The 142,076-nt window shown below is 43.4% G+C and overlaps 9 protein-coding genes across 20 annotated transcripts; 4 read left to right on the top strand and 5 right to left on the bottom strand.

Annotated features, from left to right (window-relative positions):
• The first annotated feature begins 25,893 nt into the window (after window positions 1-25,893).
• Window positions 25,894-31,312, top strand: LOC120062342 (serine protease 23-like). 4 transcript variants are annotated; one of them, XM_039012237.1, is made up of 3 exons: window positions 25,894-26,187; window positions 26,539-26,698; window positions 29,056-31,312. In XM_039012237.1, exon 3 carries the CDS (start codon window positions 29,073-29,075, stop codon window positions 30,243-30,245), a length of 1,173 nt encoding a protein of 390 aa, XP_038868165.1. In that variant the 5' UTR covers window positions 25,894-26,187; window positions 26,539-26,698; window positions 29,056-29,072; the 3' UTR covers window positions 30,246-31,312. The 4 variants fall into 4 exon arrangements, with proteins under 4 accessions (XP_038868165.1, XP_038868163.1, XP_038868166.1 ...); XM_039012235.1 differs by lacking the exon at window positions 26,539-26,698; XM_039012238.1 differs by lacking the exon at window positions 26,539-26,698 and having other exon boundaries at window positions 25,894-26,217.
• A 5,076-nt stretch (window positions 31,313-36,388) lies between these two features.
• LOC120062341 (cofilin-2-like) lies at window positions 36,389-43,508 on the bottom strand. Its single transcript, XM_039012234.1, has 4 exons — window positions 43,395-43,508; window positions 39,241-39,551; window positions 39,026-39,102; window positions 36,389-37,296 (listed from the first exon to the last, which is right to left on the bottom strand). The coding sequence occupies exons 1-4, from the start codon at window positions 43,395-43,397 to the stop codon at window positions 37,184-37,186; spliced, it is 504 nt and encodes a 167-aa protein (XP_038868162.1). The 5' UTR covers window positions 43,398-43,508; the 3' UTR covers window positions 36,389-37,183.
• Window positions 43,509-44,480: 972 nt separating this feature from the next.
• LOC120062340 (atlastin-3-like) lies at window positions 44,481-56,675 on the bottom strand. Its single transcript, XM_039012232.1, has 14 exons — window positions 56,574-56,675; window positions 50,729-50,938; window positions 49,759-49,896; window positions 49,487-49,591; window positions 49,349-49,399; window positions 48,022-48,078; window positions 47,744-47,836; window positions 47,474-47,612; window positions 47,265-47,392; window positions 47,124-47,180; window positions 46,880-46,951; window positions 46,572-46,763; window positions 46,185-46,424; window positions 44,481-45,989 (listed from the first exon to the last, which is right to left on the bottom strand). The coding sequence occupies exons 2-14, from the start codon at window positions 50,930-50,932 to the stop codon at window positions 45,930-45,932; spliced, it is 1,536 nt and encodes a 511-aa protein (XP_038868160.1). The 5' UTR covers window positions 50,933-50,938; window positions 56,574-56,675; the 3' UTR covers window positions 44,481-45,929.
• Window positions 56,676-58,830: 2,155 nt separating this feature from the next.
• LOC120062338 (forkhead box protein N2-like) lies at window positions 58,831-62,387 on the bottom strand. The gene is made up of 5 exons (XM_039012229.1): window positions 62,172-62,387; window positions 60,879-61,563; window positions 60,647-60,768; window positions 60,384-60,439; window positions 58,831-59,765 (listed from the first exon to the last, which is right to left on the bottom strand). The coding sequence occupies exons 2-5, from the start codon at window positions 61,515-61,517 to the stop codon at window positions 59,461-59,463; spliced, it is 1,122 nt and encodes a 373-aa protein (XP_038868157.1). The 5' UTR covers window positions 61,518-61,563; window positions 62,172-62,387; the 3' UTR covers window positions 58,831-59,460.
• A 149-nt stretch (window positions 62,388-62,536) lies between these two features.
• On the bottom strand, window positions 62,537-69,990 carry yif1a (Yip1 interacting factor homolog A (S. cerevisiae)). 2 transcript variants are annotated; one of them, XM_039012231.1, is made up of 9 exons: window positions 69,944-69,990; window positions 69,532-69,574; window positions 66,755-66,999; window positions 65,531-65,635; window positions 64,971-65,049; window positions 64,821-64,878; window positions 64,491-64,646; window positions 63,443-63,536; window positions 62,537-63,287 (listed from the first exon to the last, which is right to left on the bottom strand). In XM_039012231.1, the coding sequence occupies exons 2-9, from the start codon at window positions 69,563-69,565 to the stop codon at window positions 63,129-63,131; spliced, it is 930 nt and encodes a 309-aa protein (XP_038868159.1). In that variant the 5' UTR covers window positions 69,566-69,574; window positions 69,944-69,990; the 3' UTR covers window positions 62,537-63,128. The 2 variants fall into 2 exon arrangements, with proteins under 2 accessions (XP_038868159.1, XP_038868158.1); XM_039012230.1 differs by having other exon boundaries at window positions 69,940-69,985.
• Window positions 69,991-73,294: 3,304 nt separating this feature from the next.
• On the top strand, window positions 73,295-77,118 carry fosl1a (FOS like 1, AP-1 transcription factor subunit a). 2 transcript variants are annotated; one of them, XM_039012228.1, is made up of 4 exons: window positions 73,295-73,705; window positions 74,200-74,454; window positions 75,810-75,917; window positions 76,065-77,118. In XM_039012228.1, the coding sequence occupies exons 1-4, from the start codon at window positions 73,592-73,594 to the stop codon at window positions 76,638-76,640; spliced, it is 1,053 nt and encodes a 350-aa protein (XP_038868156.1). In that variant the 5' UTR covers window positions 73,295-73,591; the 3' UTR covers window positions 76,641-77,118. The 2 variants fall into 2 exon arrangements, with proteins under 2 accessions (XP_038868156.1, XP_038868155.1); XM_039012227.1 differs by having other exon boundaries at window positions 74,197-74,454.
• Window positions 77,119-78,176: 1,058 nt separating this feature from the next.
• LOC120062336 (coiled-coil domain-containing protein 85B-like) lies at window positions 78,177-81,650 on the bottom strand. The gene has a single exon (XM_039012226.1). It carries the CDS (start codon window positions 80,428-80,430, stop codon window positions 79,828-79,830), a length of 603 nt encoding a protein of 200 aa, XP_038868154.1. The 5' UTR covers window positions 80,431-81,650; the 3' UTR covers window positions 78,177-79,827.
• Window positions 81,651-83,709: 2,059 nt separating this feature from the next.
• Window positions 83,710-98,996, top strand: LOC120062334 (acidic fibroblast growth factor intracellular-binding protein B-like). 7 transcript variants are annotated; one of them, XM_039012219.1, is made up of 12 exons: window positions 83,710-84,017; window positions 90,732-90,816; window positions 90,941-91,139; window positions 91,300-91,426; window positions 93,702-93,802; window positions 93,907-94,040; window positions 94,196-94,304; window positions 94,500-94,563; window positions 94,842-94,928; window positions 96,680-96,777; window positions 98,324-98,330; window positions 98,820-98,996. In XM_039012219.1, exons 2-12 carry the CDS (start codon window positions 90,732-90,734, stop codon window positions 98,886-98,888), a joined length of 1,080 nt encoding a protein of 359 aa, XP_038868147.1. In that variant the 5' UTR covers window positions 83,710-84,017; the 3' UTR covers window positions 98,889-98,996. The 7 variants fall into 7 exon arrangements, with proteins under 7 accessions (XP_038868147.1, XP_038868146.1, XP_038868149.1 ...); XM_039012218.1 differs by having other exon boundaries at window positions 98,324-98,380; window positions 98,820-98,954; XM_039012221.1 differs by lacking the exon at window positions 98,324-98,330 and having other exon boundaries at window positions 98,820-98,954.
• Window positions 98,997-100,734: 1,738 nt separating this feature from the next.
• LOC120062333 (EGF-containing fibulin-like extracellular matrix protein 2) lies at window positions 100,735-113,922 on the top strand. Its single transcript, XM_039012217.1, has 11 exons — window positions 100,735-100,965; window positions 107,653-107,900; window positions 108,213-108,261; window positions 108,396-108,608; window positions 109,663-109,785; window positions 110,339-110,455; window positions 110,576-110,695; window positions 110,882-111,001; window positions 111,201-111,327; window positions 112,485-112,680; window positions 112,935-113,922. Exons 2-11 carry the CDS (start codon window positions 107,811-107,813, stop codon window positions 113,094-113,096), a joined length of 1,317 nt encoding a protein of 438 aa, XP_038868145.1. The 5' UTR covers window positions 100,735-100,965; window positions 107,653-107,810; the 3' UTR covers window positions 113,097-113,922.
• Window positions 113,923-142,076: the final 28,154 nt, after the last annotated feature.

The raw sequence follows: 142,076 nt of genomic DNA, 5'->3' as shown, positions 1-142,076 counted from the left end.
CAAACTATTTCTGTTTTCTTCTCGCTTTGTCCACAAACTGTTGCCACAAAGTTGGAAGCACAGAATTGTCTAGAATGTCATTGTATGCTGTAGCATTAAGATTTCCCTTCACTGGAACTAAGGACCCTGAACCATGAAAAACAGCCCCAGACCATTATTCCTTCTCCACCAAACTTTACAGTTGGCACTATGCATTGGGCCAGGTAGCGTTCTCCTGGCAACCGCCAATCCCAGATTCTTCTGTCGGACTGATAGATGGTGAAGCGTGATTCATCACTCCAGAGAACGCGTTTACACTGCTCCAGAGTCCAATGGCAGCGAGCTTTACACCACTCCAGCCAATGCTTGGTGTTGCGCATGGTGATCTTAGGCTTATGTGCGGCTGCTCAGCCATGGAAACCCATTTCATGAAGCTCCAGACGAACAGTTATTGTGCTGACGTTGCTTCCAGAGGCAGTTTGGAACTCGGTGGTGAGTGTTACAGATGATTTTTATGCGCTTCAGCACTCAGCGGTCCCGTTTTGTGAGCTTGTGCTGTCTACCCCTTCGAGGCTAGGCAGAGCATAATTTGAACAAACTGACATGTTGGAAAGGTGGCATCCTATGACGGTGCCACGTTGAAAGGGACACTTCAGTAAGGCCATTCTACTGCCAATGTTTTTCCTATGGAGATTGCATGGCTGTGTGCTCAATTTTATACACCTGTCAGCATCGGGTGTGGCTGAAATAGCCGAATCCACTAATGTGAAGGGGTGTCCACATACGTTTGTATATATAGTGTAACTTAATAACACCTCATTCCAACTTGTGCTCAGAATAGGAAAAAATAAATCATGCACATCCACACGTGGCACCAAACTGGTCTCAGAGCATTTCGTATTATTCTGTACGTAAATCCAAGACACCCCATTTAGTATGATATGTGATGTTTGGTATGGTTAGATAAGACAGATGGTTAATTAAGGCAAAAGCAAAAGGAGGGTGGATGGGTGGGCGTATATTACGCGTGTAACCTAATTAACCTACTGTCTTTATCAGTGATTGAAATGCACTGTATACAAAATTGTGTACAAAGTCCATAGGCACAATTTATTTATGAAAAGGTTGAAGTTGAAAGTGTAACAGCATAACACATTCTTTCATCTTGTACTGCTTCTCTAATCTTGTACTGTTCAAACCATTTTAATTTTGGTTACTTAAGACAGAAACGATAGGAGGGAGATTGGTCGGGAAGGAAGAATGGGCGTATAATGCAAATGTATAGCAACCCAAAGGTTGTGTGTTTGAATCTCATCACAGATAACTTGAGCATTTTTGCTAAATAGCGACTTTGCAACTACTTACTACTTTTTAGCTACTTTGCAATTAGCTAACCATTCTACCAAACCATAACCATAACCCCTTTAACCTAACTCCTAAACGTAACCCTAACCCTAACCCCAAGCCTAGCAAACGTTAGCCACCTAGCTAGAATTCGTAACATATCATACGTTTTGCAAATTCGTAACATATTGTACGTTTTGAAAATTCGGACATATCATACAAATTATAATTCGTAACATATTTTACGAAATGGGTGATGGACATCCACAAAATAATTTATATCATACTAAATGGAGTGTCTCGGATTTATGTACAGAATAATACGAAATGCTCTGAGACTAGGTTGGTGGCACGGGAGCTGAGCGAATATAAAAACTAGTCAAAATATACAATACTCACAAAAGAAAGCAGACATTCACTTTCTTTTTCTAGAAGGTCTAAGCACCCTTTTAGCAATGATGGTCAGTGCTTTTCAAGGAAAGGTGAAGAAGTGAACCGTGGCAGCCTGACACTGAAATGATTGTTATGGGTCGCTAATAAGAAATGTTGCATATTATATGACAGCTGGTTCTGATTTGGCTTCTCCCTACAGGTTAAGCAGACTGGGTCCTGGAGGAGGTCAATGGCTGCAGTCTGCAGACCTCTGTCATGCTGCCTGAGACCCTGCAGGCCAAGGTGATTGATTCACAGTCCCCTTATACACACGGTTTATCCTCTCCGTCTGTCCCCAAGGTGCCGAACGGACCCACTCTGTCTCCCAAATGCGATTCAAACTCACAAATGCATAACAATTAACATTGCGTGAGTGAGAGAGGGAGGGAGAGATCGAGTGATAAAGAGATAGAAAGTATGCTTAAATTGGCCCATTTGTTAGTATGTATATTCTCTGTTGAATAAGAGCGTATTTGATGTGGAAGAGCCAAGTGATTGGAGGGGTGAATGGAGGTTGAACTTAAACACAGAGACACAGCTGCAGCCCAGCCTGTCTGTGTTGGTCCTTGGCCTGGTCTAGTGCCTGCAGTTCTGTCAGCCCGTCCCTCAAATGGTAGTATTCACAGACGAGTGTCAGCAACAGGGAGTCTGCAAGCCGTCTACAGCCCTGCTAGCAGTCTGTGCAGCAAAGTTACAGGAATTTTACTACACTAGAGCAGGAAGAAAGAGTGGATAGGAGACATTTATTGTAAACACTGCTTGTTTTTTTTGTGACAGGCAAACGAAAAGTAATTTTTTATGTGTGTAGTACACGATTTTGTATACGGTGCCTTTCAATGACAGATAAAGACAGTAGGTTAATTATGACAGAAACGATAGGAGGGAGGTTGGTCAGGGAGGATGGGTGGGCGTTTAACGCAACCCTCTAGCAACCAAAGGGTTTTGTGTTCTAAGCTCATCACAAATAACTTTAGCATCTTCACTAATTAGCTACTTTGCAACTACTTAGCATGTTAGCTAACCCTTCCCCTAACCTTAACCATTTAACCTAACTCCTAAACCTAACCCTTTAACTTCTTAGCTAGCATGTTAACTAACCTTAACCCCTAACCCTGACCTTAATCAATAGCCTAGCTAACGTTAGCCACCTAGCTAGCCTCGCTAACGCTAGCAACAACAAATTGGAATTTGTTTAATGTACACAAATGCATTATGAAGAAAGAAAATCATGTAATAAGCACAAAATGCATTGTGATGAAAATTGTGTAATACACACGAAAAAGTAGATTTTTTTGTGTGCTTGTGTCTATTTCACAATAAGGTGAAAGGTGATTACCCAGATCTATGTTTACAGTGATGCCAGTTTTACTCTGTTTTCAAAATGTAATGGTTTGTTGGTCAGCCATGGTTTGATTGATTTCATGCCAGGTAAAGCACTCAGATGCAATGGTGAGAAAGTGACAGAAAAGCAGATGTGGTTGGCTGTAAAGTTGACAATGGCAGATATGGCTCTGAATCAGTCACTTGCAGTACTTATTCCCACACTGTCTAACCTCTCTCCCTCTCTATTTCTCTCTCTCTCTTCCTCTCTCCTGTCTTCTCTCCTTGGTGTGACTATTTGGAAGGCAGCAGCCTGTGGATGTGAGGTGGAAATGAAGAAATAGCTGTCTGAATTTGGAGGATTAGCTGTCTTTTAAATCCATCACTTTTAAGTGCACACACATGCATAGAAACCAGAACCCCCCCCCCCCCCCCCACACACACACACACACACACACACTGTACTTGTTTCATAGTTGCACAGATTGAGACATGTATAGGGTGTTATGCTTTTGTTCCTGGTACAGATTCGCTATCACTAACCCCCCATTTGATAATGATTATTTTTTGTAAGCTTCTCCCAAAAAAGATTCCTGCTGTCAGAGACGAGGCTGTTGTTTGTCAGTTGGCTGTTAATACCACCAGATAAGTTTGCAATTAAACAATTGTCGTTGCAGTGTTTTGTCACAGGGATGATTTGTGTGTCGGGGCCTAATCCTCCCGTCGGATGGATTATATATATATACAGTATATATATAGGCCTCAATCAGCGATGGATTCAAATCTGGTCTAAACAATAGCTTCAATAAAGTAATGGGTCAGGGATGAGGCTTGCTGGAATTCTATTAGACCTAGTGTTGCCTCATCTCCCTGTGTTACTGTCACGGCTGTTGAAAGGAGCGGACCAAGGTGCAGCGTGGTCAGCGTACATTTTCTCTTTATTAACTCAAATGACGCCGACAAAACAATAAACAATACAAAACAAACCGTGAAGCTCAAAGGCTATGTGCCCTAAACAAAGTCAACATCCCACAAAGACAGGTGGGAAAAAAGGCTACCTAAGTATGGTTCCCAATCAGAGACAACGATAGACAGCTGTCCCTGATTGAGAACCATACCCGGCCAAAACATAGAAATAGGTGGGCATCTATAGGTGGGCATCTATCCGCGGCGGCGGCTCAGGTGCGGGACGCAGACCCCGCTCCACCGCTGGCTCACCCCACTTTGGTGGCACCTCTGGTGCGGGGACCCTCTCTGCCGACCCCGGACTGGGGACCCTCGTTGCGGGCCCCGGCCTGGGGACCCTCGTTGCGGGCCCCGGACTGGGCACCCTCGTTGCGGGCCCCGGACTGGGCACCCTCGTTGCGGGCCCCGGACTGGGAACCCTCGCTGCGGGCTCCGGACTGGGGACCGTCGTTGGAGGCTCCGGACCGGGGACCGTCGCTGGAGGCTCCTTTCCCTGGATCGTCACTGCAGGCTTCGTGCCATGGATCATCACTGGAGGCTCCGTGCCATGGATCATCACTGGAGGCTTCGTGCCATGGATCATCACTGGAGGCTCCGTGCCATGGATCATCACTGGAGGCTCCGTGCTATGGATCATCACTGCAGGCTGCGAGCCATGGATCATCACTGGAGGCTCCGTGCCATGGATCATCACTGGAGGCTCCGTGCCATGGATCATCACTGGAGGCTTCGTGCCATGGATCATCACTGGAGGCTTCGTGCCATGGATCATCACTGGAGGCTTCGTGCCATGGATCATCACTGGAGGCTTCGTACGTGGAGCCGGAACAGGTCTCACCACACTGAGGAGACGTACTGGAAGCCTGGTACGTGGAGCTGCCACAGTGCGTCCTGGCTGGATACCCACTTTAGCTCGGTGAGTGTGGAGAGCTGGCACAGGACGCACTGGAAGGCGCACTGGAGGCATAGTGTGTAGAGCAGGCGCAGGATATACTGGGCCGTGGATGCGCACTGGAGGTCTGGAGCGTAGAGCTGGCACAACGTGTCCTGACTGAATACCCCCTGTAGCCCGGCAAGTGCGGGGAGCTGGAACAGGGCGCACTGGGTTGTGCTGGCGAACTGGGGATACCGTGCGTAGAGCTGGCACAGGATATCCTGGGCCGAAGAGACGCACCGGAGACCAGGAGCGCTGAGCCGGCACAATCCGTCCTGGCTGAATGCCCACTCTAGCACGGCAACTGCGGGAAGCTGGAACAGAGCGCACCGGGCTGTGAATGCGCACTGGAGACACCGTGTGCATCATCGCATAACACGGTGCCTGACCGGTCACACGCTCCCCACGGTAAGCATGGGGAGTTGGCTCAGGTCTAAACCCTGACTCCGCCAATCTCCCCGTGTGCTCCCTCCAAAAAATGTTTGGGGCTGCCTCTCGTGCTTGCTTCGTTGTCCTAATTCCTCGTATCGTCGCCGTTCTGCTCTCGCTGCCTCCATCTGCTCCCTTGGACGGCGATACTCTCCTGCCCGCGTCCAGGGCCCTTCTCCATCCAGGATCTCCTCCCATGTCCACTCATCCTGGCCACGCTGCTTGGTCCATTTTTGGTGGGGTCTTCTGTTACGGCTCTCGTTTGTGGTAGGAAGAGTGGACCAAGACGCAGCATGGAAAGTGTTCATGATATTTTATTCAAAAACACTCAAACAAAATAACGAAAGTCAAAAAACTAAAGCGAACCGTTCTGTCAGGCAAAAAAACACTAAACAGAAAACCAGATCCCACAAAACCCAAAAGGAAAATTACAACTTATATATGATCCCCAATCAGAGACAACCATAGACAGCTGCCTCTGATTGGGAACCATACTCAAAGAAATAGAAAACATAGATTTTCCCACCCGAGTCACACCCTGACCTAACCAAACATAGAGAATAATAAGGATCTCTAAGGTCAGGGCGTGACAACCTGTCACTGATTCAAAGGAGACCACTGATCCACAAAAACACAGGTCAGGCCCATGGAGTAGCAGTAGTGAGAGTATTATCCTCCACTTAAATTAGTTTCATGTCACATGGAAAGTGTCTTAGAGTGGAGGCCTGCTTCTGACACTGGGAGTGAGGGCATTCTTTGTTTCCGTGGTGTTTATAGGCTTAAACAGGGATTCGGACAGCCTCGCCTTTCTTTGAGCTCTCTGATTGCTTCAAAGTCCCGTCTACGGCTCCACTGTTCCAGCACTCATGGCCGGGGACCAGAACAGGCCGCCTTGTGAAGGAAGAAACCCAATAAAAAAAGTCTGCCTGCCAAAACCTCAGTGAATTCCTGATGAGGGAAAGAATGCAGCAGGAAAATAAGCCACGTTACCGTTCGTTCTCATTTTCCCCTCACTCCTTCCCTTTTTTGATAAACACAAATCCTTCCCTGTGCACCCCCCCCCCGCTCCTCTTCCTCACTCAACTCCTCATTCACTTGCACAGTTCTGGCAGAGACTAGGAGAACCATGAAATCCCTCAAGTCCAGTCCAGATCTCTGGCAGAGAGAGAGATGTTGAAAAAAAATAGTTCCACTTGCATTTGAGATCTCGGTAATAGTTAAACATATGCGCTCATCCACTGATAGTTTATCCATTGTTGGAAAGTTTAATTTGTCTTACTGACCCTCTACGAGAAGTGTTAGAGGGTAAATAGGATAGGGTGTGTCGAGTGATTGACTGAAACAGGGCCTGTGTATTAGCCTAGCTGTTTCTCTTTATTCCCCAGCCTAGCAGTAGAGTATTGCAGAGGAAATGTCTTGTTATGGAGCTTCAGAGATGTTATGCAGATGGCTGTTTGGTTTCCTCATGTGATTAATGTCAGTTGATTAACCCTGGTTGGGGGCTGGGGAGCAGAGATTGGTAGCTCTACAGCTGCAGATATGACTGAATGATCTGGTAGCAAACGTCCTTGCTCTGTTTGTCAGAACTGGGTTTGGACCTTCTCCATTGAGCATACAGGGAGAGAGAGGGGTGGGGTGGGGTGGGGGGTTTCTGCACTGTCCTTCTATGTAACTTTATGTTGATTAAATCACTTCATACTTCAGCAGCTTCACTGCATGGATTTCTTTCTAAAGTCCTCCCTCACTGTTTTGTGGAACTAATTGGGAGTGAGAGGTGAGTTGAAGTACACACACATATTTCCCCTCACCCCCCATGAGTTCCAGTGTGTGGCCACTAAAATATCTGCCTGTCATCGAGTCTGCTCGGTTACCTGGCAACATCCATTGTTCCGGTGGGAGTGCCTCCAGAGAGTGGGTGGGGGCTGATAACATTCCAGGACCTTCCATTGAGGACTCAGGTGCCTCCCTCGGCCAGGCTCATAGCTCTGTAGCGTGTATGTGCTGAAGGACAGGTGTGCTGGTGCGCTGTGCTCTCTGAGCCTTGAAGGTAAAAACCACACAACCACACCCACTAAAGCCCGTCTGATTCAACTTCTTACTCATAGAGACATGATGTCAATGTGGATATTTAGGGCCAAATATGGACATGTGCAGGTTTAAGGAAGGACTTGACGAAGGAGACAAGGCAGTTAATCTTCTCAATAACACTCTGCAATATACCTCACCTGTCAGTATGGAATCTGTGTGCACAGGGGAGGACAGGGTAATGCGTGAAGTGAGGGCTGAAAGTGAACCTGGAAAGTTCACCTCGAGGTCTGCAGTAAATATTCAACCCTGTTTACCGAACGTTTCGTGGTAGATTTGCTCCTTTGAGCTCAATTATTTGAGTGTTTTTTCTCTCTCCCTCCCTCTTGTGGATACAGGTTTATGAAGTATGATCTCTCCCATGTCTTTGGATCAGTTGCAGCAATACATGTTGTGATTCAATAACAACCTGTTTGATGATTTTTCAATATGCGGCATGACATATTGGGGGGAGGGAAGAGGAGATAGGATAAAAGGGTTAGCACAGGAAATAGCGCTGTCTACCTAGTCATGAAGCAGTGGGTTCAAGTGCCTGCAGATGCCCCCAAATATCTGAATCAAAATCTGCATGGGTCCTTGTGCTCTTTAGATACAGGAGCAGTTCATGTATAAAAGGCACTTCTGGATGATCTTTGTTCCTTGTCCTTGCTTCCCTGTTACCCTCCATGGTAGGATTCTAGACATGCCAATGGTGCTTGAATCCACTGGCAGTCGGTGCTGTTTACGATTGGGGAGGACACTTTTTTTCATTCCTACATTTTTTTTATACTCTCATTCATATTCCATCCACCCAGCTCCATGTAAAATCGATAGCTTTAGGCTACTATGTGATATTTGACTTTAACCAATATCCATCATGAAATTTTATAACGTAGGTGCACAGGTCGAGAGACAAATTGGCGTAATCAAGGTGACAGACAGTGACACATTCAATAGCACCTTGCCTGCATCTAGCTCATCTAGGGTATAATCATTAGTCCAAACAGTTGCAAAATATATTTCCTATTGGACAAATTCAGGTAGGTTTATCCCTGTTTCGTTCTGTTTACTTCCATTTAAGATTTTTTTTTAACAGAATCGGCAGAATGAATACACCCCTGATCACCCGCGCAACAGTTCACTTTCATAGAAGCCACATACAAACAACATCATCACTTTCCTCGTTGTATAATTCCTTCTCGCATCTACGCGCTCTCCTCCTCTCACCGTTTCCCTCAGCTTGTGGACAGTGCACCATACAACAACTGTCTGTGACCAAGAGTAAAAAACGTTCTAAGCCAAACCTTCATACCATAACCGCTAACTGCTGCACAGACTACATCATTGTCACCATATTAACTCACGTCATAGTCAACATACTAATTGAACTTACGCATTAGTAAACCCACTACAATCATGCAGTACAGTGTACAGCAAGCAGTTTAGCAATTACACTGGCGGGCCCTGGTGGCAATACATTTATAAAACCGAAAGCTTACCTTGACTTGGAAGAGTTCCAATGTTGTAGCCAGCTACCTAACATACAGTGCATTCGGAAAGTATTCAGACCCCTTCCCTTTTTCCACATTTTGTTACGTTACAGCCTTCTTCAAAAATTTATAAAATATGTTTTTTCTCATCAATCTTCACCATAATGACAAAGTGAAATCAGGTTTATATACATTTTTGCAAATGTTTAAAAAAAACGTGTTTGCATAAGTATTCAGACCCTTTGATATGAGACTCGAAATTGAGCTCAGGTGCATCCTGATTCCATTGATCATCCTTGAAATGTTTCTACAACTTGATTGGAGTCCACCTGTGGTAAATTCAATTGATTGGACATGATTTGGAAAGGCACATATAAGGTCCCACAGTTGACAGTGCATGTCAGAGCAAAAACCAAGCCAATGAGGCCAAAGGAATTGTCCGTAGAGTTCCGAAACAGGATTGTGTTGCGGCACAGATCTGGTGAAGGCTACCAAAAAATGTCTGCATGATTGAAGGTCCCCAAGAACTCAGTGGCCTCCATCATTCTTAAATGGAAGAAGTTTGGAACCACCAAGACTCTTCCTAGAGCTGGCCCCTCAGCCAAACTGAGCAATCGGGGGAGAAGGGCCTTGGTCAGGGAGGTGACCAAGAACCCGATGATCACTCTGACAGAGCTCCAGAGTTCCTCTGTGGAGATGGGAGAACATTCCAGAAGGACAACCATCTCTGCAGCACTCCACCAATCAGGCCTTTATGGTAGAATGGCCAGACGGGAGCAACTCCTCAGTAAAAGGCACATGACACCCCGCTTGGAGTTTGCCAAAAGGCACCTAAAGAACTCTCAGACCATGAGAAACAAGATTCTTTAGTTTGATGAAACCAAGATGGAACTCTTTGGCCACGTCTGGAGGAAACTTGGCACCATCTCTACGGTGAAGCATGGTGGTGGCAGCATCATGCTGTGGGGATGTTTTTCAGCGGCAGGACTGGGAGACTAGTCAGGATTGAGGGTCAGATGAACAGAGCAAAGTCCAGAGAGATCCTTGTTGAAAACCTGCTCCAGAACGCTCAGGACCTCAGACTGGGGCAAAGGTTCACGTTCCAACAGGACAACAACCCTAAGCACACAGCTAAGACAACACAGGAGTGTCTTTGGGACAAGTCTCTGAATGTTCAAGTCCGGTCTCTGTCCCAGCCAGTGACCGGACTTGAACCGGACCAAACATCTCTGGAGAGACCTGAAAATAGCTGTGCAGTGACGCTCCCCATCCAACTTGACAGAGCTTGAGAGGATGTACAGAGAAGAATGGGAGAAACTCTCCAAATGCAGGTGTGCCAAGCTTGTAGCGTCATACCCAAGAAGACTCAAGGCTGTAATCGCTGCCAAAGGTGCTTCAACAAAATACTAGTAAAGGGTCTGAATACTTAAGTAAATGTAATATTTCAGTTTTTTATTTGTAACAAATGAGCAAAAAAATTTAACAGCCTGTTTTTGCTTTGTTATTATGGGATATTGTGTGTAGATTGATGAGGGGAAAAATCTATTTAATCCATTTCAGTATAAGGCTGTAACCTACCAAAATGTGGAAAAAGTCAAGGGGTCTGAATTCTTTCCGAATGCTCTGTAAATAGCATTCCTCTCTGTTTGCGCTGGGTGAGGAGGCTAAATTAGATAGCTGAATTAGTTAGCTAATTAAGTGAAAGTGAAAACAATTCAATGAAATGTAGCTCTCTCTCTCTCTGCTGCTTCTCCTTTATTTTTAAAGAAATTAATTTGTTCAAAACTGTTCAACTATCATTTGTCTCTCTCTTTGAGTCAACTACTCACCACATTTTATGCACTGCAGTGCTAGCTAGCTGTAGCTTACGCATTCAGTACTAGATTCATTCTCTGATATTTTGATTGGGTGGGCAACATGTCAGTTCATGCTGCAAGAGCTCTGATAGGTTGGAGGACATCCTCCGGAAGTCATCATAATTACTGTTTAAGTCTATTGAAGGAGGTGAGAACCATGAGCCTTCTAGGTTTTGTATTGAAGTCAATGTACCCAGAGGAGGACGGAAAATAGCTGTCTTCCGGCTACACCATGGTGCTACCCTACAGAGTGCTGTTAAGGCTACTGTAGACCTTCATTGCAAAACAGTGTGTTTTAATCAGTTATTTGGTGGTGTGAATATATTTTGTATAGTTTTATCTAAAAAATAATCATGTTTTACTATTTTTATTTTTATGAGATTCATTGAGTAGGATGGTCCTCCTCTTCGTCTGAGGAGGACCCTCCACTTCTTGAATCTCTGTTTGTTGAATGCTTTGGCAGAATTCCTCGAAGACATACCCCAGAATGATCTATTTCATTTTTAATTCAGTTCATTGAAACAAAGGAGGAATTGTGTTATTCAAAATTGAATGGCATGGTTTCCTAGGAAGGGACAGAAGTCCCACACATGAAAATGAAATACCAGCTTCCTTCTAAATCATTCTATGAATCAGAAAGATTCAAAGACCAGTTGATATTTTTATACATTGTCCATCTATAAGTGCAGCTCATGCTTAAAGCCTGTTTTTAGGAAGCAAAACTCTTATGTCACTGAGCAATGTGAAACTGTAGTAGTTTTTTTTTTTATCATGATGCTACTGTGACACGAAAAATAATGTTTATATTGGGGAAAGTGCTGTGTTATGCACACAGCTGCTAGTCCTGTGGAACATAGCATATTTTATTGCCAAGCTATGGAAGATGTTGTCATAGTTTAGCTTAATTTAGTTTAATTGGCGTCAAAGCTGCATATTTTAAAACCTCAGATGTTAAGTGCCCTATTTAGGGGACTTTGAGTGGTTCTGAACCTGTTCCCACTGATATTTTGGTGTACAGTCGTGGCCAAAAGTTTTGAGATTGACACAAATATTAATTTCCACAAAGTTTGCTGCTTCAGTGTCTTTCGATATTTTTGTCAGATGTTACTATGGGATACTGAAGTATAATTACAAGCATTTCATACGTGTCAAAGGCTTTTATTGACAATTACATGAAGTTGATGCAGAGTCAATATTTGCAGTGTTGACCCTTCTTTTTCAAGACCTCTGCAATCCGCCCTGGCATGCCGTCAATTAACTTCTGGGCCACATCCTGACTGATGGCAGCCCATTCTTGCATAATCAATGCTTGGAGTTTGTCAGAATTTGTGGGTTTTTGTTTGTCCACCCGCCTCTTGAGGATTGACCACAAGTTCTCAATGGGATTAAGGTCTGGGGAGTTTTCTGGCCATGGACCCAAAATATCGATGCTTTGTTCCCCGAGCCACTTAGTTATTCCTTTTGTCTTATGACAAGGTGCTCCATCATGCTGGAAAAGGCATTGTTCGTCACCAAACTGTTCCTGGATGGTTGGGAGAAGTTGCTCTAGGAGGATGTGTTGGTACCATTCTTTATTCATGGCTGTGTTCTTAGGCAAAATTGTGAGTGAGCCCACTCCCTTGGCTGAGAAGCAAACCCACACATGAATGGTCTCAGGATGCTTTACTGTTGGCATGACACAGGACTGATGGTAGCGCTCACCTTGTCTTCTCCGGACAAGCTTTTTTCCGGATGCCCCAAACAATCGGAAAGGGGATTCATCAGAGAAAATCACTACCCCAGTCCTCAGCAGTCTAATCCCTGTACCTTTTGCAGAATATCAGTATGTCCCTGATGTTTTTCCTTCGCTGCCCTTCTTGACAGCAGGCCATCCTCCAAAAGTCTTTGCCTCACTGTGCATGCAGATGCACTCACACCTGCCTGCTGCCATTCCTGAGCAAGCTCTGTACTGGTGGTGCCCCGATCCCGCAGCTGAATCAACTTTAGGAGACGGTCCTGGCGCTTGCTGGACTTTCTTGGGCGCCCTGAAGCCTTCTTCACAACAATTGAACCGCTCTCCTTGAAGTTCTTGATGATCCGATAAATGGTTGATTTAGGTGCAATCTTACTGGCAGCAATATCCTTGCCTGTGAAGCCCTTTTTGTGCAAAGCGAGGATGACGGCACGTGTTTCCTTGCAGGTAACCATGATTGACAGAGGAAGAACAATGATTCCAAGCACCACCCTCCTTTTGAAGCTTCCAGTCTGTTATTCGAACTCAATCAGCATGACAGAGTGATCTCCAGCCTTGTCCTCGTCAACACTCACACCTGTGCTAACAAGAGAATCACTGACATGATGTCAGCTGGTCCTTTTGTGGCAGGGCTGAAATGCAGTGGAAATGTTTTTGGGGGATTCAGTTCAATTGCATGGCAAAGAGGGACTTTGAAATTAATTGCAATTCATCTGATCACTCTTCATAACATTCTGGAGTATATGCAAATTGCCATCATACAAACTGAGGCAGCAGACTTTGTGAAAATGTATATTTGTGTCATTCTCAAAACGTTTGGCCACGACTATACAGAGCTCTGTGAACGTCGCAGGGTCCAGTACCTTATAAACTCTTAAGGATCAATTTTCACCTAAAATGACATACCCAAATCTAACTGCCTGTAGCTCAGGACCTGAAGCAAGGATATACCTGTTCTTTATACCATTTGAAAGGAAACAAGAGAAAGGCCATTCTTTCAGATAGGATTCTTTCTAGCTGTAAATTCGATTTTGGCCACCAGATTGCATCAGTGTGTGTGGAAAGTTTCAGACTGATCCAGTGAAGAATTACATTACTGCACAATATTTTGTATCAAGTCTGCCAGGTGTTTGCCCAAATGTGCCGAATTGGTCAATTGATCCATTTTCAAGTACATAACTATAGAGAACATACAAAAATGGTATGGTAATACAACATTTAAGTTTACACACTCCCAGGAATGTCATACATGATGGATCTTTAGCTTATACACTAACTTTCACACATCTAGATGACTGGGCGGGGTGGGTGTGGAGCCAGAGACAGCAGTGGGGTCAAACTGTAGACCCCAGTTCCTACATTTGAACATAAAAATAGATTTTATCAAACAAAATGATGCCACATTTTATCTATATGTCCCTCAGGATGACAAATCAGAGCAAGATTACTGAATGTAAGTACATTATTTACCTTCTGAGGTGAATGTATCAAACCAGTTGCCATGATAAAAGTTTTGTTGTTGTTGTGCATTCTCCTCAAACAATAGCATGGTGTTCTTTCACTGTAATAGCTAATGTTAATTGGACACTGCAGTTAGATTAACAATAATGTAATCTTTCTGCCCATATAAGACATGCTCATATAAGTCTATGTCCCGGAAAGTTGGCTGTTGTATACAATGTCATTCTAGTCACATTAGCGCACATTAGCAACAACCATCCCGGTTGAGGGACACCCATCCCATAGAGGATATTATAGTGCCAGAAAGCCCCATCTATAAAGCTGAAGTCATAACGAGTCTGCAGACATTCGAATAGTGTCTCTGAGTCACTCAGAAGACGCTTGGCAGAAAATGCTCTGTCGTCAGTTATTTGAAATGGGGCCAAAATATGATCATATTTATTTTACAGTTATAAAAGATGAAATCTTATAGTAAGTCATTTATAATTTGATTGTTACTATATTTAGAAAGCATTTCAGTAATTTAAAGAAAAATACTATATGATTTTTTATGTACTTGAGCTTGTGTCCTCAAAAGTGACTACACCTCAGCAACGTATAATTACTTTTACCAGAAAGTTGAGTTCCAGACCTTTCTAGAAACTATGCAGCACTACTAGTTATTGTTTATGGCCATCTCATGAAAAATAATTACTTTTGGGTATGTCTATTTAGGTGGAAATCTACATTTTGCCATAACAATCAAGAGGTTTTTAACAAAATGAAATAGAAATTGCATCAATATAACCTCAATATAACCTTCAAAGTAGTTAAGCACCATACAGTCTTATAAAAAAGGGTTCCAAAAGGGTTCTTTGCGGAGGGATTAGCCTAGGCAGCTAATAGTGGGTGCTAGATCTACACTAGGATTAATGTACATAAAGCTTCCTCCATTGAGGCTGCAAAGGCATCATTTTCCTCCTTAACTCAGAGGGGTTGGGTTAAATGCTGAAGACACATTTCAGTTTAATGCATTCAGTTGTGCAACTGACTTGGTATCCCCTTTCCCTTTAATGTCGGGCCTTCGGGAAAAAATATGTGTACTGTCTTAATATAACACAATGTTCCACCACCATTTTCAGATTTTTCTGACAACTTACAGTATGATGTTGCACATATTTGGCTGAACGCGGTGTGCAACATCCTGAATTGTCTGAAAATCCGAAAATGGTGGTGAAACATTTCGTTTTACTAAGACAGTACACATTTTCCCCGTTTTTTTTCAGACAGCCCGCCATTAAAGCTAGTTAAGGAGGAAAATTATGCCTTTGCAGCCTAAATGGAGGATGCTTTATGTGCCTTCCGGTCCACGGGGGACACAAGTGTATTACCGGCTGAGCATATCAATCCTAGACGATAGTGCAGATCTAGCACCCACTATCGGCTGCCTAGTCTATGGCGGTATAGGGTTCTACCAAGAACCGTTTTCATCTGAAGAACCCTTTTTGGAAGACGAAGTTGTAACCAGGCAAAGGGTTCTACTTAGAACCTTTAACATCCTAAGAACCATTTTTAGAAGGAAGGGTTCTTTGATGATTCTTAGTGTGGGAAGAAGGATTCTTTGAAAGACGAGAAGGGTTCTACATAGAAGCCTTCTGAATATGAATAAGCTTTTTTATTGTAAATGTTTTTTTAAATAGTACCTGAGTATTAGTGTTTACCTCTGGGTTTAAACTTTAACATCAGGAGTTTAAGTAATCTGATAACTCTAAAAAGATATGTGAGAATATGTACCTATATGGGAATATTTGTGCATTTATCTGCTACTCCCGTAATCATTTTACATATACAGTACTAACATTGTTGACATCTTTGCCATGATTTCTGTCTTTCAAATTAGTATTTTCTATGATTTTATTGAGCAGAGAATAGGATAATTAAAGGGAATATGAGTGAACCAGTAGTGTATTGTGTGGTACACAGCAAATTGGCAATGTTTTTTTCTTCAGTGTAACATTTCTAGTGTTGAATCAGAAGTTAAATTAACTTAACACTCAATGGTGTAAAAAAATCCCAGTGTTGGTGTTAATAACCAGAGCTCAGTGTGATTGTGTCATTTTAACTCTGTGTAGAGTAAAACACTCAAAACCACGCCCATCATTTTCATATTTTCCAGTATGCTCTATTGCAGGTTGATTTTCAGAATTGTTTGTTTCAATATCTTTTTTTTTTTGCATGTACATTGACTGGTTGAATAATCTTATTCTACACAAAGATAACATACATTTTTCAAAATTAATCCAATCTGTTAGTAGTTGGATTTATTTCACCCGTTACTGAGATGGTTGTTCCAGTTTAGATGATTTAGGTAGTCTCATTAGTCACGTTCCAGTTGGTGGATGTCCTCACTCTGCCTGGATTCCAATTGGAATTACACATCCCTTTGCAAGCCATCATAATGTGACTTGCAAGCCTGATCTGGCCTGTAAAGCACGAGTTTCCTAATACCACTGTGTAAGGGTATAATTAGGCCCTCAAAGAAAGGCTTTATTATATACGTCATAAAGAGTTGAATTTTAAATGCTAATAAGGCTGGTGGAACCATTCATAGGGGGTTATAGGAGGAACCCTTCAAAGATAAAAGGGTTCTCGGTAGAACCCTTCATAGAGGGTTCTAGGAAGATGAGAGATCCATAAACAAATTATCTGTGCACTTTCTTCTTAATACAAATTCAGGATCTCATGTAGTGACCCCGTGAGGCAAATATATAATAATCTTCCATCTGGCTTTATATGGAAAACGGTGGAAAACAAGATTGATTCTCTCAATTCAGACTTCCTGCTACTTGTGGTTTGATCTGATCAGGTTGATCCATAAACTTGGGTTGACCTCACTGGACTAGACCCCTAGATCACCCTCTAGTTTCCATGGCTCCAGCCCAAACATGGAGATGAGGGTTGTTAGGGCTAGAGGTTGGTGTGGAGTGACAGGACACAGTTTTAGGACCGTTTCCAAACCTCCATAAGGCCTAAACTGGTGAAGGACTCATCTCCTCATCACTCTCAAAGTGATTCTAGCTTGCATTCCTTATTTCTGTTTTGCTAATTGTGTTTTCACATTACTTCCTGCTCGCTGCCAAATGACCTCGTGCAGAGGTGGAAGCAGGGCTGAAGATGTACCCTGTAGGTCCTGCAGGAGGACCAGGGACCAGCGGGAGGAAAGGTACAGGGAGACACAGAGAATTGTTTATTTTTTTAACTAGGCAAGTCAGTTAAGAACAAATTCTTATTTACAATGACAGCCTAGGAACAGTGGGTTAACTGCCTTGTTCAGGGGCAGAATGACAGATTTTTACCTTGTCAGCTCAGGGATTCAATCTAGCAACCTTTCGATTACTAGCCCAATTCTCTAACCACTAGGCTACCTGCCACCCTGCCACAGAGAAAGGGAGCCAGGGAGGACAGGGAGAGAGACAGAAAAAGAGTGGGTAGAAAAGGAGAGAGGGATTTGAGGGCATACATTATAGTGTCACATGAGAGGTTAATTGTTTGTGAAAAACATAGTCCTACTGAACATAATAACTAATGAGAATCCACATAAAAGGCATTTAGAAAAAAATGCCGCTGTGGTCTTCATGATTATGGATGAAATGCAGACCGAGGCAGATTTTTACAAGGGAGAGGGAAACGAAAGGAGAGAACTACTATGTGGCCTAACAGACACATGGGGAGGACTTTGACGACAAAAGGAGGAAGGGGGAGTTATAAATATAACTGAACGATTAAAGAGAACCATAAAATACTGGAGTGCTAGAGAGTGAGTGCAGAAAGGGGACGTTGTTTGTGTTCATAGCTCAGCACTCTAAAAGAGTTACACTCTGGAGGCTATGAATTCCAAGGAGTACATTGAGAATTGTTAGTGACAGCGGGCTCAGGCGGTAAGGGGGTCAAGACCTGCGGCCGTTGTTATGAAAGGATCATTCTACTGTTGTGAGGCCCAGATCACTGGCTTGAATCTGAAGAATTATCGGATTAAAGAGTACAGAGACAACCCCTGTGATCTTGTTAATAATCGCGGTTTGCTTGGAGAACTGTCGTGGGGCCGGCCTGCATGTCAGCTAAGTGATTACACAAGGTCTGATCCCCAGGCCCACCACGGTGGAACTAAATGGGCAAAGGGAGTGTGTGTGTCCAGCTGCACACTGACCATGCCAGAGGTTATAACCTACCTGTGAGAGACATAAGGTATAGATTACAATGCTCTTTGATTGAGAGCTTCACCTTTACCATAAAAGGCTCTTATGCTACTGTAATCTCCATACAATCCTATAGAATTTACCTGTTTTGCTCGTAAGGTAAAGCTTATAGGGTATGAGCAGGGTGTTTGTACAGTATGGACATGCTGGCTTTGACTTGCGTCTAGCATGGCAGACCACTTCAATGGAAATTTGAGGTATGCCTATTCACACATACCCAGCGTGAACTCACTCATCTGGAATCTTTACTGTTTCCTCCCGGCTGAATCCGCTTTGCCTCAAACTCTGACTGCCATAAGTAATAAGATATATTAGCAAACCCTAAATAAACTTGAAACAGTGACGTAAGGCAAACACAAATGTAACCGCTTGTCAGCTATAACATAATAGTTACACTTTCATACTCTGTGTTTCTAACTCACATGGGTTGACAAACTAATAACAGTCTCCCTGAAGAGTGGTCATACACAAACGATGAAGACAGCCATGTCCCGTGGGGGGAAAAGGGGGTGCCTGCTTTGTTGGTTCAACTGAATCATCTCGGAAATATTTACTATGGTTCGGGGAGAGAGGGGAAGAGAGAGAGGCCACTAACCCTCAGGACCAGTGTGTGGAGACGGTGCTCTTCAAAAGGAGACGTTTTCAAAATGTTACTGGACCGAAACGTTTTAACAAAGAGCCCTCCTCCCTGTGAGTCTCTCTCTCCTGGGTGAAGCGTGGATCCCAGATCAGGCCAGGAACAACCGTTCCACTGTACTCCTGGCAGGAGACAGTCCGGAGACCGGACTCCTGCAGATTTTTGTTTTTTTTACAGCATCTCATTAGGGCCTCCTAAAATCCCAAATCTCATTGAAATATGATGAATGCTTCAAATTGGTTTGTTGATGTTCAATATTGTATCACTATGATTGTAGAGACAATGCCAGAGAGGCATGAGTGTGTGAGAGGGTAATCTAAACAAGGAACTAGAAAAAGGAGATCAGGAATCTTAGTAGTTTTGATGCCAAACACACGCAGAGGAAATCTTTCTCCCCCTTGCTAACTCTCCTGCTGTGACACAGTTCATGTTTGCCCAAAGTCAGAGTGATACCATCAGTGGAGACGGCTTGGCTGCAGCTTGACACATTTACACCTTCTGGGCTGTTCCTACCAACAAGATATAAGACCCCTCCAGTTTAATGTGGCTTCTATTGCCAGGCAAATTCCTGTAATTGACCATAACTTTGGCCTCAATGTCCTGTTATCTCAACATATCCCTGGAGTTATAGAGCAGAAGATGGTTGCATCAGAAAAGCCATATACAGTGCATTCAGAAAGTACTCAGATCCCTTGACTTTTTCCACATTTTGTTACGTTACAGCCTTATTGTAAACTGGATTAAATTGTTTGTTTTTCCTCATCAATCTACACACAATACCCCACAATGACAAAGCGAAAACAGGTTTTTATATATTTTTTGTAAATGTATTGAAAATAAAAAACAGAAACACCTTATTTACATAAGTATTCAGACCCTTTGCTATGAGACTCGAAATTGAGCTCCGGTACATCCTGTTTCCATTGATCACCCTTGAGATGTTTCTACAACTTGATTGGAGTCCACCTGTGGTAAATTCAATTGATTGGACATTATTTGGAAAGGCACACACCTGTCCCGAGTGGAGCAGCGGTCTAAGGCACTGCATCTCAGTGCAAGAGGCGTCACTACAGTACCTGGTTTGAATCCAGGCTGTATCACATCCGGCCGTGATTGGGAGTCCCACAGGGTGGCGCACAATTGGCCCAGCGTCGTCCGGGTTTGGCCGGGGTAGGCTGTCATTGTTCTTAACTGACTTGCCTAGTTAAATAAAGGTTAAATTAAAAATTAAAAAATATAAGGTCCCACAGTTGTCAGAGCAAAAACCAAGCCATGAAGTTGAAGGAATTGTCCGTAGAGCTCCGAGACAGGATTGTGTCAAGGCAGAGGCAGGGAAAAGGGTACCAAAACATTTCTGCAGCATTGAAGGTCCCCAAGAACACAGTGGCCTCCATCATTCTTAAATGGAAGAAGTTTGGAACCACCAAGACTCTTCCTAGAGCTGGCCACCCTGCCAAACTGAGCAATCGGGGGAGAAGGGCCTTAGTCAGGGAGGTGACCAAGAACCTGATGGTCAATCTGTCATAGCTCCAGAGTTCCTCTGTGGAGATGGGAGAACCTTCCAGAAGGACAACCATCTCTGCAGCACTCCACCAATCAGGCCTTTATGGTAGAGTGGCCAGACGGAAGTCACTCCTCAGTAAAAGGCACATGACAGCCCGCTTGGAGTTGGCCCGAAAGGCACCTAAAGGACTCTCAGACCATGAGAAACAAGATTCTCTGGTTTGATGAAACCAAGATGGAACTCTTTGGCCTGAATGCCAAGTGTCATGTCTGGAAGAAACCTGACACCATCCCTACGGTGAAGCATGGTGTTGGCAGCATCATGCTGTGGGGATGTTTTTCAGCGGCAGGTACTGGGAGACTAGTCAGGATTGAGGGAAAGATGAACGAAGCAAAGTACAGAGAGATCCTTGATGAAAACCTTCTCCAGAGCGCTCAGGACCTCAGACTGGGGCGAAGGTTCACCTTCCAATAAGACAATGTCCCTAAGCACATAGCCAAGAAAACGCAGGAGTAGCTTTGTAACAAGTCTCTGAATGTGCTTGAGCGGCCCAGCCAAAGCCCAGACTTGAACTCAATCGAACATCTCTGGAGAGACCTGAAAATAGCTGTGCAGCAACGCTCCCCATCCAACCTGACAGAGCTTGAGATGATCTACAGAGAAGAATGGGAGAAACTCTCCAAATACAGGTGTGCCAAGCTTGTAGCATCATACCCAAGAGGACTCGAGTCTGGAATCACTGCCAAAAGTGCTTCAACAAAGTACTGAGTAAAGAGTTTACTTATGTAATGTGATAAAAAACATATATATTTTATATATAAATGTGCAAACATTTCTAAAAACCTGTTTTTGCTTTGCCATTGTGGTGTATTGTGTGTAGATTGATGAGGGGGGAAAACAATTAAATCAATTTTAGAATAAGGCTGTAATGTATCAAAATGTGGAAAAAGTCAAGGGGTCTGAATACTTTCCGAATCCACTGTATTACCAACACAGACTGCTGGTCGCTTGTTAATGTGAAAAACTCATTAATCTATCTAATTTTCCGGCTCCTGGAGGCATTAGGCAAGCTGTGATGGGGTTGGGCCCTGTGATTGACCTGGATATAAACCTTTATTTTAAGCCTTTTCCAGAAATGAGAACAAGACCAAAAATTAAAGCAATTGTCTGAGGATGGACCATCTGACATGAAAAGAAAAGGGGACATGATGAAAAATCTTGAAATAAAGGTTCAAATCCAGGTCATGTTACATGACTAACCAAAACACAGGGCCCTAGTGCTGAACCATACCAAAATAGTTTAAGGCGGAGGATAAGAGGTCAAAGTGTAAACCTTTGCTAGGTATGTGTGAGATTCACAGTTAGGATGCATGCACACCCACTTGAGGACAACAGCAGACACATTGTGTTGAGAGAGCTTGACTTGTGTCCTTGCTGGTAGATTCCACAGCATTCCAGAAAGTGTCGTGCCTGTGAGTGAGACTTCTGTTTCAGCGCCAGTGAACTGTTCACGCTCCCACACGTTCACATAGGGCCTGATGATACCCCCCAAAAGATCAAGGTCAGTGGGTAAATCTGAATGGGATGTGGGCAGGGAATGGATGAACAATGAACACCACCATCACTACCACAACATGCCCCAACATCTCAGGAATTCCTCTGCCTGCCTGTGGGCTATAATCACTCAATCCAGTAATAACGATAAATGTGTCTTCGTTCAGGTGTTTCATCAAATCCTACAGTATATGATGGAAAATGTCGCGGATGGAGAAGTTTAATGGCAGCCATTGCCACCCATACCTTAAGTACTGTGTTTTGTTCTGAGTCAGGGATAATCCACATGGACCACTGGAAACTGCTTGAATGATAAGCAAATGGAGAGCACACATTACACCGGTTTGAAGGTCTCTGCACTGGCTGCCTGTGAGTTTAAAAATACATTTTTATATTCATCTATTTTTTATTATTAGTTGTTTCTTTTCGTATTTTTTTTCTAATTTTTTTCCCACCCAATTGGTAGTTACAGTCTTGTCCCATCGCTAGAACTCCCATACGGACTCAGGAGAGGGAAAGGTCGAAAGCCATGCGTCCTCTGAAACACAACCCTGCAATGTGAAATGTGCTATATAAATAAAGCTTGATTTGATTTTAAATACTGTAATACTGCACGCTTAACCCGGAAGCCAGCCACACCAATGTGTCAGAGGAAACACCGTACACCTGGCGACCGTGTCAGCATGCACGCGCCCAGCCCGCCACAGGAGTCGCAAGAGCGAGACGGGACAAGGACATCACTGCCGGCCAAACCCTCCTCTAACCCGGGAGATGCTGGGCCAATTGTGCGTCGCCTTATGCGACACAGCCTGGTATCGAACCAGGATTTGTAGTGATGCAGTGCCTTAGACTGCTGCGCCACTCGGGAAGCCCCCCATCTATTTGCTTTTATATCAATCTACGATTGTTCACCCCAATACATGTCAGACATGCTTTTAAGTTATGTACTCAGTAGGTCCCTCAGGTCCTCTGAAACTGGCCTTTTAACTATCCCAAAGCCTAGGACCAAGAGGCATGGAGAGGCAGCCTTTAGTTATTATGCCCCCAGCCCCTAGAACAGCCTGCTAGAGAAACTGAGGGGAGCCAAAACTGTGGACATGTTTAAAAGGGATCTTCAAATACCCCTTTTTAGCTGTGCTTTTCCTTAGGGTGCTGTTTAGTCTTTCAGTTTTTATTCTTCTTTTGGTTTTTATCCTCCGATGTTTGGTGTGTAGTAAGATGTTATGTTTTTACTGTTTTGTTTAATTTATTTGTTTTTCTTGTGCAGCGCATTGCGTTGCATCCATGTCTGAAATGTGCTATATAAATAAAGCTTGATTTGATTTTAAATACTGTAGTAGCCTACATTATAGCCTGCTTAGTAAGCCCATGTCTGTTGCTTTTTTGGCAACTGTCAGCGACTCAGAGCCGTGCACAGACCTTTTTCTGTGTGCTCAAAATGAAAAAAGGGCACCCCCCAGCTTAAAAAATAAACATTACTTTCATAAATTCATATCTTGAAATTCATAACACACCAAAATGTAAAATTTTTGAGCATAGGCCTATTTATTTATGCAACATGTAAAATAGGGACCTAGTAGCTGTCATAAAGACAAAGATTCAGCAGGCAGCAGGAAGGTTGAGGTGTACATGGTGGTTGAATTGATTTACATAGCGCTAGTGATGATGGTGATAAATGCACAATTCAATTATATTTACAAAGTTCTAGACTTCAAACTGTCTACACACAATACCCCATAATGTCAAAGTGGAAATATATGTTTTTGAAATGTTTACAAATTAATTAAAAATTTAAAACTGAAATGTCTTCAGTCAATAAATATTCAACCCATTTTTTTATGGCAAGACTAAATAAGCAGACATGAAATATCCCTTTGAGCATGGTGAAGTTATTAATTACACTTTGGATGGTGTATCAATACACCCAGTCACTACAAAGATACAGGCATCCACGCTAACTCAGTTGCTGGAGAGGAAGGAAACCGCTCAGGGATTTCACCATGAGGTCATTGATGACTTTAAAACAAAATGGCTGTTTAATGGCTGTGATAGGAGAAAACTGAGGATGGCTCAACAACATTGTACTTACTCCACAATACTAACCTAAATGACAGAGTGAAAAGAAGGAAGCCTGTACAGGATAAAAATATTCCAAAATATTCTTGTTTGCAACAAGGCACTAAAGTAATACTGCAAAAAATGTGGCAAAGCAATTCACTTTTTGTCCTGAATACAAAGTGTTATGTTTGGGGAAAATCCAATACAACACATTTCATTTTTTATTTAAACTTTATTTAACTAGGCAAGTCAGTTAAGAAATAAATCTTATTTACAATGATTTACTATTACAATTACTGAGTACCACTCTCCATATTTTCAAGCATAGTGGTGGCTGCATCATGTTATGGGTATGTTTGTAATCGTTAAGGACTAGGGAGTTTTTCAGGCTAAAAAAAAAGACTGGGGAGTTTTTCAAGATTAAAAGAAACAGGATGGAGCTAAGCACAAGAAAAATCCTAGAGGAAAACCTGGCTTAGTCTGCTTTCCACCAGACACTGGGAGATGAATTCACTATTCAGCAGGACAATAACCTAAAACACAAGGCCATATCTACACTGGAGTTGCTTACCAAGAAGACAGTGAATGGGATGAATTGGAATGCCGACTGCGAGCCAGGCCTAATCACCCAACATCAGTACCCGACCTCACTAATGCTCTTCTGGCTGAATGGAAACAAGTCCCCACAGCAATGTTCCAACATCTAGTGGAAAGCCAACTCCTTATTAATGCCCATGACTTTTGGAATGAGATGTTCAAGGAGCAGGTGTCCACATACTTTTGGTCATGTAGTGTATATATATGATTGGCTATATAGCGGGAATTGATGAACATTTACAAACAATTGCACAATGAAACCATGAGTGCGCACGAATTGGCTGGGGTCAGTGCGCATATGTGGAGAGAGACTTGCCTAGCGCGTCTTCGCCACACAACACAACAACACACTCACTCATCATCACAAATTGTAAGCAAGCTAGTTACAGTCCCTCCAAAAGACATCGGAAAAGAGGGTGGACTATCAGCTGATCATTGATGTTGATGATTGATTTAAATATACTAGTTAGCTAGCTTGATTTATTTTACTGATTGTGATTTATTTACCTAGCTCTCTTTCTGCCTCTCTGCTGCGCGTATCAGCCAACCAGACCAAATATTGATGATTATGATGATGTAGGCTAAATCAACTGTTATCAAGTATTAAACAAATGTTATTAGGCTATTGTAGCAGTAGTTTATATTTAAACTAAGTTGCTAGCTTCACACACTCGACCGGTGACAGCATCTCTCAAGAAAAGCATGTTTGGGTACCGAGCTCCGTACAAGCAGCTTAATAGGCGCAACCAACGGACCGGGTGGGGTGGGAGGTGGAGAACTTAACGACTTGTGGCCATAGGTTTTTAACAACAATGACAAAGAAATTTAGCAGATAAGACAATTTTGGGGCGATTTATACCGCCAACCAAAAGGGCACTTTGGAGACTGGAATGGCAAAGGTAGTGCATGTGCCTGCAGGGACTAATTATTCTAAGAGTCTGTAGCAATTTGTGTTTTTCAGCATCTATTCGGCTCTAATTGGCAGGTGGCATTTGATATAGCTTTAGGCTTTTCACATTTGATTCACTCCCAACCCCTGTGCCAAAGTCTACTCCTGAGAGGAGAAAAAAGTTACTGTGTCACTTGGGACTTTTTTTTGCAGCTGAAGGACACACTGATCTTGAGCTGAGGGCTTCAAAATGTTTCAGATATGTGCTCCCCTAGGCCCCATCTTCACCATCCTAAAAGCAGATTCTTATCCAGCTGAGACATGCTACGGCTTTTGTATACAACAGGGGCGCTAGGACCGTGAGGGAGAGCGCCTCTAAATGTCTTTTCAGTAACATTTTCAGTTATTTGTAATCGCCTTTGAACCGAACAGCCGTTTAAGCGACTCCCAGGGACGGATAGTCACATTGAGTAGGAACACAAGCTTGTAGTTGACTCTCATCGATAAACTTTGCTTGGACCGAATTGATTTGGAGACGTTATTAAAGAGGGGACTATCTCTCTGCGGGACTGTGAAGAGAGAGGGATACCTGTCACACTGAAGAGATGGGAGAAATCTGGGGAATCGAGATGCCCGGTAGTTTTGAAGGGGGCGAAAACGGGAATAGGATTTAAACACAGACTCTGTTTAACTGTTTAACAAAAAGGTACACTGCGCATTTATTGTCTTACTCATTGTAAGTAGCCTAATAATTTGTTAATTATTATTTTGAATATAATTATACCTGGTGTGTTACCAAGAGGCAACATTGTAAGATTACTTTTTTGCCTGGGAAATCTGTTACAAAGTAACTCATGTTGCTCCACTGGATAGGCCTACTACTTACTGTAAGTGAATGTTGCATTGCTAAACATTAACTAAAGCCAAAGCCTACCTTTTCCCCCAGCCCCACTGAATTTTTCAGTAAGTTGACTATACTGCCTCCCAGCACTATTCCTCTGTACTGGTGCGTCTCAATAGTGACAGAGCAAGGTACACATCATCTGTTCTCTTTGAGGTCTGACAACAACCCAAGGAGTGGACATGGGACAATACTACCTTCACTCATGATTTTGGTGAAAGACAAAAGACCCAGTGAGGGGGTTTTCAGGACAAATCTCGGGCCCTGGGAAGCAGGCTGTTCTCAGAATTTCAGAGCCTTCACTTAAGGGTCAAAGGTGAGCTGTAGAATGCCGACAGGTTTCAGGTGTACAGAGGTCCATTACTGGAATGTTTGTGTGCCTTTGTAGCTTATATACAGTAGGTGTATTGGTGCTTGTTAAAAACCTCTCAGCTATAACCTTCAGTTGTCAGAAATGGGATCCACATGGAAATGGGAACGATTTTTCAATTTATATTGCCTTTCCAAATTAAATTGACTGCAATTGAATTGCATTTGACATTACTCTGATGGAAAGTGTTGACAGAATTAGTTGAGGTCCAGTGTCTTGTTTAAGAGAGGATTCCAAAAGGCTGTTAGGCACTGTTTGGCTCTACAATGTGTTAGAGCTGGAGGATCTTTCTAATGTGGGGTTCAATTTACTGTTGTGTACTTTGGGACTTAAAATGGAGGGTCACCCAAACCAAACTCACCCCTCCACAACTTTTGGAAAATGGACTCACCATGATATTTCTTGAACTATGTTATTGATTATTTTGTGTCCTTCATCAAATGCTTCCTTATTATAGGTTAGTGTGGTTAGATGTGTGGTTTGTCTCAACACACTATCCCCTTTCCCCAATTAAAGCTAGTCTGTCTCAGACCATGGAAATTATAAATGGCCCAGTCTATACAGACTTTAAGAGCACTTAAGAGCACTAAATCTTAAAATAGATTTAGACACATGTTAAGTACTCTGACAATGTGTTTGTAATAATGTCAGTGCAAATTAAATGGAACCCAATTAAAGATTGCTAAATGTAGATGTTTCATGTGGATGGGATCAGAGGCCAGGATGTAATGACTGCTGATAGAGACGGGTGTAGTTGTTTTTGACTGCATAGCAGTGTAGGTTAGACATGAGCACCTTTGAGTAACTGTATCTTCTCTGGCTACACTGTGATATAGAATACAGTTGTGTGGCGGGAATCTCTCTTTGTGTGACAAATCCGGTCCGTACGTCTATGCCTCAACTTGTCTTGTTTCACTTTTAGACACCTGCCACTACAGCCCAAGGGTCCATCATTTTCAGACCTATCGAGTTCCCCTAGCACCTCTGAGCCTGCCAAGCATGCTCATACATAGAATGTTAGTTCATGGTTGATGGCAGACACCACGTTGCCCCTGAGCCTTATCATAAATATGATTTGAGACACTTTTCTTTCTGCTGAACAAGCTGTAATAAAGTCCCCTTCAATCCTTCTATCCTCCCACACATACACAGCACAGTGGCCAAGATGAAAAACTTAATGATACAAGTTCATTGGCAGACAAATAGGCTGTGTAACCATATCCAGTGTTCCTCCCGAGTGGTGCAGTGGTCAAAGGCACTGCATCACAGTGCTAGCTGTGCCACTAGAGATTCTGGGTTCAAGTCCAGGATTTGTTGCACCCGACCGCAACCAGGAGAACCATGGTGCAGCGCACAATTGGCCCAGCGTCGTCTGGTTTAGGGGAGGATTTGGCCGGTAGGGATGTCCTTGTCCCATCGTGCTCTAGTGACTCCTGTGGCGGGCCGGGTGCAGTGCATGCTGACACGGTCGCCAGATGAACGGTGTTTCCTCTGACACATTAGTGCAGCTGGCTTCTGGGTTAGGTGGGCATTGTGTCAAGAAGCAGTGCGGCTTGGCTGGGTTGTGTTTCGGAGGACACATGGCTCTCGGCCTTTGCCGAGAGTCCGTACGGGAGTTGCAGCGATGAGACAGACTGTAACTACCAATTGGATACCATGAAAATTGGGAGAAAAAATAAACATATGCAGTGTCATATTTTCCATCACGACTGATATCCAATGTGTGCCCCAACACCTACTTTCCATCTATACTTATCTTGTGTACATAATCAGATGTTTCTCTCCTGAGGCTAATATATCAAACCTCCAGCAGAACTGACATTTTAATGCTTGTCAGCCCCTTTGTAGCACGGTTTAAAATCACATTTTATGAATAGCCCACAGTATAGGCAGGAACAGGAGCTGCGTTGTTACCTCTTAAAATAAATGAAAATGTAGACCTGCATTGCAACATGAACCTGCATTAACTGATCCCACGTGTATAGGCTCTGAGCGAGGGGATTTGGAATCCACCTGTCAGACAGAGTGGATTGATTTTTATGGGGGATTTCGGAATGTGAGTGTTTGTGAATGATTCACTAAAATCAGGGAGACAAGCCAGTGTTCTAATCTCCACACCGTTTTGTTTAATTAGTGATTACCTGTTTTTAAGCGTCATTAATCAAACGGGGTTTCCGCAAAGTCCATGACGTCCCTCGTTAATCTATACCATTCCATTTCTCAAGGATAAGTGATTTCCTTATTTATTGTATTTTGTGTATTGTGGTTGAATGTACGTAAAATGTATCTGTTTTTCATTTCAGTGTTTTGATCAACGACCATGTCTCCACATCCAAACTCTGGCCTGGCTCATCCCTCCGCCTCAGTGCTGCTCCTCTTGCTCCTCCTCCCCCTCTCTCTGTCATCCCGAGCACTCCCTCACCAAGATCCTGTCCACCTCCCTTCACTGGTGCCCCATGTACCCCTGCCCCTCTCCCGCTCTCGCTTCAGTGCTGAGACTCAATTGGACTTCACCACTCACTGTAACGCCAGCTGCTACCACAAGGGAGAGCAAGAGCGAAGGCGAGAGCACCTGACTGAGCAGCTGGCCTTCGAGACGCTCTATGCGGATGGTTCTCGTACCCTCACCACTATGGATGTGGAGGACGAGGATGATTATGAGGGCACCATCAGTCCTGCCATTCAACCACCACCAATAAGAGGATGGAGAGTTACCAGTAGGCACAGGCGTCAGAAACGGCAGATTTACGGGGCTGATGGGCGCTTCAACATCCGCGGTGACCACTTCCTGTTGGACTACCCGTTCTCCACAGCCGTGAGGATCTCCACCGGCTGCACCGGGGTCCTGGTGTCTCAACGCCACGTTCTGACCGCTGCCCATTGCGTGCATGATGGGAAGGATTACGTCAAGGGAGCCCGTAAGCTGAGGGTGGGCTTCCTGACTCCTCCGTACATCAACGGCACCAAGCCCAGTCAGGCCCCCACCAAGATACCCCTGGTGCGCTGGGTCCGGGTCAAAAGCACTCGTGTCCCCAAAGGCTGGATCCAGGGCCCCCAGGAGGTCAGCATGGACTTTGACTACGCCCTCTTGGAACTGCGCTGGCCCCACCGCCGTCCCTTCATGCGTCTGTCTGTGGCTCCTTCCTCTGATGACCTGGCAGGGAAACGCATCCACTTCTCTGGGTTTGACAGTGACAGGCCTGGGGAGCTGGTCTACCGCTTTTGTCCTGTGGAGGATGAGTCTAACGACCTGATCTACCAGCATTGTGATGCCCGGCCGGGGGCCAGCGGCTCGGGGGTGTACGGCCGTGTGTGGGACACGGCTCTGGAACGCTGGGAGAGGAAAGTAATCGGCATCTTCTCTGGACACCAGTGGCTGGAGATTGACGGGGAGAACCGAGACTACAACGTGGCTGTGAGATTCACCCCGATGAAGTTTGCCCAGATCTGTTACTGGGTGCATGGGAACCGAGCGGACTGTATCCAGGACTGAGAGAGAGAAGGGGAGGGGGGATGAACTAAGAGAAGGTGGAGGCTATGAAGCTCATGACTGAAAAGTGATTAAAGTAAGCACAGAATCCCTTAAAGGAGATGTGGAGAGGAAATTACTCCTCAACTCATTCTATAACGGGCAAGAGTGAAACTGGATTTAATCCTAATAAATATTTAAAATCTTCAATACTATCTAAGAAAACAGGACTGCTAAACCTTCATGCGCCATAACATGTTTTCCTTGGAAAGGCGTCAACCACTGTGACTGTCCCTTACTCTGGAAAGTGCAGGAATGTCCCTTTGGATCAAACTCAGTTCCCTCAGTGAATGTAAATGTTTTTCTGTCTCAGACTTAACTAGCTCCTTTTTTCGGGGTCTATGCCTCCTTTCTAACACGTCTGCTATCATCACAGCAGCTTTTAATGCCCTTTTCCTTCTGGTCAGCTTCACAACACTGAGTCGATATTTCCACTGTATTAAACAGAACCACTTTTATTAGAGGGAAAAGAATAACACTGATCCTTTCCTTGCGTGCGTCTCTCCTGTTTTATAACTGTGGTAGCAGCCGTTCATTTTCTACAATGTACTGACCAGCTTTAGCCAATGGAGGGAAGTACTGGACTGATTTTCTTTATATATATCATACTCTCCCATTGTACTCTATAATACCGCGACCGCATGCTTTTCAACACTTAGGATCAAATGTGTGGGTGTGGAGTTGAATTTACAAAGACGTGGTGACGGGACGGTTTATTTGTTTAGGTAATGTCTTGAAGGATGGGAACGGTTTTGGAGAGTACAGGAACTTGTCATTGTGTAGAAAGACACTTGTTAAAAGGCATACTTGTCCCCAATGATCCAGAGGCATACCTAGCAACACTGAAAACATATTGAGCCTCAATACATCAAACATGTCAAAAAGGCTCAAAGGTATAGATGGTGAAATCAATCAAATACATTCTAAAAACCTAGGAGGGGGTTTCTTACTCTGAATGCTGGCAGCATATTCAACTTGCTTTTGAGCATATGGGGGGGGGGGGGAATCAGAATGTTGGTAATAATTTTATTTTTTGAAAATGCCTATATCTATTTTAATAAACAGATTTCTATCATGATTGCTTGTCCGAGCTCTTGTGTTATGGAAACCAGCAGGTATACAAAGAATGGCTTGCTTCTGTAAAATGGAATCCACTTTTCAGAAGTGGAGTTAGAGTGCTCTCTAGTGGTCAGTATACAAATATATTTAGAATGTATGATGCCAGTGTCTCTTCATATATACTGAACAAAAATATAAACCCAAGATGTAGTGTTGATCCCAAGTTTCATGAGCTGAAATAAAAGATCGCAGAAATGTCCATATGCAAAAAAACATTTTGTGCAGAAATTTCTTTACATCCCTGTTAGCATTTCTCCTTTGCATTTGGCAGTACGTCCAACCAGCCTCACAACCTCAGGCCACGGTTAACCACGCCAGCCCAGGACCTCCACATCCGACTTCTTCAGCTAAGGGATCGTCAGAGACCAGCCACCTGGACAGCTGATGAAACTGTGGGTTTACACAACCGAAGAATTTCTGAACAAACTATCAGAAACCGTCTTGAGGGAAGCTCATTTGCGTGCTCTTCGTCCTCACCAGGGTCTGGACCTGACTGCAGTTCGGCGTCATAATCGACTTCAGCAGGCAAACGCTCACCGGCATGCTGGAGAAGTGTGCTCTTCAGGAATGAATCGAGGTTTCAACTGTACCGGGCAGATGGCAGACAGACAGCATGTATGGCGTTGTGTGGGCAAGCGGTTTGCGGATGTTAACGTTCAGAGTGCCCCATGGTGGTGGTGGGGTTATGGCAGTAGCGTGCCGTGGGCCTGGGGCCTGGGCCTTCAGTGAGGTCCTACACAGTCCCACCCGAATTAATCCACCTCTTATTACAGAAACGCAGTATAACCAGGCGTTGCGTCACCTTGAAATTGACATTTTTATTCAGAGAATTGCAGGGGAAGAGTACAATACAGTACAGTTCAACTAATAGGCAAGAACATAGTCGAGTGCAACAGAGTTATATTAATATTCTTCTTCTATCCATTTCTGGTCCACAAACTTTGAGCTTTAAGTCCCCCAAAAAATAAATACAGTGTGTCCACTAAACAGCGCATTGTCGCCTCCAAAGCAGTTTCACCGTGATGATAAAGACACATAACTATTCACTGAAAATAAAAGAAAGAAAACAAATAATTTGCAGCATAGGCTATTTGCCATTTTATTTTGTTAATATATAGGGTATTTAATATTAACGAAATAAAATGCGAAACATACATACACATTTAATAAAAAATAACATGCATTGTATGCCTACTCACCAAAGACTGATTATTTGAACACAAAATCCTTCCTCCTTTCTTTCCTCAAGAAGACTTCAATGACTCTGTTGTACAGTCTATCTGTGCGTTTTAGTTCCACCAATAAGTCCTTTTCTATCGACATGGAGGCTAATGCTGAAAGCCGAGTCTGTCCAGTAGCATTTCTGGAATACGTTTTGATTCGCTTTAAGGCCGAGAATGACCGCTCGACAGAAGCCGTGGACACAGGGATAGTCACTGTCACACATGCCAATGTGTAAAGTTGCCCCATGTCCTCATTCAGATTTTTCTGCTTAAGGAAATCAAGGAGATCAGAGGGACTTTTCCCTTCAAAATCAGTCATAGCATACATTACAGTCAGTTCTGTTTTTAGCTTGGATAGGTCGAACAGTGTTCCGTGACTCTCTGTTAAGCTGGAGAAGGCTGTTTGCGGGATTTTTTTCCGGTAGGTCTGAAAGTGCCGGGGGTCCAGGAGGGAGAGAAACATTAATTTTTCGTGGTCTTGAAACCTGTTTCGTATCTGGCAAAGAATGTTGTCCAGAATATTGCTGTGGAGTTGTTGATAGTATGTGCGAGGGTCTCCTTGTGCTGGGCCTCTGCGTGCGCTGGGTGAACTTGAGATGCGCGCTGTGTCATCGTAGATTTGACTGAACCTGCACCTCTCTCGCTCAATTGTGTCACAAAACTCGTTCACCCTTGTCAGGCAGAATTGTACATCCAAAGTTTGTTTCTGTAGAATTCCAAAAAGCACATCCGAATAATTAAAATTCCCATTGAATGTTTCAAGCAAAAAACAAAACTCAAAATCATCCAAACGTGCATTAAATCCATCAGCCATAAGCACAGTATCCCCGTCATGGTCATCATGATGTTCCAGTAAGTGGTTAAACAGCTCTTTTAGGGCAACTCTCTTTTCAAAGACTGCATTGACCAATCTAGATGTATATTGCCACCTCGTTGGTGCAACCTTAGGAAGACGACGCTTGCAGATGTCATCCAGCAGTTGCGTGCGCTTAGGGGATCGTGAGAAAAATGCTGCAAGACCATTGAGGTTGGCAAAGAAGACCTTGCATTCTTTAAGCTTTGAGGCTCCTTGAGTCAGTACTAAATTTAGTCGATGTGCATAGCAGTGAATGAATAAGGCCATCGGTGCCCTCTCCTTAACTTTAGCCTGCACCCCATTGAGTCCAGATGCCATGACTGCTGCGCCATCAAAACACTGTGCCACAACTTTATCCAGACTACATTCATTTTCCTCCAAGAAACGGAAAATAAGAGCGGCAATGTCATCAGCTCGCTTGCCGCTTGTCACATCTTCAAATCGGATAAATCGCTCCTTGACTCCTGTGTCCGTCACAACAAAGGGAGCTTTTTTAATCTCCATTTTGATCTCTTCTCCCATCACTTCAGCAATAGCATAAATTAGGTCATTTTGTATTTTGCCGGACGTCCCAATGAACACTTTGTTAGTGGACAGGTGGTATTGTAAATCTGTGTTGCTTTCAGAAAGAAAAGAAAGAAGCTCCACGTAGTTCCCTTAGTTTGTGGAGTCAGCACTTTCATCATGTCCCCTAAAAGAAAGTTCCTGTTTACCCAAAAACATGACACAATCAATGAGTCTTTTCAATATTTCCCTATTTTTCTTCACCTTTTCATTGTGCAGCTCCGTTGCCCTGCGCGATTGTTCATTGAGCTGTAGATCCACTCGGGTGTCCCCAAAAGTTTTCAAAAGCACCATTGCTTGTAAGTGCCCAGCCGTACTTTGGTGTCTCGTTGCTGCCTTGGTTAGACAACTCAAGTTTGCAAAGCCAGTGTAGCTCCAAACACCAAATCGATCACTTGCAAATAATAGGCATTCCCAGTAGTACAGTTTGCAGTGCTTCTCGGAGCCTGTGAGCCATTGATAGCGCTCGTAGTTGGAACTTTGAAAGTGGCGAACGAACCCCTTTCCCGCCTGTGACAGGCTTTGTAGCATCGGCGTCGGGCGACCTCTCCTTACAATGTCTAACTTTTCTTGAAAAGTTCGTCTTGAGAATGGCGTTATAATTATATCCTCGACCAAATCGATATCTCCTCCTCCTTCCGCCATTGTGGGTTGAAAAAACAGCTTAGTCGTACGCAAATTAATTCGTTTATCAAATTCAGTTTCCTAGTTCTGAGGATCTGCATAGACCTGCCCATAGGACCTGCTTCTCAATATTGGTAATCCAATCAAAAGACGTGCACGCACTACGCCTGCTAGCTGGCTCCTGTGTAACACTGGAGCCAGCCAGCAGGCGTACAATAGCCAACTCTAAAGCTGATTGGTTGACACTAAATTTTCATTTCCATTCACTTTAAGCTACAAGCGCCCGCACTGTTGATTCTGAAGGCCTGAGGGCAGATTTTAGACCCCTGGCAACACATGATGGCTGAATATGATTGGATAAAAGATCTAACATAAAGACCAGCCCTCCAAATCTCAACCTGGGGCTGGAAGCAGTGCAACCAAGAGGAAAGCTATGAAATGAAGAGTATAATTCTTACTCTGGGGAATAATTTAATACATATTTGTGGGAAAATATATTTAAAAAATATATATATTCTGATGATGTTTAGGCCAGCAGAGAAGGCCTTGCTGGCCCTGACGGCCCACCACTGGGTTATGGTATGGGCAGGCATAAGCTATGGACAACACAATTGCAATTTATCGCTAGCAATTTTAATCCGTGACAAGATGCTGAGGCCCATTGCCATGCCATTCATCCGCCGCCATCACCTCATGTTTCAGCATTTTAATGCTAGGCCCCATGTCGCAAGGATCTGTTAAAAATTCCTGGAAGCTGCAAATGTCCCGGTTCTTCCATGGCCTGCATACATGCCAGACATGTCATCCATTGAACATGTTGGGATGCTCAGGAGCAACGTGCTTGACAGCATATTCCAGTTCCCGCCAATATCCAGCAACTTCACATAGCCATTGTAGTGGAGTGGGACATCCCACAGGGCACAATCACCAACCTGATCAACATTATGCAGAAATATGTTGTGCTGCATGAGGCAAATGGTCACACCAGATAGTGACTGGTTTTCTGATCCACGCCCCTACCTTTAAGGTATCTGTGACCAACAGATGCATCTGTATTCCCAGTCACGCGAAATCCCTAGAATAGGGCCTAATTCATTTCAATTGACTGGTCTCCCTATAAAAAGTAAATCTAAAATCTTTATATTTTTTTATCACTTTACAGTAGCCTTGACAAAATGTTGCCATGAGCAGCACCGCAGATATTGAAATGAGCAGATGCAAGAACTTGCTCTCACACAGTACATGGGTTCACTTCACACCGTTCACAGCGTGGTAGCCGCTTCCAGTAGCTTCCAAGCGGAGAAAGTGAGCCTCACGCTTCAACTTTACATTGTGCGGAAATGGACTCACTATGAAGATTTTACTTTCTGTATCTATGTCATATCGCTTAGTCTACAGTTAATTGGCTTATGTTTCAATATTATAATTTAACAGCAAAAATTCAATCAAGTGGAAAGTTATGGAAGATTGCATTTAAAAATTAAGAGTTCCCCAGTTACAAATAACAAACATCACCACAGCAGCCCCTTGTAAGCAGGTTGCAGCACCAACCAATCGTTTAATAGATCAACAGTACTCCAGATTTTTTTTACCCAGGCCACTGTGACACTCAATAGGAATCAAGCAAAAACACAGCCTCAGGATGTGAACAGGCTAAACTATCAACAGTATTAGCTTGCCACTACTTAATCACTAGACAAAAAAAATGCAGTAAAAGGTTACTCGTTTAGTGCCTTTTTATTAGAGACAAGAGACCATACAAAACATCCACCGATTCAATACGAGCCCAAGTTCTGAACACAGGCTGTTCAAATAAATCGCCCCCATCTTACCTTCACACTTCTAACCCTACCAAATCCTGTTGTTTAAGGAATGTGTTAAATTATTACATCAATGCCATGTTGTTTTTACTCAGACTGGAAATAACAAATTACTTCAACATTTTTGGAATTTGCATGTAAAAAAAATAAATTAAATAAAAGCAAATGTGTTCCCCTGGAATAGGTTGATGAATCTTGTGCAAATCAAGAATAAATGGTTTTGTACTACACCTAGTCTCAGCTACACACACTTAGAAAACTTAACTGGAAGTTAGGCAAAAAAGGTAGTAGTATAATTAAGAATAATATCTTGGAGGATTCAATAGTTGGAATTGTGGAGTTGTTGCCAGTCCCTTTCTCTGCGATCGTCATTCTAATGGAATCCAGAGAGAACAAAACCCTGTCCTCAAACATTTACTTCGTGTATTTAGTCTTCATAATCATCCTTCAATTTTGTATTTTTTTATATTTTTAAATGTTATTTATTTTTTCCTTTTTGTGTGTATTTTGTTCATTTTCATTGTGTTGTGTGAATTGGAATGAAAGCCTGCAGTTGTGGAATTTGAAAACTGTCACCCCCCCTAACAGTCCCACAAATGATCCTGGTCCTGCGTTGCCCCTCCTCCCAACCATATTGGAATGAACAGCCAAACCCCCTCAGATGTGTTTGGCTTCAGTTGAAGCCCGGGGCTAGATTTATATAGGGCTTCCTTCCAGGGTGACTACCGATGAGCCTCCGAGCTTGTCTGCAAGGGTGCGTCGGTCCTTGATGTCTTCCAAACCGTTCACTTGCCACTCGTGTTTGATACCTAAAATAAAATCAGAGGGGAAATTTAGCATCACATTGGACACAGAATAGTTTGACAAACATTTTTATTAGTAAAGAAATCCCCCCGTAAAGGGTTCAGATCATACAGTCAATAACACACACACATTGAGTATACGAACAATTAGGAAAACCTTCCTAATATGGACTTACACACACCATAGCTGACCAAAGTCATAAACATAGAAAAATGGAGTTGCCTGGTAATGTTATCAAACCATTACTGACAATGATATCAGTAAGGGTATAGATTCCACATTTAGACCATGGGGGGGGGGGGGGTAATGCAAAAGATCACCCTCCAGATCACAAGGTATTGTGAAATATTAGAGTATGGCCATGACATGTTGATTCCCAGTTATTTTATTTCAATGTTGCGCCAAATAGAAAACTGGGTGAGCAATAATAGGATCAAAGCGTAGTTTAAATTATTTAAGGGATATATCAGTGAAGACCACCTCTTCCAGTGCAATAGGAGACACCATATGTATCTCTATACTCAGCCAGATAGCGAAGGAATCATGTCTAAACCAATTTAGGATGGGACAAAATGTTAGTGCCTGGAAATACAATTTAAAATTTGGTACGGATAGTTCTATGTCTTTCCCTCTGCAATTGTGTTAATATTTCATCTGACCTTGCCATTTACATTGAGATTGCACTATGGATTTTATACAAATAGTGAAAAGGGGGAGACATGGGACGCATTGAACTATAGAAATTCAGCCATGGAAATATTAATTCTAACAATAGATATTCGGATTGTTAAAGCAACAGGGATATTGCTCCTTTGGAGGTTGGGTTGGATTGAATTGTTTGAGCTTTCTGTTAAAGTCTGACAATGGAAATATTCCCAAATATTGAAAATGGGAAACAATTGGGATTCCATAAGTAATGGAGACCTCCATTGGGGTCAAGGCAGTAGGGCTTATTTGGTTAGATTAACTTTGTACTGTAACTTGAGATAATGCCAAATTTGTCTATGATCTTCAAAGCTTTTGGGAGGGATTGAGATACATTGTCCAGATAAAGTAAGATATCGTCGGCGTATAATGAGATGACGTGATCTGTAGAATTGCGAGATGTTGGTGTAATTTCTTTTGATTGTCAAATTGCCTGGGCCAGGGGCTCCACAGACAAAAATAGCAGAGGTGGGATCGCCTTGCCTGCTACTTCTAGTTATTCTGAATGGAAACAGAGAAGCTATTGCCTGTTATTATGGCTAAGGGATAGGCATATAGTCATAATCATATCAGAGCCAATTCCCATATGTACCAAAACCGACCAAAAATTTGACCAGTCTATCAAAACTGTTTCTGCGTTGAGAGAGAACTGCCCAAGGAGCTTTGGTTTCTGATGAAGCATGCACGCAAAAGACGGAGGTTATCTGAGGATAAATGTTTAACAAACCTGCCTTGGTCAGGATGCACCAATTTGGTTAAGTGAGTTGACTACAATTTTAGAAAATAGTTTAAGATCCGTGTTCATCAAAGATAGAGGGTGATAGTGAGCACTGGGTGGCATCTTTACCTTTTTTAATAAAAGCTAAATTGCTGTATTTACATCCCTTCCAAATTAACCGCTGCATATAAACCCTAAAAAATGTATGCATTCCAATCAGAGCTGGAAGCTTAAGCAAGGAGATGGCATTTAATTTGAAGAGAGCCCAGAGCCCAATAGGTCTCCCCCATCTGCAACTGTCTGTGCCTCACCTGTGAACTTCTTCTTGATGGCATCTTTTGAACTGGCGTAGATCATCTTGCTCTTCAGGGGAGCACCATCTGGGGCCCTGTCAGGTAGGGGAAAGGGTTTAACTTATATCCCGAGTGTAGAAGCCAACTGATTTTAACATTCAACAAGTGACACCATACTAGACAATGTAGAGTGATGCCCCCCCCCCCCCTCAGTCTAGCCAAGCTCCCCTTACCAGAAGATGAAGACCAGGTCCTCTTTCTTGGTCTCCTTGGTCTCATAGGTGGCGTCATAGAGGGCGTAACGGCAGTCATCTGGTGGCAGCATCTTGACAAAGTGCAGGTAGGGGTCCTGGACAGTGACGCCCACATCTCCTGTCAGGATCTCCTGACCCTCCTCCAGGATAATGTGCTTCTTGTCCTCACTAAGGCAGAACAGCACCGCCTTCTTCCTCTTCTTCTTCTCATCCTCGCTTGCCTGCAACTTGCGCACTTTCATCTCATTGAAGACTGTGATAACGTCATCTGTCACTGTCACCCCGGAAGCCTGCGCAGAGACGGACAGAGAGATTACGATCATATATGCATCCAAGGGACAAAAAAACTGAATGGTCTGCAGCAACCCAGGCTTCATGAACCATTCAATTCAATCATTACCGACTGATTACAAAACTAAAACTCCAGCTCCATTTCTAAACAGGAGATGTCTTGTTTATGCAGCAATGGAGGTTATCCAGTCCTAATGGCCAGCACAGAAGTGTGACAGGACAGAAAACACAGAAGAAATTGGAAGGGGGCCTGAGACTTACCACACTGCAGGAATTGACCCTTCAAGGAAAGCTGATGAAGGCAATAGAGGGAAGTAGCAGCACAATGACTTGCAGTGATGAACGAATGCCCATTAGTCCAATGGGTGGGGGACACCATAAGCAAGACGGCAATCCTGTTTCTATGACCTCTACCCACATAATCATTCAAGATAATGGGGACTATGCCAGTCACCATCCATGGCTGTGGCCATAACAGCATGATGTACAGAGTGACTCAGGAGTGGCATTTAGAAAAAGCAGAGGGCTTTTTGAACCTTTCCCCACACCAACATCCCTGATGAGTAATAGGTGTGTATTGGTAGTTCGCCACTGCCTGATAAGGGCCAGTAACAGTTGTGGCTTTGAAGCATCTCAAAAAGGGAGGGTTCCCCCCCTCCTATAAAACTAAAAGTTTACAGCGCGCAAGATAACCATGCAAGAAACTGCTGTAAAGTAGCCATGGGAGTGAAGATTGGGAAAGGAATCAAGCCATAGAATGTATGGGTGGGTCTCAGACAATGTATCCTCTGTGGGAAATAACAGCCACATCCCTCAGTCACAACAGCCCTATAAACCTTGCCGGTCTTCTGATTTCCATTAGGACATTTTACCCAACAGGAATTACGTCAACCCATGCAGAGGATGTGTCCAACTGTCAAAAACCTTGCTGTAACACCCCTCCGGCAGGTTTTGGCCAATCCTGTCACCCCACCTTCTGCTAAAAAAAAAATGGCACTCCTGGCCTGAGAGTTGCTTCATATCATCCAGAGCCCTGCCACTGTGTAGTGACCCAGTTTGAAGGAATGTGTGTGTGAAGGGTGTGGGCATGTTTTCTCTGGGTGTGTGGATGGCAAGGGCCTGTGAGAGAAACATTGGGCTCAGGATGTAATCATCTAGTGATGAGCCCAGAGAGTTTGGACACGTTTGGATTAGTGACGTACGAACAGGAGGGAAATGACTGCCAAAGATTTAAAAAGCGTTGCCAGGGCAGACTTCAATTTTCAGGGCAATCATTTACTCTAGGAAGGGCAGGGGCCTCATACAGAGGGTGAAGAGGCCAGTGTTTGCAAACAGCAGCCAATCGCCATGCATCTTCACTAAATCCTGCCATCTTCCAAAAACAATGAGCACTCCTGTTACCATTCTGAGAGCTCTTCAGACAATGCATGTTTCTTCACACTGCAGCAAGTCACAGACAGACTAGAGCGCTGACTGGGGATGCCTGTTTGAAAAGACCAATACCATGAGCCAGTGAAGATTATACCCTTTTAGTCCCTCCATGCAGAAAACATTCTCCTCTGAGCAACAGAGATCCCTTTCTTCCTACCATAAAATACCCAGAAATCTCACCAAATGGTTCAAGTAACAGCACAGGATAAAAGACACAGCCATGTCAGGTTCCTGACTGCAAACCCATCGGTAGCTCTGGAGACTAATCTTCACTTCCACCTAAGATCTAACCCACACCGGTCTGTCTCCAGTGTTTATGTTAATGAAGCGCTAGTGTAATTGTGTTCACATCAGGTGTGACACTAAAGACGTGTGGCGAACAGAATCAACCTCTGCATCATTAAGACAATTGCTTTGCGAGAAGGTGTTTAATTCATAGTAAGCCATTGTTATGTAAATGCCAGCTGAAAAGTACCAGTGGCCCGGCGTTGGGCTCCAATCAGAGCATGTCCGCAGGAGCCATGGCCCAGTGAGTCACCCAGCATTAATGGACACAGAATAGTCTGATCCTTTTGGGTAAAACACGGGGTAAATATTAGATGGAAACACAACAAGATTCTGTTGCAAAAAATCTCAATGCGTTTTTATTCCAATTCACTTAAAATGAATTGAAAACAAAATCCTTCACCAAGTAGCTGAAATGAACAACTAATTTTGGTTTGTTTTTCCTGCAGCTGTCCAATCGGTCCAACTGCACCCATAGGGCACTGAAGACTACTGTGGCTGGGCCTTTTCATGACTGAACCGGCACTTCCCTCAGCCAAGCCCTTGTACCCAGCCATCTCACTACCCAGCAGGAATCAGATGCCCATCGTGTTCAACAGTGACCATTCATTATTTATATACAATACAACCAACACATTGATGTCATGTTGTAATACATTATTCATATGATCAAGAATGGTACATGATAAAGGCCTCACAAATGAATAGCAAGTGGGAAAATAGGATAGCTCTAATCAATCGAGTAAATTTAATGTAAATCGAGATTTACCCCCCTAAAAAAAACAAATTGAATTTTTATAACCTTTCATTCAGGTGAATCTAATGTGGAAAGCAATGACAATAGAAACTGGAAGGTGCACTTCCGTCCAAGCACGATATTGATAATTCGGCAAATGTATTCAGGGTTAAGCCAACCTAGCTGTGTTACACGAACATTTACGACGAATTGTTTGAGTAGTAGGCTACAGTAGTTATATTTGGTCGTTCGCAAGCATCTCGTGTGCTTCTTTCTGATGCACCACTTGTCAAAACTTGATGCGTAGAAACCAGGAAGAACGTCGTGCGCAACACTTGCCAACGACAAACGGCCCACATGCAAAACCTTTAGCTATTGATAGGGGTGTCACCGTTGTGAAAAATTGCTCGCCTAACATTGGTATGATTTTGTTACACCCTCACTAAATTAAGCTACTCTGGATACACATTTAATAGCTAGTTGGCTACTGGTGCAAAAATGCTCTTTGCACCAAAAACCAGGGTGGGGCCATGAATGCAGTGGTCGCACATGTGCACTATATACAGGCAAAACGATGTCTTGAAAATACCAGCCCGCTAACTTTATTTTATCGTTGCAAATTTAGCTAACGCTAAGTACTATAATTCAGAATAACGTTAGTCAATTGGCATGGCACCTGCGCACGATAGTTAAAAATCAAGGGGCTCGTGCGGACCAAGACAAAGGATGTGTAAATCAAATTAACTAGCTTCCTAAATGGCGAACGTAGCTACGGTATGCGCATGCACAGAAAATGCACACCGTTAGCCATGCTAACTTAGCTGTTAGTACCGGCGAATACAAAGCCAGATACAGTTACTTAGCCAGCTGGTAAATTAACGGGGAGAGGAGTAGCACCGGGCAGTACTAACTAGCTAGCTAGCTAACTTGACAGTATATGCGGATGGAATAGGCTGCTACTTGCGACTCGAAGTGCTAGACGGGGCATTAGGCCTTACTTAGTGAAGCATTGGGAGGAAGGAAATGGCGCCAGTTGTTTTGAGGTCGTTTTCTTTCTACACTATGCGATTAAAACGGCAAGAGGAGACGAGCATACACCTGGATAAAACAAGTTTTCGAGGAAAGGCCAGTCACCTGTGATTCAAAGCATTTTAAAACAATTTAATACCATCCAAGATTCAACATCCAGCTAGCAAACGTTCCTGAACACAGCAGGATTGAAGTCACTCACAGCTGACCCGACTGGGACAATTTGATGCTGTCGAGTTCATTTCAAAATTTACTCTGTTCATGAGCTAAAATACATTGCTTTAAGACGAGACACACTCCAATGACAATATATTTTCAATTATATGCCACAGAGCTAGCTAGTTGTTAAATGGAAACGTACCATAGCTGTCTCTGAATTGGTCGGCGTCTGGATAGAAATTGAATGAGCTGTGATGCAGCGTCTGTAATGTCTCGCACACACTTGATACGCCACGTGGACGCGCTAAACTGCGCGTGCTTGATGATGGGGTGGGGAGCGCGAGCATCTCCAGGAAAAAGTGGTCATGAGATTTAACGTAGAGCATGGTGGGAATATAAATTCTAAACCCTTCTGTATAACGTTTCATGTTTGTCAAAATAAAACATAAAATGTGGTTACTTTTATGCCTGAGCTGAGGCACTGACATCAACAGAAAAAATACTTTGGGAAAACATGCTCCCTGCAACACAGAGATGATGTGTGAATAATATAGTACTACGGACACCTATGCTATTCAGACACGAGAATAATATTTCATAGTGTAGAATCCATAATAGCAAAGTATTCGGTCTCGCCTCACCACACCCCCTGTAGAAGGTTTGTTGAACTCACTTCCAAATATGGAAGCGAATGGTGGCGACAGCAGTGCACGCGCCTCGGTTCAACAAGGCGGCCCGCGACGCCGATCACCATATAAGGAAACAGGACATGATTATCGCTATAGCAAATTTCATTACGCACTGTTAGTGGGAGCAGCATTGTGCAGTATAGAAAGGAGAGTGACAGCAAGGAGGGGGAAAGTAGGAGGAACAAGGTCAAAATAAAACGAGGGAACGGTTCTGACGCTGGAGTATGAATGGACGACGAGTCAACTAAGCAGTGTACAACACTAAAACCTGTCCGAAATTATGAATAATTTAAATAACCCTGCTTGATGCCAACTAACAGTCAAGTTGTGATTGATTCATCATCATTACAAGACTGACCACCAAACTTATTTTTCCTATTTCAGTTATGTGAAGACTAGCATGATTAACTGTATTTTTTTAGAAAGCAATAGATTGCGATCTTTATACTATCGTTAATGTCGTCCTTCCCTTTATCCATTCAATATTGACACCCTCTCCATAAAAGGAAGACCAGAATCAATAATTTAAAAAACATTTGGCATGACAAAGTGAAATCGGTATATGTGATTAACTAATCAAGAACTCAACCAAGCTTACACAGGTCTTATGCATTTTATTTGGCTAAAGCATGACTTTTTCTTAAAAATTAAAACATTTCAGTTACCGAGGCCCAACAAAATACCATTGCAAAAGATTTTTAAAAAAGGAAGAAATAATGAGAACATGAATTTCATACATCTACTGTAATATTTTTTATTTGTGGAATGAGTTCAAATGTAATTGTACAGAGAGGAGGGAGAGTGCAATAGTAATTGCGGAAAAATCCCTCCAATAGTAGCCTCCTCAACAATGGAATGGAACATAGATATGGAATGTGCAAAAGGAATGTCAGAGACAATGGAACTTCCAGAACTGTGTTGATTTATCTGGATTCTGAGGAAGAGGTCTCTTGCCTTTTATTGTACCCCTATGTTTATAAGTAGTTCTTTGGCTGACAGGTCACTGAACCGCCTCACAATACCCATCACCTGCTTACACACAATCAGTTAAGAAAACGGTTCCCATAAATTCGAAGTGATCACAAACTCCTTTCAAGCAATCCTCTGTATTGAAAGATCTTACATATAACATCTTTGGAGCATTTATTTATCAAGTAAGTGCAACTAACATCTCTTAACCAACCTTCCAAGTTCAGAAGTAAATGTACCGTACGACATTTGTCAAGTTACAAGCAGTGAAGCAGTCTAAAAATTAAAGGTGGAATGCATCAGCACTTGCACCGCCTCTAAAGTGGGCTTGTGTTTTAGAGTCACCAATCATGGTATCAAGAAAGAAGAGAAAGCAGTACAAGGAATCCCTGACATGGATAAGGGGATGCAAATAAGGTGCATAATGCAAAACGGGGAATGGGAAGGAATGTGCACAAGGCCACAGAGCGGTATAAAGAAAACAGCATTAAGTCAAAAAGATCTGGCTACATGTATAACTGGTATACCCCATTACAGCACAGCATAGCATAGGTAAATTGCATTAGGAGGATACACTGCTTAAGTCTAACATGACTTAAAAGCGCCCTGGCCAGCCTCCTAGTACTAAGCATTGGTCACAAAGGATACATAGATTATGACGCATTCAAATCCATGGCATGTCCAATAATACAATACTTGGGTCTAGTATGTCTACGTAAACATCACTGGGTTGTCTATATAAATGAGGGGAAGTGTGTGAGAATGGCAGTGTCAGTCAATTTTAAAAACAGGTCCAGGGGAATAAACAACCCCATGGGTCTGAGAATGCACCTTGCCCCAGATACTCTGTAAGAGTATGGTCTCATCTTTATGTAGATAGACGCTGATATAACCTTTGTATGTAGTGTAAAATTGTGCGATTGAAAAGATGCTGGTGAATGTGCATCATGTTGACCTCCCACTGCCATTATAATAATCTGTTGGTTCCATTGGGTAGCATGGTAAGGCTTTAGTGCTGGGATGTGTGCTTGTATTGTGTGCATGTTGTATTGCATTAAGATAAATGGTGTCAAGGCCATCTAGCTGGATTTTCTCATCTCAGCCACCGCTGGCCTCGACTTGTTCAATACCACAGTGGCCTGAAAGAAAAAGGACATGATTAAACATTAAACATTAAACACTTGAACTACTTCTAAGGTGGAAAATGTGGATTCTTACAAAAGTTTACAAACAATAACTATGCTTAGTTTTTTTACAGTCCAACTGCAAACTCTGTACACCAAATGTGATCGGCCCACACACACACACACACACAATTCAGACAATGTGCTCACCTGCTGCAGTATGACGTCTGCTGTCTGGTCGATGGCTCCCCCCAGCCCCCGGTATTTTCCCGAATAGCGTATGAAGCTCCAGGTGAGCATGGCGACCATGGCCAGGCCCAAGACACAGTCACATATCAAAGCAATTGTAGCCAGGCCGATGAAGAGCAACAGCCCTGACAGCACGTACAGGAAGCACACAAGGACAAAAAGCACTGCGGGCGTCCGGAATGCACTGAAGACATTCTTTGACTTTCAAAGAGAAATAAAATAAAATCATATTAATCATAAGGTTGATCTGTTGATTTAAATAACTCTACCTTGAATTTATCATCAGTGAATTTAAAATGGAAAATACAATGTTTTTACTGACAAAAATGTATCTGGTGTGACTCTTACCTCATTGTGCTTGCTGAGAGACTGCCACAGTTCTACCAGCTTGGCCTCAAGCTGGTCTCGGTAGCGGTCGCAGAACTCCTGCCCTCCCATCTTCTTGGTGGAGGAGAAGACATGGAGGGACTCCTGGAGGAAGAAGTGGTGCTTCTCCTCCAGAGAGGCAGGAGCCACATAGGGAAGGTCTCCCCCACAGACCTTCAGGACAATAGCAGGAGAGAGGAAAACAGAATGCAAGGTGAGATCTTATGAGTGTTAAGAGGAATTGTTCTATCAGAAAAAATACACTTTCTTTGTCAACATTACAAACCCACCTTCTCCATGTTCTTGTAATACTGGTCTTTGGCTGCTGCCACAGCTGCCAAGTTGTTGGCCTCTGCTGTGGCCTTGTGAGAGAGACATACTGTACATTTAGTGGCAGTGGACTAGTGACATCCAAGAACACCTCAAGACTTATGAACATCCTCAATATTAGCATTATATTCCTCTGTTGAGCAATACAGTGGAATATTACTTTACTCTCAAAGTGGAAAACCTAAGTGGTTAATGGGTGTGTACCTGCAGCATAGACCTCGGGTGTGGCAAGTCTTCACCCTGGTAGATCTTGATGTATGCCTGTAATCACAAACATTACACTGTCAAACATGACATAATGATACAAACCTGGCATAAACCTCAGAGGGCTAAACGCTGTCTCACCTTGAAGAACTCCAGCAGGCCCCTGCAGGTGACTTTGTTGCCGTTGATCTCTTTCTCAGCCAGGCAGTTGGGGTGCAGCAGTGTGGCGATGAGGTTGCGTAGCTCCTTTTTAAACTCGGGAGCCACATCTGAGACACAGGGTTGAATCAGATCAAGTTAATTGGTTATCATTAGATTGATTAACATGATGGACAAGGGGGCAGCCATACCACTAAGCTGGCCTTTGAAAGCGGGGCTGGTGGCCACCTTCAACCCAGGATGTGGTAGCAGGAAACAGTTGATGGAGGTGAAGCAGGAATGAATGTGTTCCCTCACTGTCTGTAGTTCCTCATGCTGGGTCTCCTTCACCTGCACAACATCACACATACTGGTTACTATCACCACTGCATAACTGAACATGGTTGAATTTACTATTGTATCTTACACAGTGCAAAGCAACAAAAAGCACTTAAATTTGTACCCTGAAAAGGGACTAGTACCTGTAGACGTTTATCCAGGAACTGTCTACCTCCGTTTAGCCCATATTTATACTCATAGGGAAAGCTCCAATCCCTGATTAGGAACATCAGAGACTGTGGGAAAAAGGGAGAATAGAAAGAGACCACGGTATGGTAAAAACAAGGCACTTTAAGTTGGAAAAATAATACCATAAAAAGTGCCTGCGAGTAAGTTCAAAATGCACTTCAAGATAATTGGTCTAGATCCTAAATGATCAATGAACATTTTCTTGATATTTATAAGACTGTGGTTCACATACCTGAAAGGGCTTCAGATAGATTTCATCCATGGCGAGGCGACCATACTCTGTGAACAGCTGGACGAAGACAGAACACACAGGGTGTAATTAATTATCCGACAAGAAAAAAAAAGAAATATTATATATATAAATGGCTAAATTAACTTGAGGTACTGCAATTGCTATTAGAAACAGATACTGTAAATAATGTGGCCTTCATGAAGGGCTCTAAAGTGCGACCATTTTGGTCTGCATTTTGCTGTGCGACCTGACATTTTATTTTGGGAGCACCAGTACCACCATGAAAAAAATCTAAATCACCCATTTAATAATTGTTGCAATGATATATTCTTTTACTGCAGTGAAGTCAACAACAAAAAAAATGAATCAGTGATTTGTACTTCTTGCAACTTTCTGAAGTGAGAATGCCTGTGCCTACACTTTGTGTAGCCAGTTATTGATGTCGAAACAGTCGTTTCTAAATGCTTTCCTATAAAACTTTATAAATGAAATGTTAACTGAAAAGTAGTCTTATCTGGCAAAATGATACAATATCGTGATGATTTGTTTCACTTGGGTGGTCCTTTTGGTTCGCAAACTCTGCTTTTGCAGATGCAGTACAGAAACACTGCCAGCCAAACACCAGTCTCTTGAGGTGCACAATTGAAATTAAAAGGGCAACTATACCCTCCAAACAGCAAAAGTGTTATCCTGATGTGGTTAAAGCATTGTTGTGGACATTTACCTGCCAACGTGGCTGGTGGACCAAAACGTTTGTTTTTAGACCCTGTTCATAAACCATGTCACAGGTTGTTCCAAAACCACTCACATGCATTTGTTTACACCTGGTTTAGCCATGTTACCTCATTAACTAGCAAACAATCGGGTTACTTTACCAGAACGTCTAAAGATTTGGGGGCACAGAAAGGAAAAAGGATAGCTTCTTTATAAGATCCAGCTGTGGAACAGGTTGCTAGTCTGGCCAACACCAGACCACGCAGCAAGATGGCGGCGACAGATAAGGCAGCTCTGCTTCGAGCTCCTAAATACTCACAATCATTTCGCTACACCTGCAATAGCATCTGCTAAACATGTGTATGTGACAAATATAATTTGATAACACAAGGCACACACTGTTGGTATGGATTCCCTGTTGTCCAATGTTAAAGGTCGTTTTAGCGCGCAGTGTGTGGGTTTCAGCGAGAGAGACAAAGAACCAACCACTGTAAAAGTAGTCCCCTTCATAATCGACGCATCATGCCAACAACATCAAAGCGTCTCCACAGACTGGAGTCAGCCAGAGTGTCGCTTTAGCCAGGCACACATGCTGCTGCTGAGGAAGACTGACCTGCAACTGCTGCAGATCATCTTCCTGAATGTTCTGTGAGAGGTTGTAGATCTGGAAGAGAGACACAAACAAATTACAAACATTGACATCAATTATGACATCAATTATAACAAATAACATGAGTGCACAGCAGATCACCTGTATTGAGCTGGTCATGGTGCTGAGGGCAAAGATTGTGGCACAATCCTTCACGGTTGACTGGTTATCAAATGCACCCTGGGTGTCCATCAGTAATACTGCCACCTTATAGAGGGTAGAAATCAATAAATCCAACCATCAATCAATCAAATACATAACACCAACATAAACATTACACTCTGCACACTTTTCAGTTCCAGTGCCCAAACAACCTTCTAGCACAATGGCAGAATCATTCCTAAGCGCATTGTTTTGAATGTTGGAGTCAGTACCTCTGTTCCATCGCTCTTCTCCACCAGGAAGACCTCACTCCACAGCTGGATGCCGGTTGTCTCTGGCTCTGAGCCCCCCCTCCATTTGAACCCAGTCAGGGGCTCATCCTCCTGGCCCAGCCATTCCTCACCATGCTTCTGGAGGAACACAGACGCCACTACACATTACTGACTGGTCTGACTTGGCAGCAGCCCTGGGAATAAGTCTGACATCATGAAACAATTCAGGTCACAGGGAGAGATACAGGTAACTGTAAATAAAGGAAACACCAACATAAAGTGTCTTAAAAGGGTGTTGGGCCACAACGAGCTAGAACTGCTTCAATGCAGCTTGACATAGATTCTACAAGTGTCTGGAACTTTATTGGAGGGACAATGCGACACTAATCTTCCACAAGACATTCCATCATTTGGTGTTTTGACGATGGTGGTGGAAAATCCGGTCTCAGGCGCCGCTCCAGAATCTCCCATAAGTGTTCAATTGGGTTGAGATCTGGTGACGGCCTAGTGCATATGGTTTACATCGTTATCATGCTCATCAAACCATTCAGTGAACACTCGTGCCCTGTGGATGGGGGCATTGTCAGCCTATGGGGACATAGCCATGGTAGCCAAAATAATGGCCTGCAAAGCATTTTTAGACATGACCCTAAGCATGATGGGATGTTAATTGCTTAATTAACTCAGGAACCACACCTGTGTGGAAGCACCTGCTTTCAATATACTTTGTATTCCTCATTTATGCCAGTTTTTCCTTTATTTTGGCATTAACTGTATGTCTGCAGGAATATAGAGTCCCTCAGACAGAAACAGACAGTCTAACAGGCATGGAGGGTACAAGGAGCACAGGTATAACACACATCTCACATACATACAGTTACCTGAATGTGATATAAAACTAATCAAATATTGAACTTCGAACAAAGCTTAGGACCATGGGTGTGTATGTTCTAATTTCAGAAACACTGACCTTCCTGTACATGTAGCGGAGCATGAAGTCCAGAATAAAGCTCTTGCCTTTCCGGAAGGCCCCAGCCACTGAGAGCACCACCACATGTTTGTCCCGGACCTCCGGTGCCAGCAGAACCCTTCTCAGAGCCTCTGTGTCCAAGGCAAAGGAGTGATCCTCCTTGCAAACTGTCACAATCTGGACTGGGCCTGGCTCACTCCCCATCGTTCCCTGTGGGTGAAGAGACACACAAGATTTTGACATTAATAATGGTGCAAAGCTGAGACGTGAAATGTTTCATGTTAGAGTAGGTTAGATTTTAGGCCTGCCTCACATCAAGCTATTATCAGAACTGATAATACTGTATAACTAATCGGTGTTACAACTTTGGCGACTTCCTTCCCATTACATTGCCTGGCTATCCAGACTCCTTGCTCCGACTAAACGCTACGCCCACAGACATTCGTTTCTTCCCAGCAATGAGTGAAGGGATTCGATTAAACTGGTCCGGGTGCCCAGGTAGGTGTGTTTTGCACCAGGTTGAAGTTAATTGCATTAGTTTTGGAACCGGGCTGCCTCCCGGGCGTGAGCCAGGTGCCCTGTTCAAAGCCCACAGCGAAGTCGGTTCAAAACGAAAGTGACGTAATTAAGCACGTGGAGTAAGAAGTAGGATTCTGTGTTTTCACATGCAAAAGTGATTGAAAATTCAAACATTATATGGAAAAGAGATGTATGTTTCTGGACCATGCTGCCTTGTTGACAACATGACCGAGCGGTGGAGATTACTGCTCCTCCCTCATCGCTTTTACCCGTTCCCGTCACGGACCATAGACCGATTCCCCTCGGCTCAGCATATTCGAATCTTCCAATTCTTGATCCGAGTACATCACCGACCCTTCACAGAACGCAAACACATTCGGGGCTGTCTGATTGGTCCAGAAACCGATGGGTTTGTCATTGGCTTTGATACTCTGATTGGTTAGAGACGATCCAATCGCTGATGACTTTCCTACAACACCACTCACCATAAACGACTTCAATGACGGCAGTCTCAGACTGAAGTATATAGCGAACGACAGAGCAGCATCTGAAGATATGAGTGTGTCGTCAGGCTATCCATTACATACTCCCTGTATAAACAATTCAAGCTCACACTGAGGCCTATAAAAAGCACAGTAACGTTGACATTTTTTGTTTTTTCTGAGGAGAACCCAGTGCCCAGTGAGAAATGATTCATAGTTTATACACAGATAAGCTTTCATCATTAGACAATGTTGGGCTCTGTGCAGGACTATGTCTAAGGTAATGTGTGATGCATCAACCCAGCTGCCGGCTAGTGCATGCTCCACATCCATGCAGATTCTTTTAACCCTCTCAATGAGGCTCTTTGTTGCATTGCTTGTAGCCGCCCATGCCCACGGCAAGATGGGAACCATTATTGTATAACCAAGATGGCGTAGCAGTCAGACGTCTTTGTCGTGTCCCATGTATATATATTTTTTTCTTGTTCGCATATCTTTTTAAAATATTTTTCTTAAACTCAACTTCAAAATACTCTCCTGCAACCCGCCTCACCCAATGTGGTGTGGATCTGCTTTTTTCTGAAGTATTTTTCTTTACTTTGAATCGGAACCCCCAACTACTAGATAGTAGTCAGCTAACCACTGCTAGCGGTTATCAGCTAACCTTTAGCTCGGAAAACACTCGCCAGTTTGCACAACGCGATTCAAACCAGAGCATACCGGACCCATTTTCTCTCCATATCCCCGGATTCCCACCGCAAGCTCTGAACCTTTTCACATGGATCATCGCAGCTGGCTGGCTGCAATCCGAGTGTCTACTCCTGGCTAACGTCTCTGTCCCGAAGCATGCACCAACTAGCCTGGAGCTAGCCCATGGTAGGCCCATCCCCCGGCTAGCTGAAGATGCCCATCAGCCATTCCTGGGCTGTAATACCTATACCTGGACCCCTTTTACTGCCGGTACGAAGCCCCGCCGATCCTTCACGACTGGACTACCGACGTAATCTGCCCGAGGGGGTTATTCAACTGGCCCCTCCGTTGCGACGTCCCCTGAATGCCGATCTGCTAGCCGTGGCCCGCTAGCTGTCTAGAGCATATCGGACTGTTAGCTGAATTTATTAGGCCACTATACCTATTTTGTCAATTGGACTGGACCCCTTTACCACACGGAACCCAACTAATCCATCACAACTGGCGAGGAGGCTATAACAGACTTCCTCCGTCGCAACGTCCCTCTAAGGCCCTTCTGCTAGCCCCAGCCCGCTAGCTGTCTGAATTGCCGTGTCTCCAGCCAGCCTCACTAGTCACCGGACCCCTAAGATCACTCGGCTACGCATGCCTCTCCCTAATATTTCACGGTATAGCCTCTAGCCCCGCTCAATATGCCTTAGCCAACCCTTTAGTTCCAACCCTTTAGTTCCATCCCCCACACACGCAGTGACATCACCTGGTTTAAATGATGTTTCTAGAGACAATATCTAGATCATTACTCAATGCCTAGGTTTACCTCCACTGTATTCACATCCTACCATACTGTAAATTATGCCTTGAATCTATTCTATCTCGCCCAGAAACCTGCTCCCTTTTCTCTCTGTTCCAAATGTACTAGACAACCAGTTCTTATAGCCTTTAGCTGTACCCTTATTCTACTCCTCCTCTGGTGATGTAGAGGTTAATCCAGGCCCTGCAGTGCCTAGCTCCACTCCTATTCCCCAGGTGCTCTCATTTGTTGACTTCTGTAACCGTAAAAGCCTTGGTTTCATGCATGTTAACATTAGAAGCCTCCTCCCTAAGTTTGTTTTATTCACTGCTTTAGCACACTCTGCCAACGTGGATGTCCTAGACGTGTCTGAATCCTGGCTTAGGAAAACCACCAAAAACCCTGAAATTTCCATCCCTAACTATAACATTTTCCGACAAGATAGAACTGCCAAAGGGGGCGGTGTTGCAATCTACTGCAGAGATGACCTGCAGAGTTCTGTCTTACTATCCAGATCGGTACCCAAACAATTATAGCTTCTACTTTTAAAAATCCACCTTTCCAGAAACAAGTCTCTCACCGTTGCCGCTTGCTATAGACCACCCTCTGCCCCCTCTCTCTTCCAGATCTACAACCTCTCACAGAACATTCAGGAAGATGATCTGCAGCAGTTGCAGGTCAGTCTTCCTCAGCAGCAGCATGTGTGCCTGGCTAAAGCGACACTCTGGCTGACTCCAGTCTGTGGAGGCGCTTTGATGTTGTTGGCATGATGCGTCGATTATGAAGGGGACTACTTTTACAGTGGTTGGTTCTTTGTCTCTCTCGCTGAAACCCACACACTGAGCGCTAAAACGACCTTTAACATTGGACAACAGGGAATCCATACCAACAGTGTGTGCCTTGTGTTATCAAATTATATTTGTCACATACACATGTTTAGCAGATGCTATTGCAGGTGTAGCGAAATGATTGTGAGTATTTAGAGCGAAATGATTGTGAGTATTTAGGAGCTCGAAGCAGAGCTGCCCTATCTGTCGCCGCCATCTTGCTGTGTGGTCTGGTGTTGTCCAGGCTAGCAACATGTTCCACAACCTGAGAGCATGGCTCCCCCAGGACACGGAAATTATGGAATTTTAAACACAAGCTTTCAAAGTCAGGGAATTTCAGAACATACCTGACCCAAACTGCTACAGACCTATATCTATCCTACCCTGCCTTTCTAAGGTCTTCGAAAGCCAAGTTAACAAACAGATTACCAAACATTTAGAATCCCACCGTACCTTCTCCGCTATGCAATCTGGTTTCAGAGCTGGTCATGGGTGCACCTCAGCCACGCTCAAGGTCCTAAACGATATCATAACCGCCATCGATAAGAGACATTACTGTGCAGCTGTATTCGTCGACCTGGCCAAGGCTTTTGACTCTGTCAATCACCACATTCTTATTGGCAGACTCAACAGACTTGGTTTCTCAAATTACCTGGTTCACCAACTACTTCTCAGATAGAGTTCAGTGTGTCAAATCAGAGAGCCTGTTGTCCGGACCTCTGGCAGTCTATGGGGGTGCCACAGGGTTCAATTCTCGGGCCGACTCTCTTCTCTGTATACATCAATGATGTCGCTCTTGCTGCTGGTGATTCTCTGATCCACCTCTACGCAGACGACACCATTCTGTATACTTCTGGCTCTTCTTTGGACACTGTGTTAACTAAACTCCAGACGAGCTTCAATGCCATACAACTCTCCTTCCGTGGCCTACAACTGCTCTTAAATGCAAGTAAAACTAAAAGCATGCTCTTTAACCGATCGCTGCCCGCACCTGCCCGCTCGTCCAGCATCACTACTCTGGACGGCTCTGACTTAGAATATGTGGACAAGTACAAACACCTAGGTGTCTGGTTAGACTGTAAACTCTCCTTCCAGACTCACATTAAGCATCTCCAATCCAAAATTAAATCTAGAATCGGCTTCTTATTTCGCAACAAAGCCTCCTTCACTCATGCTGCCAAACATACCCTCGTAAAACTGACAATCCTACCGATCCTCGACTTCGGCGATGTCATTTACAAAATAGCCTCCAACACTCTACTCAACAAATTGGATGCAGTCTATCACAGTGCCATCCGTTTTGTCACCAAAGCACCATATACTACCCACCATTGTGACCTGTCCACTCTCGTTGGCTGGCCCTCGCTTCATACTCGTCGCCAAACCCACTGGCTCCAGGTCATCCAGGTCATCATCTTTGCTAGGTAAATCCCTGCCTTATCTCAGCTCACTGGTCACCATAGCAGCACCTGTCAGCTGTCAGAGCAGCTCACTGATTATTGCACCTGTACATAGCCCATCTGTAAATAGCCCATCCAACTACCTCATCCCCATAATGTATTTATTAATTAATTTATCTTGCTCCTTTGCACCCCAGTATCTCTACTTGCACATTCATCTTCTGCACATCTACCATTCCAGTGTTTAATTGCTATATTGTAATTACTTCGCCACCATGGCCTATTTATTGCCTTACCTCCCTTATCTTACCTCATTTGCACACTGTATATGTAGACTTTTTTTTCTACTGTATGTTTGTTTATTCCATGTGTAACTCTGTGTTGATGTATGTGTCAAACTGCTTTGCTTTATCTTGGCCAGTTGTAAATGAGAACTTGTTCTCAACTAGACTACCTGGTTAAATAAAGGTTAAATAAATTTAAAAAAATACCTAAAGGGGGAAAAGTCAACCAGGCCAATATCAACTAACATTAAACCTACTCTAGCTAGACAATATATCAATCTTACACCTTGCTAGACATTTTCAAATCATAATAAAATGACTGTCATCAAAACACCATTTAAGTGTTACAGGCAACATAGCCAACAGCAATGACAGGTGCTCTAAAGATGTGGTGCCAAAAAGCAAATTAAGTGACATGCCATGATTTTCTCTACCATGACAGTCAGACAGGCAGAGTCACAGACTAAGTAACAAGGAATGCATGACTGAAAACAGGTTTTCAACTGTGTAATTAGTTAACGTTACCTAGAAATAAAAGGCCCAGCAACAGAATTCACTATTTTTACAGACAACCGTGTAGCCCTATCATACCATAGCAAGTTGGAGCATTAGTTATAATTATAATAGCAATCCTTTTTCTATCTAGTACACAGGGCACACTACAATATTTCAGATAGCTGTTAGGATAAAGTAATTTGATGTACCGCACGCTGAACTTAACTAGCTAACGTTACAGTGCGCTTGTTAGCTAGCTAAGCTTTCTAAGCTTACATAATTTATTTTCTAACTATTTTAAACGACGGTTTACTGTTCACCAAATAGTCGTAAATTATTAGATAAAGCACTGTTTTACCTTTGGTATCCCGAATGAGGAATTCACAGGCACAAGCAAAGAGTCAGAAAATTAACAATACTGCTGTCATGAAAACTTTTTCAAACTACGAATTCATTCACTTCCGCGTCCGCAGTCGAATTGACCTGTAGGGCTTGTAGTTTTGTCAATGCCATTATGCCTTGAAGTTATAAAACTACATTTACAAAGATCCTTCTGGCGGTCATGCTTACCCTTGTGCTGATGGCTAATGTAGATTTTAATGGAGGGCTACTAATGCGGAATCTACAGAATGTGCTAAACCCATTTATGTCCATAACGGACATGAATGGGTTTAGCACATTATAATTTCACTTTGTACACTTGCTTTCTAAACTTACTGACAGACAAATCAAAATATACACTACCGGTCAAAAGTTTTAGAACACCTATTCATTCCAGGGTTTGTCTTTATTTTTTCTATTTTCTACATTGTAGAATAATAGTTAAGACATCAAATCTATGAAATAACACATATGGAATCATGTAGTAACCAAAGAAGTGCTAAACAAATCAAAAAATATTTTATATTTGAGACTCTTCAAATAGCCACCCTTTGCCTTGATGACAGCTTTGCACACTCTTGGCATTCTCTCAACCAGCTTCACGAGGTAGTCACCTGAAATGCATTTCAATTAACAGGTGTAACTTGTTAAAAGTTAATTTGTGGGATTTCTTTCCTTCTTAATGCGTTTGAGCCAATCAGTTGTGTTGTTACAAGGTAGATGTGGTATACAGAAGATAGCCCTGTTTGGTTAAAGACCAAGTCCATATTATGGCAAGAAAAGCTCAAATAAGCAAAGAGAAACGACAGTCCATCATTACTTTAAGACATGAAGGTCAGTCAATACGGAAAATGTCAAGAACTTTGGAAAAAAAACATCAAGCGCTATGATGAAACTAGCTCTCATGAGGACCGCCACAGGAATGGAAGACCCAGAGTTACCTCTGCTGCACAGGATAAGTTCATTAGAGTTACCAGCCTCAGAAATTGCAGCCCAAATAAATGCTTGACGGAGTTCAAGTAACGGACACATCTCAACATCAACTGTTCAGAGGAGACTGTGTTGCAAAGAAACCACTACTGAAGGACACCAATAAGAAGACTTGCTTGGGCCAAGGAACACGAGCAATGGACATTTAACCGGTGGAAATTTGTCCTTTAGTCTGGAGTCCAAATTGGAGATTTTTGGTTCCAGCCTCCGTGTCTTTGTGAAACACAGTGTGGGTGAAAGGATGATCTCCGCATGTGTGGTTCCCACCGTAAAGCATGGAGGAGGTGTTATGGTGTGGGTGTGCTTTGCTGGTGACACTGTCTGTGATTTATTTACGATTCAAGGCACTTAACCAGCATGGCTACCACAGCATTCTGCAGCAATATGCCATCCCATCTGGTTTGCGCTTAGTGGGACTATCATTTGTTTTTCATTAGGGAAATGACCAAACACACCTCCAGGCCATGTAAGGGTTATTTTACCAAGGAGCGTGATGGAGTGCTGCATCAGATAACCTGGCCTCCACAATCCCCCGACCTCAAACAAATTGAGCTGGTTTGGAATGAGTTGGACTGCAGAGGGAAGGAAAAGCAGCCAACAAGTGCTCAGCATATGTGGGAACTCCTTCAAGACTGTTGGAAAAACATTCCAGGTGAAGCTGGTTGAGAGAATGCAAAGTGTGCAAAGCTATCAAGGCAAAGGGTGGCTGATTGAAAAATCTCAAATATAAAATAGATTTTGATTTGTTTAACACTTTTTTGGTTACTACATGATTCCATATGTGTTATTTCATAGTTTTGTTGTCTTCACTAAGTCTAGAATGTAGAAAATAGTAAAAATAAAGAAAAATCCTGGAATGAGTTGGTGTTCTAAAACTTTTGACCGGTAGTGTAAATAAATAAATATCTTTTTTTTTTTTTACATAGGGCAAAACATTTGTCTACAATGTGAATTGTTATTGTAGTATAGTCAGTCTTTGGAGCTAATGGGGATCCGATTAAAATACTTAATACACCTCCAAAATCTACAGATGACCTGGATTATTGATTTTATCAAGTACATTTTGTGTTTTGGCTTTTGACATGGGTACCCAAATACAAATGTTAATTTATTTTGTCAGTTCCCCCCACTAGATGGCGTCTGCCCATTGAATCATGTCATTGTCTGAGTATGAAAAAGGTGTACATGATAAAATGGTTTGGGACACATGAAAATATTACCAGTCCCTATATTTTAAAAGAGTTTTGTGCTTTATTGTTAAGTTGAGAAGTGAAAAATAGATGGAATGAGAAGTCTAAGGTTTCTTTCTAAACAAACAAATCAGACAGCCTATAAAATATATTCTCCGCAAGAACACGTGTTTAATAAATGCTGCCCCTGGTAAAGAGATTATAAAATCTAAAACATTCAAAAAATATGTTAATCATTAACAGACAAAGATTCAGGAGGATTAAACATAACTTTCTTTGTCCCCTGAATCTGAGAGTGGATTAACTGGCAGTAGATTTCTCATGTAATCATTCATCGGAAGTATTCCATCAAAATACAGAGGTCTTGATTCTTCGTATCATCATATCGGTACAGCATCAATCTTTTTCCTCCCTCATTTGTACCAAAAGCATATGCCAAGGTTTGGTTTATGTCAATTAATGTGGTGAGTGGCTTAATGTGTTTCAGTGCATCAGGTAGGGTGGCTTGGATTTGCAATCATAGCTATATCACTTCATGACAGCAAATCAAATCTCAGGCAGTGTCAACACACAGCAGCGAATTGTCAATTTCTATCACTCAGGTTGCACATAATCTCCTTGCATCACAGTGTAGGCCAGTCTATTGGTTTAGACCCCACTGCATGTCATTATCTGTAGATCAGTCTAATGTCCACCCCCTGCCAGGTCCAGAAGTGACCCAGCAGCCTCTTGGGCCTCAGCATCTAGCTGCAGGATCTCTACAGTCTCCAGATCCAGTTCAGTGTCCCCGGGCAGGACCAGATACTGGTACTGATGATACTGGTAGTAATGGAACTCTATGTAGCCACTGTCTGACAGGGGGTCTTTCTCCATCTCCTCACCAACCTCTTCCTCATATTCCACTGCCTCCATATTGACAAGCTCCTCATGGTCAGGGGTCAGAGGGCAAGGTGGATTTGAGGAGAGAGGTGGGTTGTCTGAGGTCAAGGCTGAGGGGGAGGAGAGGAGAAGGGTTTGAGAAAGGGAATCTGTGTGACAAGAGACCAAAATTCGTTTTTGTACTGTACATTGAAAAATGTGGCATGTCAACATCCATTATAGGTATCAGCATACATTGTTGATGTGCAATCGTTTTATAATAGTGTCCTATACAGTAGAGTAGAGCAATTGATGTAAAAGCTTTAAGAGAGATAGAAAAGCCATGCATTACAGTGCATACCATCTAAACGATCCCTCTCTGAGTGGAATGTAGGGAGTTACTGCACTAAAAGAGAGAGTGACAAATGGCGGAGCCATCGTGTTGCTGTGGCTATAGGTTGCCAAGGTAATAGAAGGTTGTTGCCAAGACAACAGCACACAAACCCACCAACCATGCAACATGCGGAGTAAAGAGGTAGAAAAAAAATTCAGCAGGAGAATTAAGGTGTAAAAGATAGATCAGTTGTTCCTCAATTAAACTATGACTAAACATTACGAGGGAACCGACATCTTCAAAAATACATTTGTGAGAGGCACTACAATACTGTTAGGCTTTATAGTTTGCCCACAAACTTTAGTGTGGGTATCAAGATCTAGGAGGCTGACATGCTTAGTGATAGAGGGCTAACCTGAGATCGCCACAGTGTCACACACCATAGATACTCCATAATCAGCTCCCTCCAACCTGCACAGGACAGAGAGGGAAGACAAATACAGTTAGTCGGACGACTGGTAAGGGCTGGGCTGTGATAAGCCTGCTATTGTAAGAGAAATCATTAACCCACATGCGTTAAACAAGAATTTAGGCAAAAAATATGGTGGTAGTCACAGAAGGATTTGTGAGATTTGGCACTGTGAACTAAACTGCAGTAAACTGTTTGTTCATACTCACAATGCAGGGTTGTTTAGTAAGTTGCTGTTAGTGCTGTGGTAATACTGGGTCTTCCTAAGCACCTCGAGAAGAGCGGATCGATATTCTGGACACACGCACCACAGTGAGCCCTTCCCCACCGACTGAAAAAACACATCATACGCAATCTTCAATATCACAAAACACCATTATTTCAAACAAAAAGTAAGACTTAATGCAATTGGCACATTGAAGACGAGTGAACACATCTCACCTGGTTCTTGTCCCTGTGAATCCGACGGAAGCTCTTACTCAGAGACAGGTTGTGTCGAACAGAGTTTCTCCACCCCCCAGGTGCTGCTCTGTAGTAGGGGAAGCTGTTCAATATCCATTCATAGATACCCTTCACTGGGAGCCTCTTGTCTGGCGAGTATTCTATCGCCATGAAGATTAGACTGCTGAAGGAGTAAGGGGGCTTGAATGGGGAGGAAAGGTGGTGTTGGGTAGGTATGGGATCCTGGGGCTCCAGCTGGGGCAGTGGTGTTGTTTTGGGCAAGGGCTGCAGGGGAAGCAAATTGCCTCTTTGATGTAACCAGTTGAGGCAGGTCAAGTCATCTTGGTCAGATGTGGTTGGAGAGTTGAGGCAGTGTAAGTTTTGTCCGTCAAGGAACTGAGGGGGGGACAGGGAGTCTAAAAGAGGGGAGAGAGATTCAGTCTTGAGGTGAATGGAAACTGGGGCTGTGGGGGAAAGCCAAGTAGGGCATGGTGAGATCGAGAGAGGAGACAGAGGGAGTGAAACATGGACAGTGGAAGACGTCTGCAGAAGAGAGGAGAAAGGTGGGGACTGGTAGAGAGTGGTGGGATAAAGAAGAGATGTAGGAAGGGGTGGCAGTGTGTGAGTGTCACTCTCCATCTCTCTCCCAGCAGAAGACTTCTTATACACTCATTCAATAGATGATCTGTTGGGCAAAGCAGAGCAGTCAAACATTTCAAAGGCATAGCGAAAAATTTTGCTCAAGTTAACAGCAATGTATTTCCAAAATTTGAAAAACGTAAGTAAACCCAATTTATAACAGCGTTGGTAGACCAGATCAGGTGGTCTTACTGAATTAATTAGTGGCTAAATGTTGTGAGCCAGTCTACTCTCTGCCCTGCACCAGGATCATTCAGTTGGTAAGAATATAAAAACATACATCAAGTTAAAGATTAAGAAATGTCTGAACAAAGTCCTCCTCCCCCTTTTTCTTCTGGTTTTGTATTAATGATTTCGCTAGCTATACTAGCAGATTCAAACAGCCACAGCAGCAAAAAGGCATTGCACAGGTGGATACATAAAATCTTCCTCAATAGAAAACTACTTTTATTTCTAAAGGGTAAATAAAGCAGACTGCTCATGAAGCCACATGGTGCTCAACAATGCTGCTCAATGTGCTCATACTTCGGAAAATGGCGGTAGAATATAAAGTTACATTTAGCACAATCAGTCAAGCAGTCTTTTGTTAAACTCCCCCTCAGGTGCTGACATAAATACTTAAAACAGAGTAAAAGAAAACAATGCATTGCTTACCAATAAAGCAACGTATTAGTTCAGGGTATATCGGTAAGTCTCGAGTTATGCAAAATATATTATTCAAAAGTAAAAAATATTGTCTGATATCCATACGAAGAATCGAAGTCGAATTCCTGCCCGTCTGCCTTCTATCCGTTCCAGTGTTCCCTTGGAAACCAAAAGGACGCTTTGCAGGTTGCGCGTCACCTGCGCGTTCCCGCATTAAAGATACAGTTCAGTATTTATTTTCCCAACACAAGGAGAGGACAAACCACTTTCCAGATATGATTGTCACAGCATTCCCAAATTCAAGGTCAAAGATGAACTGAGCAAGACATTTTTCCATTGAAACTTTACATTCAGTTAAAAAGACAGAGGCATGGTTAAAATTCAAAGCTAAATATGTTTATTTTTCTACAAAAAACATAACACTGATTGTTGTTCATGCTCTATAAAGTTTAGATACATAATAAAAGGAGGGTTTAACAGGGAAGGATAAATGGGGAAGAGTGCACTGGTAGCACATCCTCAGAGTAGCTCCATCATTTTACATTTAGCCATACTGCAACATTTCTGGTAAGCCCAAATGGACAACATACACAGGAGTGTGGTGTGAAATGTTTCTCATATTTATATTCCAATTTCATGAATACAAAACCCTTCTTTCTCTATAAATAAGAGGGCCATAAAACACTCATGGTGAGAAAACAAAAGCCTTCCATTTTGACAAGCGATGCGTCTTGCATACAAAAGTCTCACACTGTAGAGAAGTCAAAAATAAATGTTAATTTAAAACTAACCCACAAGCTGAACACAAGATACAGCTCGATATCTATTATCCCCTTTTCTCTGGCAGATGAGCTGAAAGGCAGGTAACAGTGACACTCAGAAGAACCAAATTTGTAGAAAGCATCAGTGTTTTTTTTTCTCTTAAGTTCGATACCAAAGGACCTCCGCATCAGACCCCATACCAGGTCACCTGACCAGATGTGAGGTGAGCCAGTAGATAATGATTGGCTGAAAGGCGGCGGTGGCCACAGTGATGTACAGGCGGAGTCTTGGTTTGGCACTCGCCCCGGCCCCCATGGAGTCATGGGAGAGAGACGACAGAATCTTCATTTTGAGAGAACGGACCTGGTGGTATGATCAAAATGCTGCTTACTCTTGGACATGAAGTTTAAAGACACAAAAACTTAAACCATGTCAACTTGCCTACTATAATGCATAACTAGGTACGAAAAATTCAGAATAATTCTTAACACACATTTCCAGAGTTCTAAAGTACTTACAATGAAAAACATAAGAGCACACGATGACCAGGCGAGAGCCACGAAGTAACCATCACTGCCAAACAGCAGACCACCCAGCACTGTGAAAATCATCCTAAAACAAAGAGGTATCACAGTACGGTATCACTCAGGGGTATCACAGTAATGTCTGCAAAATTTAACAACTTGAGGTAAAAAAAAAGAAGAAACGTATCTCTTATAGAGTGTAATTAACATAAACCACATTTCAATCTGAGTGAAGTCATACCGTATATATAAAAAAATAAAAATCATGACAGCTGTGATAGAAACAGGAAGTTTCAGTAGAATTTTATAAATGCAGAGAATGTTCATTCGACATGGTGGTATCTTTTTGCATCTGTAAAATTAATTATGTGAGAAACGGCGGTGGAAACACCTTGATGCGCAAATATTGATATAACCGTCACAAACTTGGATTCATACGATGATATGGTGGGTGGTCCTCCCACTATGACTCGGGAAACCATGCAGTCTTAGGCTACAGATGAAACCACTTATGATGAACTTCACAGGGTGGTGAAAGTGTACAGTGAGCTTGATGCTCATTTCCAATAAAATATTGAGGGTCTTATTCTGTTGACATGATGATCAATGCTTGCTACGGTTTGACCCCCCCACCCATAAAAAATATCTTGCTCTTATGCATAATAATCTCATAATATAGACTAACCTACCCGCGCTGTATCTGCCAGCTGTTGGCTAGAGAGCACATAAGACCAGAGTAGGCAACGTTCGCTATTTAACGGAACCATGTGTGTGACAAAACCATCAGTAGAGTTGAAAATGTGATGGAAACACATTGAACTTTACATTTTTATTCGGTACATGAAAACTTGAGCGAAAAAGTACATTGTGTGTGCACTACGTCATCGCGCACTGATTTTAATCCGCAACAAGTTCGTTTGATGTAAACACACCACTGGTGGGAAAATTCACATATTTTCTTCATGCAGATTTTGGAATATTCACATGAAAATCCATCACCAATTGGATGGAAACCTAGCTATAAATCTAATGGAGCCCTTACCCCACATATTTGTATCCACTGTAGGCAATTAGGTCAAACGTGGATAGGTCAGAGTGAACAGTGAGAAGGTAGAGACTCAACAACATGACCAAGACCTCTATAACAACCCACACCAAAGCAGTGCTGGCACACAGACCAAGGACCTCTGGACTGAACCTGCCATTGAAGAGGAGAAAATAGTGATGAGGGGGGAGAACATTAGTTGGTTGATTCATAAACAAAACAAGACAAATAGTGTCACTTAAATTAATACATTGTATCTAACTCCAGAAATCATATATTTGCTTGGCTATGTTCGTACAGTTGTAAAGAAATAGCAGTTGATGTAACCTGTTCTGAATGCCAAGGGCCATCCCAGCAAGCAAAATGTAGGTGATGAAAGCCATTGCTGAAAAATAATACAGTAATAAATCAATTCATAGTCTGTCACTTCCATATTAAACATCTCACTGATATACCCTATCAATAAAACGTACTTACAAGGTATGTAAAGGTCGGGTGCATTCACATCATGCCTGGGTGTGAGAGGAGTGTCTCTGTGGTAACGAACTTCCCAGTCCTATTGACATTACGACAAAATGTGAAATGTATTTACACAACATCATAGAGAAGCACAGACATATAGTTCTTACTGGATCTAACATTTAGCAGGGCACAGAATGTCTAACAATTTTTCCTAATCTGAGTAGGGTAATTTGTGCAAACGTATCATGCTTGTTAATATAAAGATTGATGAAGCACAAATGCATCGGTCCTTTTTACGCCTGCAACATTAGAGAAAATTCTCATCTTCTGTGTGACCACAACACACACACATCAACACACAGTGCTAGCAGGGTGATTAAAGAGTGATTATCTTGTTTGGAGGCCCGACTATCTGATATGTACAAGAACATGAGATGAAGGAGGAATGCCAAGACTGTCGCCATGACCTTGACACACCAGTGTGTGCTACAGTGCTGTTGAGGATCATACTGTGTAGAACATCGTGTGCAAGAACGTGACATGGTGCGTTTGGTGTAATAAAATGACTTGATTACCTGGTGTGTGTATGGGAACATGAGGAGCAGAAGTTTCTTCATTACATATTTGCTGTCGACGGCAAAGAAATACTTCAGCTTGTTCACAGACACGTACCTGCTGATCTGAAGAGAGATTGCACAGGTTCATTTCTCTAACTGTCATGATAAGTGGAATCAAAGATGGTTGGCACAGTCTCATTATTTGCCGACCAGTGCCTATGCTTGTTTGAGGCTATACTTATCCGACATCGGAGCCTTAAATCAGCAGACGGTTCTGATTGGGAAATCGTTGTTTGCGTCGAAAGATTTAAATCCAATTGGTAGATGCACCAGCCACTTCCAAATCAAAACATGGATGTCAATGTTTGCCCATACATGCGCCATTCTAATTTGTCTGTTTCTTGCCTGCGAGGCTGATTAGCTAGTGCAAACAGGTGTGAAACAGACAGTTGTCCGCGCAAAGCGATTTGGAGGGGGTGGTAGCATCCAACAATTGGATTTAATTATTTATTGGGCACTGCTCAGCGATGCAAACAACGATTTCCTACTCAGAATCGTCTACCAATTACGGATAAAGGCTCAGATATTGGAAAAGCGTCACCAAACAAGCACGGGTCAGCAAATAACTCGTTAAGTGGGTAAATGTTATACAGCTATTTATTTACTATTTAACTAGGCAAGTCAGGTAAGAACACATTCTTATTTACAATGACGGAACTACCCCGGCCAAACCCTAACCCAGGTGACGTTGGGCCAATTGTGTGCCGCCCTATGGGACTCCCAATCACGGCCGGTTGTGATACAGCCTGGGAATCGAACCAGGGTCTGTAGTGACGCCTCTAGCATTGAGATGCAGTGCCTTAGACCGCTGCGCCACTCGGGAGCCAAGCTAGACAAGGGTTCGGACTGTAGTCTAGGAAATGGGCTAAGTCTCATACAGCCTCATCCAGGCTTCTAAGGAAGTAACTATGGAAGAGGTGAACAGTAGGCTCCCTCAGGCACAAACTGAGTCAAGTAATAGACGCAGACCAGCTCTATAGCTCATGTGGCTACCTCATGCACAGCTTTACCCTAACCATCCTATCTGGCTGAAGTCCATTAATAAAACCTCACCTGTGGATCGGTAACCACAGGTAAATGCAACACACCAGCAGCAACTCTAGTCTATTTAACTGTTCAGTTGCTGGAACGTGGCCATCACCCTAATGAAAATGAGACCAGTCTGTAGTGTGATTCTCTCACCTCCTTGTTGACAATATCCTTTCCCTGGTTGGCCAGGGAAGAGCCATATATCATGGCTGCACTGGCCATTGGGTCAGCAAACAGGTTGTTGACCCCAGCACCCCCTGGCCCTCCAGCTGGAGCCCCTCCCATGTTGTACCCAGGGGTGTAGAAACCCTGACTGTTCATTGGTGGCGCTGCCGAACTGGTATCGTCAAAGAGGAGAGGGTCCCCGGCGGGGGGAGCTGCACGGGCTCTTGGCTTTGCTACAGAGGGACAAATGGGAATGAGCATAGGGTAGTGTGTAAGATACGGAAGTGGGGGAGAGTAGGGTAGTGTGTAAGATTTGGCCAAAACAGCCAAATACTCCATCTAAACATGAATCGATTCTCAATTGAGGTACGGTTCTAGAAACATAAAACATCAAAATAATTTCAAATTATACACTTACTGTACACTTAACACAGTTGCAGCCTACATAATTTCAGGGACCTCCCAGGTGGCGCAGTGGTCTAGGGCACTGCATCGCAGTGCTAGCTGCGCCACCAGAGTCTCTGGGTTCGCGCCCAGGCTGGGCTGGGTTCGTGCCCAGGCTCTGTCGCAGCCGGCCGCAACCGGGAGGTCCGTGGGGCGACGCACAATTGGCATAGCGTCGTCCGGGTTAGGGAGGGTTTGGCCGGTAGGGATATCCTTGTCTCAGTATGTAAAATGTAATAAAATGTATGCACTCTACTGTAAGTCGCTCTGGATAAGAGCGTCTGCTAAATGACTAAAATGTAAAATGTAACACTGTGGCATCCGTCTTCACAAAAGTGTTCGGAGACGCAGTTAACTATTTAGCACAAAAAGTTGACGGTCTCCTGTGTTTTCTGTAAACTGTATGGAAATATGGCCATGTGGGAACCCCTAACCCAATTAAAAAGGTATGTAGTAATTTAACCTTTTTTATTTCGCGCTGACATGAAAGATATGTTCCTAATGTTTCCAAAAACGTAACACAAGCAATGTGCTTTAGTGTTTGGAGCAAGCATCGGGGCTCTTAACAAAAAACAGTATTTGTGCATCAGAGACCTCTCGAACAACGAGAAAGTTCAGATTCAAACTCCCATTCACCAGCTCTGCAAGCGTTATAATGTACATTATAATTTAGAACTTTTTTGGAAATACATACCAACCGTAGCAGAAGTAAATGAAGATAGTTACTTAGCAAAACTCCACATTTGGTTATCAAGTATTTTGACATTACAATGCTTGCAGAATTGGTGAAAGGGAGTTTGAGTCTGAGCTTTCTGTGCGTTAGAGGTCTAACATGCTGACCACACCGCTTGCATTACGTACGCGAGCATTGCAAAAATAAATGTGCACATACATGTTATTCAATCATTTCATCCAAACTGCTCGCGAGCGTCTGCATAGCCAGGCGCTGCAAGTCCCACCTCCATCTCCTCAGTCGTTTTTAGGATCATATACCAACATGGGTGATTGAAAGATGAACTGAGGTCCACACTCCAGTCGGTGGTGGTAATGCATCTTAAAGTTGTTTGCCATATAAAGTCCAAAGAAGAAGACTGAAGGAGGAGAGATTACTAGAAACTAACTAGATTTACCTTTTAATCTGTGGACTAATTGTCAGAGTAGAGGACCTTGTGCATTTCAGGTAAAATAACAACCCAATATTTATATCCAAAGACAAATTAGCTAGCAACAACAAGCTAGCTAGCTAAATTGCCATGAATGTTTCATGCATTTCAACCTGTCCCCAAATTAATATAGTTGGTTCAGAGTTCTTTTTGATATTTCAACCTGTGTGTCCTGATCACATCTGTTGTGGATTGACAAAAATCAACATGCGCATGCCCAGTCTAGTCAGCATGTAACACACAGATTCTGGTTCAGTTAGTCTATGAATGGGCTAGGGTGAAGTATGACAATTACATAACAGTTAAGGCAATTATAAGTGACAATATGAGTATCAAACCTGCAACTACAAACAATAGTCATGCGGGATGCAATGATAGCCTCAGGCTTTGATCACATCGATAGCTTCATTGAGCAAAATAGTATGCAGCATAATATTTATTTAACCTTAATTTAGTCAGTTAAGAACACATTTTTATTTTACAATGATGTCCTACACCGGCCAAACCCTCCCCTCACCCGAACGACTCTGGGTCAATTGCGCGCTGCCCTATGGGACTCCAGATTACGGCTGGTTGTGATACAGCCCCGGATCGAACCTGGGTCTGTAGTGACGCCTCTAGCAATGAGATGCAGTGTCTTAGACCACTGCACCACTCGGGAGCCCTAATCTGGATATGTGTCCAACAAAAGCTCAATGCCTTGATCACACCAATAGTGTGGTTGTACAAAATACTAAACAACATCTGGTTATGTGCGCAACAAAAGTTCAACATTCCCTTTCTGCTTCAATTTATGTCAAGCAGTCAAAGTATAAAGCTTGACGCATACTTTCGATTACTCTTTTGGTGTGTTCGAAGAGTTATTGCACAAAATAGTATGCAGCATCATCTGGATATGTATGCAACAAAAAGTTCAACATTCACCTTCTACTACCATTTCTGTCAAGCAGTCTACGCATATAGTTTGACGCATACGTTCGATAAATCTAACGTATGCACCACACAGAACGTAAAACAAAGTAAACGCAGCGTTCCATTGGAAATGAATGTACTTCTGGTGTACCAAAACAGTCGGTGTGTTCGAAGCGTTACCTAACTCTAACAAGCTACATTATTAGTTAGCTGTAGCAGATAGATAACATGTAGATAGCTACTTACCACTTGCTCGGTAGCCATGATGTGGAAGGTCCATTGTAAACACCTGTTTAAAAATAGAAACACAATGTTTGGGTTTGATAACGTTCTGCAACGCAATTTTATACGTTGCTGGATCATCGCATCCAGAAGTTAGTTAGCTAGTTATGTTTCAATGTTGCTAACGTTAATTAGCAGTTTTTTCGTCGTTATCGTTACTCTTGGCTGCTAGTCTGGGGCTAGCTACCGAATGCTAACTGAAAAGCTGGTTAGGTTTTGCCACCATTTGTGTGAACACAATTGACACAATCAAAACAGAATAACATATTTAAATGTACATGAGTGTTTATTAAAAAAAAACATATCAATAACTCTATGACCTACTCATGGAATACAATATTCACTATTTAAAAAGCCAAACATTACATCTACCTACGTGTCCTATGGTGCTTCCTAGAACCCGCCTCTTTTACTTTACCTTAGCTATTAATGGTCGTCTTCTGTGCCTGCGTGGCAGCGTGGATAAGCAAAATACTTCTATTGGTCCAAAATAAAGTTTCAGCCTGTGCACTGATTGGTTTTCCGGGATATCAGTCTTCGCTAATCATTAAACCAAAGACAGTACAGTAGGAAACTCTGAATTACATATTCATCCGCGCTTTCAACCTAGGCATGGGGTTTATTCATTACGCCGATTCTGTTGCAAAACGTTTCGTCTGTTGCAAAATCTGTTGAAAAACGTTTTGCAACAGAAACCGTTTACTTCAAACGGAAATCCTTGCTGTTCTTTGGATAAAGAGATGGATTGAGTTATGGCTAGCTATAGTTTTATAGAAGGTAGCCCATGATGTCTTCTGAAACAGTGGCTCATGGTGACTAATTGTAAACTTGTAAATGTAAAAAGTGACAAAAGAGATCAAGTTATTACTTGTTTAAAAACAGTAAAGATTTCTGTTTGGAATAAACGGTTTCTGTTGCAAAACATTTAAGCAGCAGATTTTGCAACAGACAAAACGTTTATCAACAGATTCAGCGTAATGAATACACCTTCAGCCTAGGTTGAAGGAACTGATGAATTTGTAATGAACATTTCATGATTCACGAAGACTGACATCACTGAGGACCTGAAATAGTCTCACCATACCAACACTGTGGTGAAGAAGGCGCAACAGTCTTCTTCAACCTCAGAGGCCAAGACAAATTTCTTAAGCCTCCATCTGAGCCATGGCCTGTTCATCCTGCTACCAGAAGGCGGAGACAGTACAGGTGCATCAAAGCTGGGACATAGAGAGTGAAAAACACCTTATATATCCAGGCCATGAAACTGTTAAATAGTCACCACCACTAGCCAGCCTCCGCCCAGTACCCTGCCTTGAACTTTGTCACTGTTACTAGCCTGCTACCACCCGGTACTCTACCCTGCACCTTAGAGACTGCTACCCTATGTACATGGTCATTGAACACGGGTCATTTTAATAAAGTGTAAATACTGTTTTACCCACTTCATATTCTAGTCAAGGCTCATATATATATATATATATAGCTACTGCTGTACACAACTTTTCTATTCATATACTGTCCATACACACCATCATATACATATATTTATATATGTCAAAGGAGGTTGGTGACACCTTAATTGGGGAGGACATGCTCGTGGTAATGGCAGTATCATAATTAGAGGAATGGTATCAAATATATCAAACACGTGGTTTCCATGTGTTTAATGCCATTCCATTCGCTCAGTTCCAGACAATATTATGAGCCGTCCTCCTATCAGCAGCCTCCTGTTATATATTTATATTCCGAACTCTGACATTGCTCTTTCTGATATTTCTTAATTCCTTTATTTTTATTTTTTGAATTTGTGTGTATGGTTTTATATTGTTAGGTATTACTGCACTGTTGGAGCTACAAACATAATAATTTCGCTGCACCTGCAATAACATCTGCAAAATATGTGTACCCCCGAAGCTGGCCCATGGTGACTGTAATGCTTCCCACAGTTGTGTCAAGTTGGCTGGATGTCCTTTGGGTGGTGGGCCATTCTTGATACACACTGGAAACTGTTGTGCATGAAAAACCCAGCAACATTGCAGTTCCTGAAACAAATCGCTGTGCCTGGCACCTACTACCATACCCCGTTCAAAGGCACTTAAATATTTTGTCTTGCCTGTTCACCCTCTGAATGGCGCACATACACAATCCATGTCTTAATTGTCTCAAGGCTTAAAAATCCTTCTTTAACCAGATTGAAGTGGATTTAACAGGTGACATTAATAAGGGAGCATAGCTTTCACCTAGATAATATGTCATATAATAAATATAAGGATTATGAGAATGGGTGTGTAAGTGGTGGGTGTGCATGGTTGTACTATGCGTACTTGTACCTGCATGTACATGTTGTCTACGCCTGTGATGCATTAATGATGCCTCTCTGAGCCAATTGGTGTGAAGAAAAAAAAGATACAGCCTGGCCTGCCAACATGTTGCGGCATGTCATAGAGAGACAGAAAGGGTGTGTCATCACGGCATTCCAGAGGCATGAAATACTCTCATTCAACACTCAACCACGTGATAAGGTGTCACATCCTTATGGTTACACCAGAGAGAGAGGAGCACATGTCTCCCCATTGAAATAGAGAAATAATACAGGCAAAGTACACTTTTAAAGAAGTAGGTGGCAGTAGTAATTCGGTCACTGTGACCCATAAATCACAAATGCCATGCTGAAGGGAACATCTTTCAACTTCACTCATGGCTGTAATCTCATTATGATGGTGGTGGTGGTGAGTGATAAAACAACACTATGAGCAAAATGCTTCAAATGATAAAGATGCTGATACAACAGTCGTGATTCACTGTATCTTCAATACGTATCAATTTATCCTAATTAATGTTACTAATAGCTTTAGCCTTATTTTGAACACAATGAAATCAAATTTGACTCTATATCCTAACAGACAACCTGGTTTAAGGTGCAATTGGATCCTACAGTAGCCTATTCGTTTATTCACAACAGATGAGTCAACCATGTCGGGAACTCAAGCCCAATATATCCATAAGGGAGAGCAGGGACTGCAGCTGTTTAGCTGCATCTCAGCCACTACTGTAGAAACGGCGGTACATTTAGGATTTTAGCATTTTTATTGAAGCTTTTGATGGTAGACTACATAAAAACCTCCGGCTACTGGCAAAGTTGAAACGGTGAAATAATTCATCAACATAGTGTCATTCGGCTGACTCACCTCCTACAGTCAGTGTTCCCTTGATTGATGTGGTCTGGAGAAGAAACTGTACCCAAACGCCAAACCTCAATACATTCTGTTATGGCACTAATTGTTAACACACAGTCTAATCATTTAAATAGCGTACTTAGCTTATAAAATAGCCACATTTCTTACAATTATTATATTATTATTAAATAAATAATAGGATACAACTAACACCATAATGAATGACAATACTGCATTCTTATAGACAGAAGGCTATGTTTCTGTGACATGATTCATTTTCATAAAACACGATTGGATAGATTCTTTAAAAAGTTGTATGGTAAAAATGAATATGAGTGCGAGCATGGGGCATAAACTTGAAGAATTCAAAGAGAGCATGCTTTCCGCTCCTGTCAATGGAGGAATCCCGGGAACACTCTCTGGAGGAAACTCACCATATATGGTTATATACGTCATCCGTACGTGGTCATTTACAAGTCAAAAACCAAGACACCACCACTTCCAGTAAATTGGGAGGGGCGTAAAATAACTATAGAATCGGTTTGGGCGTTTATAATTCCACGAGCACTCTATACCGTTCAGTCCAACTGGAGTAATCAATACGTAAGAAGTAACTCAAATGAATTTGGGAGAATTTAGTCATACACAAGAACAAGAATTTAATTCGCAGTTTTCTTATTCCCCTTTCTTTTTGGATCCTACCAACATCCCGCAATAAGGAGGGTTTGCCCCACGCTTGAACAGTGAACCTGACACTTTCCACGAACATTTAATCGCTTGCTCTTCATAAAACTCCTCAGGATTACTTTGCACTCATCGTGAATCGGGATAGCAGTTTACAATCAAAGATGTATCGAAACTTTGGGAACTTGGGCCGAGGAGGCAGCGACTCTGGGTCCACCAACACCGGATCGAGTGCTGTATCCCAGGGCACCAGCACCTCAACTACTCAACAAGATCAGGTAGGCACACATATTGGTCTATGTTGATAAACATTAGTAAAAGTAATAAATCATAATTTGTGTAAAGTTTCCCCCCTCAATAATTATGATATTGCTTAATCATATTAATTGCAGAATGTAGTAATAATAGGGAATTAATGGCATAATATTGACATACAATTATGAGCCTACTACATTTTTATTATAGCCATGGTGCAGTTTGATTACCATTGTCAGATGAATTGATACACATTATGGATTTAAAATTATATTTTCAATGCTCACCGTCTTTGTCAAGATTGTTGCCTTTACATCCGGATGCACACCTATGTCCATGTCAAATGCATGGATAGCATGTTTTATTTATTTTATTTAACTAGGCATGTCCATTGCTCATGACAAATATCTGGTTCAAAATAATTACTTTGCTGTAAATCACTTTGTTTGTTTGTTTACCCATCATGTCCTTACTCTAACCTCCTCTCTTTGTCTCTCTCTCACTTTCCCTTAAGAAGTTCACTGTGGCAGGTAGTAGCCAGTTTGTCCCCAGTCTCAATGCCATCACTTCCAACCAAGACCTCCAGTGGTTGGTCCAGCCCTCCTTCATTGGTCCACCTGGCCCCTCGCGGCCTCCACGTCCTCTTTACTCACCTGCAGCAGGAATGAGGTCCTTCAACCCTTCACCTTCCCAACCACACCTCTACAGACCAGGGGTCATAAGGGCAGTGGCAAGATCCGGGAGCACAACCAGACGCAGGAACGATGAACATGTAAGAATATGTGTGGTCTTTAGCCAGCAGGGTGTAATACTATGTAATTGACTTTCAGCGTCAATCAAAATGTAGATAGGCATTGTGCAAGTGTAACGGATGTGAAATGGCTAGCTAGTTAGCGGGTACGCGCTAGTAGCATTTCAATCAGTTACGTCACTTGCTCTGCTAGCCATTTCACATCCGTTACACAAGAATGTGGGTGGATATCTGACCAAAATGCACATGAAACGTAAGGTCACTTAACACAACATAGACCTATATTTAGATTTTGAATTAGTGGTCGTCTTTGAAGAGTAACAGTTTTTAGTAGTCCCTTTTCCATGTAGTTGTCTTATTAATAGGGCTACACTGTATAAAGATACTACTGCCAGGCTTAGAATTAGAGTGCTCCGGTGGGACAGAGAGGGCCAGGGAATAGGGCAACTAGAGACTTCAGAGGTGTGGAGACAGACGGTTGAGTCAGTGCGTCAGTCGTGTGTAATATCCTGTAGTGTGTGTGACTGTTTTATACGTCTGACATGGCAGTGAGACTTCACCACACACCCGTCTTGTCTGATAGGTTGAAAACAAAATTACAGAAACAAATATTCCTGAGAGCTATCTTTTGAACGGGATAGATTTCTGCGACAATGTGGAAATTCCAGATGATGCAGAGGTTGACAAAGCATTTGTTTTGGTTGACAACTATGTACTTTGGAACAGCTATGTACAATGACCTGTTTCATCATTGTTTGAGATACGCCACTCGTTTGATGTTAGTGTGACATTGGCTAAGTGCTAAAAAGGATGAGCGCTTTTATCAACCTGTTAGAGCCAAAATATATCTGACACGAGCAGGTTCACAAAATGTAAGATGGCAAGACATCAAGTAGGTAAACTACTAGTAGGTTTTGTTTTCCTTGATAGTAGATGATTGTCATACCTGTTGGCTTTGTTACTTTCAGAATGTGTGGTTGAGTGAGCTGAAATTTGATGAGACAGGAAATGGGCTATCATGTGATTCACTGGGGCAAGTCATATGACTCATACCCGAGTCACAATTGGGGTCTGAGTGACTAATCACAATACAAGGCGGGAGAAATTGGGTGAACAGAGACAGAACTGACAATGTTAAATGAAATTGGAGAAAGGGTGTAACAAAATGACAAAAGGCTCTGATGTTACGAAATTAAGGGCCATCTTGAAAGTTTGAATATAGTGACTCAGTTCATACACAAGGTGGTAGTATTTCACCACTCAACACATTTTACAGCTATTCAACACAGTCCCCTTTATTCAATTGAGTTGTAAAACATATTATAACTTTTTTCAGTCATAACTCTGCCTCATCAAATGTCTTTCTCTCGCTTTAGTTGTCCCCAGAGGAGTTGGAGAGACGCAGAATAAGGAGGGAGCGGAACAAACAGGCAGCTGCCAAGTGTCGTAACCGTCGACGGGAGCTGACAGACACGCTGCAAATCGTAAGTTTAATTCTATTTCAGGAGGGCAATGAACCTATATATTTTTGAAGTTTGTAAATCATCAACTACTGGATTTGTCAACCAATTGAAAAATAATAGATTGACAATACAACCCTAACCGTTTATCTTTAATTTCCCCTCTCTTAGGAGACAGATGAGTTGGAAGGTAAAAAGTCCTGTCTGCAGAAAGAGATTGCTGAACTACAGAAGGAGAAAGAAAAGCTAGAGTTGGTTCTAGAGGCCCACCGCCCCATTTGCAAGATCCAAGACTCTGACTCGGATTCTGACCGGAGCTCAGAGCTTCCCTCATTGGGAGGTATCAAAATTGAGCCTGAGCTTCCTGACCTACCAGGGAGCTCAGCAAAGAGCCAATCAAGGATAGAGAAGCCCAAACCCAAAATTACTATCCCTGTCCGTCCTGTGACCTCCTCTGCCTCTGCTGTCCCCATGGAATCTGAGTCCCTTCACACCCCAATTCTTATTTCTACTCCATATCTTACTCCTTTCACGGCTAGTCTGGTCTTCAGTTATCCCTCTGGCTCTCTAGACTCCAGTTCCACTATTTCATCCCAGGCTCTACCGACTCTGTCATCTTCCTCTCAACATGGTGTGGCCCAGCAGTCTCGAAACCCCCAGCCTTGTAGTATTGCCCATCGCCGTAGCAGCAGCAGTGGGGACCAATCAGATCACTCCCTAAACTCCCCTACCATCATCACACTGTGATTTAACTGGCTTCCTTGGTGGGAAAGACTGAGTGACAACACTGACGGTTATGAAGATGATGACAATTATGACATAGGTGACTTTAATAACGACAGTAATTATACGCTAAATGCAGCTGGTCTACTTCATTTCATCTGTGCCTACACTTTCCAAATAGCCCCTACACACTAAATGCACACAAAAGCTAAAATACTGATTCTCACAAAAGGCATTATCGTGATGCGAATGACTCCTATTTAAAGGGTTGTATTGTTATACTTTTTTTGTTTTCACCGACGCATATAACTTCTGACAACCTATATTTGTTATGCTCAAAACACAAGATGTAGAACTGTGCAAACAAAAATGCATCAACACGGTGCACTTTGGCAATAATGGTGATATATTTAAGCAATAAGGTCCGAGGGGGGGTGGTATATGGCCAATATACCACAGCTAAGGGCTGTGGTATATTGGCAATATACCACAAATACCTAAGGTGCCTTATTGCTATTATAAACTGGTTACCAATTTAATTAGAGCAGTAAAAATAAATGTTTGTCATACCTGTGATATATGGTCTGATATACCATGGTTTTCAGCCAATCAGCATTCAGGGCTCGAACCACCCAGTTTGTAATGTAGGAACCACATCATGGTAGTGCATGGTAATAAACACGGTGGGTTTGTTTGAGGGTAAATATATGTGCATGCCAGGTAAAATTTCATGTGAGCTAGCTATCTTTTATATAAAAGATGCATACATCTACTTCTCATATTGTAAGTTTAGTACAATATAATTTAATTTATGAAAAACTGCATTATTTGGGGAAAATTTGAAAGATGACTAAGGCAGGACCATGAGGGTAAATATAGAATATATAGACATGTATTTATTGAGAGTGTAGTATATATTTTTTTATAATGTGTCTCTTTTGACTGATCAGTGGGCAGTGCCTTCACTTTAATGTGTTCATAGAACACGGTACAATAAAGAATTTTTTTTTCAAGACAACATGTGTATCTGGTGACTAAGTATGTTTGATTATGTTCATGTGATGAAATTTGCGTCAATATGTCAAAAAGTTAAATAAAATTCTACGCTTTAAAATATCAGTATGAAAGGGGTAAAAAGAAGACTAAATGCATCCTTAGTGTTAAACCCATTAGTTAGTTAGTCCATTTTGAATACGTCCCGTTTCCTGCTTGATGTTGCTGCATAGCAACATCACGTAAGGGGGTAATGGATGCTGGGGAGGAAAGGGAGGGGAAAGCTGGCCATTACCTCTGCTTCCTCTCTGGAAAGAATTGTATAACTGACTTCAATACAAACAGATACAAATAACACAAATTAACATTTCAGATGCGCTGAATAAGAAAGATAAGCAAGAAGAAAAGGTCACAGCGGGACATCTGGGTTTTTGATTGAATGGGAGGTCATGTTTAGAATTTTTTTTGGGCCTGGCAGAAGACAAAACGTAGATCAGAATGAGAGTCTGGTAAATGGAGATTTATTAGCCATGACCCTGATTCCTGAACACAGAGTTCTGATGTTACTGTACTTCTCGCAAATGAAGTGACTCACTAACAGGAGGCCCAGAGAGCATATGATAGCAATGATAATAAAAAGGAGATTTAGGAGAGAGAGCCTGTGTGTGCTTCTCTGTGTATCACTAAGTGGGTTAAAGCATTACCATCCACTGCGCAAACAGAGGTCCAAAAATAAAACTGATAAATATCCACAACGCCAGGCTGTATGACATGGACAGGAACATCAATCACCTGGGACAAACAGGTCATAACAAACAGGTCGAGAGATCAATCAATCACTCATGTTGCACCATGTAAAATGAATGTCTGCAAAGTCACACACACAAAGAAAGGTCACAACATGATTGTCTCAGCCAGTGTATTTAAAGCTCTTCAATGCACTACGAGCAGCCCACCAATCACAGCCAACAACAAAGCAAATCTTATCCAATCCATGAGCATGGTCTATATGCTTAAAACAGAAATATGTATTTGTTAATGATGTAATACTGATATGTCAAGTTAATGAAGACAATGAGAGAGTATATCTACAGAATTACCACAAAACATTATATTAGCATCCTGACTATTGGCATTTTAGACAGAAAATGTGAAGCAGTAGTAATAATGATAATAATCATAACAATAATAATGTAGTAAAGAACAAATTAAAAGTGTCTTGTCTAGTTCCCAGCATCTATAAATCCATCATGTCAAATCCAGTCTCGAGCTTCCAGTTTGACACAAAAGTGGCTGGTTGAGAACAGCCTGGGCTGTTCAGTTCTGAGGAAGTTCTAAGTACACCATCATAGGTGCAGGTGCAAGACACAAACCAGCGGTGCCATCACACGTTTTAGTGCATTGTACAGCCTAAATTACTGTGGCACACTAGCTATGTATTTCAGTGTAAAACTCATGGGCAGCCAAGACAGTGTTCATAATATACTATTCCATTGTTAGTTTGTGATTTCATACACACAGCACTCCAATCCTGACCTGAGGGACTGAATGCATAATCTACATTATTTAAATGTTATTTAAAGGTCTTTCACAAAAATCATCACTCATCCTTCAAATATTTCAGTGCTTTTGGATGTCATGTACAGTAGACTAGTATGGCTCAAATCTGGATCGAGATATGTGTCTACAAGGACCCATATAATAGCTTTGTCCAGTGCAATGCAGTACGAAGTAGTCCACTATCAGTACAGTCCAGTGCATGAGATAACATCCTAACCTAACCTCCTTCCAACAACACCTACTACTGTTAACCACATATAGTCTCAATCACAGAAAAGAGGAAAACCTCCCAAAAGATTGTTTTAAAAAAGCATAAAATTGCAAAATGATCATTTGATAAAGCTTGACCTTTAGTCTCAAATGTTTATGTGGGCCTGTCATCCCTCTTTCCAGGAAAAATACTTTTTCTTTTCTCTTGAGGATCCTTTTTCAACTCTTCTTCAGGACAGCAGTACGTGCAGAAGGAACAGAATTGACTGCTATTCTGGAGATGCTGCTGTATTACTGTGTGTTATAGGCCATCTTCTAAAAAGTATCCCAATCAAGTTTGTGTTCTACCAATGAATGCTGTGAACAACTAAACATATTTCCTCAACCCATATTTCTCTTTATCGTGCTCTTTCACTACTCAGTGAAAGTATCTGGCTCTGTCCCATCTTCAGTCATCAGGTGAGCACACCAGGTGAAGCTGGTCCGGACTACCGACACTCCCAGTGCTTGAACTTCCATCTCCCAGGTCTCGGGACACCATACACGGCAGGTTGAGCTCAGTGGAACCACCGGGACTGGAGTCATTCCTGCTGACACATTCCTCCTCCAGGACCAGACAGAGTTCTTTGAGGTCCAGATTCTCCTTCACCAATCCATCCTGCATGCGCTCTAGGTCGGACAGTTTTTTCAAGTAGCCGCCCAGATCCTCACGCATCACTTTGGCTGCGTGGTGACCGAACAGCTGCCATTCCCGGGCCAGCTTCTTCACCTTTAGTCGGTCATCATCAAGGAAACAGCACAAGTCGCGCAATTCTGTGTTTTCTTCCTGGAGACGCTGGTTGACGGTTTTCAGCTCCCTGATCTCAAGCAGGTGGCCCTGTAATTGTTTGTTAACTTCTTTTATCAGCCGTCCACGCTGGATAAGAGCAGAGATCTTCTCTGACTCCTCCTTACGCAGTCGACTCACCAGCTCTTCTTTAGAGCAGGAGAGTAAATCCTCGTCAGACATCTTTGACAAGTCTCTGTTGTAGAGCTCACTGTCACTCCCCATATTGTTTGGACTGATCTGTAATTCAATAACCTGAGAAATAGCCTTTCCCGATTACAGGCAGTTGAGGGTACAAATAACTTCAGCAAATTAACTTTAGCCTACAATTCCTGGGATGCTCTGCAATGTGCATCGAGGCTACAGTAAGCTTTTTACAGTCAGCCCTGAATTGTATGACTATCAACTGACTCTATCCAACCATGGAAGCAAAATATAGGTCAACAGTAATTCTTGGTTTTACCTATGGATAATGGGGAACAGTGCATGCTTCACATCAATGTTTTTCTATGAGCTATAAAATTCCCTGAACAAGTTCGCTCTTGATATAATAAAACAAAGCAAAGAATTTCTATATTTTCAATATAAAATGTCAATCCATCACTCTCATATCTCAGATGATAATCTGTGATTATAGGCTTTGTAAAAAGAGTTTGCATTAATGTCCAGTTTTCCCTTTGCTTTTCCTTGGTTACCTTCAGCAGGGTGAGGGGTTTTCGTGATTTTGCAATCCGTTATTTCGTTTTTATTGTGCAGTTAACTCGTCATCCTATATCGGAAAACCTTGGATAAACTACGATAACGTTATTTTACTCAGATCTTCATGTCTTATTATCAGAAGTGACGTGCTGAAGAGCATCTGCTTTCGTTCTGTCCGAGTAAATGTTGTATACCCTCTGGTTGGAGAATTTGTTCATGGCATAACATTCCTTTTGATTATAACCCCAAAAGAGGCAGTAATTTGAAATTCACCGAAGAAAACAAACAAGGCTCTGAAGTTTCAAAAAAGAAAAATGCATCCAGATTCCTGCTCATCCTATTGCATTGGTGTGTGGAGGATTACAATGTCGGCCTTCTTCCACTGTCATTATAAGGCGGATGTCTCCTCTCAGACTCGGTTTTTCTCTCCACTCAGTGAATTTCAGAAAATGACGCCCATTTAAAAATAATGGGATTTTCTTCTATCCTCTCCCTTCACATAAAAAGCAATAGAAATTAGTAGTAATCATCCATGTAGTCTTTTAAAAACGAAATGAACAAACACAATAAAAATGTAGGACGAAATCGATACAGACCACGTTTGTGGAAGAGATGCTCGGGTTAACAGTGAAGGTCAAAATATTCACTGATGTTTTAAAAACACAGTTTCTTGATATTATCCTACAAAATGATTAAAAAAGCGATTACATTCTTGAGCATTGAAGTATGGTTGTCGGATGGTGGTTGTGAAGGAGGCGGCCGTAGGAATGCCCCTCTTCTGAATCCCTCCCCTCTCTCTTTCCGTTTGGTCTTCCTTTACGGTAAAATAATAGCTTACACTACATTTATTTCATTTTATTTTGTGTGATGTCATTTCTTTCGATGGAATAGCTTATACTACGTATTGTATCCCGTTGAAAGAAATGACATCACACAAAATTTGAACGCATGTGTTTATACTATTAATTTTGTTTAGGATGTATCACATTTGTGTTAAAATCTACGGGCAGTCCTGAACTACAATACATTATTCGGAATATATAGCAATCATATCACATACCATTGTATATTTGTATTCCATATATATTTGTTAAAGACCTCCCCACATGACCCCACTCTCCACCCCCTCCAACCGTAGGCCCACAAACGCACACACACGCATGCACAACAGAATATGACACACAAGCATCAGAGTCACACTTTGACACAGAACAATAAGTGAATCAGAGTTACAGTGTAGTCTACACAATTTCAAATACACAGATGGAAAGTGTGACAAAAGGTTTAAGCATGAGGTATTTGGCCACATCCTTCCACCCTTCATTCCAGCTCTATTGTTTCAGTGAGGCCATAACAATATAGGGTGTTATACCGGGACTGGGGGAAGCAGGGGATGGAATCAGGGTGAGGTTAGCTAACAGAAGGGCTGGAACTGGGAGAGGGTTGTTTGGTTGGTTTGCAGTGAGGTGTAAAACAAAAAGACAGTTGACTGTGTACTTTTTCTCTTTTGTAATTTTGAAGGGCACAGACAGATACAGCAAAAGGAGGATGGGAGGGGCGAGGAGAGGGATTTGATGGGATTTATTCAGATAAATCTCTGCAGGGAAAACATGCGCAAAAACACATACACACCATAATTGATCATAGTAGCTATCTACTTTTTAACATTTTATTTGTGTTTATTATGGTAAAATAACCGTTCTGATATTCTGTTTTACATAATGTAATTGCGTATGTTTTGTATATCAAAATATAATTTTACAATATAAACTTGTGCAACATGTTCTCATGTAGGTTACATCATATTTTTCATAGATTGTAGTATTCCACATTTTTTGTTGTTGAAAATAAGTAGTTCAAAGTGTGCTGCTGAAAAGGTTTAAATATGGCCGCTATACCAGATACGAAAGAGGAAGCGAGACACTCTACTCACAGTTTTTTCTGATTCAATGAAAGCCAATGAACTAAGTAGAACAGACCCAGCTGCTTTAGAGAGACATAGTAATGACGTCTTTTTGTAGGCACTAACTCTGCCATGGTTCGTTGGACAAAGCCTATTGGGAAATGAATGGCATTTTTAGAGGGTTTTTGGATAAACGCCGAAAATAAAGTATGGTAAACACAGGTTTAGGAGATCTCATACGTTTTGTTCTATGAGATAATCTTCATCAGCTAACGTCACCTTTTGTGGATTTTGAAGCATTTATGTTAAAAAAATGCATATTGTATAAAGGTCATGTTCACTGACTGATATTATCTCATATAATAAAACGTAGGCTATAAGATATCCTTAGCCTGTGTTAACCTCAGACCTTATTTTCGGCATTTATCCCAAAACCCTATTCTTTCCACATTAATTTTCCCCACTGGAATGGCTGAAGGAACCAGAGGTAACTAATTTCCGTTTTTTAGGACTACAAGCTAGCGAGTTCATTGGTGTCTATGGTAGACCCACCCCGTTAAATTGACCGGAACTGATAAAAACATGTTATGGTAAACAGCCAACCATTTTTGGGTATACTCATAGAGATCGATAGAGGACTCATTTTAGTATGTGTGCCATTATAGCATTTGTGACAGCATGAGCAGCGTCATTGAGGCAATCTCCATTTTGAAGTAGTTAATTTTCTTCTTCACGATTGGCTGACCCCTCCTGATGACCCAGCCAATGAAGTTGGAAGACCCGCCCAGCTGACTACATTAAAATGGTGGAAGCCCTCAATGGCGTTGCCCATGCGAAAAATGCCATTTGGGCCACTGGACGCTTCTATCATTCTCTATGGGCTATACCAGACATACTTATCTGGCTATATAAAGATACTTCCTGTAAAGGCACAATAAAGTGTTGTTCACAGGTCTTTTCTTCCGTTTATTTTTCGAAAAAAAGGCTTCGTTACAGCATTAGCAACGGATGACAATGTCTCCAGCAGTAAATGTATAGTTTATAGGAGCTTATTATCCGTTATGTTTTTAGATAATAATGAATTATCTAGCTAGCAACGTTAGCTAACGGTAGTATACCAGTTCTGGATAGCCGGGATTATTACTCATCCTAGTTAAAACGCTTAGCTATATTATAACAGTCTAGAATATTGGAACCTTAATTTAAAAAGGTAAGTATCATCTTGTTCAGTCAGATAATGTATACAGTTAATATAGTTCCAAGTAACTAACGTTAGTAAAACATTGACTTGCTAGTACAGTGCAGGGAACCTGACGTTGAAATGCATTGAATTCTACGTCGGGGAGATATGAGCATTTTAATCAGGAAACTTTCCCCTCACAACCTCTACAAAGCAGAATGTTAAATACAATTATATTTTAAAGTACTTTACCGGTTGTCCATACGGTTGGTCTTTTTAGCTTGTAGGAATGTTAGACAATATATTCACAAAGTATAATTACAGAAACTTTTCAAAGCGCTGGTAATTTATTGCATTCAGATTTCTATCACCTGAAGCATGTGCAGAACCATGTGCATACTTGCTGTGCTCGTGTTTACGAGTCACCTGCATGTATTTGTATCTTGTGCACATGCTTCAGGTGATAGAAATCTGAAAGCACTACCAGGAATTTGAAAAGTTTATTTAACTAGGCAAGTCAGGGCCAATTGTGCGCTGCCCTATGAGACTCCCAATCACAGCCCGAGATCGAACCAGGATCTGTAGGGATGCCTCTAGCACTGAGATGAAGTGCCTTAGACCGCTGCGCCACTCGGGAGCACTATATAAAGCAGGCAGACCGGCCTCCTGGGCTGTTTGCATGACAGTGTCTATGGTTTACTGAGAATGGTGCAACAGTCCTGTGGGCGAAAACGGGTTGTTGATGAGAGAGGTCGAAGGAGAATGGCAAGAATCGTGCAAGCTAACAGGCATACCACAAACAGGCAAATAACGGCGCAGAACGACATCTCGGAATGTACAACTCGTTGGTCCTTGTCACGGATGGGCTATTGCAGCAGACGACCACACCGGTTTCCACTCCTATCAGCTGAAAAAACAGAAGAAGCGGCAATAGTGGGCACGATGAATCCTGGTTCCTGTTGCATCATGCTGGTGGCAGTCAGGATTTGGCGTAAGCAGTGTGAGTCCATGGCTCCATCCTTCCTGGTGTCAACCGTGGTGGTGTGGGGAATGTTTTCCTGGCACACGTTAGGTCCCTTGATACCAATTGAGCATCGTTTGAATGCCATACCTTGTAGAATCCATGCTCCAAAGAATTCAGGTTGTTCTGGAGGCAAAGAGGGGCCCGACCCGGTATGGACAAATGCCAAAGTACGTTAAAATGTAATTTTATTCAACATTCTGGCTTGTAGAGGTTGTGAGAGAGAACTTTCCTGATTCAAAAGCTCATTTCTACCCGACCTGGAATTTAATGCAAATCAATGTGGGGTTTCCAGACAAAATCTAGGCTTACAAAGGAGTCGTTGAATATGGCAATTTTCCTTTAAATTCAAGAAGCAGCCATTCAACTTGCCATTCACCAGCTTTTCAAGCTTAATAATATCAAAATACGTTCAGTACTTACCAAAGAATGGAGTTTTGCTGAGAAACTGTCGTCAATTATGCCGTACCGGCCTGTATGTACTCCCAAAAAGGTCTAAATAAAAAGTTACATGCAACCGAAAACATGCCATGTCTGGAACGAATCCATTGTTTTTGAGTAAGTGCAATTGCGTCATATCCACCTATTCTGCACCTGTTGCAATATTATTGGAATTAAAATACACTAAATAAAGCCCATCTAGAAATATACAATCACTGTAAAAACTTACCCTATATTGTCTACTTAATCTACTTACATTAAATATTATTGCATCCATGTAGCGCGGGTGAAACAACAGATTGATATGATGTTCATACTGTTGTAGGTGATCAAATCAATGACCTTTCCTGCTGCTGGATCAGCCGAGAGGTGCACACTTGCTCAAAAACAATACTTAGATTATTTCCAGACAAGGCATTTTTTCGGTTGCATGTAACTTTTTTTATTTAGATATTTTTTGGGAGTACATACCGGCCGGAATGGCAGTAATGACGATAGTTGTTTAGCAATACCGTCCGTATTTTGACATTTATTAAGCTTAAAAAGCTGAAGTTGAATGGCTGCTTCTTGGGCCAAAGGAGAATCTCCATATTCAACGTCTCCTGTAAACCCAGATTTTGGTTCAGTAGTACAGTAGCTATGTACAGTGCATTCGGAAAGTATTCAGACCCCTTGATTTTTCCCCCCCACATTTTGTTACTTTAAAGCCTTATTCTAAAATTGATTAAATATATTTTTTTTCTCATAAATCTACACACTAACCCCATAAAGATAAAACGAAAACAGGTTTTTAGGAATTTTTTTCTGAATTATTAAAAATGAGAAACCTAAGTATTCAGACCTTTTGCTATGAGACTCGAAATTGAGCTCAGGTGCATCCTGTTTCCATTGATCATCTTTGAGATATTTCTACAACTTGATTGGAGTCCACCTGTGGTAAATTCAATTGAATCAAATCAAATTATATTTGTCACATGCGCTGAATACAACAGATTCACCTTCACAGTGAAATGCTAACTTACTAAACCAACAATGCAGTTTTAAGAAAATAACAAAAAAAAGAGAGAAAAGAATAACAAATAATTAAAGAGCAACAGTAAATAACAATAGCAGGGCTATATACACGAGGTACTGGTGTTCAGGTAATTGAGGTAATATCTACATGTAGGTAGAGTTATTTAAGTGACTATGCATAGATAATAACAGAGTAGCAGCAGCATGGGGGGGGCATCGTCTGGGTAGCCATTTGATTAGATGTTCAGGAGTCTTATGGCTTGGGGGTAGAAGCTGTTTAGAAGCCTCTTGGACCTAGACTTGGCGCTCCGGTACTGCTTGCCGTGCGGTAGCAGAGATAACAGTTTATGACTAGGGTGGCTGGAGTCTTTGACAAGTTTTAGGGCCTTCCTCTGACACCGCCTGGTATAGAGGTCCTGAATGGCAGGAAGCTTGGCCCTGGTGTAGTACTGGGCCGTACACACTACACTCTGTAGTGCCTTGCGGTCGGAGGCCGAGCAGTTGCCATACCAGGCAGTGATGCAACCCGTCAGGATGTTCTCGATGGTGCAGCTGTTAAACCTTTTGAAGACCTGAAGACCCATGCTAAATCTTTTCAGTCTCCTGAGGGGGAATAGGTTTTGTCGTTCCCTCTTTACGACTGTCTTGGTGTGCTTGGACCATGTTTGTTGGTGATGTGGACGCCAAGGAACTTGAAGCTCTCAACTTGCTCCACTACAGACCCGTCGATGAGAATGGGGGCGTGCTCGGACCTCCTTTTCCTGTAGTCCATAATCATCTCCTTTGTCTTGATCGCGTTGAGGGAGAGGTTGTTGTCCTTGCACCACATTGTCAGGTCTCTGACCTCCTCCCTATAGGCTGTCTCATTGTTGTCGGTGATCAGGCCTACCACTGTTGTCATCGGCAAACTTAATGATGGTGTTGGAATCGTGCCAGGCCATGCAGTCATGAGTGAACAGGGAGTACAGGAGGTGACTGAGCATGCACCCCTGAGGGGCCCCCGTGTTGAGGATCAGTGTGACGGATGTGTTGTTACCTACCCTTACCACCTGGGGGCGGCCCGTCAGGAAGTCCAGGATCTAGTTGCAGAGGGAGGTGTTTAGTCCCAGGGTCCTTAGCTTAGTGATGAGCTTTGAGGGCACTATGGCGTTGAACGCTGAGCTGTAGTCAATGAAGAGCATTCTCACATAGTTGTTCCTTTCGTCCAGGTGTGAAAGGGGCAGTGTGGCTGCAATAGAGATTGCATCATCTGTGGATCTGTTGGGGCGGGAATGCAAATTGGAGTGGGTCTAGGGTTTCTGGGATAATGGTATTGATGTGAGCCATGACCAGCCTTTCAAAGCATTTCATGGCTACAGACGTGAGTGCTATGGGTCGGTAGTCATTTGGGCAGATTACCTTAGTGTTCTTGGGCACAGGGACTATGGTGGTCTGCCTGAAACATGTTGGTATTACAGACTCAGACAGTGAGGGGTCGAAAATGTCAGTGAAGACACTTGCCAGTTGGTCAGCGCATGCTCGGAGTACACGTCCTGGCAATCCGTCTGACCCTGCGGCCTTGTGAATGTTGCCCTGTTTAAAGGTATTACTCACATCGGCTGCGGAGAGCGTAATCACATAGTTGTCCGGAACAGCTGATGCTCTCATGCATGTTTCAGTGTTATTTGCCTCCAAGCGAGCATAGAAGTGATTTAGCTCATCTGGTAGGGTCGTGTCACAGGGCAGCTCCCGGCTGTGCTTCCCTTTGTAGTCTGTAATAGTTTGCAAGCCCTGCCAAATCCGACGAGCGTCGGAGCCGGTGTAGTACAATTTGATCTTAGTCCTGTATTGATGCTTTGCCTGTTTGATGGTTCGTCGGTGGGCATAGCGAGATATCTTATAAGCTTACAGGTTAGTCCCACTCCTTGAAAGCGACAGCTCTACCCTTTAGCTCAGTGCGAATGTTGCCTGTAATCCATGGCTTCTGGTTGAGGTATGTACGTACAGTCACTGTGGGGATGACGTCATCGATGCACTTATTGATGAAGCCAGTGACTAATGTGGTGTACTCCTCAATGCCATCGGAAGAATACCGGAACATATTCCAGTCTGTGATAGCAAAACAGTCCTGTAGTTTAGCATCTGCGTCATCTGACCACTTTACAGACCCAGTCACTGGTGCTTCCTGCTTTCATTTTTGCTTGTAAGCAGGAATCAGGAGGATAAAATTATGGTCATATTTGCCAAATGGAGGGTGAGCTTTGTACGTGTCTCTGTGTGTGGAGTAAAGGTGTCCCCCCCCCCCCCTCTGGTTGCATATTTAACATGCTGAGAGAAATTTGGTTAAACTGATTTAAGTTTCCCTGCATCAAAGTCCTCGGCCACTAGGAGTGCTGCCTCTGGATGAGCGTTTTCCTGTTTGCTTATGGCAGTATACAGCTCATTAAGTGCAGTCTTAGTGCCAGCATCGGTCTGTGGTGGTTTGTAGACAGCTACAAAAAATACAGATGACAACTCTAGGTTGATAGTGTGGTCTACAGCTTATCATGAGATACTCTACCTCAGGCGAGCAAAAGTTCAAGACTTCCTTAGATATCGTGCACCAGCTGTTGTTTACGAATATGCATAGGCCCCCGCCTCGTGTCTTACCAGAGGCTGCTGTTCTATCCTGCCGATAGAGTGTATAACCCGCCAGCTGTATGTTATTAATGTCGTCGTTAAGCCACGATTTGGTGAAACATAAGATATTACAGTTTTTAATGTCCCGTTGGTAGGATATACGTGCTTTCAGTTCGTCCCATTTATTTTCCAGTGATTGAACGTTAGCTAACAGTACTGATGGCAAAGGCCGATTAGCCACTCTTCGCCTGATCCTCACAAGGCACCCCGATCTCTTTCCGCAAAATCTCAGTTTCTTTCTCCAGCGGATGATGAGGATGAGGGCCTGTTCGGGTGTTTGGAGTATATCCTTCCCATCTGACTCATGAAAGAAAAATGATTTGTCCAATTCGAGGTGAGTAATCGCTGTTCTTATGTCCAGAAGCTCTTTTCGGTCATATGAGATGGTAGCAGCAACATTATGTACAAAATATAAACAATGCGAAAAAACAAACAAAATAGCACGGTTGGCTAAGAGCCAATAGAACGGCAGCCATCTCCTCCGGCGCCATCTTTATTGATTGGACATGATTTGGAAAGGCACACCTGTCTATATAAGGTCCCACAGTTGACAGTGCGTGTCAGAGAAAAAACCGAGCCATGAGGTTGAAGAGCTATGAGACAGGATTGTGTCGAGGCACAGATCTGGGGAAGGCTACCAAAACATTTCTGCAGCGTTAAAGGTCCCCAAGAACACAGTGGCCTCCATCATTCTTAAGTAGAAGAAGTTTGGAACCACCAAGACTCTTCCTAGAACTGGCCGCCCGGCCAAACTGAGCAATCAGGGGGAAGGGCCTTGGTCAGGGAGGTGACCAAGAACCTGATGGTCACTCTGACAGAGCTCCAGAGTTCCTCTGTGGAGATGGTTGTCCTTCTGGAAGGTTCTCCCATCTCTGCAGCACTCCACCAATCATGCCTTTATGGTAGATTGACAAGACGGAAGCCACTCCTCAGTAAAAGTCACATGACAGCCCGCTTGGAGTTTGCCAAAAGGCACCTAAAGGACTCTCAAACCATGAGAAACAAAATTCTCTGGTCTGATGGAACCAAGATTGAAGGTTCACCTTTCAATAGGACAACGACCTTAAGCACACAGCCAAGACAACCAGGAGTGGCTTCGGGACAAGTCTCTGAATGTCCTTGATTGGCCCAGCCAGAGCCCGGACTTGAACCCGATCGAACATCTCGGGAGAGACCTGAAAATAGCTGTGCAGCGTCGCTCCCCATCCAACTTGACAGAGCTTGAGAGGATCCGCAGAAAGAATGGGAGAAACTCCCCAAATACAGGTGTGCCAAGCTTGTATCATCATACCCAAGAAGACTCGAGGCTGTAATCGCTGCCAAAGGTGATTCAACAAAGTACTGAGTAAAGGGTCTGAATACTTAAATGTGACATGATATTTCAGTTTTTAATTTAATACATTTGCTAACATTTCTATAAACCTGTTTTTCCTTTGTCATTATGGGATATTGTGTGTAGATTGGAAAAGGCTGTAATGTAACAAAATGTGGAGGGTCTAAATACTTTCCAAATGCACTGTAAGTGGTGAATGATATTCCACAGGTATTGTGACAAGTGAAATGAAAACGCTGACGCTTATTAAAACCATATTTGTCTTGTTTCCACTTAGATGTCAGTGGAACTTGATGTGTTTGTGGGTAACACCACCATTATGGATGAGGAAGTCTATCAGTTCTGGCTGGATGGCTACACAGGTATTGGCCACAACATTCACCAACTCACACACACATACTAGACACAGTCATCCATAAAAAAAAGACTTAATCAATATCTCTAACATAAACCTTGAATCCTGTTTTCTTTCTGCCCCATCCTCAGTGAATGATGCAGTGAAGGTTCGTATGGAGGGAGGGGTATTGGAGGAGTGTGAGGCCAGTGCTGAGGTTTTGCGCAGTGACACCATGGACCAGTACAGAACCTTCCAGATGTGTGAGCGCCTCCTGCACAGCCCCGCCAAACTGGCCAATCAGCTGCTGTTCCAGATCCCACCTCATCGCCAGGCCATGCTCATAGAGAGGTGCTCTACCATCTCCTGAAACACTTTTTAATGTCTTATCTTCCTCTGCCTTAAACGTCACCTAATCTGTCTCTCTCTCCTCCCTCTCGCCCCTCTCCTCCCTCTCGCCCCTCTCCTCCTTCTCGCCTCTCCTCCCTCCCGCCTCTCTCTTTCTGTAAAGGTACTATACGTTCGATGGCGTGTTTGTACGTGAGGTCCTTGGGAAGAAACTCTCGAAAGGGACCAAGAAGGACCTGGATGATGTTAGTGCAAAGACTGGTGTCACACTGAAGAGCTGCAGGCGGCAGGTAGCAGAAACCTCAGCGAGACATCCCCATTAACAATGACTACATCACGGAACTGTAACATGTCCCAAGGGGAAAATTGTCTTAGACACACAGTACTGCTGTATACAAAATACACTGTACATCATACACTTCTTGTTTAGCCACATACAGTACCAGTCAAAAGTTTGGACACACCTACTCATTCAAGGGTTTTTCTTTATATTTAATATTTTCTACAATGTAGAATAATAGTGAAGACATCAGAACTATGAAATAGCACATATGGAATCATGTAATAACCAAAAACAGTGTTAAACAAATCAAAATATATTTAAGTTTCTTCAAAGTAGCCACCCTTTGCCTTGATGACAGCTTTGCACACTTGGCATTCTCTCAACCACCTTCAACTGGAATGCTTTTCCAACAGTCTTGAAGGAGTTCCCACATATGCTGAGCACTTGTTGGCTGCTTTTCCTTCACTCTGCGGTCCAACTCATCCCAAACCATCTCAATTCTGGTGATTGTGGAGGCCAGGTCATCTGATGCAGCACTCCATCACTATCCTGGGCAAATAGCCCTTACACAGCCTGGAGGTGTGTTGGGTCATGGTCCTGTTGAAAAACAAATGATAGTCCTACTAAGCACAAACCAGATGGGGATGGTGTATCGCTGCAGAATGCTGTGGTAGCCATGCTGGTTAAGTGTGCCTTGAATTCTAAATAAATCACAGACAGTTTCACTAGCAAAGCACCCCCACACCATCAGACCTCCTCCTCCTCCATGCTTCACAGTGGCAACTACACATGCAGAGATCACCCGTTAACCTACTCTGTGTCTCACAAGGCGGTTGGAACCAAAAATCTCATATTTGGACTCATCAGACCAAAGGACAGATTTCCACCGGTCTAATGTCCATTGCTCGTGTTCCTTGGCCCAAGCAAGTCTTTTCTTTTTTTTCTTTTTTTTTCTCTCCAATTTCGTGATGTCCAATTGGTAGTTACAGTCTTGTTTCATTGCTGCAACTTCCGTACGGACTCGGGAGAGACGAAGGTCGAGAGCCGCGCATCCTCTGAAACACAACACAACCAAGCTGCACTGCTTCTTGACACAATGCCCACTTAACCCGGAAGCCAGCCGCACCAATGTGTCAGAGGAAATACCATACACCTGGCTACCGAGTCAGCGTGCACTGTGCCCGGCCCACCACAGGAGTCACTAGTGCGCGATGGGACAAGGACATCCCTGCCAGCCAAACCCTCCCTTAACCCGGACGACGCTGTGTGCGCCGCCCCGTGGGTCTTTCAGTCGTGGCCGGCTGTGACAGACCCTGGACTCGAACTCAGAATCTCTAGTGGCACAGCTAGCCTTAGACCACTGCGCCACTCGGGAGGCCCATGTCTCTTCTTCTTATTGGTGTCCTTTAGTAGGGGTTTCTTTGCACTCTGAAGCATTTATTTGGGCTGCAATTTCTTAGGCTGGTAACTCTAATGAACTTATCCTCTGCAGCAGAGGTAACTCTGGGTCTTCCTTTCCTATGGCGGTCCTCATGAGAGCCAGTTTCATCATAGACTTGATGGTTTTTGCGACTGCACTTGAAGACACTTTCAAAGTTCTTGACATTTTCCGAATTGACTGACCTTCATGTCTTAAAGTAATGATGGACTGTCGTTTCTCTTTGCTTATTTGAGCTATTTTTGCCAAAGTATTGACTTGGTCTTTAACCAAATAGGTCTGTCTTCTGTATACCACCCCTACCTTGTCACAACACGACTGATTGGCTCAAATGTATTTAGAAGGAAAAAAATTACACAAATTAACTTTTAACAAGGCACACCTGTTAAATGAAATGCATTCCAGGTGACTACCCCATGAAGCTGGTTGAGAGAATGCCAAAAGTGTGCAAAGCTATCATCAAGGCAAAGGGTGGCTACTTTGAAGAATCTCAAATATAAAATCTATTTAGATTTGTTTAACACCTTTTTTTATTTTCTTTGTCTTTTTTTGGGGGGGGGGGTTATTTCATAGTTTTGATGTCGTCACTATTATTCTACAATGTAGAAAATATTAATGACAAAGAAAAACCCTCGAATGAGTAGGTGTCAACTTTTGACTGGTACTGTACGCCACTTACAGAATAAGGGAATATACTAACACAGTTTAGCTCAACATTAGTGACTGTCCTGCCTGTACAGATTCTATGAGCTACAGAGCTCGAGACACTGTAGTTCTAAGACCAAATGTCACTGTTTTTCACATGCACACTAAAGCTTTTCTGAATGATCCCCTTTTCTCCCAGTTTGATAACTTCAAGCGTGTATTCAAAGTTGTGGAGGAACTGAAGGGACCCCTGGTGGAAAACATTCGTCAGCACTTCCTTCTCTCTGACAAGCTGGCCAGGTAATAGTAGAATTTACTATTCAATTTGATATAATCTTGTCATTTATTTTGTACACTTTGACCTCTTAAAAAAAAAATTACTCCCCTGCATCTCCTCTTCTCAGGGATTACGCTGCCATTGTTTTCTTTGCTAACAATCGCTTTGAGACGGGGAAGAAGAAGCTGCATTATCTTACATTCCAGGACTTTGCCTTCTGTGCAGGGCAGCTCATCAGCAACTGGACCGTGGGAGCATTGGGTGAGTCCCTAATCAATTGATCTGCAGTTGTGCACTGCAATCATTCCCGAGTCCTTATTAGGCCCGCATTAATTGGAGTTATGATTTTTTTTACTGTCACAGCACTGTTACCTAATACGGCAATATCAGATGTCTGAAGTAGTTTGTCTTCTCAGATAACATGGTGGAAGACATGGACGTGGATCTTGAGAAGGAGTTCTTACAAGATCTAAAGGAACTGAAGATTTTAATCACTGACAAGGATCTGCTGGACCAGCACAAGAGGCATGAGTGTGGTCCATTAGTTATTGATTGCCTGATATGTATGTTATTGATTGCTTCCTGTCAATAATTCACTTTTTTTTTCTCTACGTATTTTTTTGTGGATATTGTATGCGTTCTAATATTATGAATGACAATATTTAGTAGTATCCCTCATGCCCTTGCTCCCGTTTCTCTCATTCCCTCCGCCCCACTCAGTTTGGTGTGCACGGCTCTCCGGGGGAAGACCAAAGCATTTAATGAGATGGAAGCCAACTTCAAGGTGAGTGACAAAACATGCTTGTGTTACCCAACAGGACTGCTAACGCTTCAACAGACCACCCAGTTTCATAGGATGTGATGTCCTGCCTACTACAAAAATCTGTAAATCAGTCCATAGAAAGTGTGGTAACTATGGTTATATGGGGTCAAATGTGCACCACAATTGTCTAATTCAAACAGTTCACTTGAGTTTAATTATTTCTAAACTGCAGTATCAAAAACCTTTTCAAATTATTTGATAATTATTTGAAACAAACTCTACTCTCTCTTCATCCATAGAATCTCTCCAGAGGCCTTGTCAACATTGCTGCCAAATTAACCAACACGAAAGACGTCAGAGACTTCTTTATTGATCTGGTGGAAAAGGTATGTAAGTAAATCATTAGTAATATACACTGCTCAAAAAAATAAAGGGAACACTTAAACAACACAATGTAACTCCAAGTCAATCACACTTCTGTGAAATCAAACTGTCCACTTAGGAAGCAACACTGATTGACAATAAATTTCACATGCTGTTGTGCAAATGGAATAGACAAAAGGTGGAAATTATAGGCAATTAGCAAGACACCCCCAATAAAGGAGTGGTTCTGCAGGTGGTGACCACAGACCACTGCTCAGTTCCTATGCTTCCTGGCTGATGTTTTGGTCACTTTTGAATGCTGGCGGTGCTTTCACTCTAGTGGTAGCATGAGACGGAGTCTACAACCCACACAAGTGGCTCAGGTAGTGCAGCTCATCCAGGATGGCACATCAATGCGAGCTGTGGCAAGAAGGTTTGCTGTGTCTGTCAGCGTAGTGTCCAGAGCATGGAGGCGCTACCAGGAGACAGGCCAGTACATCAGGAGACGTGGAGGAGGCCGTAGGAGGGCAACAACCCAGCAGTAGGACCGCTACCTCCGCCTTTGTGCAAGGAGGAGCACTGCCAGAGCCCTGCAAAATGACCTCCAGCAGGCCACAAATGTGCATGTGTCAGCATATGGTCTCACAAGGGGTCTGAGGATCTCATCTCGGTACCTAATGGCAGTCAGGCTACCTCTGGCGAGCACATGGAGGGCAGTGCGGCCCCACAAGGAAATGCCACCCCACACCATGACTGACCCACCGCCAAACCGGTCATGCTGGAGGATGTTGCAGGCAGCAGAATGTTCTCCACGGCGTCTCCAGACTCTGTCACGTCTGTCACATGTGCTCATGTGCTCAGTGTGAACCTGCTTTCATCTGTGAAGAGCACAGATGGCGAATCTGCGAATCGCCAGTGGCGAATTTGCCAATCTTGGTGTTCTCTGGCAAATGCCAAACGTCCTGCACGGTGTTGGGCTGTAAGCACAACCCCCACCTGTGGACGTCGGGCCCTCATACCACCCTCATGGAGTCTGTTTCTGACCATTTGAGCAGACACATGCACATTTGTGGCCTGCTGGAGGTCATTGGGCAGGGCTCTGGCAGTGCTCCTCCTTGCACAAAGGCGGAGGTAGCGGTCCTGCTGCTGGGTTGTTGCCCTCCTACGGCCTCCTCCACGTCTCCTGATGTACTGGCCTGTCTCCTGGTAGCGCCTCCATGCTCTGGACACTACGCTGACAGACACAGCAAACCTTCTTGCCACAGCTCGCATTGATGTGCCATCCTGGATGAGCTGCACTACCTGAGCCACTTGTGTGGGTTGTAGACTCCGTCTCATGCTACCACTAGAGTGAAAGCACCGCCAGCATTCAAAAGTGACCAAAACATCAGCCAGTTAGCATAGGAACTGAGAAGTGGTCTGTGGTCACCACCTGCAGAACCACTCCTTTATTGGGGGTGTCTTGCTAATTGCCTATAATTTCCACCTTTTGTCTATTCCATTTTCACAACAGCATGTGAAATTTATTGTCAATCAGTGTTGCTTCCTAAGTGGACAGTTTGATTTCACAGAAGTGTGATTGACTTGGAGTTACATTGTGTTGTTTAAGTGTTCCCTTTATTTTTTTGAGCAGTGTATATTAGTGAATGTTTTTAGTCAGAATATTCAACTCTGGCTCTGGCTTATCAGGCCAATAAGATCTATAGACTTTTGTGCTACCCATGAGACTGGTGTAATCCCTCTCTCTCCCTCTCTCGCTCTCGCTCTCTCACAGTTTATTGAGCCGTGTCGGTCAGACAAATGGACAGCAGGAGACATGAGGCTCTACCTCACTCACTACACTAACTCTGCACACATACTTGACACATTCAAGTGAGTAACATATTACTGTTATACATACACTGCATATACAAAAGTATGTGGACATCCCTTCAAATTAGTGGATTCGGCTTTTTCAGCCACACCCGTTGCTGACAGGTGTATAAAATCGAGCACACTGCCATGCAATCTCCATAGACAAACATTGCTTTACTGAAGAGCTCAGTGACTTTCAACGTGGCACCGTCATAGAATGCCACCAAGTCAGTTTGTCAAATGTATGCCCTGCTAGAGCTTCCCCGGTCAACTGTAAGTGCTGTTATTGTGAAGTGGAAACGTCTAGGAGCAACAACGGCTCAGCCGCGAAGTGGTAGGCCACACAAGCTCACAGAACGGGGCCACCGAGTGCTGAAGCGCGTTGTTCCAAACTGCCTCTGGAAGCAACGTCAGTATAAGAACTGTTCCTCTGGAGCTTAATTAAATGGGTTTCCATGGCCGAGCAGCCGCACACAAGCCTAAGATCACCATGTGCAATGCCAAGCGTCGGCTGGAGTGGCGTAAAGCTCGCCGCCATTGGACTCTGGAGCTGTGGAAATGTGTTCTCTGGAGTGACGAATCACGCTTCACCATCTGGCAGTCCGACAGATGAATCTGGGTTTGGCAGATGCCAGGAGAACGCTATTTGCCTGAATGCATAGTGCCAACTGTAACGTTTGTTGGAGGAGGAATAATGGTCTGGTGCTGTTTTTCATGGTTCAGGTGAGGCCCCTTAGTTCCAGTGAAGGAAAATCTTAATGCTACAGCATACAATGACATTCTAGACGATTTTGTGCTTCGAACTTTGTGGCAACAGTTTGGGGCAGGCCCTTTCCTGTTTCAGCATGACAATGCCCCCGTGCACAAAGTGTGGTCCATACAGAAATAGGTTGTCGAGATCGGTGTGGAAGAACTTGACTGGCCTGCAGAGAACCCATGACCTTAACTCCATTGAACACCTTTGGGATAAATTGGAACGCTGACTGCGAGCCAGGCCTAATCGCCTAACATCAGTGCCCAACCTTACTAATGCTCTTGTGGCTGAATGGAAGCAAGACCCCACAGCAATGTTCCACCATCTAGTGGAAAGCCTTCCCAGAAAAGTGGCAGAAAAGGGGGGACCAACTCCATATTAATGCCCGTGATTTTGGAATGAGATGTTCGACGAGCAGGTGTCCACTAACTTTTGGTCATGTAGTGTATTGTGCTGCCTGGCATGTATTAAGGGCCTGACCGTTTTTAGTGTGTGCTTGCATAATATATGTATTTCATATCCCAGTTGTCACCAGTGGGTGTCACTGCATCTTGCTCATGTGTCTTAAACTATAGTTACCTTGTTTCTCGCACAGCCACTCTGGAATGTGGTTAACAGTTTACACAACCCTGCACCACGACACACTCAACAAATACATATTTATCGGACAACCATATTATAATAGGCCTCTCATTAAACTGAATAAGCAAAGATCGCTCCATATTATGAAACTTGGCCAGCTCTCATAATGAGACTTTGTCTTGAGTTTTACACGTTCCATATATCTCTCTTTCTCTCTCTCTCCCTCAGACACCAGGTAGTGTGGGACAGGTACATGGGAGTGATCAAAAGCTGCATCCTCAAAATGTACCATGACTGAGATGTTGCCTCGCTCAACTTCCTGTCCTCTTTATATCCGAGTCATGTTGTCTTTTTTTTCTCCTCTGCAGTCGTCATATAAATCCTCCGCTCCCTCTGTCAGATGTTTTCCTCCAATCCTAGTGCCCACATTTCTCCTTTCTTCATGTCTTTCTGCTGTTTTGTTTACTTCCTTCCTCCCTCTTTTCTCTCTCACTTCTCGGTCTGTTCTGACACCCTACTCTGCAATGTCATCTTGCAAATCATATAATTTGTGTTGTGTACTGAACAACAATAGAAATGCAACATGTAAAGTGTTTGTCTCAAATTTTGTGCACAAATTTGTTTACATCCCTGTTAGTGAGCTTTTCTCCTTTGCCAGATAATTCATCCACCTGACATGTGTGGCATATCAAGAAGCTGATTAAACTGTATGATCATTACACAGGTGCACCTTGTGCCGGGGACAATAAAAGGGGCAGTTTTGTCACACAACATCAATGCCATAGAGAGTTAAGTTTCGAGGGAGCGTGCAATTGGCATGCTGACTACAGGAATGTCCAACAGAGCTATTCCCAGAGAATTGGATGTTAATTTCTCTACCATAAGCCGCCTCTAACCGGCCTCACAACTGCAGACCATGTGTAACCACGCCAGCCCAGGACCTCAACATCCGGCTTCTTCACCTGCGGCATCGTCTGAGGAGGGGTAGAGGGGGTGCTGAGGATTATTTCTGTCTTTAATAAAGCCCCTTTGTGGGGGAAAACTCATTCTGATTGGCTGGGCCTGGCTCCCGAGTGGGTGGACCTAGCTCCCGAGTGGGTGGGCCTATGCCCACTCATGGCTGTGCCCCTGCCCAGTCATGTGAAATCCATAGATTAGGGCCTAATGAATTGAATTCTATTGACTGATCTCCTTCTATGAACTAATACTCAGTAAAATCTTTGAAATTGTTGCATTTATATTTTTGTTAGGTATAAATAAAGTAAACTCATTTTATACCGACGGTCTCTTGGCCCTGATTGTATTGCAGATATTGAGGGTGTGTGTTTTTGCGCACGCTGTGAGTGCTTGTTTATGTTAGAATGTCAGATGCAAATTACTCCGATTTAAAAACTGACTGCAGCTGTAGGGGTTGAGACCTGTTTGGTCCAATATAACACCTAGATATGTCACAGCTTGAACATGCCAAGAAAGTGGCTAGAATCTCATCCCAGCATGGATGAATATGGGTGAAGACGGACTATTTTGGAATACATCTGCATAGTAAATTAAACCTGAGTGGATTATAATATGAGAAGCCAGTAGTAAGCTGTGTGTCTATGTGTGGCCACTGGGGGTTGGGTAAGAGCAGCTGTCACCCCCCCCCCCCCCCACACACATCAATATCTCTTATTCTTATCTGTATTTCTTGAAACTGCACTGTTGGTTAGGGGTTCATAAGTAAGCATTTCACTGTAAGGTGAAATACCTGTTGTATTCAGCACATGTGACTAATAAAATTTGATTTTGATTTGATTTGAAACCTTGATTAAGTAGGTATAATGGTACTGCTCATATCCATGTCAATTATGGATTTGCACTTCAGCAAAAACGTAATATCTATAAATTATAACTAACATGGACACTAAGATAATAATATTGTAAAAAGGAAGAACATATTTCACTGTTTGTATACAGCAGTCGAGCTGTCCCGGAGTACACAGCTTTCATGTAATTGTCAAAGGAAATGTGTTGCAAAAGTATTAGTAGTACTGTAGTTATAACAAAACCTCTTGAAGAAATGGATGATGATTACTTCAGGGTCAGTCTTTTTATGCTTCTACATATAAACATGTCTGTCTGTAAGACCTCCAGTTTAAATATTTACTGGTAGTTAGAAAAGCTAACTACTTTTCCAAGAAGGCTTGTGTCTCTCCTCTCTCTCCTTCGCTCTAATTTTTGTCCACATTCCACCAACTTCTCTCCCAAGCTATAAATATCTGCCTGTGTCAGATTGGACCGGAGCGAGGGAAAATTTAGTGGCTGTACAGAAAGAGAGAAAAAGATGGGGGAAGTAAGGATAGATAGATTGGGGGAGCGAGCTGTGGGGGGTGATTTTAAATGAAACCAGGAGCGTTGTGTGACCTGTGAGTGGGGGCACAGGGGGGAGGGGGAGTGTGTGTGAATCTATGCAAGTTGTTGTTCCGCCTGCGATTTGGACGGATTTGGAATTTGGGCCGCAGACCAGGAATTTGCATCCTGGGGGGTCAGGGAGGGGGGGTCAGTGGGAGGGTGGAGGATGGCAGTGCAGGGGGCCAGAGGGGGGGTAGGAATGGGCTGTCCCTCTTTCCTCTCTGCCTCTTTCCTTCTCTCTCTTTCTCGCCCTCCCCTGCATGCATTCAGCTGCTCCAGCTGTCGATCTTCCCACTCACTCTCTCAGGGCCATAGAGGCAGGAGCAGGACAGATAGAGGGACCACTTCAGCTCTCAACACTCACACCACACCAGGGACCACAACCGCCAGGGGACTAGAACAGCACTACACGGACTCAAACCAGGGACCTGAAGATAACAGGAAGAAGACGAATTCACACAAAGGAAGAAGACTTGCCTGTGAGTTCACCATGTTTCACAATGACTTTGTGTGTGTGCGGGTTTGAAAGAGAGAGAGGGAGCGGGTGTGTCTACGAGAGCCTTTGTGATTGAGAGAGAGAGATTAACCAAGTGCGTGAGTGTATTACGTCACAAAGAAAAACGTGCCTCTTACCCTCTGCTCCTGGAGGGGGTGGACACGTCACAGCTACACCATTGCTCTCCACTCAACCTCCACGGCTACAGTTGGATCCTTACAAGAGCTGAGGTGGCAAGGCCCTGTGTGTACGTGAGTGTGAGGGAGAGAGAGAGAGAGAGAGGGAGAGGAAGGGACAGAGAGCATGTGTAAGAGAGTAGTTGTATTTGTAAATGGAAATGTATTGCAAAACTCTTGTACAGATCCAACTACTATTTCACAACTATGTAATGTCACAATCGCAAAGTCTACTAATATCTCCTGCGAACTTGATTCATGAAAAAGCCTGCCAGACATGGTCAGCTTGGATGAAACCCTAAGTACAGGATTTGTTTGCTGGAAAGACTTGTTTTAGTGTGAGGAGGAGCAGACAGGCCTACGTTACCATATGGCCACACCAAGGGACAACCACAAACTAGAGAGACAGGTGCCACCCAATGGCATTAAACACTCTGTACACACCCTCCCTCCCATACACACACACATTACATCACAGGACAGGACACGGCCTTCTTATTCCCTTACAGACCACTTCTGTGCAGAGCAGGGCGCCATTTTATCACTGTGTTTATGTACTCTTAATTACTAACATTTGACAGAAAGAATTCTACATTCATAGGCCAAAATTAGTAGTAAGGCTGGTCTGACTAGAGTGATTCAGGAGAGAGCACAGAGGCACGGCGAGGAGGGTCAACTATTAAAATACCAAACTCCCCCCTCTGACCCACCGTGTGTCGATCATCTCCTGCCCTCAGCACACGTCATCTCGTCTAGTTACTACAGCATATCATCAGTATTCACATCCCTTTGATTTTTCAACATATTGTTGTTTTGACAAAGTGGGATTGAAATGGATTTAGTTGTGATTTTTTTTCATCTACACAAATTACTCCATAATGTCAAAGTGAAAAGAAAACTCTACAAATGTTAAAAAATGAATAACTAAAATGTAGTTGTTGAATAAGTATTCTGTAAAATTTGGCGTAACAAATCACATAAGTTACAAGTAAGTTACTCACTCTGTGTGCAATAGGGGTTGACATTATTTTTTATTATGACTGCCCCTTCCTCTGCCCCCATACATACAACATCTGTAAGGTCCCTCAGTCAAGTATTGAATTTCGAGCATAGATTCAAGTACAAAGACCAGGGAGCTTTTTGAAAGCATCATTAAGAAGGGCAGTGATTGGTAGATGGGTAACAATAACAAATCAGACATTGAATATGTCTTAAAGCATGATGTGGTTAATAATTATGCTGTGATTATGTATTAAACCACCCAGACACAACAAAGATACAGTCGTCCTTCTGAACTGAGCTGCCATACAGGAATGAAACTGCTCAGGGATGTCACCATGAGGCCATTGGGGATTTTAAAACAGCTACACACAGTTCAATGGCTGTGAAGGGAGAAAACTGAGGCTGGATGAACAACATTGTAGTGACTCCACAATAATGACTTAAATGACAGAGTGAAAAGAAGAATACAAATATAGAGAATAAAAATGTTCCAAAACATGAATCCTGTATGGAACAAGGCACTAAAGTAATACTGCAAAAAAAAACACGGCAAAGGAATACACTTTTTGGCCTAAATGCTAAGCCTTATGATTAGGGCAAATCCAGCACAACACATCACTGAGTAACTGCCTCCTTATTTTCAAACATGTTGGTGGCTGCATCATGGTATGGGTATGCTTTACATCGGCAATGACTGGGGAGTTTTTCACGATGAAAAGAAACAGGATGGAGCTCAGCACAGGCAAAATCTTAGAGGAAAACCTGCTTCAGTATGCTTTCCACCAGACACTGGAAGATGAATTCACCATTCAGCAGGACAATAACCTAAAACACAAGGCCAAATCTACACTAAAATTGCTTACCAAGAAGACAATGAATGTTCCTGAGTGGCCAAGTTTTGACTTAAATCTTAAATCTTGCTTACCAAGAAGACAATGAATGTTCCTGAGTGGCCCAGTTTTGACTTAAATCTGCATGAAAATCTATGGCAAGACATGAAAATTGCTGTCTAGCCACGATCCCCAACATCTTGACAAATTTTGAAAACATTAATGGGCAAATGGGCAGCACCCACTCGTAGCACGCGCTCCAGTAGCACGCGCTCCTTTGGTCACCCCCAAAGCCAATTCATCCTTTGGCCGCCTTTCCTTCCAATTCTCTGCTGCCAATGACTGGAACGAACTGCTAAAATCACTGAAGCTGGAGACTCATATCTCCCTCACTAGCTTTAAGCACCAGCTGTCAGAGCAGCTCACAGATCACTGCACCTGTACATAGCCAATCTGTAAACAGCCCATCCAACTACCTCATCCCCATACTGTATTTATTTATTTATCTTGCTCCTTTGCACCCGAGTATCTCTACTTGCACATTCATCTTCTGCACATCTACCATTCCCGTGTTTAATTGCTATATTGTAATTACTTTGCCACCATGGCCTATTTATTGCCTTACCTCCCTTATCTTACCTCATTTGCACACTGTATGTAGACTTTTTTTTCTACTGTATGTTTGTTTATTCCATGTGTAACTCTGTGTTGTTGTATATATCAAACTGCAATGCTTTATCTTGGCCAGGTCGCAGTTGCAAATGAGAACTTGTTCTCAACTAGCCTACCTGGTTAAAGGTGAAATAATTTTTTTTGCACAATCCCGGTGTGCAAAGCTCTTAGAGACTTACCTAAGAAGACTTACAGCTGTAATCACAACCAAAGGTGTTTCTAACCTGTATTGACAGGTATAGACTTTTTCTTTCACTTTGACATTACAGAGTATTTTGTGTAGACCAATGTGAAAAAATCCAAGAGGGGTAAACACATGATACCCACTGTATCACTTTGGCCCAGCCAGCTCTCCATGCCTGGCTCCCACTAGCTTCCCTCTCCATCAGACTACAGCCCTGTGCCCATTGGGGAACTGTTATGTATGATGGTTTTTCTGTAGTTCTACTGTCCGGCAATATGAGAGAAATCTCACACCACAGGAGTTTACTGGTATAACATATAAGAGGTTCTGGCCCGCAAGGTGGCAGGTTCAGTGCAGCGAGGGGAACAGAGCACAGCTTGAGCCCACCGGGCCACCGTGCTAGAGAGAGAGCAGCTCCATGCACAACGGAGCAGAACGGATCAAAGCCGGCTATATATACACATCACAAGACCCGACCATCTCTGGTTGGGTCTCCCACCGGTGTGTGCGTGTGTAGATGCATGCGTATGGTCTATGTGTGTTTGTGTATGTTGCTCTGTGTGTGTGTGTATAACTGTGTGTGTGGTCTCGCTGTGTGTTCTGTCTAGTCCCCATTAAGTCATTTCTTTATGACCCTGCTGTTATTTTGCTTGGTCATTCTGCTGACGGTGTGGATTCGAGGAGAGGGGTGCCCCCTGTTGCAGGAGTTAAGATACTACTGATGCTAGCACAGGAGGTTGGTGGCACCTTAATTGGGGAGGACGGGCTCGTGGTAATGGTTGGAACGGAATATGGTTTCCATGTGTTTGATGCCATTCCATTTGCTCCGTTCCAGCCATTATTATGAGCTGTCCTCCCCTCAGCAGCCTCCACAGGATGCCAGTAATATAAGGAATGCACCTGGACCAAGTAAAGACAGCATCTGTATCAACATCCACTGTCCTCCAAGAGTTGCAGAATTTCCTCTTCAATCCAAGTAAATACAGGACCATATAATTACTGTATTTCTGTGAACAATGTGTACTGCTGTACATGGTAGACAATGCTACACTGGTAAATGTCAAGTGTAGCATTGTTCACCGACACCTGTTGTAACCAGAATCACAACCAATGGAAAGACCAGTGGTTGGTGTGTGGAGGACTGTCAGAGTGATGGACCATCCTCCCACTCAGAGACCAGAGGCTGTAGGGTTGGCAGCAGCTGTCCTACATGAACCATGGGGGGGCTTTCCCAAAACCTGATACTCTGAGAAACACCGTGATGGCAGGGTATCCCTACTGGGAACTGCAGCCCACATCCTTGCCACGGGCATTCCAGAGGTCCAACCACCACTTGGTGCTCACTGGTCAGCGGCGGCGACGCAGCACCTACCCACGTCTGCCTGCTGCTCACAGGTCTGGGTGACTGAGTTACTGGACTCTCAACTGGCGGACAGTTTGTTTTTTGGTGGTTTTAGGTCAGATTTATCCCCCGCTATAAGAGAACCACAGTGCCAAAGCGGATTTTGACATGTCCTCATATTGTGGCTGTATAAGTGTTCAGGGGTACAGTGTGTGTCCAGGGGCGCAGTGTGTGTCCAGGGGCGCAGTGTGTGTCCAGGGGTACAGTGTGTGTCCAGGGGCGCAGTGTGTGTCCAGGGGCACAGTGTGTGTTCAGGGGTACAGTGTGTGTCCAGGGGCGCAGTGTGTGTCCAGGGGTGCAGTGTGTGTCCAGGGGTACAGTGTGTGTCCAGGGGTGCAGTGTGTGTCCAGGGGTACAGTGTGTGTCCAGGGGCGCAGTGTGTGTCCAGGGGCGCAGTGTGTGTCCAGGGGTGCAGTGTGTGTCCAGGGGTACAGTGTGTGTCCAGGGGTACAGTGTGTGTCCAGGGGTACAGTGTATGTCCAGCGGTACAGTGTGTGTCCAGGGGTACAGTGTGTGTCCAGGGGTACAGTGTGTGTCCAGGGGTACAGTGTGTGTCCAGGGGTACAGTGTGTGTCCAGGGGTACAGTGGGTGTCCAGCGGTACAGTGGGTGTCCAGGGGTGCAGTGTGTGTCCAGGGGTACAGTGTGTGTCCAGGGGCGCAGTGTGTGTCCAGGGGCGCAGTGTGTGTCCAGGGGCGCAGTGTGTGTCCAGGGGCGCAGTGTGTGTCCAGGGGCACAGTGTGTGTCCAGGGGCACAGTGTGTGTCCAGGGGCACAGTGTGTGTCCAGGGGCGCAGTGTGTGTCCAGGGGTGCAGTGTGTGTCCAGGGGTGCAGTGTGTGTCCAGGGGTGCAGTGTGTGTCCAGGGGCGCAGTGTGTGTCCAGGGGTACAGTGTGTGTCCAGGGGCGCAGTGTGTGTCCGGCGGTGCAGTGTGTGTCCAGGGGTACAGTGTGTGTCCAGGGGTACAGTGTGTGTCCAGCGGTACAGTGTGTGTCCAGGGGTGCAGTGTGTGTCCAGGGGCGCAGTGTGTGTCCAGCGGTACAGTGTATGTCCAGCGGTACAGTGTGTGTCCAGGGGTACAGTGTGTCTCCAGGGGTGCAGTGTGTGTATACTCCTGCATACGATGCAGACCTATTGAAGATGACATGATGCAAGGTCCACTAAAATACCTCACTTTTGGAAGTGTTTGAAAGATTGTGAAATTGTGACAGGTGCACTGACTGTGTATATAGTTGTCCTGGGAACTCAGTGGAACATTTGTTTTGGTGCTTGAGAAGGAAGGTTAGGCTACATTTGGAGTGTGATGTAAGACAGTTAGCATGTTTGTGTGGGTACACACGTTGCTCTGTGGCTTCTTGCTTGGCCTCTCTGAGGTTAGTGTGTGTGGCGCGCGCATGGGGGCGCGACAAGTGGTTGAGTATTACAGCATACAAAAGTCTCACCAATGTGTGTGTGCGTGTAAGGAAAGCAATGATTATAACTTTCCTCTTCATATATTATTTTGCCTGGAGCAAATTCTAACTGACGGTTTTTGCACGAACAACGGTTACTCAGAGATGTTTTATTGCTTTCTCTTGGGGGGGTTTTTGTCTGAGGGAGCTGGAATAGAGGATTTATTTGTCTAGGTACAGGGTCTACTTTAACAGTTGTGCTTCCACTCTCCAAGAACATTAAACGGAGGATGGTTGGTCTCCCAAAAAAAGCAGCCTCTCCAACACCACATGCAGTACTTCGAAGAATAACACACTAGCCATGATGATGAACGATGCCAGACTCAGAGACAGACAATAATGGATTCCGCGGTACTAGACAGCGATGGTGATTTAGAGAGCAGAAATCTGTGTCAGAGCTTGCGGCGTCTGGGGAAACGGAAGGTAATGTCTTGAAATTGATAGACAATACCCTGAGATGTAGGCGCTGTGTTTAATGGCTCACTCTGGTATACTGTAGGTTTGTTGTGTGAGCGTTTGTGTGTGCAGTTACAGTGGGCCTGTGGGGAAACAGAGGGCTGTCTATGGAGAGCTGACATGAAAGGATTTCCACACTGTTGACTTTATTATTTTCAGCTGATGGATGGAACGCGTCGTTATGTTGACCTTTCACCAGCAGGGGGAGACGGGCTTCCTCTCCATCATACTGGCGGGGATTCAGGGGGGAACACATTCGATTAGCAAATAATGACCGACGTCTGAGCCATAAGGGAGTTGCGTGTGTTGACTTCTGTTCTGAGCCTGGCTTCAGAACACTGTTAGATGTCAACACACAGCCAGAGTGTTATGTTTTTTTTAATTAAGTGGATGAATTGAAAGCTGTTCCAACCTAGGTTGTTAATTAACTCTCTCTCTTCTCAACCCAGGTTAATGAGTCTCCTAAGTAACTCTCTCTCTCGGCCGTCTCTCTCTGCAGATACCGCTGAGCTGCTCTGAGCACCACAACAAGCCGGCAGCTTCTCTCGTCCTGACCTGAGGCACCGCTACCTGTGTGACCCGCCGGCTGTGCCAGGGTGTGTCTGTGTGTGTGTTTACGTGTGTGATCCGGTCCTATCTGCCAGTCAGTCCGTGAGCATGCAGGGCGTGTGTGCGGCGATCCTGTGTGTGTCTGTGTTCCTCCGCAGTGCTATTTCACAGCCACCTACAGAAAGTGACACCTACACGGTAAGGATGGGTATTCCAGGACTCTCTTTCTCTCCCTCCCTCCTCCCCTTCTATCTTGTCTTCCCCGCCCACCATACACCAGACTGATAATTTGACCCCTTTTGTACTGCAGCTGCTCTTCTCTTTCTTGTTGACCTCCGCTGTACTCTGGAGTCCCACTGTATCTTTCCCCCTCTGTGCCTATGACTAGGTACCCTCCTGTTAGAGTGACACAGCCATTATTTAAAATGTACCTAATAGCTACAAATGAAAGGTCATTTGGATTGTTCAGTGCATGTGACTCTCTCGCTCTCTGTCTCCTGCCATCTGTAGGAATGCACAGATGGGTATCAATGGGATCCTCAGACTCAGCACTGCAAAGGTAATGGCTCTCGATTATCCTCATGTCCCCATCTCCTCTCTTCCCTCCATCAGTTGTAAGCAACGAGTGAGAGCATTACAACTTGAAACCAGTCCTGTCTTTCAGTCCTTTTCCTTCTCCCTCTCCCCCGACAGACATAAACGAGTGTGAGACCATTCCTGAGGCCTGTAAGGGGGAGATGAAGTGCTTCAACCACTACGGGGGCTACCTGTGCCTCCCCCGTTCTGCCTCAGTCATCCCAGCCCCAGACCCCCCCAGCCAGCCTGGGACCAACCTGGAGAGCACCGCCAGAGAGCCCTTCAACCCCTGTCCTCTGGGCTATGAGCCCCAGGGAGACAGCTGTGTGGGTGAGAGAGTAGGGAGGGAGGGAGGGGGGGTGGACAGGTTGCTGCAGGGGACTGGATAAGGTGTGCGTGCCTTGTTTGTGATTGAGCAATAAGCATGTAGTCTGGATGAGTGCAGACTAGTGTGGGACAGGTGGTTGTATCAAGTGTGTGTTGGGGGGGTTTGTGGAGTTTGTGTGGGTGTGTGTGAGTATTTGTCTGGGGGGTGGATAGCTGGTACTGGAATGTGGAGATTTCACATGAGGACAGCTGCTCTTAGTTTTATAGGACGGAGAGTGTTGAGAGCAGTGGTGTAAAGTACTTAAGTCAAAATACTTTGAAGTACCACTTAAGTACTTTTTTGGGGTATCTGTACTTTACTTTATTATTTATATTTTTGGCAACTTTTACTTTTACTTCACTACATTCCTAAAGACAATAATGTACTTTTTACTCCATACATTTTCCCTGACACCCGAAAGTACTTGTTACATTTTGACAGGAAAATGGTCCAATTCACACACTTATCAAGAGAACATCCCTGGGCATCCCTACTGCCTCTGATCTGGCGGACTCACTAAACACAAATGCTTCGTTTGTAAATGATGTCTTGTAGTGTGCCCCTGGCTATACATCAATAAAAAAACATGAAAGAAAATTGTGCTGTTTGGTTTGCTTAATATAGGGAATTTGAAATGATTTATACTTTTACTTTTGATACTTAAGTACATTTTAGCAATTCCATTTACTTTTGATACTTAAGTATATTTAAAACCAAATACTTTTAGACTTTTACTCAAGTAGTATTTTACTGGGTGACTTCACTTTTACTTGAGTCATTTTCTATTAAGGTATCTTTACCTTTACTCAAGTATGACAATTGAGTACTTTTTCCACCACTGGTTGAGAGAACTGCTTGTCCTGTTGTTCTTGGAGTCGGGGTGATAGGGGTTGTTGATGGGAAATGCATGAGACAGGAATAATGATTGAACAATATGGGGCAGCTTTTGGTGCCTCAACCGTATTAACATCCATATGACTAAATACATTGTGTTGTTTTACCATATCTCACACACAGATGTGAATGAGTGTGAGAAAGATGAACACGACTGCCAGCCCAGCCAGCAGTGCATCAACACGCCGGGAGCCTTTACCTGCCAGTGTCCTGAGGGTTACCGTAAGGTTGGCACCGAGTGCATCGGTAAGACAGCCAATAGGACTCCCTCTAACCAGCCTAACCACTGGCCTGAGAGACAACCAATAGGACACCCACTAACCAGCCTAACCACTGGCCTGAGAGACAACCAATAGGACTCCCTCTAACCAGCCTAACCACTGGCCTGAGAGACAACCAATAGGACACCCACTAACCAGCCTAACCACTGGCCTGAGAGACAACCAATAGGACTCCCTCTAACCAGCCTAACCACTGGCCTGAGTCACACCAACTCGCTGTTTGCGGTCTCACCTCATTGTTGTGGTTAAGCTTAGCCATTGTAGCATGTTATTTGACCTCTATTTAACCAGGAAAGTAATTTAATGTATTCACAATTAATATCTTAATATGTTTTGTCACATACACCGTATAGGTCAACTTCTCCTTAGTCATTATAGCATGTTATTTGACCTCTATTTAACCAGGAAAGCCACTTGAGTCAAAGTCTCCTTCACCATAACGACCTGGTTGGTCAACTCAATCTCCACCTTCTCTCTGGAACTGTTTCTGAATGCTCTCCTTCCATCTGGGTTGTCAGACATTGACGAGTGCAGATACAGGTACTGTCAGCATCGCTGTGTCAACGTCCCCGGCTCCTTCTCCTGTCAGTGTGAACCAGGCTTCCAGCTGGCCGGCAACAACCGCTCCTGTATTGGTAAGGCGTGGTCAGATATACACACACCCACATACAGAGAGTCCCAGGCTATCCAGACTGATGTTAGAAAATATATTGACTGATATACTGATAGACTTCTCCCTCTCCTCCTCCTTCCAGATGTGAATGAGTGTGACATGGGCGCCCCCTGTCAGCAGCGGTGTTATAACACCTACGGTACCTTCCTCTGTCGCTGTGACCAGGGCTACGAGCTTGGGCCTGACGGCTTTGCCTGCAATGGTGAGAGGATACGTCTGCCTGTCTGTCTCTATAATGTCAATTAAAGTAGCAGTGCTTTGATCTGAAAAGAAAAGCTGCTCTTTCTTTCTTGCATTTATTAAAAGCTGCCCTTCTGTTTCTTGGTTAAAACAGCTGTGCTATGATCGTAAACGTTGTTCCCCTCTCTCTCCCTCCATCGTTCTGCAGACATAGACGAGTGCAGCTACTCTAGTTACCTGTGTCAGTTCCAGTGTGTCAATGAGCCCGGGAAGTTCTCCTGTCAGTGCCCAGAAGGCTACCAGCTGCTGGGCACTCGACTATGCCAGGGTAAGCACCTTCTACATCTGTTCTCATTCTCAATGTTTTTCTGAACACCTTTTCCCATCCTTCACCTCACTGTCAGCTAACTGTGCCTGTGTGTTCTTTCGTTGTCCTCGTTGTTAGTGGACGATAAAGTATTCTAATTGATTCGATTCATTTCAATTCTCTCTTTCTCCGGCCCTCAATCGATCCCTCTCCTCCCCAGATATAAATGAGTGTGAGACCGGAGAGCACCAATGTACTGAAGGACAGACGTGTGTGAATATCCACGGTGCCAGTCAGTGTGTGGACACCAACCGTTGCCAGAGCCCTTACGTCCAAGTATCTGACAAGTGAGTGAACATTTATTAAAACATGGGTACACACACACACACACACACACACACACCTTTTCCCCATTATCAAACTATGCCGTGGGCACAAATCTCAACATATCATCAACTTCTGTATGGAGCATAGCTCACATTATTTCGAAGATTGCGCCAATTGCTTTTTCCATATTTCTGTCCAATTCTGTGATCTTTTCAGTTGAACATGTTCCAGTACAATTAGAATGCTGTTAGAAGATTGAAACCAGTCTTACATTGATAACAGGTGTGGACAGTAGTTCATTTCCCCCAGCATTTTTTGGCTGTATGAAAACTGCTTCAGAAAATCTCTTGGGGAAATGGCCACTGTTCAAATACAGTTGAATGTAATCCATCTTGGTTTGAGGATAGTTCACCATGCTCCTTCATATTGCAATATACCCCTCTAGTGGTTGAGTTATCAACTAATCTTTTTAATATTTTATCTAGACATGCAGGCTGGTCTCATAGACTAGACGTAACATAGTAAACAAAAATATGGGACACTCAAATTAGTATGATATGTTATGTTATGTTTGGTATGGTTACATAAGATAGAAGGTTACCTCAGGCAAAAACCAAAGGTTGTGTGTTTGAATCTCATCAAGGACAACTTCAGTATTTTATGCTAATTATCAACTTTGCAACTACTTAACTACTTTTTAGCTACTTTGCAACTACTTAGCATGTTAGCTACACCCTAACCTTAACCCATAAACCTAACCCCTAGTCTAACGTTAGCCACAACTAATTGTAATTCATAACATATCATACTAATTGTAATTCGTAACATATCATATGAAATGAATGATGGACATCCACAATTAAATACATAACATACCAAACGTAACATATACTAATTTGAGCATCCCGCATTTTAGTTTACTATGTTACATCTACCCATGGGTCCAGGTTGCAGACAAGCATGATAATATCACAGGACGTAATCTATATTTAATATTTAGTGATCAATATCAAATATTATGTTTTAATATAAATTAAACAGAATCAAAAGTACCACATCAAGTCATCTAGTTCATGAGGTCAAATTTCAGGAAATTATGATTTATGCAACATGACTGCCACTATGGCACAACTCACATATCTCTCCAGAGGACTAAAACCTGCTATTTTTCCTCTAGTCGCTGTGTTTGTCCTGTGACCAAGCCAGCCTGTCGAGACCTACCCTTCTCTATCGTCCAGCGCTACATGAGCATCACGTCGGAGCGCTCCGTCCCGTCAGACATCTTCCAGATACAGGCCACCAGCGTCTACCCCGGAGCCTACAACACCTTCCGTATCCGCTCTGGAGACCACGACGGAGACTTCTACATCAGAGTGAGCACAGCCATAGTGTAACAGCCCCTGTACAGCACTAGCCTGGGTCACCCTCCCATCCACCTTGTCAATATATGACGATAAAACTTGTGAATTTATGATGACAGAGGAGGTCTAGAAACATATTATATTGCATTGAGTTTTGAGACATTGCATCATAACAGGACTTAGTAAGACACGTTTGCTTGACTTTTAGACTAGGAGAGTACGACGGACCCTGACTAACCTCACTATCATCTCTGTGTCTCTCTCAGCAAATCAACAACATCAGCGCCATGCTGGTTTTAGCCCGGGCCGTGACGGGGCCCCAGGAGTACACACTGGACCTGGAGATGGTGTCAGTCAACCCCCTCCTGAGCTACCAGACCAGCTCGGCTCTGCGACTTTCAATCTACGTAGGGCCTTATGCCTTCTAGAGGGAGGACAGAGAGTCAGAGACAGAGAGGGGGAGAAACACAGTACAGATACAAGAGAGGAGAAACAGGACACACAGAACAATCTAGAATTGAAAGGGGTCATAAACAGAACAGTCAGATTCTGTAACATGATGTCAGACGTTTGTTAGCTTCTCCTATTTCATGACCTGCAAAGGAAACACACAACTCAAATCACAACCCTCTGGGAAAGCTGAGATAGAGTGAGGTAAAGAGACATTTCCAAAGATGAATACTTTATCAATAACGTGTGACTGATAAACATCAATACTACGAAGTGAATTTTCCCCCAGCCCACACACCGTCCATTTTTGTTCCCTGCTTCTTAGCTGAAGTCTCCTGAAGTATATTTTTTCGACTGCTCCACGCTGCTCATTTGTCATGGTCCTTTGAGCCGAATAGGGACAATTACCCTAGTAACCTTTAGTACAAACCCCTGTCATGTTTCAGAAACACCCTGCAATTGAAGATAAAGAACAACACATTATTTAATCATTCTCATCCCGTCTCTGTCATTCTCTTGCTTTGAGCAGGCCCATTCTCACGCCTGTGTTTTCATGCTACTCTCATTCCTCAGCTTTTCAATCCTTATCGTCCATGGACACGACTCAATAACCACTCAGATCCAACCTCCTCATCCACCCTGTCGCTCCTGCATCCCTCTCTCGCCTAAATCATAGCTAGTATTAGTGCTGAAGCTCTCACTCACTCATTCACTCACTCATCATTTGTAGTTTTGTCACATTAATGATTTTGTTGTAATCTTTGTCCAGGAAGCTGATACAAAATAAAACGATATACATTTTAATCACGTGTTAACCATTGCCTTTTGTTCATATTGTTTAACCATGTCACCCTCTTTCTTAATATAGTCCCATTTCTCTCCTACTTCTTCAACTCCTGTTTTTCCTTTTCCTCCATACAGTATTTCCTCATTTCCCAGTGTGGTATGGCCATAGCTAGCTGACCTTTCTGAATGGAAATACCCACACACCCCCCCAGATCCAATATGCTCCAGTGCCAGTGGCGCTCTGTGTCTTTCCACAGCTGCAGAACAGATGCCTGGGCTTCTTGTGTGACAACCACTGAGAGAATGGAAAAATCACTTGAACAAAGAGAGAGGGCAGAAGGTATCGCTAGATATATCAGCACTTAAGACTCATTAGCCTTAATATGTGAGGCATAACAAGACAACCAGTGGCATACTGATCTAACACAGCCACTGTGTTCTCCCTCTCCCCTGGATGACTAAAGCCGTATTCCTTGCGTAGTGATTCTTCTACAGTCCCACAAAAAAACGGGAAAGCCCTAATTTCATCGTGTATCTCATCCGCTGCTGCTAGCTCCGCCCAGGCAGCCTCCTCTCCTTACAACACACGCACACATACACCACACAGAAACACTGCACACGCACACACACACACACACACACACACCTTCAATCTATCCTCACTCAAGGGTGATGACTCATACGCCGCGCAGTCTTACGCAATCAGCCCAGAGTGGAGTCTGTAGCCAGTACAGCCACAAGGTGGCATTGTGACACACAGATCTTTCTCCCAGGCCGAGACAGGAATAGCATCAACCTGAGGTGATGGAATCTGCTGGGGTTTTTTCTTCCTGACTACTGAACCTGCCTTCCCTCTCCCTGTCAATGAACTCATAGACTTGAGAGATGCAGAGGCACTATGGATACACAAACTAACACGTACAACAAATAATAACCACAGCTAGTATGTAACATGCAGCGCCTGAAGCCATACAGGCCATTCAGAAAGTATTCACACCCCTTGACTTTTTCTACATTTTGTCGTGTGACAGCCTGAATATAAAATTGATTCAATTGAGATTTTGTGTCACTGATCTACACATAATATCCCATAATGTCAAAGTGGAATTGTGTTTTTAGACATTTTTACAAATTAATGAAAAATTAAAAGAGGAAACGTCGAGTCAAAAAATATTCAACCTCTTTGTTATGGCATGGAGTAGAAACGTGTTTAACAAATCACATTATAAGTTGCATGGACTCACTCTGTGTGCAATAATAGTGGTTAACATGATTTTTGAATGACTTCCCCCATCTCTGTACCCCACACATACAATTATCTGTAAGGTCCCTCAGTCGACTAGTGAATTTCAAGCACAGACTCAACCACAAAGTCCAGCGAGGTTTTCTAATATCTCACAAAGAAGGGCACAGATTGGCAAAAATTAAAAATCTGACACTGAATATCCCTTTGAGCATGGTGAAGTTATTAATTAGGGTTTGGATGGTGTATCAATACACCCAGTCACTACAAAGACAGGTGTCCTTCCTAACTAATTTGCCTAAGAGGAAAGAAACCCCTCAGGGATTTCACCATAAGGCCAATGGTGCACAGTTACAGAGTTTAATGGTTGTAATAAGAGAAAACTGAGGATAGCTCAAAAGAAATAAGCCTTTAGCGAATACATAATTTTCCTAAACATGCATCATGTTTGCAACAAGGAATTAAAGTAATACTGTAAAAAAATGTGGCAAAGGAATTTACTTTTTGTCCTGAATACAAAGTGTTATGTTTGGGCAAAATCCAACACATCACTGGGTACCACTGTCCATATTTTCAAGCATGGTGGTGGCTGCATCATGTCATGTGTATGTTTGTCATCAGCAAGGACTGGGGAGTTTTTCAGGATAAAAAGAAATGGAATATAACTAAGCACAGGCAAAATCCTAGAGGAAAACCTTGTTCAGTCTGCTTTCCAACAGACGCTGGGAGACAAATTCACCCTTCAGCAGGACAATAACCCTAAAAGGCCAAATATACGCTGGAGATTCATACCAAGATGACATTGAATGTTCCTAAATGACCTAGTTACAGTTTTGACTTAAATCTGTTTGAAAATCTATGGCAAGACATGAAAACTGCTGTTTAGCAATGATCAACAACCAACTTGACAAAGCTTGAAGAATTTTTAAAAGAATAATGAGCAAATATTGTACAATCCAGATGTGCAAAGCTCTTAGAGACTTACCAAAAAAGACTCACTGCTGTAATCACTGCCAAAGGTGCTTCTAACGTGTATTGACCCAGGGGATGAATATGTATCTAATCAAGATATATTTGTGTATTATTTTTCATTAGTTAATTCTTTTTTTTACATTTTTTCTTCCACTTTGGCATTACAGAATATTTTGTGTAGATGTTTGACCAAAAAATGACCATTAAATACTTTCTGAAGGCACTGTACATTAACACACACACCAACCAGATGGCATCAGTATGCTTGTCTTAGCTCAGGGCTTTGAGGTACAGATCATAGTTAACAACATGATGGTGTTGTGGGGTATGGAGGAAGGGGGGAGGGTGTATGTGTGAGGAATATGTGGGTTACGGGGGAGGAACAGAGTGGTACAACTCCCATGGCATTTCCTGTTGGCACTGAGACAAGGAAATAACCTGAGTGAAATGGGATCAGACTGTACTGTACCCGCGCAGTGGGCATGTGGGAGGATGGTAATATGTTGTGTGTGGGTTTGTGTGTGTATGCACAAGGGCATGTGTATGTGTGAGGGTGTTTTGTTTGTGCATGCGCAATAAGAGTATGAGCGTAAGTGTGACGTTGTGTGTGAGTGCCAGTGTGTGAGTGTGTATGCAGACATGGGGAGGAGTGTTTGGGGTGGCAGTAGGGAGCGGAACAGTGGGCCTGTCTTTGGCACCTCCGCCCAGGTATGAGCTCATTTTCCTGGGCAAACCTTCCGCCGTGGGCCGGGCTGGGTGTGGGGGTGGGAGTCAGTGGGGCAGTAATGCAATCACTGGGCCAGGAAATACAGCCAATGGAGCATATAGGACACTCAGAGAAACTAAGGACATCTTCTCCTAGAACTCACATAACCTGCTCTGTAACCAGGGTAAAGACATAAATGGCAACTATGCATAATTGATAAGATACCATCTTCTGTGAACAACCCCTCAAAAGCTCAAATTGAATAAAGCATTTCAGCTTTATTGGATAAAAAAAAAGCTATTTTGCTCTCTTGTTCTCTTTAACCATTATGCTTGTGGATATTTTTTATCAATAGGTGGAGGGAGGGAACTCAGTCTAGGTAGGGTAGTTTCATTGCCCTCCACTCCCGCCCTACCTTTGAAATGAGTCCCTTAATAAAATCAGGAGAGTGCTGTGGAATCCGAGTGTCATCAGAAATAGTCGTTACATATGACAACACAAATGAACAGATCTGAATGAGTGGATTGTAAATGAGTAGGGGGGTGGGACAGGAAATGGTGATTCTATTTTGGGGTCTCTATGGCCCTGTATATAAAGAGAGTGCTCCTATATAGAGAAACCCAAATGATAACGATACACAAATAGATAACAACAATCACGAATACTTATCAGAAAATAGCAACCAGGTACTGTAAGTCATTGTTACCAACTCAAAAGATGCTTAGTGAATTTTTACCTGGATGAATGATCATCAACTTCTTAAGTAGACCGTTATCTGTAGCCGAACCTCGTGAAGCTAGGAAGCCATGAATGGATCTGTGAGGTTAAATAGAGGAACATGCTCGAAGATAGACCAGTTGGTGAGAGGTAATTGCACTATTTGTTTGTAGAGAATTGAATTGACCTCAAGATACCACCTAGGACATGAGATTAAAAGGCTTACGAGTGACACTAACAACACATCATCTCCCTCATTTTTAACTGACCTCCTCATCAGCTAAATCAAATTAGTGGTCTAATTGCTGGATATGTTAATTACACGAGGTCAGTGTAATATCCTGAACTACATGTTGAATATCTCAACGAAGGTAATGCATTAAGAAGCCGGCACAGCTATCCACTGTAGGGGATTGGAAACAGCTAGATAGAGAAAAATACCATAGAATTACATATTGAATCTCTATTTTAAAAAAGTAAATTCTATACACCAGGGAATTTGAGATCCATACAGTTATGTAAGTAGGGACTCGTGAGTGAATGTGTAGTTTTATTCCCACACATTTGAGAAATGTTTTTATAAGACTTTTCTCCCTTTCCCTCATACGATCAGACATTGAATGTTACAAATACTTCCAACCTTCACAGTGGTACTTTGAATAATAACCCATTCCATATCTACCCCACCTTCCATTTCTTTGCTCAGTGCGTAAATGTGGTTACTAAGATACGACAATGTGTTGCTATGGACGCGTGGGCGTACTGAGGCAAAAGGGCTCGAGCTGAAAGAATATTCTGCTATGCAGGAAGACATAACAGAAAAGGAAAAACTGTTATGAAAGGTGTGCAACTGAAAGGAAGCTGAAGTGTATTTTGACAAAGTGCAAATGGACAGTTGATACCTCAACAAATCTGCAGCTTGGATGTCCATATAGTCCTCTGGATATTTCACCATGGAGTAGGTGGATTTGGAGACCCAAATCCATGGCACTAAAAGGAGGATACAACTTTTTGGTTATTTGCCCTTTGCCTACACAAATCAGTATTTATTGAAAAGGATGAGAAGCAGACCTCTCCAGAATAAACAAATCCAAGTTTCCCGTGCACCAACTGGAAGCCCTTAATTCTGCCAAACAATTCTGATACCCTTTGACAGTGTTGTAAATGCCCATACTGGCTGTTGTAAAAACACAACACAACACCAATATCCTTATCATGATCAATGGCCAATTTAGTATCCACCTCTAAAGGGATTATTTCTCAGGTTTCATCACTTCCAACACGCATTATCAGTTATGAAACATAATGGCAATGATAAGCAGGTTAGAGAGAGAAGGGTGCTGATGGATAGAGTGAGTTAAAGGGTCAGTCATCATTAGCTATGAGTGAAGAGGAGGTAATTGGTAGAGAGAGAGAGAGCAGGAGAGGGAGAGCGAGAGAGAGAGGGAGAGAGGGAGAGGGGGAGGGAGAGAGAGAGAGGGGGAGAGCAAAGAAAGAGAGAGAGAGAGCGGGAGAGAGGGAGAGGGAGAGGGAGAGAGGGGGAGAGGGAGGGAGAAAGAGAGAGAGAGGGGGAGAGCAAAGAAAGATAGAGAGAGGGTGAGAGAGAGAGAGAGAGAGAGAGAGAGGGAGAGGGGGAGTGAGAGAGAGAGAGAGAGAGAGAGAGGGGGGGGAGCAAAGAAAGAGAGAGAGGGGAGAGACAGAGAGAGAGGGGGGAGAGTAAAGAAAGACAGAGAGAGAGAGAGGGAGGGAGAGCGGGAGGGAGAGCGGGAGAGAGAGGGAGAGGGGGAGGGAGAGAGAGAGAGAGAGGGCTTCCAGGGAGAGAGAGAGAGAGAGGGGGAGAGCAAAGAAAGAGAGAGAGAGGGAGAGAGAGGTAGAGGGAGAGAGAGGGAAAGGTAGAGGGAGAGAGAGAGCAGAGAGAGAGAGAGAGAGCAGAGAGAGAGATCCGCGAGAGAGAGAGAGCAGAGAGAGAGAGCAGAGAGAGAGAGCAGAGAGAGCAGAGAGAGAGAGCAGAGAGAGAGTGGGGTTGAAATAAAAAAGACAGAATGATCTAGTACTGTGTGAATGAACTGGACAAATGGTCATGTGGTTATCACTGCATTCACTGCACCTCAAGAAAATTCGTCATTGTTATCCAAAATGATGACAAATTGCAAAGGCCAATGAACCGAAGAGTAGATGAGCTTCGAGAGAGGCTCAACAAAACCGAAAGAATTGAAAGTATAGATGGTAGTGTAGCTTCATTCTAAAGCCAAAATGAAAGGTACATTATTACCTCTCTTTCTCCCTTCGCTCTCGCTCGAACAATTATTCAACATATCATCAAACCCAACACCAACACCATTTTCTCTGATTCTCATTGTTGATTATATGTCTTTGTCTCGCCTTTGTCCTTCCACTATTTTTGGTCCCCTCTTGTCAATAAGCAGATACACAATCATCTCTGCTCATTGCATGTCTATCCATTCCTATCTATCCAATCTATGGTCCAAGAGAGAGAGAGAAAGAGAGCAGGAAAGACTGACTGATAGAGGGTGAATAAAAAAACTGCTACTAGGAGGTCTCTGATGATGTCAGACATCTACACCACATCACCATAGCAACCCAGCATCAGCACCAACTTACTGAGAAAGGAGTAAGAGAAAAAGAGAGGGTGGAAATGTCTGTGGTGGTATGTAACAGTGGGAAGCTTTTACATATTATGTACGCATACATTAAATATTACATATAAAATAACGTGGATTGCAAGTGTTCAATTCAATCACTCCTTTATGTCAATGCTAACCATTATATTGAGGGCCTTCATAGAAGACACTAATCATTCTTAACACATTTTTACCATATAATGCATCTAGAAAGTCTTAGTTAAAAGGAACTTTATGATGATGGAAGATTAGAAAACATCTCTCTATCTTTTCATTCAAACTATGCCATCAGACCTATTGTCCTCATGATGCCCTGTGGGTTTTGATAGTCCAAAAACCACCAGGGGAGTGGTTAGAGAGGGGGAGCTTGACACCCCCAGCACTAGGCGACTGCTCCCCCTCTTCTGAGACCCAAGTTCTAAAAATAAACTGACTACTGGAAAAAAGAGAAAAGTACAAGACTACAGGCTCTGGAAGCATCATCAGAGGAAGGGAGGGAGGGAGAGAGGGGGGCTGAGGGAGGACGGGGGATTGGAAGCAGTGAGTGGGCGTTTGTTCGCTTCACTTCCACTAGTTATGGCTGTCGTGGAATCTGGCTGCATTCACACCAGACAAACATCCAGACGGTGTGTGAAACCCCCTAACCTGCACGCTATACATGTGAAAGCATTCACAAACAAAGCAAACTGGAAGCTATAGCACTTTCCTGTAAGCGCTTATGGTTCACACTGATTGTCAATAACTGCACCACGCACAGTCTACGCTGCCATGCATTTCTCAGACTGTCAGTCATCTCGTTGTCTTCTGTCCTATGGACTCAGCTTGTCCTATGTCACTATTCAAACTCATCATACCTCGTCATACCATCATACCTCATCATAGCCCTCTACCTCTCTGTACGTCCCTCAGTCTTTTTCATCAACCCTCCTTCCTTCCCTCTTGCCCCATCTTCTCTCGTTTGCGCTTCGAGGCAGGAGTGGGAGGTGTTGCTAGGCGACAGATTAGCTCCTTTCTTTCAAGAAGCAGAGCAAAGACCTTGGTTCTCTGGGTGTAAAAATAAACACAAGTGTAAAGAAAGACCTTGGTTCTCTGGGTGTAAAAATAAACATCAGTGTAAAGAAAGACCTTGGTTCTCTGGGTGTAAAAATAAACACAAGTGTAAAGAAAGACCTTGGTTCTCTGGGTGTAAAAATAAACACAAGTGTAAAGAAAGACCTTGGTTCTCTGGGTGTAAAAATAAACACAAGTGTAAAGAAAGACCTTGGTTCTCTGGGTGTAAAAATAAACACAAGTGTAAAGAAAGACCTTGGTTTTCTGGGTGTAAAAATAAACACAAGTGTAAAGAAAGACCTTGGTTCTCTGGGTGTAAAAATAAACATCAGTGTAAAGAAAGACCTTGGTTCTCTGGGTGTAAAAATAAACACAAGTGTAAAGAAAGACCTTGGTTTTCTGGGTGTAAAAATAAACACAAGTGTAAAGAAAGACCTTGGTTCTCTGGGTGTAAAAATAAACATCAGTGTAAAGAAAGACCTTGGTTCTCTGGGTGTAAAAATAAACACAAGTGTAAAGAAAGACCTTGGTTCTCTGGGTGTAAAAATAAACACAAGTGTAAAGAAAGACCTTGGTTCTCTGGGTGTAAAAATAAACATCAGTGTAAAGAAAGACCTTGGTTCTCTGGGTGTAAAAATAAACACAAGTGTAAAGAAAGACCTTGGTTCTCTGGGTGTAAAAATAAACACAAGTGTAAAGAAAGACCTTGGTTCTCTGGGTGTAAAAATAAACACCAGTGTAAAGAAAGAGAGTCTTAAGGAAAGGACAAGTATTCTCCTTCACTTCTGCTAAGAGAGGCAAACATTCATTTCCCCAGATTTGTTTTCTACAACCCTCTTGTCTTTTCCCTCAGAATACTCTCCTTTCCCGGAGAGGGTGAGACCTAATGCACATATCATTTCAATTTGGAAAAATGATAAATATCTATCTCTACCTCTATCTCTATAGATATCGACATATCTATTCCAGTAACAATAATCTGTGCCAGTAACAATCACAGACTTCCTAACAACTATTGTTATATGACAGAAACTCTTACCAAAAAAGAACATTTCTCCCAGGTTTCATGGTTAGATAAGAAATACTTAGTTAGACAAGAATTCTGAGAAGACAGGTGAGCTACAAAGTCCCTTAAGTCAGATGGCCAGAGAGATTCCAGTAGAATAGCCTACATATGGTTTGCTTTCCATCTGATGCTCAACCAATTCTCTCTGTTATACTTACACTGTAGAAACTGCTGAGACACCTGTTGCCATGGGTGATGGCCCTTTATGGACATGATACATTTCAGTGTATGACTGCAGTTAATGTAACCAGCACGTAGGCTACAACTTGTTCTTTATCTACACGTTATGTGTTTGTTATGTAGGTGTGCATTATGCATGTATTAGTGTGTTAATTAAGTGATAATGACCGAGAAGCTGGTGCTTGGAGGATATATTGGCATGGGTGTTGTTAGGCCCGAGAGGAAGTCGAGGGCCGGCAAACCGTGCCAATATCAAATCAAATCAAATTTGATTTGTCACATACACATGGTTAGCAGATGTTAATGCGAGCGTAGCGAAATGCTTGTGCTTCTAGTTCCGACAATGCAGTAATAACCAACGAGTAATCTAACCTAACAATTCCACAACTACTACCTTATACACACAAGTGTAAAGGGATAAAGAATATGTACATAAAGATATATGAATGAGTGATGGTACAGAACGGCATAGGCAAGATGCAGTAGATGGTATCGAGTACAGTATATACATATGAGATGAGTAATGTAGGGTATGTAAACATAAAAGTGCATAGTTTAAAGTGGCTAGTGATACATGTATTACATAAAGATGGCAAGATGCAGTAGATGATATAGAGTACAGTATATACATATACATTATATTAAGTGGCATTGTTTAAAGTGGCTAGTGATACATTTTTGATCAATTTCCATCAATTTCCATTATTAAAGTGAGCTGGAGTTGAGTCAGTATGTTGGCAACAGCCACTCGATGTTAGTGGTGGCTGTTTAACAGTCTGATGGCCTTGAGATAGAAGCTGTTTTTCAGTCTCTCGGTCCCTGCTTTGATGCACCTGTACTGACCTCGCCTTCTGGATGATAGCGGGGTGAACAGGCAGTGGCTCGGGTGGTTGTTGTCCTTGATGATCTTTATGGCCTTCCTGTGACATCGGGTGGTGTAGGTGTCCTGGAGGGCAGGTAGTTTGCCCCCGGTGATGCGTTGTGCAGACATCACTACCCTCTGGAGAGCCTTACGGTTGTGGGCGGAGCAGTTGTCGTACCAGGCGGTGATACAGCCTGACAGGATGCTCTCGATTGTGCATCTGTAGAAGTTTGTGAGTGTTTTTGGTGACAAGCCGAATTTCTTCAGCCTCCTGAGGTTGAAGAGGCGCTGCTGCGCCTTCTTCACAACACTGTCTGTGTGGGTGGACCAATTCAGTTTGTCCGTGATGTGTACGCCGAGGAACTTAAAACTTACTACCCTCTCCACTACTGTCCCGTCGATGTGGATAGGGGGGTGCTCCATCTGCTGTTTCCTGAAGTCCACAATCATCTCCTTCGTTTTGTTGACGTTGAGTGTGAGGTTATTTTCCTGACACCACACTCCGAGGGCCCTCACCTCCTCCCTGTAGGCCGTCTCGTCGTTGTTGGTAATCAAGCCTACCACTGTAGTGTCGTCCGCAAACTTGATGATTGAGTTGGAGGCGTGCATGGCCACGCAGTCGTGGGTGAACAGGGAGTACAGGAGAGGGCTCAGAACGCACCCTTGTGGGGCCCCAGTGTTGAGGATCAGCGGGGTGGAGATGTTGTTACCTATATATCCTCCAAACACTGGCTTCGATGGTGTTATCACTTTTATACAACGGGGTTTTTATTTAATTTTTAAAAACCTTTATTTAACTAGGCAAGTCAGGTAAGAACAAATTCTTATTTGCAAAGATGGCTTACACCGGCCAAACCCGGACGACGCTGGGCCAATTGTGCGCCGCCCTATGGGACTCCCAATCACGGCTGGTTGTGATACAGCCTGGAATCGAACCAGGGTGTCTGTAGTGACGCCTTAAGCACTGAGATGCAGTGCCTTAGACCGCTGCGCCACTCGGGTTACCAACATATTAAAATAATGATTGACATATTTTCATTAAAAACATTATTTTGATGAATTTATTCATACTATTTCATCCTTCCACAAGATATAGTCTCGACACAAATCTAGGGTTGCTACCCAAGCCGGCTGGTCGTTCGTTCTATCTGTTCGGTTGCCAGAGATGCGACCCAGTCGTTCAGTCTTTTTGTTCTGTATCTATGTACACAACCCAGTCGTTCATTCTAAATGCTCCATTGCCATACTGGCTGGCAACGTTCTTATCCCTTGCTTGCTAGCTAGCCAACTACGGCTAACTTACAGTCACGTCAAAAAGTGCAGACAGAATAACTGCAAAGTAGCTGCATTTGCATTTGTTTAAACTGTTTTCTAGAGACATTTATTTGGATACATCCATAACAATGAGCTAATGAGGTGCGATTTCACCTGTTATAGAAAATGTGCTCACTCGTCAGGATACTGTTGTTCAGAGGAGCTAGCCAACAACACAGCTAACAAACTGAAGCTGGAAAGACTACAAACTAGCTGCACTTAGTTTCGTTTGACCTTTTTTCAATTGACATTTATTTGTATATATCTGTAAAAAGGATGCCAGCTGATTCATGATTTCGACTGGCTGAGAAACTCTGCCTGCCTGTCTGTCTCGTCCAGACTCCCGACACGTTCATTACTATTGGACAGCTGGAGATCCGAATTTGAATATTGAAACAATGTTGCAAATGTCGGAGAGACAGACAGCAAGACAACAAATCTGGCTTTGTGCTTGTCTCCACCCCCTTCCAGGTGTCACCCATCTTCCCCTGTGCATTTATACCAGTGTTCTCTGTTTGTCTGTTGCCAGTTCGTCTTGTCTCATCAAGCCGATTTTGATAATTCTGCCTGCCCTGACCCTGAGCCTGCCGTTCTGTACCTTTTGACACTGCCCTGGATTACTGACCTCTGCCTGCCTTGACCCTGAGCCTGCCTGCCACTCTGTACCTTACGGACTCTGCCTTGGACTACCGACCTCTGCCTGCCCTTGACCAGTCATTTGCCTGCCCCTGTTTTATAAATAAACGTATGTTATTCGAACTGTCTGCATCTGGGTCTAATCCTGAGTCGTGATAGTTAGTCTAAAATAAATGTGAGATTATGTCTAGATGCTTTTCAGTGGCGATTTTAGAATGTAAAGCATGGTGGGGCAAAAAACAAAAGTGTGGGATGCATGCCAGCAAAAGCACAACACTAAACAATACATGAATTGTACTATAACGGTGACAAACGGTGCCCACAAATTGTTAGGGCCTATATAAAGCTGTCCCAACAGCAGAGTCCCAACACCAGTCCCAACACCTTAACACTGCAACACCTGGCTTTCAGCGGAGCCTTGTCTGGCAGCGAAACAGTTAATTCAGCCTCATTTACTACCATTTAAAAAAAAAATAAGCTGATATGGCTCTTGCTTAAACAAATGTGGTTTCTACTAACAATTGAGATGTACAAACTATGGCATAAGGGGAAGGCAAACAGATAAGAGGCAATCTGTAATTTCGGTTAAGAATTAATGAGCGAGCGATGATGGACGTAGTCAATATAACTATTTGTTCAGCACTTCTGAAATGTACAGTGACAGAATTCAGAACATGGGCCCCATTCTTACAGTGTTCTCCCTGTACAACAAGTCAGAACCGTAGGATAAATAAAGGGGGCATAAAAACAGACAATGAAAGCTCTTGCAATATTCGATGATTACATTTCTCTAAAACAGGTTATAGCCTACATGTGCACCACCAAGTTAGAACAGTAGGCGAAATTAAGAGGTGAAAATAGACCAAATTATTAGGGTGAGGCACATTGAACGCCGATTGGGTCTTTGCGTGTCAAAAAAGATACATGTCATATAACACTATTTGACGCGTCAAATAACACAATTATATTATCGAATGTTGTGTGTGCTGAATTTGCATGTGCTAGCCAAACGTGCTACTATCAGTAGCACAGTCAAAGCTGTACAAAAAAAGTTTGCAAACAAGCACACACCGACCATAAACAATGTGTTTACAATACCATGTTGGTGAAAATAGACCAAATTATTAGGGTGAGGCACATGGGCTACTAATAGCTTACTACACAACATACACTTAGTATTACTTTCTTAGCTACAGTATACATATCTCCCTTGCATATTACATCATTTATGCAGCAGCATACAAGACATTTTTGGACTCACCTTGTGAAGGTGGCGCGGCGGTCCTTTGTGGGCAAATTTTGTCATCAAAGTCTGGCATTCTCTGGATTTATGGTGGGAACTCTGAAAAAAAACACACAGCCACTCCATTGAATAGCAGGCTAACGTTAGTGGTTGCTTTGCAATGCTTGCAGTTAGCCACTGATTCCTTACAAACCACTCATTATTGAATTTGCGATTTCCAACTTGTTGTGTAATCTTTATGTCCAATGAGCACCGATACATTTGATCTATAATTTCTATTCATTATTTTTTCTTCATATGACAAGGATTAAAAATGATTTGCCAGTAGATTGTCGACTTGTTTCATGATGATGACTACTAGCTAAGTTGACAGACGCTTTACAAGTCCTCAACTAGCAGCTTCATTAAATAGTACCCGCAAAACAACATTCTCAACGTCAACAGTGAAGAGGCGACTCCGGGATGCTGGCCATCTAGGCAGAGTTGCAAAGAAAAAGCCATATCTCTGTCTAGTGTCTGTGTTATTTTGCCCATCTTAATCTTTTCTTTTTATTGGCCAGTCTGACATATGGCTTTTTCTTTGCAACACTGCCTAGAAGTCCAGCATCCCTGAGTTGTGGGTACTATTTAATGAAGCTGCCAGTTGAGGACTTGTGAGGCATCTGTTTCTCAAACTAGACACTAATGTACTTGTCCTCTTGCTCAGTTGTGCACCGGGGCCTCCCACTCCTCTTTATTCTGGTTAGAGCCAGTTTGCGCTGTTCTGTGAAGGGAGTGGTACACAGCGTTGTACGAGATCTTCAGTTTTTTGGCAATTTCTCGCATGGAATAGCCTTCATTTCTCAGAACAAGAATAGACTGACGAGTTTCAAAAGAAAGGTCTTTGTTTCTGGCCATTTTGAGCCTGTAATTGAACCCATAAATGCTGATGCTCCAGATACTCAACTAGTCTAAAGAAGGACAGTTTTATTGCTTCTTTAATCAGAACAACAGTTTTCAGCTGTGCTAACATAATTGTAAAAGGGTTTTCTAATGATCAATTAGCCTTTAAAAATGATCAACTTGGATTAGGTAACACAACGTGCCATTGGAACACAGGAGTGATGGTTGCTGATAATGGGCCTCTCTACGCCCATGTAGATATTCCATAAATAATCTGCCGTTTCCCGCTACAATAGTCATTTACAACATAAAAAATGTCTACACTGTATTTCCGATCAAATTTATGTTATTTTAATGGACAAAAAATGTAGCATTTCTTTCAAAAACAAGGACATTTCTAAGTGACCCCAAACTTTTGAACGGTAGTGTATATATATATATATATATAGAGAGAGAGAGATTTTTTTTGCTAAAAATGTGGAGCTCAAAACAGGTGGGTACTGATGCTTTTTATAGTGGAGATCAAGTTTATAAAGTGCTTGGCTGGGCTGATCAGACAGTGGATTGCGCAGTCTGATGGAACAAAGTAAATAGGCATTTTAACATTATAGATTTAGCCGGTGGTAACTTGTGGAATAGACACCAGCTGGAATGTGGTTTTAACCAATCAGCATTCAGGATTAGACCCAGCTGTTGTATAATGTCATTGAGCCATGAGACAGCCTTATTGGATTCATTGAAGTCCTCTCAATTAGACAGGCTACTCATCCCTGCTACCCTCTTACCATTTCACATGCCTGCCCATAATGGCTGCCATTATCATGACAAGCACAACAAAGGAAGTGATGGCAATTTGTCCAGGCCACTGCTGAGTCAACACAGTGTGTAGGACACGATGTGCTTCTGAAACTGCCAGGCGAAAAAATAAAGATGCATACTATTTTTGGTGAAATATGGGATAGAAATAGCTATGAAGTGTTTTGAATAATCGTGATCCAAAAATGATCTGATATTGGAGTAAAAACACACAGTAGCCTACCAACAAGCATCAGACCAGAGCATAGATTCCTTAAACATCTCTGGATGCCAGACATCTGGCAATAGGCCTACACTGTAACAAATTGCTGTAGGTTTTACAGTAAAAACGCACAGTAATGCCATGGTTTATCCATTAACAGTATAATGTTGTAGACTGCAATGCATCTTGGGTTGCCATACAGGCATGAAGATGAACAGCAATAACGGTTAGTCCTAGGCCCATCGGATTATGGCATTGCGCGGTCTTTTCTGGTGAATTATTGTACAGACCTGTAGACTGAAGCAACCATCAAGTGGGTTCAATCATATTTACATTAATCAGCCATACAATGACAAGACCATTTCTCACTAGGTTACGGCTCCCGACGTAAAATAGCCTACAGAATCACATAGTCTATGGTAAATAATTGGCAATTTGGGCACATCGCGCTCTCCACATGCCCGGGCAGTCTCGTGATGGAAGCGAACATCTGCAATTGCGGTCAGTAGGCTACATTAAATTAGTTGAATTTTGAAAGAACATTTTGCATCGGGAGCCCATGAATCGGGTTGAAAACGTCAAGTGTCTCTGCGAGCCTTCAGTCTAAAACTGTTATTATTAATAGCATATTCCAAGTTCTGTTTTCCCCAAATATTTTAGTACGTGAGATAATAGGTAGCTGTTCCCTCCCTTAGCTAAATATTGGAACATTGTTTGAATCAAGATGGAATAGATTCCGTTATGTCCGTTATGGCTTGATGGTTCGAATGTGTAATCAATCTGTCTGTTTGTTGGCGAGCTAGCTGCATTACAGTTGTGAATTTAGGTGAACAATTCTGAGCCACAAACGTTAGTTTGCTATTCTGAATTGAATTGTTTATATAACTTCTATTTTTGGGATTTGGATTATAGAAATAAATATAGGCTACTGCAGCTTGAACTGAGACAGTTTATTTGTTTCGTTTTTAAAATTATTATCCAGAATCAACCTTACACAGTTAAAATGTTTCAGTGCAAATCGGGCATGCATCTAATACAGTAGTATCATAAGTACAGCACATGAAACTTCATAGAAATGGACTCAATTGCTCTTTTAATTGTGGCGTGCAAAATGTTCCCGTGCATTCAGGCAATTTACTGCCTTTAAGTCTCACTTATAGAGAGACCACAAAGGATATCAAAGGTCTGTGAAATGTGCTCAATTTCAACCAGCAGACAAAATGGTGATTTGCCCAATGGACATTTGTCAGTTCATATGTTAACATTTGACTGAATTATTTTCTCATTTGAAGGATAATTTGCAAGAGGGCAGAGAAATGAGTTGCCCTTTTATGGGATGTGAAAAAACATGCTGTTAAATCTACATTTGCGTCTCATACAGTACTGTCACGTCCTGTCCATAGTGCTTATGTGTTTTGCTTGTTTTAGTGTTGGTCAGGACGTGAGCTGGGTGGGCATTCTATGTTGTGTGTCTAGTTTGTCTGTTTCTGTGTTCAGCCTAATATGGTTCTCAATCAGAGGCAGCTGTCAATCGTTGTCCCTGATTGAGAATCATATATAGGTGGCTTGTTTTGTGTTGGGGATTTGTGGGTGGTTGTTTCCTGTGTCAGTGTTTGTGCCACACGGGACTGTGACAGTTAGTACGTTTGTTGTTTTGTATTTTGTCTAGTTTTCTTGTCATTAAATCATGGAAACTTACCACACTGTACATTGGTCCTCCGATCCTTCTCGCCTCTCCTCGTCCGAGGAGGAGGAAGAGCTAGACTGCCGTTACAGAACCACCCACCTAACTCGGACCAAGCAGCGTGGCTACGGGCAGCAGCAGCGGCCCACTACACAGGACTCCTGGACATGGGAGGAAATTATGAACGGTAAAGGACCCTGGGCTAAGGTTGGAAAGGATCGCCTCCCATGGGAACAGCTGGAGGCAGCTAGGAGAGCAGAGGCAACCGGAGAGAGGAACTGGCGTTATGAAGGTACGCGGCTAGCATGGAAACCCGAGAAGAAATCCCAAAAATGTCTTGGGGGGGGCTAAAGGGTAGTGTGGCGAAGGCAGGTAGGAAACCTGCGCCCACTTCCCATGCTTACCGTGGGGAGCGGGAGTACGGGCAGACACCGTGTTATGCGGAAGACCGCACGGTGTCTCCTGTACGTGTGCATAGCCCGGTGCGGGTTATTCCACCTCCCCGCACTGGCCGGGCTAGATTGAGCATTGAGCCAAGTGCCATGAAGCCGGCTCAACATATCTGGCCTCCAGTACGTCTCCTCGGGCCGGTGTACATGGCACCAGCCTTACGCATGGTGTCCCCGGTTCGCCAACTCAGCCCAGTGCGGGTTATTCCACCTCCCCGCACTGGTCGGGCTACGGGGAGCATTCAACCAGGTAAGGTTGGGCAGGCTCGGTGCTCAAGGGAGCCAGTACGCCTGCACGGTCTGGTATATCCGGCGCCACCTTCCCGCCCCAGCCCAGTACCACCAGTGCCTACACCACGCACCAGGCTTCCAGTGCATCTCCAGAGCCCTGTTCCTCCTCCACGCACTCTCCCTATGGTGCGTGTCTCCAGCCCAGTACCTCCAGTTCCGGCACCACGCACCAAGCCTCCTGTGCGTCTCCAGAGCCCTGTACGCACTGTTCCTTCTCCCCGCACTCGCCCTGAGGTGCGTGCCCTCAGCCCGGTACCTCCAGTTCCGGTACCATGCACCAGGCCTATAGTGCGCTTCGAGAGTCCAGTGTGCCCTGTTTTCCTGCTCCCCGCACTAGCCTTGAGGTGCGTGTCTCCAGTCCGGTACCACCAGTTCCGGCACCACGCACCAGGCCTACTGTGCGCCTCAGCAGGTCAGAGTCGGCCGTCTGCCCAACGCCGCCTGCACTGCTCGCCTGCCCAGCGCTGCCTGTCTGCCCAACGCCGCCTGCACTGCTTGCCTGCCCAACGCCGCCTGCACTGCTTGCCTGCCCAGCGCCGTCTGAGCTGCCTGCCTGCCCAGCGCCATCTGAGCCATCCGTCTCCCCAGCGCCATCTGAGCCGCCCGTCTGCCCAGCGCCATCTGAGCCGCCCGTCTGTCCCGAGCCGTCAGAGCCGCCCGTCTGTCCCGAGCCGTCAGAGCCGCCCGTCTGTCCCGAGCCGTCAGAGCCGCCCGTCTGTCCCGAGCCGTCAGAGCCGCCCGTCTGTCCCGAGCCGTCAGAGCCGCCCGTCTGTCCCGAGCCGTCAGAGCCGCCCGTCAGTCAGGAGCCGCTAGAGCCGTCCGTAAGTCAGGAGCCGCTAGAGCCGTCCGCCAGTCAGGAGCCGCCAGAGCCGTCCGCCAGTCAGGAGCCGCCAGAGCCGCCCGCCAGTCAGGAGCCGCCAGAGCCGCCCGCCAGTCAGGAGCCGCGAGAGCCGCCCGCCAGTCAGGAGCTGCGAGAGCCGCCCGCCAGTCAGGAGCTGCCAGAGCCCCCCGCCAGTCAGGAGCTGCCAGAGCCGCCCGCCAGTCAGGAGCTGCCAGAGCCGCCCGCCAGTCAGGAGCTGCCAGAGCCGCCCGCCAGTCATGAGCCGCCCGCCAGTCATGAGCCGTCCTCCACTCATGAGCTGCCCTCCAGTCATGAGCTGCCCGCCAGTCATGAGCTGCCCGCCAGTCATGAGCTGCCCGCCAGTCATGAGCTGCCCGCCAGTCATGAGCTGCCTTCCAATCATGAGCTGCCTTCCAGTCATGAGCTGCCTTCCAGTCATGAGCTGCCCTCCAGTCATGAGCTGCCCCTCAGCCCGGAGCTGCCCCTCAGCCCGGAGCTGCCCCTCAGCCCGGAGCTGCCTCTCTGTCCTGAGCTGCCTCTCTGTCCTGAGCTGCCTCTCTGTCCTGAGCTACCTCTCTGTCCTGAGCTACCTCTCTGTCCTGAGTTACCTCTCTGTCCTGAGCTACCTCTCTGTCCTGAGTTACCTCTCTGTCCTGAGCTACCTCTCTGTCCTGAGTTACCTCTCTGTCCTGAGCTCTCCTAAATCATGTGGGGACCTTGGTGAAGATTCCTAGGTCAAGGTCGGGGGCGAGGGTCGCCACTCAAAGGACGCTAAGGAGGGGGACAAAGACAGTGGTGGAGTGGTGTCCTCGTCCTGCGCCGGAGCCGCCACCGCGGACAGATGCCCACCCAGACCCTCCCCTTGAGTTTTAGGGGTGCGTTCGGAGTCCGCACCTCAGGAGGGGGGTACTGTCACGTCCTGACCATAGTGCTTATGTGTTTTGCTTGTTTTAGTGTTGGTCAGGACGTGAGCTGGGTGGGCATTCTATGTTGTGTGTCTAGTTTGTCTGTTTCTGTGTTCAGCCTAATATGGTTCTCAATCAGAGGCAGCTGTCAATCGTTGTCCCTGATTGAGAATCATATATAGGTGGCTTGTTTTGTGTTGGGGATTTGTGGGTGGTTGTTTCCTGTGTCAGTGTTTGTGCCACACGGGACTGTGACGGTTAGTACGTTTGTTGTTTTGTATTTTGTCTAGTTTTCTTGTCATTAAATCATGGAAACTTACCACGCTGTACATTGGTCCTCCGATCCTTCTCGCCTCTCCTCGTCCGAGGAGGAGGAAGAGCTAGACTGCCGTTACAAGTACCAAGTCAAAAGTTTGGACACACCTTCTCATTCAAAGGTTTTTCTTTATTTTTACAATTCTCTACATTGTAGAATAATAGTGATGACATCAACACTGTGAAATAACACATGGAATCATGTAGTAACCATAAAAATGTAAAACAAATCTAAATATATTTTACATTTTATATTCTTCTTTTTATATTCTTCTTTGCCTTGATGACAGCTTTGCACACTCTTGGCATTCTCTCAACCAGCTTCACCTGGAATGCTTTTCCAACAGTTTTGAAGGAGTTCCCACATATGCTGAGCACTTGTTGGCTGCTTTTCCTTCACTCTGTGGTCCAACTCACCCCAAACCATCTCATTACACAGCCTGGAGGTGTGAAAAACAAATGATAGTCCCACTAAGCGCAAACCAGATGGGATGGCGTATCGCTGCAGAATGCTGTGGTAGCCATGCTGGTTAAGTGTGCCTTGAATTCTAAATAAATCACTGACAGTGTCACCAGCAAAGCACCCCCACACCATCACACCTCCATGTTTCACGGTGGGAACCACACATGCGGAGATCATCCGTTCACCTACTTTGCGTCTAACAAAGACATGGCGGTTGGAACCAAAAATCTCAAATTTGGACTCATCAGACCAAAGGACAGATTACCATTGGTCTAATGTCCATTGCTCGTATTTCTTGGCCCAAGCAAGTCTCTTCTTATTGGTGTCCTTTAGTAGTGGTTTCTTTGCAGCAATTTGACCATGAAGGCCTGATTCACACAGTCTCCTCTGAACTTGATGTTGAAATGTGTCTGTTACTTGAACTCTGTGAAGCATTTATTTAGGCTGCAATCTGAGGTGCAAATTGGTGAAGTGAAATTAAAAAAATAACTTAAAAAAAAAAGAAAAAAGAAAAGTGGTGCGTGCATATGTATTCCCCTCCTTTGCTATGAAGCCCCTAAATAAGATCTGGTGCAACCAATCACCTTCAGAAGTCACATAATTAGTTAGATTGCACACAGGTGGACTTTATTTAAGTGTCACATGATCTCAGTATATATACACCTGTTCTGAAAGGCCCCAGAGTCTGCAACACCACTAAGCAAGGGGCCCCACCAAGCAAGCAGCACCATGAAGATCATGGAGCTCTCCAAACAGGTCAGGGACAAAGTTGTGGAGTACAGATCAGGGTTTGGTTATAAAAAAATATCAGAAAATTTGAACATCCCACGGAGCACCATTAAAGCCATTATTTAAAAAAATAGAAGTAATATGGCACCACAACAAACCTGCCAAGAGAGGGCCGCCCACCAAAACTCATGGACCAGGCAAGGAGGGCATTAATCAGAGAGGCAACAAAGAGACCAAAGATAACCCTGAAGGAGCTGCAAAGCTCCACAGCGGAGATTGGAGTATCTGTCCATAGGACCACTTTAAGCCGTCCACTCCATACAGCTGGGCTTACGGAAGAGTTGCTAGAAAAAAAATAGCTTAAAGAAAAAAATAATCAAACACGTTTGGTGTTCGCCAAAAGGCATGTGGGAGACTCCCCAAACATATGGAAGAAGGTACTCTGGTCAGATGAGACTAGAATTTAGCTTTTTGGCCATCAAGGAAAACGCTATGTCTGTCGCAAACCCAACACCTCTCATCAACCCAAGAACACCATCCCCACAGTGAAGCATGGTGGTGGCAGCATCATGCTGTGGAGATGTTTTTCATCGGCAGGGACTGGGAAACCTGTTTCAGTCAGAATTGCAGTAATGATGGATGGCGCTAAATACAGGGAAATTCTTGAGGGAAACCTGTGTCAGTCTTCCAGACATTTGAGATTGGGATGGAGGTTCACCTTCCAGCAGGACAATGACCCTAAGCATACTGCTAAAGCAAAACTCGAGTGGTTTAAGGGGAAACATTTACCTCAATCCAATTGAGAATCTGTGGTATGACTTAAAGATTGCTGTACACCAGCGGAACCCATCCAACTTGAAGGAGCTGGAGCAGTTTTGCCTTGAAGAATGGGCAAAAATCCCAGTGGCTAGATGTGCCAAGCTTATAGAGACATACCCCAAGAGACTTGCATATGTAATTGCTGCAAAAGGTGGCTCTACAAAGTATTGACTTTGGGGAGGTGAATAGTTATGCACGCTCAAGTTTTCAGTTTTTTTGTCTTATTTCTTGTTTGTTTCACAAAAAAATATATTTTGCATCTTCAAGGTGGTAGGCATGTTGTGTAAATCAAATGATACAAACCCCCCAAAACTCTATTTTAATTCCAGGTTGTAAGGCTTCAAAATAGGAAAAATGCCAAGGGGGGTGACTACTTTCGCAAGCCACTGTATGAGTCAGTGTTGGAAAGACAAACTGAAAATGTTACTGAGACCCCTGGTGTGTCTACAGAGAATGACTTTAAAGAGGACCTAGAGGCAGGCGGCCCCTTGGACAGTGTTGATGAAGCTCTCTTTAAAAAAAATCTTACACTGTTTTATTAAAAGCTTCAGGCAAAGTTATTGTTCCCTGTCTCTGTCATTCAGTCTATTATTGAAGAATTTCAAGATATTAATTTCCTTGGTCAATCACATTTTCTTTCAAACCTCAAGGAGAAGGTGGGTGTACTTGGCATTCCTGAGAATGATATAAAACAATGTAATTGAAGAGCTGAAAAAGGAGGATCTTCTCAAGGCCTGTAATGGTTCTTAATGAACAGATCAGTGTCAGAAGACTATCTTTAAAAACACTTTCAATTATGTTGAACCTGTGCCCTTGTATTTAGGAACTAATGAATCTGGGAAAGAGTGCTTTGCCCAGTATGTCCCTATGAATAAAACACCTGGTGCACTTTTTGAGTCAGACATTCAAGACGCAGTATGAGAAAGCACTGATAAGGAAATCTTTCAAAATATTTGGGATGGACAGAATATTGCAGACAATGCTTCATTTAAAACAGAAGCATCATTTTTAGCCTTAATACTATATCAAGATGCATTTGAGATTGCAAATCCTTTGGGATCAGGGAAAAAGAAACACAAGGTGCTTTCTATCTTACTCTAGGTGACATGTTGCCTTAGAACAGGTCAAAGATTGATCACATGCAACTAGTCCTGTGCAGAGAGCAAGATTTTAAGCATTCTGGACAGGAATTAGTTCTTAACCCATTGCGAAGAGATCTTAAGGAGCTAGAGGATGGTGGTATTGTTTTAGCAGATGGATGTGTTTTGAGAGGTGCTTTAGGTGCCATACCTGGAGATAATCTGGGATCTTACAGTTTTGGGGGCTTTGTGGAAAATTTCAGCCGGAGTACATGTTTTTGGCAATATTGTGACATTGACAGAGCAACATTTGAGTCTAATCCACTGTCAGCTGGTTCAACAAGAACTGCCCAGTCCTATAAACAATGTACTGTACTGTACATAGAAGCTACTGTACATACATGTACTGTACATAGAAGCTACTGTACATACATGTACTGTACATAGAAGCTAATGACAGTGGATGGGGTGTCACATTTGATTCTCTATTTATGAGCTTAGGTACTTCCATGTTTGCCAGCCTGGACTGCTTCCTTGCCTTGGTCATGACCTCTTCAATGGCATTGTCTCTTTTGACCTTGCACTGTTCATTAATCATTTGGTCAATCAAGAGAAACATTTGACATATTTAGAATTGAGCAGATGCATCAGCCAATTTAAATACCTTGGGAGTGATGGTAATGACAGACCTCCTGAGATAAGCCCTGGCAGTGAGAAGCTAAGTGGTGTCTGTTGAGAGTGCTCCCCCTCTTAGTTGGAGATCGGATCAAAAATCAACCAGATAGTGGTGTATGGCAGGTGATTTTGCTCCTAAGACATATACTGTATATGTGCATTAGCCATTACTGCTGACCAGGTGGCATGTCTTGAAGTCCTTATTGATGAATATATCCATTTCAGAACTGAGAATTTTCCTGACAAACCCCTCAAGCCAAAGCACCATTACCCCGAGCTTGTCATTAGGTTCGTGCCACTTATTCGTCTCTGGACGTTGAGGTTCGAAAGTAAGCTTACTTACTTCAAGCAGTGTGCACGGAAATGGCACAACTTTAAGAATCTATGTGGGACTCTAGCAGAGACACCAACTGTTCCAAGCCTATTTAAGTACTGGCAGTTTATTTTCAGTTTATCAGCCTCTCATTCAGGTAGAAAAGGGAACTGACTTTTATGCCAGTGATTACAACAAGAAGATTTGAGCATTCAGTCGCTGCATTTCACTTCAAATCTGACAACACGGTTATTTTAAATGATATCACTGTCAAAGGCACAAAGTACAGAAAGGAAATGTATGTTGTGAGTGGGAAAGATGAGGATGGATTGCAAATGGGTGAGATGAAGTTGATCCTGGTCCATTGCTACTCATCTGTTTATTTTGTTTTAGAGAGGCAGCAGGCTGGGCAGCTAGTTGGTGTAGGTATTCACTGTCTAACAGGAGTAGCCCAGGACTCAAACTTGATCTGCATTAAGCATGAAGACCTTCTTGATTATTACCCCATAGTAGAGTACAAGGTATTGGGCAAATCAATGATGATCCTTCATCATTCTTTCCCTTTGTTGTAGAGCCATGACAGCGCTAGGAGAGGAGATAAGAGAGGCAGTATTGTCAGTGCTACCAGATTTGCCTGAGCAGACACTTTCATCCCTCCTGGACAAGCTAGCAAGTAGAGGCAAAGTCAGACCTTCAATTTCTTAAAGAAGAAGACCTACAGGAGCACATCAGACTATGGTTGCACATTTTGGGGAATACTCAGAGGTGGAACATTTCCGTGGGAATTAACAGGAGTATATGGGAATTAACGGGAATATATGGGAATTAACGGGAATATATTCGAATTAACGGAAATATATGCAAACTAATATTAATACCGTTTAAATGTAGATGTTTTTTGCATTGGATATATTTACCATATCATAAGGAGACAGAAACATAAACCTTTTACCTTATCATAAGTAGAGATAATTGAAATGATTAAATCCTTCCAATAGAAAAAACAAACAAACAATTTAGTTACGAATTTAACTTTAATTAAATGAGTTGACTCTTCACATGGGATGATTTCACTGAACAACAAAATAAAATGAATATTGAATGATCCACAATGATCCATCGCATCTCCCAAAAACGTTTTCAACATACATCGGTAAAATGATAGTCTAGAAACTAAAGCTTTGGTTGTCTTCCTCTCAGGCTTCCATGTCTTCTCCCTGGACCTCCTCAATGTCCACCTCTTGAACATCAGACTCTGAGGCCTCATCTTTACTGTCACTTTCCAACCTTGTTGAGGATGGCTCGTTGTCAGGCTCAAAAAGCCAAAAATTTGCCTGGATGGCCACACATTTTTCAACCCTTGTATTGGACAGCCTATTTCGTGCTTTGGTGTGTGTGTTCCCAAACAAGGACCAGTTGCGCTCTGAGGCGGCTGATATTGGTGGGATTTGGAGGATGATGGAGGCAACAGGGGAAAGAGCCTCAGATCCACAAAGTCCCTTCCACCAGGTGGCTGATGAGATGTTGGCATGACTAACATATTGCATCTCCATCCCAAAGCCCTTACTGGGAGGTGTACTTCGCCAGACTGCCAAGAACCTTGCCCTCATCCAGGCCAAGGTGGCGAGACACGGTAGTGATGACACCATAGGCCTTGTTGATCTCTGCACCAGACAGGATGCTCTTACCAGCATACTTGGGGTCCAACATGTACGGTGCGGCATGTATGGGCTTCAAGCATACAAGTCTTCACGCTTTTTGATGTATTTCAGAACTGCAGTTTCCTCTGCTTGGAGCGACAGTGAAGTGGGCAGGGCAGTATGGATTTCTTCTTTTACATCTGCAAGCAGAGTCTAAACATCAGACAGGATGGCATTGTCTCCCTAAATCTGTGCAACGGCTACTGCTATAGGTTTCAGGAGTTTCAGGCTGCTTACCACTCTCTCCAAAAATACATCATCCAGGAGGATCCTCTTGATGGGGCTGTCCATATCAGCATACTGTGATATGGCCATTTCTTGGAGAGACTCCTTCCCCTTCAGGAGACTGTTGTTGGGCAGCTTCCATGTGGTGCTCTTATTCTTCTCACTTTGTTTAGTGAGGTAGATTGCTGTTATAACTTGATGACCCTTCACATACCTAACCATTTCCTTGGCTCTCTTGTAGAGTGTATCCATTGTTTTCAGTGCCATGATGTCCTTGAGGAGCAGATTCAATGCATGAGCAGCACAGCCAATGGGTGTGAAGTGAGGGTAGGACTCCACTTTAGACCAAGCAGCCTTCATGTTCGCAGCATTGTCTGTACCTTCTGTGGTCCAAGGTCATTGATGACTGCCTTCAGCTCATCTGCAATGTAGAGACCGGTGTGTCTGTTGTCCCTTGTGTCTGTGCTCTTGTAGAATACTGGTTGAAGGGGAGAATGTTGTTAATTATTCCTTACCCACGAACATTCGACCACCCATCAGAGATGATTGCAATACAGTCTGCTTTCTCTATGATTTGCTTGACCTTCACTTGAACTCTGTTGAACTCTCCATCCAGCAAATGAGGAGATAAAGCATGTCCGGTTTGAGGGGTGTATGTTGGGCGAAGAACATTCAGAAATCTTTTCCAATACACATTGCCTGTGAGCATCAGTGGTGAACCAGTTGCGTACAAAGCTCGAGCAAGACATTCATCAGCATTTTTCTGACTACATTCCTCCATTGGGTCAAAAAAACTTCTGATTCCAGGAGGACCATGAGCTGGTGCTATCGATAAGGTGTCTTATTCATCATTTTTACCTCGAATAGAAGTAGAGGGACTTTTGTCAGAGGTTGCTTGTTGTGAGCGCTGAGGGAACTTTATGCACTTGGCCAGATGATTCTGCATCTTTGTTGCATTTTTCACAATTGATTTGGCACAGTATTTGTTAATGTACACATACTTTTCCTTCTACATTAGCTGCAGTGAAATGTCTCCACACATCAGATAGTGCCTGTGGCATTTTCCTGTAAAGATTAGGAAAAAAATTGTAAAAAAACAACAAATACAATTCCATGTACAGATAAATAGTTAAGCATTTAGATTAAACAACTCCTTTGTAAGATAAATGTTTTAAAATGAAACATGTATGGACACAGGTGAATTAACACTCCTCAGGTAGCAGGCTCAAGCAAGCTAAAACCCACATGGTAGCATAAACTAACTAGCAGAAATTGTTAACAAGTTAGAAATGATTTGAACACACTTTGCTGTAGGCTACTATTTACTAGTTAACAAAAAATATTGTATGTCATATAAAATATACTCACCCCACCCAGTATTGTAATCAAAACTTACCAGAAAGCATGTAGTCCTTGGCTCAGACAGTGTAGTAGTGTGGGCTCAATAGCATTTTATTAGTGTGCAAGATCTTGAGAATCATCTGTACATGTGATGGAAGACTGCACTGCACATGTGATGGAAGAATGCACTGTGCATGCAGAGAGTTGACATTTCATTGAATTGGGGATAGTTTAACCAAAATATACCACAAGACCTAGAATTGCCTTATATTTATCCAACAAAAAAGGTTCACTGTTAAAAGCTAACTTTTTGATGAATTTATGCAAAATTACCCAAATTCCAGGGCCTAACTTACCATGGACAAATGCCAGAAATTTCCCGGAAAGTTTCCGACCCTTGGCAACCAATACTATGGCGGAAGCTGCTAAATGCATGGAGATTTGAAGGTATTACATTTTGCTAAAATATTTACAAGTCATTTACAGTTGAGAGGAAATGTTTGGAATTTTATTAATTGAGCAACTAAACTCATAAAAAAAGAAACATCCTTTCACTGTCAACTGCGTTTATTTTCAGCAAACTTAACATGTGTAAATGTTTGTATGAACATAACAAGACTCAACAACTGAGACAAACTGAACAAGTTCCACAGACATGTGAATAACAGAAATTGAATAATGTGTCCCTGAAAAAAAGGGGGTGTCAAAATCAAAAGTAACAGTCAGTATCGGGTGTGGCCACCAGCTGTATTAAGTACTGCAGTGCATCTCCTCCTCATGGACTGCACCAGATTTGCCAGTTCTTGCTGTGAGATGTTACCCCACTCTTCCACCAAGACACCTGCAAGTTCCCGAACATTTGTAGGGGGAATGGCCCTAGCCCTCACCCTCCGATCCAACAGGTCCCAGACGTGCTCAATGGGATTGAGATCCGGGCTCTTCGCTGGCCATGGCAGAACACTGACATTCCTGTCTTGCAGGAAATCACGCACAGAACGAGCAGTATGGCTGGTGGCATTGTCATGCTGGAGGGTCATGTCAGGATGAGCCTGCAGGAAGGGAACCACATGAGAGAGGAGGATGTCTTCCCTGTAACGCACAGTGTTGATATTGCCTGCAATGACAACAAGATCAGTCCGATGATGCTGTGACACACCGCCCCAGACCATGACGGACCCTCCACCTCCAAATCGATCCTGCTCCAGAGTACAGGTCTCGGCGTAGCTCTCATTCCTTCGACGATAAACGCGAATCTGACCATCACCCCTGGTGAGACAAAACCGTGACTCGTCAGTGAAGAGCACTTTTTGCCAGTCCTGTCTGATCCAGTGATGGTGGGTTTGTGCCCATAGGCGACGTGGTTGCCGGTGATGTCTGACGAGGACCTGCCTTACAACAGGCCTACAAGCCCTCAGTCCAGCCTCTCGCAGCCTATTGCGGACAGTCTGAGCACTGATGGAGGGATTGTGCGTTCCTGGTGTAACTCTGGCAGGTGTTGTTGCCATCCTTTTAGATTAGACTGCTGCAATGATCTACTTTCCAGCTACCCGGATAAAGCACTAAATAATCTTTAGTTAGAGCTAAACACGGCTGCTAGAATCTTGACTAGAACCATCAAATTTGATCACATTACTCCAGTGCTAGACTCTCTACACTGGCTTCCTGTTAAGGCTAGGGCTGATTTCAAGGTTTTACTGCTAACCTACAAAGCATAACATGGGCTTTCTCCTACCTATCTTTCCGTTTTAGTCCTGCCGTACATACCTACACGTACGCTACGGTCACAAGATTTCGCTCTTGCCGTTTGTGATT

Source organism: Salvelinus namaycush, chromosome 17, assembly GCF_016432855.1.
Source record: "Salvelinus namaycush isolate Seneca chromosome 17, SaNama_1.0, whole genome shotgun sequence".
Classification (NCBI taxonomy): Eukaryota; Metazoa; Chordata; class Actinopteri; order Salmoniformes; family Salmonidae; genus Salvelinus; species Salvelinus namaycush.
Note: the sequence above shows the minus strand (reverse complement) of the source record. Positions and strands in the feature narration are given on the sequence as shown.

What these genes read in the sequence shown, in the direction of transcription:
- LOC120062342 (XM_039012235.1), top strand. Translation starts at nt 29,073, where the DNA reads ATGTCTCCACATCCAAACTCTGGCCTGGCTCATCCCTCCGCCTCAGTG.
- LOC120062341 (XM_039012234.1), bottom strand. An exon ending in GACCTGGTCTTCATCTTCTG is followed by an intron (nt 39,103 to 39,240) that starts GTAAGGGGAGCT and finishes CCTACCTGACAG; the next exon opens with GGCCCCAGATGGTGCTCCCC. An exon ending in CATCAAGAAGAAGTTCACAG is followed by an intron (nt 37,297 to 39,025) that starts GTGAGGCACAGA and finishes ATTTTATTTTAG; the next exon opens with GTATCAAACACGAGTGGCAA.
- LOC120062340 (XM_039012232.1), bottom strand. Translation starts at nt 50,932, where the DNA reads ATGGGGAGTGAGCCAGGCCCAGTCCAGATTGTGACAGTTTGCAAGGAG. An exon ending in TCCTGGATAAACGTCTACAG is followed by an intron (nt 47,613 to 47,743) that starts GTACTAGTCCCT and finishes GATGTTGTGCAG; the next exon opens with GTGAAGGAGACCCAGCATGA. An exon ending in ACCCGAGGTCTATGCTGCAG is followed by an intron (nt 46,952 to 47,123) that starts GTACACACCCAT and finishes CTCTCTCACAAG; the next exon opens with GCCACAGCAGAGGCCAACAA.
- LOC120062338 (XM_039012229.1), bottom strand. Translation starts at nt 61,517, where the DNA reads ATGGAGAGTGACACTCACACACTGCCACCCCTTCCTACATCTCTTCTT. An exon ending in TTCACAGGGACAAGAACCAG is followed by an intron (nt 60,769 to 60,878) that starts GTGAGATGTGTT and finishes GTGTTTTTTCAG; the next exon opens with TCGGTGGGGAAGGGCTCACT. An exon ending in TTACTAAACAACCCTGCATT is followed by an intron (nt 60,440 to 60,646) that starts GTGAGTATGAAC and finishes TGTCCTGTGCAG; the next exon opens with GTTGGAGGGAGCTGATTATG.
- yif1a (XM_039012231.1), bottom strand. Translation starts at nt 69,565, where the DNA reads ATGGACCTTCCACATCATGGCTACCGAGCAAGTG. An exon ending in TCATGGCTACCGAGCAAGTG is followed by an intron (nt 67,000 to 69,531) that starts GTAAGTAGCTAT and finishes GTCCCTCTGTAG; the next exon opens with CAAAGCCAAGAGCCCGTGCA. An exon ending in GTGCTCTTATGTTTTTCATT is followed by an intron (nt 63,288 to 63,442) that starts GTAAGTACTTTA and finishes TCATACCACCAG; the next exon opens with GTCCGTTCTCTCAAAATGAA.
- fosl1a (XM_039012227.1), top strand. Translation starts at nt 73,592, where the DNA reads ATGTATCGAAACTTTGGGAACTTGGGCCGAGGAGGCAGCGACTCTGGG. An exon ending in CAACTACTCAACAAGATCAG is followed by an intron (nt 73,706 to 74,196) that starts GTAGGCACACAT and finishes CTTTCCCTTAAG; the next exon opens with AAGTTCACTGTGGCAGGTAG. An exon ending in GACGCAGGAACGATGAACAT is followed by an intron (nt 74,455 to 75,809) that starts GTAAGAATATGT and finishes CTCTCGCTTTAG; the next exon opens with TTGTCCCCAGAGGAGTTGGA.
- LOC120062336 (XM_039012226.1), bottom strand. Translation starts at nt 80,430, where the DNA reads ATGGGGAGTGACAGTGAGCTCTACAACAGAGACTTGTCAAAGATGTCT.
- LOC120062334 (XM_039012218.1), top strand. Translation starts at nt 90,732, where the DNA reads ATGTCAGTGGAACTTGATGTGTTTGTGGGTAACACCACCATTATGGAT. An exon ending in CTCTCTGACAAGCTGGCCAG is followed by an intron (nt 93,803 to 93,906) that starts GTAATAGTAGAA and finishes TCCTCTTCTCAG; the next exon opens with GGATTACGCTGCCATTGTTT. An exon ending in CTGGACCGTGGGAGCATTGG is followed by an intron (nt 94,041 to 94,195) that starts GTGAGTCCCTAA and finishes TTGTCTTCTCAG; the next exon opens with ATAACATGGTGGAAGACATG.
- LOC120062333 (XM_039012217.1), top strand. Translation starts at nt 107,811, where the DNA reads ATGCAGGGCGTGTGTGCGGCGATCCTGTGTGTGTCTGTGTTCCTCCGC. An exon ending in CAGAAAGTGACACCTACACG is followed by an intron (nt 107,901 to 108,212) that starts GTAAGGATGGGT and finishes TGCCATCTGTAG; the next exon opens with GAATGCACAGATGGGTATCA. An exon ending in GGTTGGCACCGAGTGCATCG is followed by an intron (nt 109,786 to 110,338) that starts GTAAGACAGCCA and finishes CTGGGTTGTCAG; the next exon opens with ACATTGACGAGTGCAGATAC.